The following is a 141,545-nucleotide window of genomic DNA, read 5'->3' as shown; positions in this document are numbered from 1 at the left end:
TGTAAGAAATCATACTGTTTTAACGCCGTAGTGAGTTTAGCAAACAAACAAAGAGGAGCCTACTTCAAACCATAAAGTGACTTTCGCAATCTCCAAACCAATGTAGGATCCGAGCTTTCAAACCCTAACAGTTTCATGTAGACCTCTTCATCTAAGTCATCATGGAGAAACGCATTATGAACATCCATTTGGTGTAGCTCCCAATTCTTTGCAGTTGCAATAGCAAGAACAGTTCTCACCGTTGTCATCTTAGCAACGGAACAAAATTTTCATCGTAATCTACACCTTCTTTCTGATGACTCCCATAGACCGCTAAACGAGACATGAGGCGTTCAACGCCTCCATTTGAAAGAAACTTGGTCTTATATACCCATTGACTCCCTAGATCCTTTTTCCAGGGGGGAAGAGGCTCCAAAGTCCACGTGCCGTTGTCTTCTAAAGCTCGAATTTCTTCATTCATGGACTTACGCCACCCTTCAAATTTCATAGCTTCTTTGAAAGTTGTCTGATCTTTGCTTTGAACAACAGCTGAAATAAACTTCTGATAATTCATAGAAAAATTGTCACAATGTATATGATGTGCTAAGGGATACGGAGTACCTGAAGACTGATTGGAAGACGGAGATGGATTATTAGCAAAAACCGAGTGAGCGACATAATCCCAAAGAAAAACAAACGGGAACTTTTCCCTAAATTCGAGGCCCAAATAAGGTTGCTAGGCTACGAGTGATGTGGTGCATGTGGTGTCGGAAGTGTGCAGCTGCTGTTGGGCTTCAGTGTCGCTGCTGTGCTGCGGAGTGGAGCCAGACCCGTCGGCGGCAGTGTAACACCCTAGAAATTCCTTTCTTTTAAAATACATGTTTTGCTTTGTTTAAAACTCGAAATAGGAAAATATAAGACATTACTGCCACCATGGAAACGGCTAAAGCAACTATCAAAGAAACACAGCGGAAGTCTATCTTTAAAAACATTCAAAACGACTCAACTTAAAAGTCAACCAACGAAAGTAAAGTCAAACAAAGTAAAATAAAGTCAACCTACAACTTGGAACCATTGTAGGCCCTTAACAAAACCGAACCAATTTAAAACCTTTGCGTTAGTCTCACAAACAATAATATCTTAAAATAACTAAAGCAATAAACATGTCATAAACTTATGGAAACTAGCATGATTCGCTCTTCACTCATGCCCATCAGGAATATGCTTCATCACCTAAAAAGCTTCTCTATACTTGCTTCCACTACTCTTCATTAAAAATGGGTCATCATAGGGCCAAGGTAAAGACAAGGCCAACAAACACACAAACACACAATCAGCAAAACTGAGTACATAAGCGTATTTAAACACACTAACATGCTTTCACCTATCAACACACAACTTACCTCGTTGCACATGTTACAAGCACACAACATACAACAAAACTTCTCAACTAAGTAACTAAATAATTTATTTAGTATTGATTATGCATCGAACAGGTTTCCCCTCTAACTTACCCCAATAAAGAGGTACTAACACTAGAGCTAACCGTGCCAGTATAAAAGAACCACTCGTAAGTGGCGGAATTCCTGCGCATAATAATAAAAGGAAAATACAGCGTCCTGTACTCCCAGTAGTGTAACACCCTAAAAATTCCTTTCTTTTAAAATACCTATTTTTTCCTGTTTAAAAACTTTAAATAGGCAGAAGACTAATTCAAAACCATTCAAAACAAGTCAACTTAAAAAGTTAACCAGTGAAAATAAACAACCAAAGTCAAACGAAGTAAAATAAAATCAACGTATAACTTGGAACCATTATAGGCCCTTATTGAAACCAAACCAACTTCAAAACTTTTGCGTTAGTCATGCATAATAATAATACCATAAATAATTAAAGCATTAAACACATCATATACTTATGGAAACTAGCATGATTCGCTCTTCACTCATGCCCATTCATGAATATGTTTCATCACCTGAAAAGCTTATTTTTTCTTGTTTCCACTACTATCCATTAAAAATGGGTCATCATAGGGCCAAAATAAAGACAAGGCCAATAAACATACAAAACACACAATCAGCAAAGCTGAGTACATAAGCGTAATTAACACACTAACATACAATTACCTATCAACACACAACTTACCTTGTTGCACTTGTTTTTTTTTTAAGCATACAACATTCAACAAAACTTCTCACTAAACAACTACATAATTTATTTAGCGTTGATTACGCATCGAACGGGTTTCCCTACTAACCTCCCTCAATAAATTGAGGTTACTAACACGGGAGCTAACCGTGCCAGCATCAATAACCACTCGAAAGTGGCGGAATTCCTGCGCATAATAACAATAAAAGGAATGTACAACATCCTCTACTCCAGTAGAAGTTATGATCAAATATAAAGTCACATAACTCCCCTCATATGCTCATACTCAAGGTATATACGTTCCAAGAGTTTTGGTGCGTAATCTCTTTCACTTTACATTATTTACAGATTATTAAACTTTGTGATGACTCTCAAACCATAATAATTCAATCAACAATAATTATTCAAACAATCAAACATACCTATTTAATTCTTGAATAATTAGTGACCACATAAAATTTAATGTTGAACCCTTTTTAAATCTACCTCGATGTCGAAGACACCTTAAACGCATAAAGCGCCACAAATCCTATCCCTCGGTGTTGAAAACACCTTAAGTGCACTAAGGCACCAAAAATATAATTTATTCCTCGTGTACAAAGACACTTAAATAGCTCTTTCCTCATGCTTATAGCATTAATAAAAATTATATGAACCATAATAAAATTCTTTTTCAATATTCCTAACCAAATTAAACATTTTGTTTAATTAAATAAACCTTTAAACATGCCAATAATAAAAATATGGTTCAATGACAATATTTCAATCTCACCAATTCCAATAAATAATTTATTTCAACCAATCATGCTTCAAAAATATTTCACCAAAACCATTCTCAATTCAATCAATCCAATTCAAATCACCAATCCCATTTCAAATAAACCAATCCAACCAATTCCTAGCATGACACTAACTTGGAATCAATAAAATTAATCCTAGCATGTTTCTACACGCTTAATAAATTTCTGAGTACGCGTACATACCTCAATTAAACCCTTAAAGTAGCCGATTACACTACAACAATTCCCGAATCAAATCTCCTACATAAAGAGACAATAATACTATATTAATTACCCTTGTATACAAAATTTCCAGCAACTTAAACTCACTTTAAACAACTTATAATAATATAAAAATTAATTTAAAACTCCTAATTAAATTCCCCTTTAATGGGTAATTACACCCTTTTTGTAAGCTCATCAAAAACAACACTTAAGCCAATTTTTAGCATCATAAACCAATTAAAACCCCTTAATATTTCATCAAAAAATACTTTTATACTCAATTATAATTTGAAACATGAAACATATAAAAACCCCCAAGTCAAGAATATCATAGAACCTTAAAATCACATCTTTGAAGAATTAAAACCCCAACGTATAAACCATAACCCAAAAATCTGAAATTTAAAACCAATTATAATCTGAAAATTAGTTTTGAATCATAACAAATATGATTTGATACTAAGTAAACAAGTTTCAATACTAAAAATCCAAAACCAATACTAATTATACATAATTATACAAATTAAAGAAATAAAACCAAAAGAAGGGAGAGAAAAAGAGTGATGATGATGATGACGGTGGTGAGGGTGATGGACGGCCAGCAGCCGACGGCTGGTGCGCGACTGGGCGGCGTCGATTTCCGGCGGGGAAGGGAAGCAGTAGCAACTATCATGCAAGAACAGCGCAAGCTAAGTTAGAATTGGGCATCTCACGAAGGGAAAAGAAAAGGAGAAAGAAGGGAGGAGGGTGTGTCACGTGCGGTCAGCGGTGGCTGATGGTGGTCTGTAGGTGGCGTTGAGTGGCTGGTCGTTAGGTGGCGTTGAGGGGAGGAGAGCAGTAGGGCTGCGTGAAGTCTCACGCATGAAAACCCACAGGAAGAAGAAAGGGGAAAAGAAAGAAGAAAAGGAAAAGAAAAGAAAAGGGAAAATAGTCCATTTTGACCATTTGACTTTTATATGTGTAAAATTTTGAGGATTCAAGAGCTATTTATAGTGTAGGGTAAATTAGTGATATTTGGGCTCAAAAGAATTATAAACTTAGATGATGAAAAAGTTAGCCCAAATATAAAAATAGAATGGTTGGGTTTATTATGAAGATGGGGTACATTTAAATTAAATACTTATTGACCCAAATATTAATTCTTATTTTATTTATAATCCAATAATTAAAATAGTTTGACCCAAATATATATATATATATATATATATATATATATATATATATATATATAATTTATAAAATACATTAAAATACGGGGTATTACAAGTAGAAGTTATGGTTAAATATAAAACCCCATAACTCTCCCCATATGTACATACTTAAGGTGTATACATTTCAAGAGTTTTGGCGCGTAATCTCTTTCACTTTAAGTTATTTACATATTATTAAACTTGGTGATGACTCTCAAACCATAATCATTCAATCATAATTATTATTCAAACAATTAAACATTCTAATTTAATTCTTGAATAATTAGTGACCACATAATATTTAATGTTGGATCCTTTTTAAATCTACCTCGGTGTCAAAGACACCTTAAACGCATAATGTGCCACGAATCCTATCCCTTAGTGTTAGGAACACCTTAAGTGCACTAAGGCACCATAATATAATTTAATCCTCGTGTACAAAGACACTTAAATAGCTCCTTCTCATGCATAGCATCAATAAAAATTATATGAACCATAATAAAATTCCCTTTTAATATTCCAAACCAAATTAAACATTTAGTTTAATTAAACATGCTTTCTATCATGCCATAAATAAAAGTGTGGTTCATATTCAACATGCCAAACGATTATTTTCAAATCATTAATCCATCACAAATAAATCATGCTCCATAATTCAATCACCAACATCAACCAAATCACAATTTTCAATCATAATCTAGCATGATACTACTTGGGTTTAATTAATCAAGCCTAGCATGTTACTACATCATAAAAAATATCCTAAGTACGCGAACGTACCTTGAATACGATGTTAAAATCGCCACGACTAATAGAAATCACTCACTTCAAAGTCTATTACAAATCAAAATCATAACATGGCATTAAAATCTACTCCACACAAATTTCCAACAATATATACTCTTATTAAACCACTCATAATTTAATTAAAACAAGCTGAAATTAATTTAAAATCTCATACTTTAATCACAATTAATGGGTAGTTAAAATTCCTTCAAAAAACTTAATTTTTAGCATACTACCAAAAATTCCAGCAATATTAATTAATGAAAACTTGCTGTAATTATACTTTGAAAACCCTAAAATTAAAGGTTTAAACCACCCTAAATCATATTCCTTCAATGATCAATTATTTATAAATCTAGGGTTTCAAAATTGGAGCTTTTTAATTAGAATTAAAATCTGAAAATTAACTTGAACCATACTTAAAATCAATCATCATAATATCATCACAAAACTCATAATTATAATTAGATCTAGGATTTAAACAAAAGAAAAATAAAAAGAATAAATTTTTTTAATTTTTTTTTAAAAGAGGCCGAATGGCAGCATCACCACCACGGCACAGCTGGGCTATTGCCGCACCCTGCTTGTGCCGTCGCGCCGGTGTTTGTGGTGGTGGCCGGCCGTGCAAAAAGGGGAAGGGGAAAAGAAAGAAAAAAAGAAAAGAAAATAAAGGAGAAGGGAGAGAAAGTTTACCTTGGGTATTCTCCACTCTAGACAAAGTTTAATTTGCCCAAATGTTGAATATTTATACCCCTTTCTCTAGAAACCCTTCTTACCTAGACTTTTCCTTTTTAATCTTTCCTAATCCCTTTCCTAATAAAAGTTTACTAAAATAAAACTTTCCTAAATTAAATCCCCACTTAATAAAATAATTAATTAAATAAAGCTTTCCTTTTATAAAATATTTCCAAACTTATTTAAAATAAATAACTAAAATGTCATAAATAATTCATTTCAAATCATTTAAATACCCCACAAAATACTTATTTAAAATAAAATACGTATAAAAATATGGGGTATTACAGTCTAACCCCCTTAAAAGAAGTTTCGTCCCGAAACTTGGTAAACGAAATTCAAACTTTTTCCTCACTTTGTATAATATTGCTGTACTTTTTGTCATACCTTTACCTTTTTGTGTCTCTTTGAGAACACAATTACTCAAAATACTCGTTAAAATTGTGCAAAAAGCACAAAAATAAGAAAAAATATAGGGAAAAAGCGCGAAATTCTATCGCATTCTACCCCTTTAAAGAAAACGAGTTACGTCCCCGTAACTCAACATACCTAAAACAACTCTGGGTATATCTTTTTCATTTTATTCTCGGCTTCCAAAGTGGCTTCCTCATATTCTTGGTTAGACCATAGCACTTTCACAATCTTAACATTCTTATTGTGTGTACTACGCACTTTACTGTCAAGAATCTTGACATGGCTTTCCTCATAGGTTAAGCTTTGGTCTAACTCAATGGTTTCAGGTTGTAACACATGAGACTTATCAAGGATATATCTTCTCAATTGAGACACATAAAATACATCATGCACTTTACTTAGCTCTATAGGTAACGCCAACCTATAGGCTACTTTGCCTATCCGTTGCAGTATCAATATGGACCAATATACTTCGGACTAAGCTTTCCCTTCTTTCCAAACCTCATAACTCCCTTCATTGGTGACACCTTTAACACTTTATCACCAACTTCAAACTCTTCTTCTCTACGCTTCAAATCTGCGTAGCTCTTTTGGCGATCTTAAGCTGCTTGAATCTTAGCTTAAATTTCCTTTACTTGTTTCACTGTATCCTCGATCATTTGAGGCCCTAGAATCATTGTTTCACTTATGTCGTTCCAAAAAATAGGACTACGACACTTTCTCCCATACAAAGCCTCAAATGGAGCCATTCCTATGCTCGCATGATAACTATTATTATAGGAAAATTCAATCAAATCCAAGCTATCTTCCCATCCTCCTTGGAAGTCTATAGCACATGCTTTCAACATGTCCTCGAAGGTTTGAATGGTTATCTCGGTTGCCCATCTGTGGCAGGGTGAAACGTTGTACTCATCTTAAGTGTTGTACCAAAGTTTTCCTGTACACTTTTCCAGAATTTTGAAAGAAACCTGGAATCTCTATCAGACACAATATCCTTTGGAACTCCATGTAACCTCACAACATTTTTTTATGTAAGCTTTTGCAAGTTGCTCTATCTTTCAAGTCTCCTTCATTGGTATGAACAATGCAGATTTTGTAAGTCTATCCACCACTACCCAAATGGTGTCATTTCCACTCTTTAACTTTGGAAGGCAAGTCACAAAATCCATTGAAATACAATCCCACTTCCATCTAGGAATTTCCAATGGTTGCACAGTCCCTTGGGGTCTCTTGTGCTCTATCTTCACCTTTAAACAAGTCAAACACTTTGCTACAAATTCCGCAACTTCATTATTCATTCTAGGCCACTAATACACCTTTTTCAAATCCTTGTATAGCTTGTCCTCTCCTGGGTACACTGAGTAAGGTGTACTGTGCCCCTCTTCCATTAACTTCCTTTTAACTTCCTTACATTTCTGTGGTACGCACCATCGACCTTTGTATCTTAAACTTCCATCGTCATGAATTTTGAAATCTGTAGCTTTGCCTTGATTTATTTTCTCGCGAATCCTATCCAACTTCACATCTCCTGCCTGATTTTCCCTTATTTCATCGAATATTGTTGGTCGGATGGTCAGGCTCGCAAGTATGCCTGGTACTCCCCATTCTACAACTTCTAAATTCATTTTCCTCATCTCTCTATACAACTCATTAGCCACTACTAAAGTATTCAATCCATGACTGGTCTTACGACTTAGAGCATCTGCAATTACATTTGCTTTCCCTTCATGATACTGTATGTGTAAGTCATAATCCGTCGTATACTCCAACCATCTCTTTTGGCGAGAGTTTAAATCCTTTTGAATGAAAATATATTTCAAACTTTTATGGTCTGTATTAGGGGTAAGCAAAAATTCAGGGTACCCTAACCTGGAATCGGAACCTGCTCGGAATCGCAGGTTCTAGAACCGGAACCTGTAGATCAGGTTCCGATTATGGGTAATAAAATTGAGAACGTGTTGCAGCAGGTTCCGGTTCCTGGTAATAAAATTTTGGACTCGGAACCTGTAGGGTATCCTGTTAGTATAGGTTTCCTATAGGATACATGAAATCGGAACCTATCATTTACGCCCAAATATAAAAGCCCTATATCAAAATTGTATAAAAGCCGTCACCTACTTCTCTCCCTCCTTTTATTCATTTTTCATCTTACTCTTAAAGGTTTAATTAATGATATTAATATAAGTATTTGTAATTTTGTATTAAATATTCTAGAAAATCAAGTAACTATTAATCTTGCTTTTGAAAGACAGGGTACCCTGTTCCGGAACCGAAACCTGTCGGTTTCGGTCCCGGTTCCGGGTCCCAATTTTTAGGAACCTGTTCAACCGGTTCCGGTTCCTATTTTCAGGAACCTGTTGCAACAGGTTTCGGTTCCAGGTCTTGAAATTTTTATAGGGTACCCTACTACGCTCACCCCTAGTCTGTATAAATCCTACATTTCACACCATACAAGTAATGCCGCCAAATCTTTAGTGCAAATATGATTGCAGCTAATTCTAAATCATGGATTGGGTAATTTACTTCATGAGTTTTTAACTTCCTTGATGCATATGGAATCACCTTTCCATTTTGCATAAGCAGACATCCCAAGCCATTCTTTGATGCATCACTATACACATCATAGATTCCACTATCGTCTAATAGTGTACGCACTGGTGCTGTAATCAGCTTCTGTTTTAAGAGTTGGAATGCTTCTTCACACTTATCATTCCACTCAAACTTCTTGTCCTTCTTCATTAGAGTAGTTATAGGTTTAGAAATCTTTAAGAAATCCTTCACAAAACGCCTATAATACCCTGCTTAACCTAAGAAACTCCGAACATCAGATACTGTTTTGGGCGTAGGCCAACCTTTCACTGCTTTGATCTTTACTGGATCTACTTCCACTCCATCCTTAGACACAAAATGACCTAGGAATGCTAACTTCTCCAACCAGAATTCACACTTAGAGAACTTTGCATAAAGGTTGTTTTCTCTTAGTGTTTGTAGAATTGCCCTTAGGTGTTCTACATGCTCCTCTTTGCTATTTGAATACACTAATATGTCATCCATGAACACTACGACGAACTTATCCATAAATTGATGAAACACCATATTCATCAAATCCATAAAGATTGCCGGTGCATTTGTCAATCCGAATGGCATCACTGTAAACTCATAATGTCCATATCTTGTCCTAAATGAAGTTTTGGGAATTTCTTCATCTGCAATCCTCAACTGGTGACACCCGGACCTCAAATCAATCTTAGAAAACATCGTTGCACCTTTTAACTGATCAAACAAATCATCAATCCTTGGTAGTGGATACTTGTTCTTTATTATTACCTTATTCAGTTCTTTGTAACCAATACACAGTCTAATACTCCCATCTTTCTTCTTAACAAATAAGACTGGCGCTCCCTAAGGAGATGCGCTCGGTTTAATGTATCCTTTGTCCAATAAATCCTGCAATTGCTCCTTTAACTCACTCGTTTCGGCAGGTGCCATGCGATATGGTGCTTTGGATATTGGTGTTGTCCCTAAGACTAAATCTATTGTGAAATCAATTGCTCTCTTAGGTGGCATTCCAGGGATCTCCTTTGGAATACATCCAGAAACTCATTCACCACTTCTATATCCTCTGGTTTAGTTGCCTCCTCATGATCCATGTTTCTCACACTGCAGAAGTACACTGGATGCCCCTTTTTAATGTACTTTGCCAACTTTAACACGGATATTAGCCTTGGGCATTTGGTTTCACCATGCATCCAATAAGTCACTGACTCAATCTCACTTGTGTTCATTTTCACCTTCTGCGATCGACAACTGATTTCTACACTGCACTTGCTTAACCAATCCATTCCCAGAGTGAGATCAAAATCACTCAACCCAAACTCGATGAGGTCAGACAGAAACACTTTCCATTCAATTTCTAAAGGCACATCTCTAAAGGTTTTGGTACATTTCACTACCCTACCTGTAGGAATGGTTATAGGTAGGTCTACTACTTCTACTGTTTTCAAATAGTTTTTAAGTTTCGAAACAATACCCTTTGAAATGAAAGAAAAAGTTGCACCAGAATCAAACAAACAGGAATAGAGTTTATAGAAAAAGTACCAGTGATGACATCCTTTGTGGAATCAGCCTCATGCCTACTCAACACATTCAGTTTTCCTGTTGCTCCACCTTTCTGTTGGTTATTCTCACTGCTATTGTGTTGCCCTTTGCTCCATTCTGCTGCACTCCCTTAGTCCCAGAAAAGTTATTGTTGTTCCCTTGAAAGTTCCTTTGGGTCCCTCCTGAATTATTATTCTGCCTGTTCCCATTAGGATTTTTGGAGAAACACTCGTACTCCCTATGCCTCAGCTTATTACAAGCACGACAAGTAACCAGATTGCCTTCACAATCCTTCCCAGTGTCGTTATTCTTGCACCTCTTGCAAAAATAACGCCTTTCATTCTTGTTATTCCCTTGGTTATAGTTTATAGCCCCTCCATTGAAGTTCAGTCCTCCTTGACGATTGTTACCTTGGGAATTATTATTGTTGTTGTGGAAGTTATTGTTGTTATGGCGGTACTTCTGCTTCTTAAAGTTGTTCTGGTTACCCTGTTGGTTTTCAGAACTTTGCTCAACCTCTTTCCTCTTCTCCTTCCCTTCCATCTCAGCTAGTTCTTTCTTTTTCTTCACCTCTAGTGCATAAAGGTGTGCGGCCCTCCCATACACTTTATCCAAGGTTTCAAACACTTGCCCACACAACTTCAGCTGCAAATCAGTATTTAAACCACTCTCAAACTTTCTAGCCTTTGCCTTCTCTGTAGCAACAGACTCTTCAGCAAAACGAGACAGCTCAATAAAGTTTGTGTAGTATTCTGACATCTCCTCCATCTTAAGGTTTGAGAATTCCTCAGCTTTCTGCTTTTGTAAGAAGCTAAGGTAAAATTTATCTCTCACTTTCTCCTGGAACTTAGTCCAATTGAATCCAGGTAATTCCTTAATGGTAGCTTCATTTTGTTGCCACCGAAGGTCAGCTTCACCCCTCAGATAATAAGTAGCACAACCCACCTTAGAATTTTCTAGGCATCCAACTGCCCTAAACAGTTTCTCAAACTCCCTTAACCAATTTTCCAGTATGGTAGAGTCAGGCTCTCCTTGATAGGTTGGTGGTTTGCTTTGGGCCATCTTCTTGAAAAGCTCTCCTTGAGCATCCCATTATTAGTTGAATTCTTTGCCAACTGTTGGGCAACAACTGCCAATTGCCTTACAACTTCACTTAGATCACCCCCATCATTATTGTTACCACTTCCCCCTACCATCTTTGTTCTCCTGAATTAAGAACAAGGGTCTATATTAGATATGGTCTTGGTTAGCTCTCAAGGCATACACTCATCTATTAATTAACACCCTTGAAACATTCGCAGTAAATTTGAAGCTAATAAATTGGGATAGCAAAAGCTAAAATTCCCTAAATTTGTAGCTTTGTCAATCAATTATTTATTGCTAACCAACTATACATTTAATAAAGCATCACATAGATAAATAAAAATAATTCCCATAAATTCCCATATCTTAGAAATAATTTATTGGAATCCTTTTGATTGAAGTTTGGCTCATTGGAATGATAAGATGAAAAATTTTGGGAAGTGAAATGAATTATTTGTCAATAAAATAAATTAATCGACAAGGAAATAAATAGAAGTTTTATTAATACAAGGAAATAAATAGAATTAGTGAAATAAAACTGAGTTCCAAAAGCTTATGCATTACATAAGCTCACTGACTCACTGTGGTCATGCCACTTATTACTTTTAAAATTGAAAGGAATGATAAACTGAAAATGAAACTAAGAATCCTTAATGAAAAGAAACCATAAAAGTCTAATCCTTCGAACGTTGTCCCTCTTATCAACGGACTGTTTGTAGCTTCCAGGATCGAACTCAGGATCATCTGTCTCCTCCATGGGTTCAGGTGACTCTACTTCAGGCTTTACTTGCACGAACTCTCCCTCTTCCTCCTCATCAGATAAAATATCTATTATAATTGGAGTTGGAGGTGGATTTGGGTTAGAAATTTCCATCAAGGAACTATCTCCCTCTCCTTGCTCTCCATTTTCTGCTTGGTCACCCTGAGAAGAAAAAGAAGAAGAACTTCCTGACTGGTGACTAGAGGTGTCAAAAGCACACCCGACCCGACCCGATCCGAAACCGACCCGAAAAATATCCGATTCAGATTTGGACTTGCGTGGACATAATAATTTAGTATAACTCAACTTTAAAAATTTACCCGACCCGACCCGACCTTACCAGACCCGATCCGATTATGTGAACTGACACCCCTACTGGTGACTAGTAGATGGGGAATTATTCCCTACTGGATTGTCATAATAGTAGTCAGAGTATGGAATGTGCAAACGTTGACAATGGGCTTTCCCGATCCTAATGAGATAAGTAATTAAAAATCTGTAGTCTGGGTACCATTGTCCATAAAAATCCTTATGCTTGTAGTAGTTTGGGATGTCCTCTGGAAGATATAAATCAGAGAATTTTGCTTTGACGGCAAGATAAGGAGGCTCATTCGGAAGGCAATTAACAATCATAGCTGAAATACGGTCGGGATTATCATAAACCCTGTCCTTTAGGACATTGCTCATGTAAGAACAGAAATAGCGAATCTTTTCTCCGTAATCGTAGGGATGTTCATCGTTTTTCTTAATGAGAGTGCCAATTTTGGTGAATTTGTTAGGGAGAATCTGCATCTTGTAAAGGAAAAGACTTAGAAAAGAATTCTCTTTCCCAAAGAAAACAAAATAATACAGTTCTTGCATGAATTAGGTTCAATGTTCAATCAAACAATTTTCTTATTTCTAATCACATAATTACATGCTCACAAGCAATCCATTCACATGATTAAACATTCACAACCTAAATGTTAATGCATACAAGAACATGATTATTTCTAACTTATATGCCCAAATTCTTTCCTACCCAATCTCACTAACATGCTTTTAAAAGCTTTTAACACATAATACTTACCTCAATCCTTAGTTTCCTGCAAAATGAACAAACTAAAAACAATATTTTTGACTCCTCTTAAATAAAATTTTCGAAAATAAGAATAAAAAAGACCAAAAATTTTCGCCCCCCTAAAAAAAATTTTGGACACCTTTAATAATAAAAAAAATTTCGGACCTCCCCTAATTAAAAAATAATTCGGACCTCTGTCATAAAAAAAAAATTTCGGGTTTTTAATTTAATCAAATAAAATATTTGATCTTCTCAAAACAAAATTAAATAAAAATAACTCTCTTTATAAATCCACAAATAAATAAGTACTTGGCCAAGTTTAAAACAAAACACTTTAAAACACGTTTTTGGCTTTAGTGGCAATAAAATCTCAACCAAAGCTCCCAAATACCACTTTGTAACACCCTAGAAATTTCTTTCTTTTAAAATACCTGTTTTGCTCTATTTAAAACTCGAAATAGGAAAATATAAGACATTACCGCCACCATGAAAATGGCTAAAGCAACTATTAAAGAAACACAGCGGAAGACTATCTTTAAAAACATTCAAAATGACTCAACTTAAAAGTCAACCAACGAAACTAAAGTCAAACAAAGTAAAACAAAGTCAACCTACAACTTGGTTCCATTATAGGCCCTTAACAAAACCGAACTAATTTAAACCTTTGCGTTAGTCTCACAGACAATAATATCATAAAATAATTAAAGCAATAAACATGTCATAAACTTATGGAAACTAGCATGATTCGCTCTTCACTCATGCCCATCAGGAATATGCTTCATCACCTGAAAAGTTTCTCTCTACTTGTTTCCTCTATTCTTCATTAAAAATGGGTCATCATAGGGCCAAGGTAAAGACAACGCTAACAAATACACAAACACACAATCAGCAAAGCTGAGTACATAAGCGTATTTAAACATACTAACATGCTTTCACCTATCAACACACAACTTACCTCGTTGCACCTGTTTACAAGCACACAACATACAACAAACTTCTCAACTAAGTAACTAAATAATTTATTTAGAATTGATTACGCATTGAATGGGTTTCCCCCCTAACTTACCCCAATAAAGAGGTACTAACAAGGGAGCTAATTGTGCCAATATAAAAGAACCACTCGTAAGTGGCGGAATTCCTGCGCATAATAATAAAAGGAAAATACAGCATCCTGTACACCCATTAGAAGTTATGGTTAAATATAAAACCCCATAACTATCCCCATATGTTCATACTCAAGGTGTATACGTTCCAAGAATTTTGGTGCGTAATCTCTTTCACTTTAAGTTATTTACATATTATTAAATTTGGTGATTAGTCTCAAACCATAATCATTCAATAGTAATAATCATTCAAAAATTAAACATTCCAATTTAATTCTTGAATAATTAGTGACCACATAAAATTTAATGTTGAACCCTTTTTAAATCTACCTCGGTGTAAAGACACCTTAAACGCATAATGCGCCACGAATCTTATCCCTCGGTGTTAGAAACACCTTAAGTGCACTAAGGCACCATAATATAATTTAATCCTCGTGTACACAGACACTTAAATAGCTCCTTTCTCATGCATAGCATCAATAAAAATTATATGAACCATAATAAAATTCCCTTTTAATATTCCAAACCAAATTAAACATTTAGTTTAATTAAACATGCTTTCTATCATGCCATAAATAAAAGTGTGGTTCATATTCAACATGCCAAACAATTATTTTCAAATCATTAATCCAACAAAAATAATTCATGCTCCATAATTCAATCACCAACATTAACCAAATCACAATTTCTAATCATAATCTAGCATGATACTACTTGGGAATAATTAATCAAGCCTAGCATGTTACTACATCATCAAAAATATGCTAAGTACGCGAACATACTTTGAATACGATCTTAAAATTGCCACGACTAATAGAAATCACTCACTTCAAAGACTCCTACAAACCAAAATCATAACATGACATTAAAATCTACTCCACACAAATTTCCAGCAATATATACTCTTATTAAACTATTCATAATTTAATTAAACAAAGCTGAAAATTAATTTAAAACCTCATACTTTAATCACAATTAATGGGTAGTTAAAGTTCCTTCAAGAAACTTAATTTTTAGCATACTACCAAAAATTCCAGCAATATTAATTAATGAAAACTTTTGTAATTATACTTTAAAACCCTCAAATTAATGGTTTAGACCACCCTAAATCATATTCCTTCAATAATTAGTTATTTATAATTCAAGGGTTTCAAAATTGGGGTTTTAATTAGAATTAAAATCTGAAAATTAACTTGCACCATACTTAAAATCAATCATCATAAAATCATCACAAAACTCATAATTTATAATTAGATCTAGGATTTAAACAAAATAAAAATAAAAAGAATAATTTTTTTAAAAAAAAGAGGTCGAACGACAGCAGCACCATCACGGCACGGCTGGGTTGCTGCCGCGGCTGCTGGTCGTCGCGTCGATGGTGTGTATGGTGGTGGTGGTCGGCCGTGTAAAAAGGGGAAGGGGAAAAGAAAGAAAAAAAGAAAAGAAAATAAAGGAGAAGGGAGAGAAAGTTTACCTTGGGTATTCTCCACTCTGGGCAAAGTTTAATTTGCCCAAGTGTTGAATATTTATACCCCTTTCTCTAGAAACCCTTCTTACCTAGACTTTTCCTTTTTAATCTTTCCTAATCCCTTTCCTAATAAAAGTTTACTAAAATAAAACTTTCCTAAATTAAATCCCCACTTAATAAAATAATTAATTAAATAAAACTTTCCTTTTATATAATATTTCCAAACTTATTTTAAATAAATAATTAAAATATCATAAATAATTCATTTCACATTATTTAAATACCCCACAAAATATTTATTTAAAATAAAATACGTATAAAAATACGGGGTATTACACGCAGCATCTCCAGCGTGCTGACCAGCACTGGAATGCTGCAAGGCCAAGCCAACATCATCGTCCGCAGCATTTCCAGCGAGTTGGCCATAGTGGCTAGTGCTGGAATGCTGCGAAGTGCCCAGGATGCCTGCGGCAGTGGGGTGGGAGTCACCAATAACCCCCCTGTTGTGGGCACCTACCGATTATCATCACCAATACTATCATATGCATCACCAAAATCATAATCCGCCAAATCAACATGAATATCATCTGCCATATCATGCATTCCCAAATCAATATTAACCTCATTCGAACAACTAAAAGGAAAAATTTCTTCCACAAATTTGACATCACGAGACACAAAAAATTCTCTAGTTTCAAGATCATATAACCGCCAACCCTTCTTCCCAAACGGATACCCCAAAAATACACACTTGCGACTCCGACTAGAAAACTTATCCCCTTTAATCTTTTAATTATGAGCAAAACACAAGCATTCAAAAGTACGAATAGCATCAAAAGAAGGAGGTTTATTGAAAAGGATTTCGAATGGAGTTTTGTTTTGAAGAAGAGGTGTAGGGGTTCCGTTTATTAAATGAGCGGCGGCCAAAACACATTCTCCCTAAAAATAAATAGGCAATTTGGCTTGAAATCTCAAAGCTCTCCCAACATTAAGAATATGTTTGTGTTTTCGTTGCACTCTCCCATTTTGTTGAGTGGTTCCCACACAAGAGGTTTGGAAAATAATGCAAGTAGCAATAAAAAAAATCAATCAAGCAATTAAATTCGATTCCATTATCACTTGGAACGATTTAATTGTTTGATTAAATTGCCTCTCAACCATAGCAACAAAAGCCATAAACATCTGAAATACTTCGATTTTATTAATCAAAAAATAAATCTAAATAGCTCTTGAATAATCATCAACAATAGTTAAAAAAATAACGAGCTCTACACCACGAAACATGTCGATATGGACCCCATAAATCACAATGTATTTTCTCAAAAATTCTAGAAGATTTATTTTCACTCAAGGGAAATTGGTCTCTAGGATGTTTAGCACGGAAACATACTTCACAACCTTTATCTAAACTACTTTTATTATTACTAATATGCAGAAGTAACATAACTATTTTTTCCGAAGGATGCCCCATTCTTCTATGCCAAAGCTCCAAATCTGACGTTGCTTTAACCACAAACACACGTTGCGCCACGTTCGGTTTGCTAAAGAAATAATATAGTCTGTCTTGCCTAAGCCCCGTTCCAATCAGCTGCTTCAATCGGTCTTGTATAGCACACATATATGAGTTAAATTGGACAACGACATTTAATTGATCACTGAGTTGTGTAACCGAAAGCAAATTGCAATTAAGATGCGGCACAAAAGAACTCCAATGATAGTAATTTTATCGGACAATTTGACAGAGCCTTCCAAAGTAGCAAGCACACTCTCGCCATTCGGCAATCCAACGGAACATTCAATATAACGAGTGTCAAATAACCAAGTTTGACTACCGGTAACATGATGAGTCACTCTGATATCAATAATCCAACAAGAATCATCAAACTTACCATGTAGGCGATTTTCGGGAATATTTGCATTACCAATAAATCCCAAAAGTGTCTTCCATTGTTCAGCAGTGAAGGCTTGGTTTGAGGAAGAAGGTACGACAGTGTTGGAGGACTCCCCTGCTGCTGTGATTGTGCCGTCGAGAAATTCAAATTTGCGTCTGGCTTCCAAGGCAGTTTGAATATCAGCCGCCCATTCATCGTAGTTGTCCCCTTTAAGGCGAGTCAGAGTAATATAATCCCCAGGCCTGTCTTGAGGGCCTAGAAAATACGGTGAGTTTGGTTCAATTTTGGTTGGTGGCGATGGCGGTGGCACGTCATCACCGGCCATGATTATTTGTAAAAAAAAAAAAAAAAAAAAAAATCAACCTGCTGTTGATACCATGAAGAATTAGAGAGATAATCGCTTGCCTTCTCATTAATCACAATCGAAATATATAATACTTACAAAGTCCTAGTCCTAGGATCTTCGGAAGATAACTAAAATAGAAAAGATAATATATGGAAATATTCTATCATATCAAACTAATATACAATAATATCTCAATATGATTCCATTTGGATGTCACCTGAACTGATAAGAGGATTTGGCCAGCGTTTGTAAGATTTTCCAATCATCACTTTATCAGTAAGTTGCAACGGTCCATTTGTCAGATTCTTTAAGAAGCCTGTTAGTCTTACAGCCGCCGTTACATTTTTTGAGACATCGTCGTCATCTTGGCCCTCATCCCAGTTCTCTGCTTTCTTGACCATCTCATCTAAAATCTCTTTCATCTCGTCACTCATGTTCACTTCTTCCTCCTTCATCACTTTGATGGCCTGATTCCGCCATTTCCTTAGCTTAACTACTACATTCCATGTATAATATTTTTTGCACAAATTAGATAGGATTGGAGTAATTTAATATCATGGACTTCTCTGATGCACGGCAACGTTAAAATTCACCAACGTATCGTTTCCAAAATGTTTCGAAACGTTCTACGTTTCGAAACTCCTATGAGAGTTTCGTTATTTCGCGAAACGTCTCATACAATTTGGAACGTTGGAAACCTTTGGGAAACTTAATTTAAGGAATAGATAAGCGTTTTCCCTTGCTTTGCCGCCTTCGTCGCCTCGTCGTTTTTAGCAAAACGTTTTCAAGTTCTGTAAGGAACGATTTGGCATTATCCTCTTTGGACATAGTGCCCCTGAATGATTCCGGAATTGCATGTTTCATGATCATAAGACTCATGCGATTTGAGCGTTCCCACTTCTCCATATTCCCCTTTTCAATAGAGGAACTAGAATCCGTAAGAGCAGCGGGACGCTCAACCCGAAGAGCAAGGTCTAGATCCATGCAACCAAAAATGATCATAACATTCTCTTTCCAACTCTTAAAGTTTGGCCCATCAAGCATAGGTATAGTATTAATGTTGGCAGATATCACATTAGCAGAAGTATTCACTGAAAAGAACACAAACAAACCAAACAAGCTCACAATTGATTCCAAAATTCAACTTTAATAATCAGATTAAAATATTGACAACATATCCCATCACAAGAGACCTAGCACAACATTCATTTTTTAGTCTTTGGACAGAAAAATTAACTTGTAAGTGGTCCTCTTGGTGTAGTAATAAAATATTAACAATAAAATCCTGTCAAACATTAAGCATTTCTTTGGACCGACTCAACATTCACATGGAAAACCTTATAATTGTTACATATTTATTACCACAAGCATGTTTAATTTCCGGTCAAATAATAGCCTTCCTTTGGACCGACCATTAATCGCATGAAAATCAAACACACACATATCTCAATATTTTAAATAAATTAATCTACACAAAAGAGGTTACTTTGGTAACATATTGTTTCAATTAATAAACCCAAAATATGAGACACATTAATATTTTTTTACCTTATTGTCAAATATTATAATCAGATTTAACCTCAATACATATTAATCATGCAATTATATTGATATTTTTGATTAACTCATGATCAATATCGAAAGCAAGAAAGTTGCGACAAGTACTAGCGTTCAATTTAAGAATACAATTTGATACTACAATATATATGACAAGTCATGGAAGCAGGAGCATGTAAAACATACATGATTATAAAAGCTTTGATGAATAATCTAAGTGTAAGAAAATAAACACTAACAATTACTCTTTCAAACGAAATCAATCAACATATGAGACAAAATAGCTGGAAAACCAAAGATCGCATAATCAATTATTACGATCAGCCATCATTCATCAAAATCATATTTCATATAGGACGAATTAACCGAAACGAAACCATATTCAATTATCATACTTCGAAAATTCAAGAATAAGATAACATGCGACATGAATTTAATAGTTAAACAAGTCGCAACAGATTTCAATATAAAGCATATAACATCATACGATTATAAACCAAAACTATCAGATTTAAATTAACCGACTAATCTAATATGAAGGAGGCTCTGATACCACTTGTTAGGATTAATTCCTACAATATACTTAATCTTTCATATCAAATTAATCGGTAAAACATAATTGCGGAAGCGTACCTGATTCCATGTCAATTGATCGAACCTCTTCTTCATTATGTGTCTTCTAGTAGATACACATTCTAGGGTTTCTCTCAATTGATAGGATATAATTGAGAGTCTATTGTGTGTACTACTAGGGACCATAACCCTAGATGTCTATTTATATATAGACCCCCTTCCCTAATCCGCCGATCATGTATTAGAAAAGGTTCAACGGTCTCTACACATAAAGCTAAACTCATACTCTATAAAAGACGTAACAAGCCCAATAATAATAATTACTTAAATGGATCACTTGAATTTTGGGCTAAACTACATGACAGCGTATAAAGACAATCATCACCGTATAGTCCACGTACATCATTATTGTATTAAGGTCCATAAATTTCTTACAAAGGAATGATAGATGGACGCTTACAAGAAGAAAATGAGATAATAACAATAATATTTCCCCTCAATAAAAATCATACGAGTATATATTAGAATGTACTGTAACAGAGTAACAAGCAGAGTGATCCACACAGTCCAAATCAACTGGTATGTTAATCTTTGTAGGGAGCTTGTTTAGCCGTAGAAGATTGCACCAAGCTTGTCTTGAGTCTGCAACGGAAAGTCCACGCCAGACAGTGTAGCATGCACCGAAGTTCCAGTTTCGTCGTCACTAACAATAATTGCCAATTCCTTTGAGTTATTTAGTTTTTCTTCAATACATCCCCAGTCGATGCAATTGTATTTGCTTATGTCACCACACTCTGCGTAAAGCTGCCCCATTTACATACCCCAAAAAAAAATATTCATTTAGTTTTCTTATCCGACGTGATCCGATTTAAAATAAGTTATAAGATGATAAAGTTTAAGCTGATAGTTCAAGTCCAGGAATATGTTTTATACTCTGTCATAAGACCAGATCATGGAATAAAATGAATGTAAAATAAAATTGAATGTTTGTGTACTTACCCTCTTTCCATTAGCCTTAGAGTCGGCCCAAGCAAGAAGCCATCCACATTCAACTCCAGCATTGTTCTTGCCGGCATACACCACCGCCGCCATAATGCCATCATTCGTTACAGAAGCTTGTGTAAAGGTACTACTAATTGGACCATCAAGAGTATCTGGATAGTCTTTAGCAGTGTTTCCAGCCCATCGGTTGGAATCAATAAGGTTCAAGGGTCTTAGTAATATACTCTTTAATAAGTAGCCTTCTAACACGATCACATGAGTAAATATTTCGTCCGAGAGACACGAGTTCTCGGCTTCCTTGATCATCTCATCCAACTCCGCTTTCTGTTGGCTGCTCAACTCGACATTATTGGTGCTTGATGCCATTTTTCTTATGTACCTTCAATTTTTATATCATGCAATTTCCATACATTTATATAGTCCGGAAGTTAATATCATTCACAGCAAGCAAGAACAAACTTTTAATTGACATACTTCCATTATATTGCACACAAATTTGGGTGAGTCGGTCTGTTTCACCGTGAGACCATCAACCCAAATATTGATATACATATCCAATAAACTTGTATGATTATTTTTACAAAAACTTGTATGAAATGACTAGGCCAAAAACTCCTTTTTTAAACTTTCAAAAGTCAAAATCTTCAAAAACTTAAATAAAATGTCCAATAACTTTTATAGTTCAAACTCACACTAATATTTTAAATAAAGACTATAATTATGATCGGTTTGCATATATAATAAGTAACAACACCTAAAACATTGAAATACAATCAAGAATATTAGGACACTTGTTCATGTAGATTGTAGATCAATTTTCATTCTTAGTTTTATTTTAGTGTTTAATTTGTATCGTATTTAATTATAAAAATCTTTTTCAAAACTTATCCACGAAATGAAAAAAAGGGATTAGGGAGAATTTGGATAAATAAAATAATTTGTTCAAATGAATTCGATCTACTAGCTAGAATACTAACCAATATACTTCGTATAAAAGAACACAATAAAAAGGTTAAAGGAAGAAATTACCTCAAAAGAGTATTTATAATGCGTAAAAGATTGCAAACTAACAAGACGTTGTAATTGTTGTTGATGCACATTACAAGACCCTAGCTTATGGTATTAATAGGCCTCATAAAACATTAAAAAAAGTTGACAAACAAATACGAAATAAAAAATAAAACAAGTTGCCTGTCTAATACGAATTATACATCAATTTTTATTTTTAATGATTGAATGTTTCATACATCATACATATTTGAATTGGTGAAGGCTTTGATTGTTACATCAACAATGTTATTTAATTACATGTAATTCCCAGAGTAGTATACATGAAAAAATCAATTTAATAGGAAAAGGAAAACGAGATAGTAGGAACCAATTGTTCTATTCTCTCCATTATACAACCAACTGTTCTATTATCTCCAATATTTGAACCAATTGTTGGGGAATTCATGCTTTACATTTTACTCCATTTACACAAATTCTTAACATACACAGTACAGATTCAACTTTTCGATTTGATTTAAATATATGAGCATATGGTTTGGTTAACATGCATAAATGATTTATATTAGGTTAAATTTTAATAGTTATTAGCTTAAAATCGAAACTGATTTAATTGGACGGAAATGGCTTGAAAAAGTGACCGGCCAAATATGAATAGGACCTGACTACATTGGCCATTTTGCCGAGTCTTATATGATTATTATATATAATATATACCCGTAACAAATTAGATTTTCCTTTTTATCTGTATTGTCAAACAACATTTAAAATTATGTAGTGCGAATATTTTCCACATTTAGGATAGTTGATACCATCTTTCAAACTAAGCTAGTTTCATCCAATCGTGCTATTAAACATCTAAAACAAAAATATAGTTTGAAATAGTCTGCTCTAATCTTCTATCAAAGATAGTTTAGATGGTATCATTTGACAATGTTTATACTTGTATAGTGCTACATGATTTTTAAACCAATAAGGTCAAAAATATACAAAGGTTGACTTTGCAATGTTAAAATTTGCAATTATTTTAGGACTAATAATACACTCATACTTGGTATCCTCTTCTTTAAGAAGAATCTATGTAAAATTGTCTATTTGATGTACAGATGTATTCGATCAAGTTCAAAACTAGTACTTATATTCTAATTCTAATTAATTAGAATACACCTATGCTAATGCACAAGATCAAAAAGTAAAGTAATTTGTTATTCATCCTATGGCCATATAAATTTAGAATGAAACCTCTATAGACTTTTAAAGTGGAGTCTTTCTTTGTTGGTGAGCGACGACAGGTGCAGCTTAAACTCGTACATCATTTTCTACTTAAAGACAACACATTTTTTGTTTACCGATTTTCCTTTTATTTCTCTTTAGATCTCTTATGTCCTACATAGTTAAAGGCTGCAATTTAATTTGTTCATCATTTATGAAAACTCAAAGTGGATATTATCAATTCATGGTTTATGTACTTATAATCTTGTATCCCTTCTTGACTTTCTCATCAATATAATTTGTTTCTGGAAACAGAATATTCCTCGGGGTTAGGGTAATAATATCAAGATGTTCTAGAGGCTAAATCCAATAAATGTCCAAGAGTCCTTCGGCTCCGTCTTGCTGTCTGAGACCTCGGCCTGCAAAAGAGAGAAGGTTAACTGCCCCGGGGGTGTGACCTGGGAAAGCCCCTTTGATACTTAAGTCAGCGAATGTACTTTCTAGAGAGAGAAAGTAGAGAGAGAGAGTACTTTTAGAGGGACAAAGTAGAGAAAGAAGGAGAGAGAATAAAAAAAAAGTTACCATCATTAATGATTGGAGGGCTATTTATAGTTGTACTTTCAGGTGGCAGAAGTTGTACTTCGTTGGACGGATTAGTGGTAAATCTGTAGTTTGCAATGACTAATGATGGCCTGGATCATGGAGGGGTATTTTCGTAATTCCAGGTCAATGGGCTTAGGACAATGGACTTGGCCCAAACATTTAGCCCCACGCGTGATGTGGGAACGAGATCGCATGAAGTTCGGATATTCACGCGGAATGAATACAAAAGAAGTTGTCATCTAAACCGAACAAGGCTTTTAGGCGTACCCGAGGGCTAAAATGAGCCCTAAGTGTACCTGAGGGTTAAAAGAACCCCAAGCGACTTGCAAGGGTGAAAACCGGCCCTAAATAATGCATTACAAGTATTTTAATTGACATGTCTGAACGGTTTGGAGAATTTATTCCGGAGTTAAGCTTGATGACGGATGACGACTTATAGACAGCTGAGAGCTCTTTCCCTTTTTAGAATATTTTTCAGGTTGAGCCCCGTTTATTTTACTGAAGGGCTGATTTGTCTTGATTCTCAACTAAACTTTGTATTGAGAATTAACTGATGACAATTGAATGCTTAATTAAGCTTGTAATTAAGCTTAATCCTCCATTGGTGATATTCTGGGCTCAAGTATCACTTAGGCCCATTTGAGCCAGGGTTTTGAGGAGTTTTCCACCCTTTGGCTTTGAATATATGATTTCCCACCTCACTTGATTTGCTTGTCATTCTTTCACTTGCCTTAGAGAAATTCTCAAAAATCCTTTCCAATTTTCTCCCAAATTTCTTGAGTTTGAGTTTTCAAGTCACATCGTTCGGGTTCATCCAAATTCATCAAGATCTTCAAGAGGTATATAAAAATTTCCAACTTTTTGATTCGTTTTTATAGATCTAAAAGCATGTGTGTGTGTTTATGTACTTGAATTTCTGAATTTGAATTTTGAATTTTGGCTTGAAACTTATTGCCTTGGCCGAACATCTGGTATGCCTAACTAAGGTATCGGCGGCTTTCTCTATTTCGCGAATTTTGTATATGGGTTTTTTGGATTTAAGTGTTTGAATTCCGAGTAGGCTGAGCTGAGGAATAGAAAACTTTATATGTGAACTTTGAATTTATTTTCGGCTAGGGTTGCACTTGGTGTTTAGGCATAGCTGAGGTAAGGAATGTTGCTAGAATGAATTGGGAAATCAGGTTAGGCATAGCGGGGGTATAATAGGATAGTGTTGTCTGAACGCTTGGCCAGCCTGTGTCGACCTCTGGTTCTACCTAGGCTGAGGGCCTGATTTGCGAAGGCCGAGGGGTACGTAAGCCTTGTTGTGTGTCTGGAGAGTACCTGGTGCGAGCGGACCGAGGAATATGCGGGATTTGGCTGAGAGGGTGAGGGAGTCGGGCTCTCGGCATGGCTTAGGGGGTGCCAGGCCGAGCGGGTAGATGCGCGGCTGAGGGGGTCGCTGGCGCGCCGAGGGCCTCTCTTGAGGCAAGCCGAGCTGAGGGTGATGTAAGGTGGAGCGGAGAAAGCGAGACAATATTTGAGTATAGGTGGGTCGGAGTGACCGAGCGCCTGACAGCCCTATGCCGAGGGCTCGCCTTGCAGTCCAAGGGGGTGCAAGCCAGGCTTGGTGCTCGGCTTATTTGCAGCAGGTGCAATAGGGCAACAAAGAGGTGAGATTTGCGTGTTTATTGGGTAAAGGCATAGTAGATAGTGAGGAGGAGCCAAGGAGAGGGAGATGAGGAGGGTGGGAGTATGCCAAGGACTTACTCTCGGCTGAGGGAGTATGTGAGAGTGCCGAGGGGTTTGATAGGATGAAAGCCGAGGGCGCGTAGATGTAGAGATTTGAGGGATTAGAACATACGCCCCCTCTCGGAATTTTAGGTTAGAATGATTCAGTTTTTTAAGTTGAAGCAATTTGTGGGTTTTGAAAGAGAGAGATGTGGGATCTGATGAGAGTGATAACCGATGACCGAGGGAGTCGAGAACATAGCTGAGGGCTTGCTCTAGCCAAGCTGAGCAGAGGATATGAATGCCCATCCCTCGGATCTTTGACACTTAGCCAAATATATCGACTCTTTTTTTTTTTTAAATGTCGAGAGATGGCTGGGGGTGTGCGCGTGGCCGAGAGGGCTGCAGCAAGTCGAGGGCCTGTCACATGTCGAGGGGCTGGATGGCTGATGTGCCGAAGGCAAGGTAGCAGTGCCGAAGGCCTAGGCGTGCTGAGGGGTCAGCTTAATAGCTGAGGGATTGTTGCGGCGCTGAAGGCCTAACCGCCCCCAATGCCGAGGGCCTACTAGGTGTGCCAATTGCGCCTACTCGGCCTGCCTGTTGAGGGTTTGGCAGTAGGCCGAGGGAGTGGCCGCGTGTACCGAGGGCCTGGTAGGCCTAGTTTAGTCGAGAAAAATGCAAGCCGAACTTTCTACCTTTGCATTACATTAAAAATTTGTTGAAATTTTGAGATCTTGAATGTGAGGCCGAGGGCTCGGGGTTGAGCTGAGTTCTTTTTCTTTCTTTGTTTGTGACGGGAGCTTGGCTTGTAGGAGTGCTTACATATGAAACCTTATCTCCGCTAGGCTTGATCTTTGAAATTTTTCTAACACTTGAAATTTTTTTGATGTTGTAGGAGTATCTCTCCCCGGGGTTGGCTTAACTTGCTTTAAGAAATTCTTTCGACCTCTCTGACCACTTGGTGAGCTTTAAATACTTAGTTTTTTATTCTCTAAGTATCATATCTTCATGCTTAGTAATTTTTTGCTACTTTTCTTTGTATGCTTGATTGTCCCTTGGCTGCGCTTTTGATGATGTTAGGCTTAGTGGTACGTTTGTTGTGTCTTTATATGTACATTAAGCATTCTTTGGGATAATCTTGAGTTGTGCTATGCATGTGTTATGCACGACCAAGCAACTCAAGATTATCTGGATTCTTTCCCTGGCCCTTCATCTTATGACTTGTCTAAGGAAATTTGGTCGGGGGAAACACTTGTCGCAAATGTGATTGGTAGTAGTGTTGATGCATCTATTCCTTTTGGTGTGCCTTTTCCTTGCGTGCCATCCCCACCCCTTGAGCATGATTTAGGCTTTGATTATTATTTGCCTCCTTCCCCTTAGGAAGTTTCTCCTGCACATGAACCGACTGCTAGGGGTTGTTTGAACAGATTGCTTGTTGATGGTGTAGTGACTATGTCGAGTAAGGATGATACATCTACTTCTTCTCTTGGGGCGCCAGTGCCTTTCAAACCACCTGTTAGGAGGATTAGCCCCTCTATATGCCACCCCTACCCCGCTTGGCTTAGATCTTTGTCGGGGGGTACTAGACATTTGCAAACACAATACCACGTTAAGGAGCCTTTTCTCATTTCTTCTCCTTGGGGTGATAGTACTGTAGATAACCCTCCGCCCGGGTGTACAACTTTATATAAGGATTTTTTGGAAAATTGGTTGAGGTTTCCATTGCACCCATTCATTGAGGAGCTGTTGATAGAGTATAACTTGAGTATTACCCAACTTGTTCCTAACTCCTGGTTGACAATGAATTCCTACATAGCCACTTGTAGTTTACTTGGCACACCTTGTACCATAACTGCCTTTAGGAACACCCATAGGCTTGAGGAGGTCCCGGGTAATGAAGATAGCCATGGGTGGTATGCTTTTCATGATAGGGAGTTCTACCTCACTATACACACAAAGCCCTCAAGTCAAAAAGGCTTTATCCATACTTTTCTTTTCATTTTCCATGCCGAGGGTTTGAGGATTCCCCGAGATCATAGTGGCTTTCCTTTAAGGAAAGAGGATCCTAGGAGAAGCGTCCGACCATGTGGATTCTGTAGGATAGGCACTTCAAGAAAGAGCGAAGTGTTGTGGACCTGAGCCACGCCTATGATAGGGGTAGGATCTGCTTTTGCTTATGTAAGTTTCAAACTCTTTGTGTTTCTTCCCGGATTCTGTTACTAACAAGTTTGTATGAATGTTTGCTTTCGGGTGTTGCATATAACTAGTTGAAAGGCAAGCTTCAGTGAAAGATGTCACATGTAAACTTCCGAGCTGGGAAGATCAGAGCCTCTTTCAATAGAGGAGATATGAGCATTCCACCTCCTCCCCCAGTATGTCCATTTTCCTAGAATTGGTTTCTTCTAGCAATTGTTTTCCTTGCTAACTTAATTCAACTTGTGCTTTGTCTTTTCAGAACCTGAAGTCAATGAGGAAGAGATCTGAGAAGGGTGAAGGATCCTCTCATGAGACAACAATGGAGGCGGATGATCAAGGGTCTCAACATGTCTCTCCAACGGTCTCTCAGCATACCGAGCTTTTGGAGGCTGAAAGCTATGGGCAACAGGGGAAACGTCCTCGCCTTGAAGAAGAGAGATGATGAGGAAGGTCGTGAGATCGGGGCCCCTTTTTTCCCTGAGCCTTTCTTCAGTTTGACTAAGGACCGGCACAGGAAAATGGTGAAGAATATCATGTCCCGCTTCCCTTCGGCGATAGATTTTGAGGCGGTGAGGACAAACCCTTCCAAGATCCTCTCCTTCGCCTTTGATGGTATCTTGAAGGTATATTTTCTTACATATTGCAATAATTTTCTCTGTCCCTGAGATTGTACTAACCATCCGTTTTTCCTTTTTGGTGTAGGCCGGCGTGACTACGAGTGTGCTGGCCGAGGAATACAAAAAGGGCGCTGCGAAGGATATGGAGGGTCTTCAGACAGAGTTATCAAATGCTCTGACCCATATTCACGACCTCAAGCTAGATCTCAGCTCGGCCTAGGATGCACTGAAGAAAGCGAAGCAGGAACTTGTTGATGCCCAGGAGGCTGGGAAGACTAGTCTCCAAGCCCTTGAGGCTAAGGTCAAGGAGGCCAAGGAGGGGAAGAAGAAGGCCCAAGATTTTCTTAAAGAGAAAAGGACCGAGCTGACGGCGGTGAAGAAAGAGCAGGCTGAGGCTAAGGAGAAGGCGGATCAGACTTAAGAGGAGGTGATTTCTGAGTGGAAGAAGTCTCCAGCCTTTGCTGAGCTACAATCTGAGCCTGGATATGAGGCCTTCGAGGCAGGGATTGCAGATGCCTAGGCCCACATGGAGACGGCCTTTGCTTCCTTCAGATTGCAGGATTCTTATCCCAAGGTGTGGGATAAGGTTAGGGATCTTCTCCATGCGGCTGAGGCGGAGGAGCGGAGGAAGATCATGGCTGAGCAGAACCAGTAGGGTGAGACTGATGGGTAGCTTCCCCAGCCCGGCCTTTTGTATTGGATTCTGCTGATGTTTTCTAGGGTTGTATTAGACTTATGGTATTCTGTCTTTGGCTTGATGAACTTTTAACTTAGCTTGTGATGTACTAACACCGCATATTATCTCTTGACTCGGTTTTCTTGATGTAATGGAATTTGCATGTTTTCTTTTCAACTTTCCTTTGTTGGATTCTTGCTCTTCACTTGTTTTCTCATGGATTATTGAACCTTAGGGGCCAAAAAGCCCCTAGCACTTGACAAGTAACCTTAGCATGATATTCTTGACTTTTTGAGGTGGGTGAGGGCTAAACGAGCCCCATGTTATTGATGCATGAGAGCAGGTGTTACTTTGTACTATTAATAAAATGCCTAGGGGCTAAACGAGCCCTTAGTTATAAATATTAGTTTGATAATGTAAACAGGCTAGAGGCTAAAATAAGCCCCAAGTTGGGAGTTGTACAAATGGACCACAAAATCCCAGGCAAGTCATCTACCCAAGATCCTTTCGTACCCTCCAACATTGTCTTTAGCCCCTTCAATATTGTTTGTTTGCTGCCTCGACTTTTCCATTTGTTTGGGGTCGGCATACAACGGAAAATCTTGCCTGAATCCCAAAACATCCACAATACTCTCTAGTTGGCCCGCTGTTGAATTGACGGCCATTGTTTGAAATTAGAATGCGAGGTACCCCAAAGCGGGTAATGATATTTCTCCAAATAAACTTCTGAATTTGTTTATCTGTGATTGTTGCCACTAGCTCAGCCTCAACCCACTTTGTAAAATAATCAACGGCTACTATCAAAAACTTTATTTGCCCCGAGGCAATAGAAAAAGGCCCTAGGATATCCATGCCCCACCGATCAAAGGGTAAGACTGATTGAATGCTTGTGAGGGCATTGGCTGGGAGATGAGGGACATCAGCGAACATTTGGCATCTTGTGCACTTCTTTACCAGCTTCATGGCATCATGCCTTAAGCTTGGCCAGTAGAACCCGACCCTTAGCGCTTTTCCCGCTGTTGTTCTTCTGCCTTGGTGGCTACCACTTGCCCCTTCATGAATTTCCCTAAGGACATAATTTCCCTCCTCCGGGGTTATACATTTGAGCAACGGGTAAGTGAAGGATTTCTTGCAAAGGATCCCATCATGCAGCATAAACCACTCAGCCCGTTTCTTAATTGTCTGGAAGCCAAGGGTGTCAAGTTGTAATTCCCCCTTTAAATACAGAATGATTTGATCCATCCAAGTATCCCCTCTATCAATTTCCATGATGGCGGGTCTTTGGGTACTTGGTTTCTCCATAATTTCCCGCATGATGTTCCGGGGGGCTACCCTTCGGCTGAGCTTGCTAAGCGAGCAAGAGCATCAACTTGCTGATTTTCTAAGCGGGGAATGTGCTTGATCTCAAAGTTGTCAAACGCTTTTGCCAAACTATCAGCCTTCTCAAAGTAGGCTTTCATGTTATCTTCCTTCACTTCAAATTCTTTCGTCATTTGCCCCACAATGAGTTGTGAGTCTGAGCATGCTTGAACTGACTTAATCTTCATGAATTGGCACAAGTTTAGCCCCAAGATGAGAGCTTTATACTCAGCCTCATTGTTTGAAGCATGGAAGGCGAACTTGACAGCGTATTCAAATTTCTCTCCCTCCGGGGAAGTGATAACTAGCCTAGCCCCACTTCCAACCTTGCTAGATGATGTAAGAGTTTATAGGCACTATAAAGCAGAAAATCATGAATCATATTCAATCAAGTACCTAGTCCCAAGATCGCATGCATAACACACAAGACACATAATCATACCTTTGAAGCGTGAATTCCACGTAGCTATTTGATAGGAAAATTAGGGAGAGAATAGAGCCCCAAGCGTTGCTCCTCTACTAAGTCCACGAGCTTGGAATGAGCCGTCCACCAATACTAGATAGGTCGAGCGATTGAGGAAAACCGCGATCACCACCTTTAATGGACTAACCAACCACCACGAACCACCACCACCACAAACCACCACACTGGCGCCGAGGGAGGAGAGAGATCCGTGAGACAGAAAGAGATTTGAGAGGGCTTGGTCTCGTGTTTGCTAACTCAGGTTTTGATCTTACTGATCAATTGAATTCTTGTGTCATGCAAACCCTAGACAAATAGTCTATATATAATCACATTATAATTAGACTAGGTTAGGAAGCCCAAAACCTTCCAATCCTCTCTATATGGCCGGCCACTATAGGGGATGAGGCCCATCATGGGCCTCATCCTCTCGTACTCAATCTAAGCCCTTTATGTGACCTTATAGGATCCGTCCAAGTGGGATTTGGCCTATTTTACTAGACCAAAGATCGTTAGTACCTCTAGCTATGATATAACGACGACCCAAATGTACGAACTTAATTATCTCCATAATTTGATCCATTTATATATCTATTAATTGCACATGACGAAGACATAAATCCTTCAGATGACCCATCCACATAAAGAGCCCAAGGGGCGGAGGTGTTTATTGGGGTAGGCCTGTGGGCGCACTCGGCTATGAAGTCAGCCAGGGCTTGTGCTGTGATGGCCTTGCGGGGTTCAAATTCAATTCAAAAATCTGACAATTGATCTGACTAATCTGTCATCTAGGAGGAGTGATTTTTTCTTTCTAGCACCTTCTTGATTGGCTGGCTGGTGAGAACTTTGATTGGGTGTGCTTGAAAGTATGGCTTCAACTTCCTAATAGCCATCACTAAAGCATACACCACTTTTTTTTATAAGGGTATATCCTGTCTCAGCCCCCCTTAGAGCATGGCTGACAAAATAGATAGGTACTTGGCCTTCTTCTTTCTCAGCAATAAGAAAGGCACTCAAGGCATAATCTGATATGGCTAAGTATACGAACAATGTCTCTCCGGGGAGGGGACTAACAAGCTTCGGGGTGTTCATCAAATGTTCCTTCAATTGTTGGAAGGATTTTTCAGCCTCCTCATCCCACATGAACTTAGGCCTCTTGAGGGCCTTAAAAAAATGATAAACTCTTGTCAGCTGACCGAGATAGAAATCTCCCTAGCACAGCTAGGCAACTTGTAAGGCGTTGCACTTCTTTTACATTCCTGGGACATTCCATGTCAAGGATTGCTTGAATTTTATCCGGGTTAGCATCAATACCACGCTGATCTACCATAAAGTCTAGGCACTTTCCTCCTTGCACCTCGAAGACACATTTGCTAGGGTTGAGCTTCATTTTGTATTTTTTAAGGGTGGTGAATGTTTCCCTTAGGTCAGTAATGTGATCTGACCTCTCTTTGCTTTTAATGATCATGTCATCGACATAGGCTTCAATGTTTCGGCCTACTTTCCCTTTAAAGATTTTATTTATCAAGCGCTGGTATGTAGCCCTAGCATTCTTCAAGACGAATGGCATAACATTATAACAGCATACCCTTTGGCTTGTAATGAAGGCTGTGTGGGCCTGATCTTTTTCTGACATGGGTATTTAGTGATACCCTGCATTAGCATCCATGAAGCTAAGAAGGGCGTGACCAGCGGTCGAATCCACCAATCTATCGGTTCTAGGTAAAGGGTGATCATCCTTCGAGCAGGCTTTATTCAAATTCGTAAAGTCCACACACATACGCCAAGAGCCATTTGTGTTTCTAACGAGCACAAAATTAGATAGCCATTCAGTATATTGGCATTCTTGAATGAAACTCGCTTGGAGAAGCTTTTTGACTTCACCGACTGCTGCTTTGTTTCTCTCCGGCCCAGCATGTCGGAGTGTCTGCTTGACGGGTTTGTAGTCCTCTCGGATATTCAGCTCGTGCGTCATAATTTCGGGATCTATGCTCGGCATTTTATCTGTTGTGAAAGCAAAGATGTCCTTGAATTCTCTAAGTACTTAAATGATTTTTTCTTTAAGCTGGGGGTCTAGGCTCTTTCCCACTCTCACAGTCCGAGTGGGATCATCCCCTAAAGGTATGCTCTCATCCTCTTCAATAAGCTTAGGCCTACCATATTACTTGGGATTTTCAGCCATGTAGATGTTCATTATGGGAAGCAGGGGTTAATCTACGTACATTTCCTTCCGCTTGGCCCCCTTATCTTCCTGATTGACCGAGGCTTTGGGTTGTTTTAAGCTATCCACCTAGAATTTTCTTCCCTCAAACTAGTCTCTATAAATCTTCCCTACGGAGCCATCATCAGTTTCGAATTGATGGAGTAAGTAGTAGGTTGAGATTGCGGCTTTGATCTTGTTGAGCAAGGGCCGGCCAATGATCATGTTGTATGGTGGGGGGTGTCCACGACTAAGAATGTGAATACTGTTGGGGTTTGGTGAGTCCGACTCACCGCGGAAACAACCCCTCCCGAGGAACCACTCGCAATAATTAAAATCACAAAGCATAAATAAATATTCACAAAGAAAAGATAACGAATCTTACCCTCGAAGTGAGCTTTGCCCAAAACCCGGGGCTCTTACTTGAAAGCTACTAGCACGTCAAGCGCCGCGCCTCCGACGGTATCCACCCACAAATGGGCAAACACAACTTTAAGGTCTACTACCTTGGGGTTAGCAAGGTCCGACCCAAACCCGAGTGTTATGTGAGTTTAAGAGTTTTCCCAAAATTATGGAATGCTCTTTCTAACTCCCACTCAAGCATCATTCCCAATGCCCATAGTTGGGTATTTATAGGAAATGATGGGAGTATCATTTACTCTCCCATCAATGTGGGATAGTATGATTTTTCCATTTTATTTTAAAGCTAAAATAAAATAAATAATCAAGCTAGTAATAAATCAACAAGTGGCAAGCTCATGTGAGTGGTTAGGTGAGGACCACTTGGAGGAGGGGGGGACCAAACTTGCTCCTCACTCCCTCTCCCTTAGCCGTCCACCTCACACCACACATACTCAAGGACCACAAGCCACATGGCACCCACCCTTGGGCACCAAGGCAGCTAAGGTGGGCTGCCATGTGCTGCTGTCCGTGGCAGCCACGAGCACCGCAAGCCCAGCAGGCCCAGCACTCGCATGCGGGCTGCTAGGCGCTGCTGCCCAGCACGCCCAGCATGCTCGTGCGGGCTACTGTGGCTTTGTGCCTTGGCCTCGCTGCTAGCAAGCAATGGCTCTCGCCATGCTGCTGCTAGTTGTGGCTAGCTGGCGCGCCTAGCGTGCTAACTACTGCAGCTTGTTGCGGCATGGCTTGCTAGCCAATGCGCGCACAAGGTTGTGCCTAGCATTCTAGCACGCACTAGGCAGCGCCTAGCTTTGCGATGCTAGCATGGGTGCGCTAGCACGCACCAGCCAGCCTAGGCTCGGCTTGGTGCGCATGCTAGCCACCATGCTAGGCCATAGGCCTTAGCCCTCGGTTTGCTAGGGCATTTCGATGCTAGGGGTATTTTTGTCTTTTGTTGATTTATTACTATTTCTCGTCTCGTCTTTCACTATTTTTCGACTCGACTTCCGACGCTCGGTTTCGACGCTCTAAGCTCGAATTACCGACGTCTAAATATTTAACACTCAGGCGACGAATTAATTTCTTCCGAATTAATTCGTCGAGTTGGTTCGCATATATTTGCTTGGGTGTGACCCGAAGGGTTCAGTCAAGATTAAGCTGTAATATTAATTATATTAATATTACTGATCGGAAGCGGCCTCCACCCAGGCATTCCGATCACTTGACCTTACTGAATATATTAGCTTTCTAATAATTCTAAACCCGCTATCAGAATAATACACTTGTTCGAAGGACACCATTCCTTTCAAATACCAAGCTCCTCCCCTTCTTTTTCTCCCCCAGGCGAATGGGTAGCTTAATCGTTCCCAAGGGGTAAACATGCTGCCCTCCGAATCCGACTAATGGCTTGTCTAGGGGGGTAAGATCTCCTCTGCCGAAACGCATATGTTCAAGGCATTTCCAAGTAATTATGTCAGCTGAACTCCCACTATCCACCAAGATCTTCTTGGCATTGGCATTGGCCACCTTCATGTGGATCACTAGAGGGTCATCATGGGGCCTTTGAATTTTCTTTGCATCATCATCACCGAACACCATGAGGGGATCCTTCGGGGTGGATGGGGGAGTGCCAATATCATAGATAGTTTCTTCGAGCGACCACAAGTGACCTTTACATGCCCTGTTAGACAAACCCCCGGAGGCATACCCTCTGGCTATGAAATTGATGCTCATGTTGGTGTCAGCTGAACTATGGGCTTCTTGCACAAATCTAGAAGCTTTGCTTCTCTGTTTGTCCTTTGGGGGGGGACTTGAGGTATCGGTTAAGCTTCCCTTCATCTGCTAGCTTATCGAGGGCTCTCTTGAGTTCCCGGCAATTTCGGGTGTTGTGACCACACTCCCGATGGTATTCACACCAAAGTTTTTTATTCCTTTGTTTTATCGGTGTGTGTAGACACCCAAATGTGTCTCCCCAAAACCAAACCCAGTGATGAATACCTTTTGCGTCGAATGATTATCGAATGAGGTGAAAGTGTGAAAGGTCACGTGTTGCGGTTAGTTTTTATTAAAAATTCTTTCTTTCTATTTTCGAAAATAACTCTATTTTATGAAAATATCCAATCCAGTTTAGTTTGGTCCACGACAAGGGTCCAATAATAGTGTAGTTGGATGGGGCTTGCAAAAAGCTTTCCAACGATATATTATAAGCCCAATTCCGATGAATAATGAGGAAGTTATGGCCAAAATACTAAACTAGGCCCGGTTTAATCTTTACATGCAGCCCAATGATCTAGGGGAAGGCCCAATGTTAATTATTATTTCTAAAGTTATTAGAATTAATTATAGTCTTCTAGAATTCTCTACAGGGTTCTTTTAAATCCTAATAGAATTAGAATTAATAATTAGATTTTGATAAGTTTTATTTGGAATAAAAATTATTTTATGAGAAATATTATTTCAGTTTTCATACGGACTTTACAAATCGATTCATATGTGGACTCCGTGTTTGAAAGCGGGTAGAAATCCAGGCTGTCGCCACGCGACAGACCCTGTCGCCTGGCGACAAGGTCGGCTTTGCAGCGACAGAGTGGAGCTTTATTCCTTATCAAATTCTACCTATTTCCGGACTGTTTTCTTATAAATAGGGTCCTGAACCTCCGTTTTTATTCATCAAAAATCAACAATTCTCAATCATCATCTTCAACCAATCATCTCTCTCTAAACTCTCTCTAGCTTTTCACAATCAAAATTCCTCATACATTAGCACTAGACACACCTAACCAAGTTCGAAGTTGCCTTTGCCCTAGACGTGAAAGGTTATAATTTCTGAGGGTTTGGTCCCAAATCTCTACTTCAATTATTTAATTTGATTGTTTTGATTTTATATTTTCCTTGAAGTTACTAACGCGTGTATTTTGTTATTAGAAAGAGGTACGAGGCATCAAAGTATGTAATCTTATTGCTCTATTCTTGTAGAAAGCATGTTTAAATTTGTTTAATTCTTAATATCATGTTAGGATGTTAATATTGCTTTCTAATATCATGTTTAGGGTGCCTTTTACTCTTTTCTAATATCATGTTAGTATCATGTTAGGGCTAAAGCTTTGATTTTTATTGCTTAGTGACATTCTAGGGTTTGTTATTAGTCTTGTTAGTTTCATGCCTAGGATCTTGCTATTAATATTATGCTTTAACATGATTATGATTATTATGATTGTTTTTATGATTATAATCATGATTATTGTGATTATTATGTTGCTTGATATATATTATTGTTATTGCTTGATCACGCCTTTTATGCATGTTTAAAAGGAATTTGTACTTGTAATCACGCTTAATAAGATAATTAATAATCTTGTTTAGGGATAATTTGATTATAATTCAAGTGATCGCCAATAATAGATTTATCTGTGCATTAAGTTCAACCAACATAGATAAACAGATTTAGGGTTAATCTGTTGATTGCATGCTAGTCAGAAAGCGCACATGAATACGAGAAGAATGAAGTAGAGGCCTATTATTAGGGCAGGTTCAATCTCTTTTAGGTTGGATTTGTACCTTCATCCCCGAACCCTATTTGGTTCAAGACCTTTTGGAGTTGACGATCTCCTGGATCATTAAGGGGTGTAATCTTCACCTTGCGAACGGTTTACAAGTTCCTAAAACTTGTTGGCAACTCTTTTACTCTAGCTTCCTTCCCTTTGGACGCCACCATGCTTAAGTGTATGATCACAATGGGGTTCAAGTTTGGGTTAATGGCTTGAAATATTCCCTACAGTTTTTGGCGACTCCACTGGGGAGGATTTCTATTTTAAATCCTGAAATTTATTTCGGCAATGATTTAGAATGAGTGGATGAGACTTGAAAAGTTCTAAGTATTTCATGTGCGTAATTTTGATTAGCATTATTGTCATATGCATAAAAAAAGGTTCTCATTGGATAGACCATCCGAAATGAGTAAAAAACATAGGATTTTTACACGTAGGAAATTTGAGAAATATCTTTCACAACTAGAATTGAAATAACGCTGCGAAATCTGGAAAATTCTAAGAACGTAGATACATGCTGAGGCATGTAGGAACTAGCGCCTAGAAAACAGGGCTTGTCGCCTGTAAAGTGCTTCTGTCGCCTGGCGACAATTCTGTCGCCTGGCGACAGGGGTACTTTTGCGGCGACAGTCCCTGTAGTCTGGCGCCAAGTTCTTCCAATACCGAGCCAGAACTCTGCCTTCTTGTTTTGACCATTTCTAGCACTGTTGGCTCGATTCTACTTCCTAATTGAGTTTTTCTCACTTTTCTGAAACCCATATGTGTTCTACATATGGAAATAACCCTCTGGGGGTTCACGCTCTATCTACCCAATCTAACGCTCCTAGCAACGACGGGTACATCCGAGTTTGTGAATCCACCAAACCGTGGAAGCAAGTTTTTGACTTGCGGGGTCCCATCCACTCGCGCCAACCCTTCCAAAGGTAAGGCTTCCGAGCGGTGCATCCGGACTCATAACCATGGACCCTCTTTGACTAACCCATATCCTGAACTTTAGAGAGCTAGAGCCATGGTTAGGTTGCAAACTTATTGCATCATATCGTGACTATTTGAACTACTTGTGCATTCTTTGCTTGTGCATACCTTATATGTGCTAACCGTTTGTTTGACTTGTGTTTAAATCTAAATAAACCAATTAATGACTAAAAAGGACTTTGTCTAATTAATTAATTTGACTAATTAAAGATTAATAAAGTAATTAATCTAACTTAGTACGACTTTAGGCATGTCCCTTTAAAGTAAGCTTACTGGAAACAGTCCCAGATTAATGTTCCAGCAATGGCGCAGGAGTTTGGGCTGTGGCGCCACAGTTTACTTCCTGTCGCCTGGCGACAGATTTGTTGTCTAGCGACTAGCTTTAAACTGTGGCGACAATTCTGTTGTTCCGGCGACAGTCCAGATTCTTACTCGAGTCATCACGACGAGTCTAATTAACCAGTCTGCTAATCAGTTTAATCAATTTGTTAAGTCCTTAATTGAGTCTAGGCACCTAGTCCCATGGTCATACACAAGAGTCAAAGCATGTCACTTGCACTCACTTATAAAGCACACACTTAACATGTATGTCATACCTTGACCATGTCTAGAGAGTCTTGAATGCGTGTTTTCCGTCACATTTTTTAGGGGGGTAAGTCGGATATTAATCCTCCTATTAAAACACTTGTTTGAACCCATTCCCAAAAATATACACCCTATCTATTTTTTTTAAACCATAAAGTCAAAGTCAATTTGAGTCAAGTCATTAAAACAAATATGGTTTAATCTACAGCGCGTGGTTAAGAAAGGAAGGGCGTTTAATCAAGGATAACACTTTCGTTCAAGTCTCACTTTTTGATAAGCCAATCAGTTGAAGAGGGAAAGCTAAGAAGACAATGGCAAGTCAGGAAGAAATCAACGAACTCAGGGGACAGGTAGCTAACATGGCTGAAATGTTGAAGAGTCTGACTCTTCAAATCAATGACCCTGCAAGGCAACAACAGATGGAGCTCATCCAGGAAAGTTTGAGCAGATTATCTAATGACTATAGATTGCAAGGCATTAGCTCACAAGGGGTCTCGGTGGACAAGGATCTTCTTCCGCAGAAGTTCAATGCCAACGACATCCCGAAATTCAAAGCAATGGATAACCCTTATTTTCATTTAAGAGCTTTTGAAACTGTAATGAATATTAAGGGAATAGACAAAAAAGATTTTCATTATGTGTTTTCTCTATCTTTAGAAACCGTTTGTCAGTAATGGTACTTTTCTCTTGATAAAGAGAAAACCTCTAGTTGGGAGTCAATTGTAAACGCTTTCATTGATAGATATAAATGCAATATTCAAGTTGAAACTGATCATAGGGAACTTGAAATACTTAAGCAGAAAGAGAATGAAGGCTTTACTTCCTTCTTTAATAAATGGAGGGAAACTTCTGCAAAGATGGTTGAGGTGCCTAGTGAGAAAGAATCTGTAAGGATGTTTATCAAGAACCTCCAAGAAAAATATTCTAAGCATCTCAAATACCAAAATAACTTGCACACTTTCAAGGCCGTCTATGACATTGGTATCAGTATTGAAGACGACCTAGCTAAACAGAAAGCTGCTAACAACAGTAACTCTAATAGTGGCTGGAAAGGCAAGAAGAACGAAAATCCTTCTTCTTCCAAAACCACCCACTCAAATAATGTTAGCACCTTTAATTTGAGTGAAGTCCTCGCCATGAATAATCAAGGACAAAAGAAATCACTTAGAAGGAACTTTACTCTTATCGGTATGAGTTATGACACCGCATTCAATCGCTTACATGCAAAAGGTTTTATAACTCCCATAGGACCGTTTGGGGACCCACCTGTCAAGAAGAGAAGGCTAGCTGGAACCCCAATGCACATTGTAAGTATCATCAAGGTAGGGGCCATCTCACAGAAAATTGTTGGAAGCTAAAGGAAGCGATCCAAGATTTAATTGATAACAACAAACTTCCATTGCCCCCTGCAAGCAAGAAGCCAAGTATCAATAACGCACCACTGTCGGATTCCTTGGCTATTTCCGATGAGGAAAATCAGGTTGACCCCTCGAACCTCATCAAACCTGTCGAAGCTATTGAAGAAGAGGAGGAAATCTTCGAGGATGCCGAGGATCATTTTCCTTGTGGACAAGAACCTGCGACAAAACAAGAAGTGTGTATCCTTATTCAGGTTGTGTTGGAAGCAAGAGAATTATTACGCGAGGCCATGGAGGTGGTAAAGGAACGAAACGAACTACTCAAAAGTAGACCTCCACCTAAAGAGAAGAAATCATTCTCCCTCCAAGTAATTGACACACCCAAAAGGAGCAATAGGCCATACACTCCAATTAGAACTTCTTATGCAAACATGTTCAAAATGCTCTCCGAGAATGGTAAAATTCAACCTCTCGAACCGAGACCATTTGAATCACTAAAAAGGACAGATATGTACTACTGTCCATATCATCAATCGGGAGGACATACTATAGAAAATTGTTTCAAGTTCAAAGACTTGGTCCAAAGATTGATTGATAACAAGAAGCTAGTTCAAATCCCACAAGAACGAGATGCTACCATTAATGGGGTTTGGGATAGTGATGACGAGGATGTCTATCTTAAGGATGTTGAAGAAACTCCACTCTCGACAATATATCCAGTAGGTGACATTTGGGATGAAGAGGATTCACCTATAGATGTCCTCACCAGATTCGAGAGAATACAACCTCCCATTACTACACAACCTATTCCCACTACTCAGCAAGTTCCCATACCAATCATAGAAGACAACGATGTTGTCAAACAGATAAAAAAGACTAAGGTCGAAATGAACGTATGGAAACTTCTAGCTACATCCCGAGAACATAGAATCGCAGTCATGGATGCCTTAGCTAAAGTAGGGATAGAATCGGATACTACTCCCGAGGGGTTGGCTAATTTCCTCACGAGTGATCTCCCAAGTCCTACTAATTTGATCACTTTTTCCGACAAAGATCTACCGCCTGAAGGTGACAAACACAACAAAGCTCTCAACCTCACAGTAATTTGCAAGAGAATGAACGTCTCTATGACTCTTGTAGATAACGGATCGGCAATTAACGTTTGCCCACTTAGAACTGCGAGGATGTTGGGGATAAGGGACGAAGATTTATCTCCATCAACACAAGGGATAAGAGCTTACGATAACTCACGTTGCCAAGCATTAGGCACAATTACCATGAACATAACGAAGGGAGTAATTGAGCATGCCACCACATTCCAAGTAGTGGATATTAAGGCCTCGTTCAACTTACTGTTGGGACGCCCTTGGCTTCATGACCTCAAGGCCATCCCTTCATCTCTTCACCAAAAAGTGAAAGCCATAGTTTGAGGACTACCAATTACAATCGATGCTTCACCCATGAAGATCAAAACAGTAGAAAATCCACTAATCAATGTGGAGCACGATGAGAATGACGAAGATTTGTGGGGCTTTAATGAAGAGGTCTCTTTTATCGAGGAAGATGAAAGGACCCCTCTTCGCTACGACCTCCACTCCAACATGATAACCAATGCTATCCTGAGAAAACAAGGACACTTCCCTGGAATGACTCTAGGATAGAAGAAAGGGATAGCAATACAGATGGGACTACCTGGCCTCCCTAAATTAGATACTTTCGGACTTGGTTTCGAACCGACTCTAGAAGATCTAAAGCGAGCCTAGGAAAAATCAAAAGCACGTAGAAATGCTCGTGCACAAAAGAAAGCAATCCCAATGGATCAATACCCTCTTACCTTAAATGGACAATTCATAAGAGAGGGAGAAGATTATCCATGTTACGAATTTCCAGAACCCTTCATTGTAAACGGCATAAGACAACCTGGATTCGAAATATTTTTGGATTGTTGCTTTCTAGATGAGATCCCAACTCCTATACATAAAGAAAAAGCACCCCCATGCTTTGACTTTAACGTCATGGGACTTCTCTTTGGGCAAGAAAAGAATGAGCCAAGATATATAGAGGATAACTCTTCACTCATTCAAACAGTCCTACAAAGCGAGAACTTTGATCCCTCCAAGCTCATCACTCCAGCAGAGGATTTAGTGCGAGGATGGCGCAAGACAGTGAAAGTGACTACTGCAAACGGAAAGAAGATCTCAATAACTACAGGACAAGGGCCAATGCTCGAAGAATCGTCTGAGTCGGAGTCTTCCCCTATCGAATCCTCTATGTCTCTAGTTGTAGCACCTCCCTCTAATTCTTCTATTCCAGTATTTACTCCTAGGATAATTAGTAATCAAGTCCCAACGGATATTTCTTTATTTGATGTAATGATTTCTGAGTTTAATAATATGTCTTCTTCCCCTTATTCCTCGTGTTTCTCTTTAGCTCAAGATGACGAGTATTGCTTAAGTCACGATGAAAATGAAAAAGAAATCATTAAAGCAATGGAAACACTTGAAAATAAGACACCAATAATTGAGGACACTGAAACGGTTGATATCTCAAAAGATCTAACCATCATAAGAGAAGTTAAAATCAGACTCACGCTAAACACAGATGAAAGAACCGATTTAATTAATCTACTTAAAGAATTCATCGATGTATTCGCATGGTCAATAATAGAGAAATAGCTCGACACACTATACCACTAATCCCAGGAATGAAACCTGTAAAACAAAAGTTGTGTCGAATGAAACCCGACGTAGCTCTTAAAATAAAATAAGAAGTACAAAAGCAAATAACTGCAGGTTTTATCGGGGGTATCCAAATACCCCGAATGGGTTGCAAATGTAGTCCCAGTTCCAAAAAAGGATGGTAGGGTTCGAATGTGTGTCGACTATCGAGATCTAAATAAGGCAAGTCCAAAGGACGACTTCCCTTTACCACACATCGATATTTTGGTAGATAATACAGCAATCACGCACTTCTCTCATTTATGGACGGATACGCAGGGTACAACCAAATTCTCATGGCCGAAGAAGACATGGAGAAAACAACATTCATAACACGTTGGGGAACTTACTGTTACACGGTAATGCCATTCGGGTTGAAAAACACGGGTGCCACTTACCAACGAGCAGCAACTGCCCTACTCCATGACATGATGCACAAAGAAGTCGAAGTATACGTGGACGACATGATTGTGAAATCTAAAGACCGTCCAGGACATCAAGTGGCCTTAAGGAAATTCTTCGAGAGGCTAAGAAAATACAACATGAGGTTGAACCCATCCAAGTGTGCTTTTGGAGTAACCTCAAGCAAACTCTTGGGATATGTTATAAGCTCTAGAGGAATAGAGATAGATCCAACCAAGATCAAAGCAATCATGTCAATGCCACCGCCTAAAACCGAGAAGAAAATTCGAGGATTTATTGGCCGGTTGCAATATATAAGTAGGTTCATATCTAAGCTAACAACAATATGTGAACCAATATTCAAGAAGCTTAAGAAAAACGTGCCAGTAACATGGGACGACGAGTGTTAATAAGCCTTTGAAAAGATCAAAGCCTATCTCGCCAATCCTCCCTTAAGCCCCAGCGCTTCCAGGAATTCCTCTAAGGTTGTACTTAACAGTCACCAAAGAAACAATGGGAGCTATGCTCGCACAAGAGGTAGAAGGGAAAGAAAACGCCATCTACTACCTAAGCAAAAAGATGCTCGAATATGAAGCACGCTCTACACCACTTGAGAAATTGTGCCTCGCATTGGTGTAGGCCACAACCAAGTTAAGACATTACATGCTTGTTCACACAGTCTTTGTAGTGTCACGAATGGATCCTCTCAAATACTTATTCGAGAAATCCACGCTTAACGGACGCATCTCAAGATGGATAGTCAACCTATCCCAGTTTGACGTGAGATTCATGCCTCAAAAGGCTAATAAAGGATCTGTAGTCTCGGACTTCTTAGCGGACTTTCCAATAGAAAATTCGACACCAACACACAAAAATGAATTTCCAGATGAAGACTTAATGGTCACGAAAGATGATACTTGGACTTTATACTTCGATGGAGCCTCGAACCAAAAGGGATGTGGCGTAGGAGTCCTATTAGTATCACGAGGAGCATATTCCAATTTCTATAAAGTTAGATTTCGACGTTACCAACAACGCTGCAGAGTATGAAGCATACGTGGTAGGCCTCGAAACAGCTTTAGCATTGGGTGTAAAGAAACTTCGGATATTCGGAGATTCTTCCTTGATCATCAACCAAATCTATAAAAGATGGAAATTAAGGAGCGAAAGCTTAGCCCCTTACCAAACCTATCTGGAAACTGTCACCGATCAACTGGAAAAGGTGGAATACACATATCTACCTAGAGAAGAAAACCAATTTACCGATGCCCTGGCAAGACTAGCCTCAATGGTTAGGATTCCTAAGGAAATATAGAAAATGCCTCTAACGATAGAGAAAAGACACAAACCAGCATACATTCAGGCTATAGAGGATGATGAAACAATCCAAGAAGAAGAAGAACCATGGTATACCGACATACTCAATTATGTCACCAAAGGAGAATACCCTCCTCATGCTGACAAAAGAGCAAAACAAGCTTTGAGACTTTTGGCTTCCCAATACGTACTCATAAATGATGAGCTACACAAAAGGGTACCTAAAGGTCGAGCCCTATTATGTGTAGGCAAGAAGGACGCTCAGAGAACTATGAGAATAGTCCACGAAGGAGTATGTGGAACACATGTTAATGGCAAAATGCTAGTCCAAAAGATAATGGGAGAAGGATATTATTGGACTACCATGAATAGGGATTGTCATCAATATGTAAAAAAAATGCCCTAAGTGCCAAATTTATGCAAATTTGTAACATATTACTCCACCACTTCTCTACACCTACACCTCACCATGGCCATTCTCAACATGGGGAATCGGTATAATCGGAAAAATCACACCTCCTGGAATAGGAGGTCACGAGTACATCTTAGTAGCAATTGATTACTTCACAAAGTGGGTTGAAGCACAATCATATGTTAAACTCACTGCAAAACATGTAGCACTCTTTATCGAAAGGAACATAATTTGTCGATACGGAGTCCCACATGAGATGATATCTGACAATGGAACTCAATTTCAAGCCGAATGTGAAGAATTGTTACAAAAGTATGGTATTCAACATCACCATTCTTCCCCTTACAGACCTCAAGCAAATGGAGCAGTTGAAGAGGCTAATAAAAATTTAAAAACTATCATCGAGAAAATGACAGAAAATTACAAGGATTGGCCTGACAAACTCCATTTTGCACTTTGGGGTTATCGCACGTCAATTCGAACATCAACAGGAAACACGCCATTCGCCCTAGTCTATGGAATGGATGTCGTACACCCTGTAGAACTAGAAATACCTTCTCTACGCATTGTGTTAGAAAGTAAACTCGATGAAGTTGAATGGACTAGAGCACGGTATGAAGAGTTAATTCTACTTGATGAAAAATGACTAGAAGCTCTACATCATACACAATGCTACCAAACTCGTGTGGCTAGACACTTCAACAAGAAGGTCAAGACAAGAAACATCAAGGTTGGAGACTTGGTACTAAAAGCACTAAGGAAAAATGTTCTGGATCCAAGAGGCAAATTTAGGCCCAATTGGTCCGGACCATACATTGTCAAAACAATCTTGTCAGGAGGTGCAGCTTAGTTAACTGACATGGACGGCAATGAATTCTTAAACATGACCAATCTTGACCAACTTAGAAGTACTACCCATAATTACTTGAGTAGGACACTCAAGAGAGCTACGTTTGGCCTAATTCCTTAAGAAAGGATACCTAGGCAACCCTTTAAAGGGCGCGGCCACTTTAATTATCAAACATTTCGTGTCTCGGCAAAAAAAAAAAAAATAAATAAATAAAATTTTGTCGCCAAACGACAAGAGTGTCGCCAGGCGACAAGGCGAAAAGACTGGCGACAGACTCATATGAGCAGGGCCAATTTTCTGCGTATATCTGGACAACTTCGGTGCATTGTGGAAATTTTTTCGAATTCTGTACTTGAAGATATTTTTTCGGAAAAAATATTTTAAGTTGTTTTCATTGCTTTAAATGAACAAATGTAAAGTTAATTTAATTAAAAAGCTGAAATTGCATTAATAAGTAAAAGAATTACATCATTGATGGAATTTAAATAAAGCTTAAAAAATTAAAATTAACTTAAATTGTCTAATAAATCGGAGGAAAAGCAATACTCTAATCTTTCTTTTCTTTCTTCATTCTTTTCCAATTTTTGTCAGAGGCTTATTCTTCATCCATTACTTTTGCTAAGAGACATCCGTTAGAGGCTCTACATTCGATTTTAGTATGGATAGTCTCTCCCACAGCTAAAACTCCATGCTTCTTCTCTACCCAAACCTTCTTTTCTGTATAGTCCACCTTTCTTTTCCCTTTGTCTTTTTTAGCACTCTTCTTCTTAGGTATCACAGGAGTCTTAAACTCAACTCTTTCACCTAGGTGTTCCTTCGCAGGCATTTTCTTGTCACCAAGGCGAGTCTTCACATTGGTCTTCTCTATTTTAGTTCGGTCCTTTTGAGATCTACTAGTCAACCATTGCTTCACATCATTAGACAAAGAAGGTGGAGCCTTTTGGGTAATCACTTTCCATAAAGGCCTAGCACACCAATACCCGTCAAATCATTCAACTTCTTGTGAAACCGGGAATTCATAAGGGCGACGAAGATCTCCCGTAGGAATGGTTTGCAATCCCATATTGCCTATTTACTCTGCAGGGATAATAAAAGGTCAATTTTGACAAACTAGGAAGACGGCAAAAGGGTTGGGTATTACAACCAATCATCTTTTCAAACTTCCACCAGGGAACGACCCATTTAATGGAGAAGTCACAACAGGCAAAAACTTTGCCCCACTCACGGCGACCCATCTTCAAGGAGAAACGGTTCTTTCGTCGAACAAAGCAATTTGGGGTATATTTGTCAACATTATCAGGAGGACTAATCAATTCTAGTCTCTCCATGAGCCACATCTGTAAAAATCAATGCACATAATCAGTATTGCTATACAAAAATATATTTTTAATTTCTGTAATTAAGAATATTATTTTTCTACCTGTAATAAAATTGGAGAGCCTCGAATAGGTGCTTTTGGATTTCTCCCATATTCGATTTGTTCTAGCACATATATTATAATTGCTTGACCATCATTATTTTTACCAATAGTAAGAAAATATTGGCTAAGCATGCAAAAGAGGAAATCTCTTCTCCTATAGACATGAAAAGATTCAGAGCGAGGTCTATCAAAATAAACTTGCAAATTCTTTTAAATCAACATTATTACCATGCACGATGTTTTTTAGATCTTTACCCCTAAGGTCAAAGAAACGCTCATAATCTTTGTAATAATACTCACTCACCGTAGGCATTACCATAAGATTTAATGGAGGAAAGCCTAGAATGGCACCAAACTCTTCTGGTAAAGGGCAAATTTCATTATAGCCTAATCTAAAACAATGAGTATTAGGATCCCAATATTCTAAGGCGGTATGAATGAAGTCTACATCAAGATCTACCCCCTTTATGCCATAAATACCCCCCATATGGAAAAAGTCAAGTTCTTTTCTCTCCTTAGCAGTTAAAGAACGACACCACTCACGAGTGAAATCACAAAAACTCTTTTTAATTAAAGCCATGATTAATTTTTGAGTTAATCTGTTCGAATTATACAGAAATCGGCAGATTTGGGGGCTATTTATAAACAATTTTTTGGCAGATTTCGAATTCTGAAAGGATTTGGAAAACCAAGTCTGTCGCCAAACGACAATTTTGTCGCCTGGCGACAACAATTATTGCGTGGCGAAAAAGTAAAACGCATGGCGACAACGCGTCTGAGCCAGCGATAATTACGCGCCATACAAACCGCGTTTTTCTGACTTCGATTCGACTTTGATTTTGCACATTACACCCCGTTATTCAATACCCCACATACAAATCCACTCCATATTGTTTTTTTTCGATTAAATTGAGCTTAGGCTTATTTTTAGTCGAAATCATTTTATTTTTCATTTTTTCTTTTGGGGGAGAAAGTCGGATACCCTCCATCGATAATAAAAATGACGGAAATTTTTACGCAAAAATTAAGTCACAATTTCACACACTCACATGCACATAAAATGAAAAATAAAATGCAAAGATAAAACAGGCTTAACATGAAAGGTTTGTATATACAATATGTCTAATATATGAGCCATATAATACAAAAGACAAAGTCCTATGAAGTCAAATAAATAAATGAGCACAGGTACAAACTATGGCGCCGGAGGCCGTAAATGATGAGGTACGCCCATCATATCAAAGAACGCTGTAGTCCGGGGAGTATGCCCCTCACCATCTCCTGATCCGTCAGTCGGCGGAAACCTCAGCTCAGGGCCAGTCCACCCAGGCTCACCAATCGACAACGGCTGAGGCTGCAAGGGTTGCTGCAACGACGAGCCGACCTCGTACGTCCCACCACCCATCGAAGGAGCCGATGTCGCACCTCCTTGGCCCGTCGGCCCAGCAATGACATCCTCAGGTCAAGAAACCGAGCCCTCGATCGGAGTAGCCTCAGACCGGCCACCTCGGCCGCTATTAGAAGTACGTCGACGCCTTGAGCCAGATCTACTCGGCTCTCTCCTAGCCTCGGGTCTCGACCGAGTGCGGGGTGAAGGAATAGGATGTCCCTGCAAAGGTAAATCAAGTCAGACACCAAGGAAGGAATATAATGAAAGGTGATACAAAAGAAAAACAAGAGAGATACCTCCTCAACGTCATTCCTCCGACAGGTAGCTCGGTCCCGTAACCTCACGAGCTAGCTACGAAAGGCGTCTATACACCTCGCCATAGCTGTCACCACCTCACGAGAAAACTGTCAAAGGAATAAAGTCAGTGATAATACAGAAAATATACAAAAGCAAGAAAATAGATAAGCTCACCTGAGTCTGGTGACGAGGAATGGAGCGCTCCACAAAACGCTGATCCTCGGAGGGACGAACTCCCTAGGCCCATCCTGATAAAATAAAATTCAAATGATCAGAATTCGCTTGGGGGCTACCTAAAGAGAAATAAAAACTAAGCATACCGCTACCTCCTCAGACAAAACAGGGGCCGGCGCTAGCAAAGGCAGCAAGTCATCCTCATAACTCTGCTCCAAATGGACATGAGACCGCCAGGGAGTGTCAGGAGACGACCGACTCGCGCAGTCACGCATCAACGCCTCTTGAAACATATGTTGAGGCGGGCAAGCGGGGACGACGAAAACATCCGAGGAGTGCTGAATAGCTACTCTCTCGCCAAGATACACTGTAGCGTCATACGTCCCTTGAAAATAACAACGCTCGGTAGCATACCGCGTGTCCAGCGCAGGTATAACCAAATCAGCCCATGGTCGGTATACCACGTCAAGCTCCTACAAAACAGCTATGTAAGATAAACGCGCTTAGAAGAGTAATATCAAAAAAATAAATGTTCATGAGAACCTACCGAGAGGATCAGATCTCGAATACGTGCAGTCTCGATCTGGCCCGTACGACCTCCCCAACCAGCGCCAATGGGGAGCTCGCGAGGTGAAGGTCTCACCAGCGCAAGCGAGGGGAAGTACTCCTAGAACCAAATCTACACAGATAAGGAAAAGTCAGCAAATGCTTGCACGAGTCTAGAGCTAATTTCAAAAGGATAAAAAATACCTCTACCACCCTCCAGAAACTGGAAAGTGCGACCTCTCCAGACAAGGCCCTGTGACGGCAGGAACGTCGCAGGCCCAGAAGAAAATAAGCATAGGCCAAGCTGGCCCATTCATACGTCCTGACTAGAGGAAGGTCGCGAACAGCTCTTAGGTAGTAGAGGAGCACTCGACTAACCTTGTCAGGAGAAAAGGTCCCTGACAGCAAAATAAGAACAAAGATGCGCACCCGCTGCTCGCGAGTGGTCGTATCATCCTCAAAAGCCGCCACCAAGGTGGAACGGCGGATGCACCGGGAACTAAGCTGTCCCGGCTGAGCCTCGACACGGGCCCGAACAGCAATCGGACCCAATAACTCCGAAACCATCGGTGAGTAGACAGTAATATCACTGTCAAATGGCAGTGGAGAAGAACGAAGCTCCAAACCTGTGATGAGACTGAAGTCGGCAGGAGTGACCGTCATCTCACCCTAGGGAAAGAGAAAGGTGTTGGTGGTGTCCTAAAAGAACTCCACCAAAGCTCAAACAACGAGGTTACCCCCATCATAGGAGTACATGGCCTGAGTAGCCCGAAAGAGGGGAGTCAACCCACAGGACTCCCAGAGTTGTCGCAACACCTTGTCTCTGCTGAAATACGCTTTATATAGCGTACCGATGACATTGTTGCCAGAACCGTGACTGCGAGCTTTCCCACTGATAAGCCCGCGTCGCACCGGCTCAGAGATATGTTGCTCGGGAGAAAAGAAAAGAGTGTGCTCATCCCACTCCGGAAAAGGTCCAAGTCTAGTAGAGAGGTCCTCACCCTCGCCGACAGGCTCGTCCTCCTGGCGTATGTTCCTCGAATGAGAACTAGAGCCGCGTTGCCTAACCATGCTATATTATGCAAATAATAAAGATTAAGGCTCTATAGTATCTAAGGTTCGCCTAGCCGCATGATTTGGCGACTCTTTTACTCTAGCTTCCTTCCCTTTGGACGTCACCACGCTTAAGTGTATGATCACAATGGGGTTCAAGTTTGGGTTAATGGCTTGAAATATTCCCTACAGTGTGTTCATTGGATTCGGCTTGGGGAGGATAGCCTTGTTCTTAATGTCCAAATAAATCTTACGCCTATCAGCCTTGTACTTAAGTCCTTCATTATCACTCTCAGCCTTCCTCGGCCTTCTGTTCTTGTTCTCATGGTATTTGTATTCGTGCTTTCTTTTCCCCTTGTTCTTAGCCACGGGTGCCTTGCACACCTTACTTGCCTCAATGATTCTTTCAGCTCTCTCCATGGCTTCGGAGAAGGTAGTGACCTTATCATGCACAAGCTCAAACTTCAGCTTGTTAAACTTAAGCCCGAAGAGAAGGGCTGTGAAAGCAACGTTATCTTGGAGGTCGGGGATAAGCTCAGACTTAGTTTTGAACCTCTTGATATAGTCTTTCAGACTTTCATTCTCTCCTTGCTTCACCGTCATCATGTGAACGCTAGTCTTTGTTTGCCTACTTCCGGCGATGAAATGCTTTTTGAATTGGCTGGCTAGCATGTCAAATGTTCTGATGCTTCCTAGGGTAAGGTTGTTGAACCATGTCTGGGCTATGCCTTTGAGAGTGGAGGAGAAGAATCTACACCAAGAAGCTTCACACCCGTTTTGGACTCCCATTTGTGCTTTGTAAGCGTTAAGATGATCCGTTGGGTCTTTCTTTCCATCATACGAATCCAACGTAGGGATTTTGACCTTAGGAGGAATGGGTGTGTTCATTATTTCCTAGCTGAAGGGGGTGATATTCTTGACAATCCCAAGCCTCCTCGACCTGGGGGAGCGAGGACGCTCAGGGCTTTTACTTGCTGAGCGAGCGGGCTGAGAGGTCCTTCCCCTTGGTCTTGAAGTAGCTGAGTTAACAAAGATATCCCGGTATCTTGTTGACCCATGCCGAGAGTGAACTTTAGTGCGACCTCTCTGGGTGGATCAATTTCTTCTTCAGAGCTCTCCCGCCTTGAGTTGATTATTTGGCGGGCATCTAGAGTTCCTTCTCTCAGCCTTCGATCATTAATGATCTCCCTAGCATCTCTTGGTCGGCTTAGCTGCCCTTACTCCAGCTGGGAGTTGGGAGATTGATGTGATTGAGAGCGATGGGACTTCGGGCGCTGAGGCCGAGAGGAATCTTGATGGAGATGGGACAAGTGAGGCTAAGGGTTAAGCTGTTGAGCGTTCCCCAACCTACCTTGCCATGCGCCCTGATTGACAATTACCCTTAGGCTTTCCTCAAGGTTCTTGTTGATTTGAGCTGCTAGCCGATCCAAGTGCTGGCGGGTGACCACCTGAGGGCTATTCACCTCGCCTGCGGGGTCGTTTCTAGCATGGGGGGTTATTTCCTCGACTGCATGGGGATGCCTAGCTGAGAGAATTGGAGCTTGCCTAACAGGAACTTGATGTGAGCTGTGGGGACGCCTAGTTTTCACCATGGCCTTTTGTTAGTTATCCCCACAGACAGCGCCACCTGTTTCTGGAAACAAAATATTCCTCGAGGTTAGGGTAATAATATCAAGATGTTCTAGAGGCTAAGTCCAATAAATGTCCAATTGTCCTTCGGCTCCGCCTTGCTGTCCGAGAGCTCGGCCTGCAAACGAGAGAAGGTTAACTGCCCCGGGGGTGTGACCCGGGAAAGCCCCTCTGATGCTTAAGTCAGCGAATGTACTTTCTAGAGAGAGAAAGTAGAGAAAGAGAGTACTTTTAGAGAGAGAAAGTAGAGAAAGAAAATGAGAGAATTAGGAAAAAGTTACCATCATTAATGATTGGAGGGCTATTTATAATTGTACTTTCAGGTGGCAGAAGTTGTACTTAGTTGGACAGATTAGGGGTAAATATGTACTTTGCAATGAGTAATGATGGGTTGGATCAAAAAGGGCTATTTTCGTAATTCCAGGTCAATGGGTTTAGGACAATGGACTTGGCCCAAACATAATTAATTGATATTACAAATCAATAAAGTGAGAGAACTTAAATTTAAAATAGATTGGATTTGTACGTAAATGTAGTTATTGATGTTTTTGCTAATTGGCTTATCTGCATAATTGCAAGATGGCAACAATTAATAATAACATAAAAAAAATTTAAAAAAAAAATTAAAAGAGAAATACAGCTAGTTGACTTTCATAAATTTTTAGGAAATAAAAATTGCATGACGTACATGTATTTTTAGATCAAGACGATCACCAAGTCTCCACGTACATCTATTTTTTGTAATATTAATTAATTTTCGAATTTATAATTGTAATTATGTATGTAAGTACGTTTACGATTGTGCCAGCCGGATCCATTAGGCTATTCATATTTCTGTGCAGATTAAGAAAAGTTAATTTTAAAAGACATCAATCTTAACAAATCATACAAAAAGAACAATTCCATTTGCATGTACCCGGTGTATAGTATTTTTACTGTACATCGGGTTTTTCCCACGTGCAACATATTTACTGTTTTTTTTTAAATCGCGAAATTTCAAATCGCGGAATTTCATACCTAAAAATCAAAAAAACGCAGAACAACAATTGAGGAGAGAGAAAGTGAGAAAACGCAGCTCTCGATCATCTATTGAGGAGAGAGAAAATGAGAAATCGCAAAAATTACAGAAAACGATCATCAATCGAGGAGAAAAAAGGTTAGAAAACGCAAAAATTGCAGAAATCGATCATCAATCGAGGAGAAAAAAGGTGAGAAAACGCACAAATAGAAGAATTCGATCATCAATTAAGGACAAAGAAAGTGAGAAAACTTACAAATTGCAGAATTCGATCATCAATGGAGAATTTGACTTTCGATACAACAAATTGCAGCAATCTCATTCACGAATTGCTACAAAAACAGAGGCAAATTGAGACTGAATTTGAAATCGATTTAAATCGATCGATTATAGAAGAAGAAGAAGAAACTTATTGTTTTGGAGATGAATTCGTACCAATATTCAACCATCCAGACAATGCAGATGAAGCAATTGATAATGCAGATGAAGCAATTGAGAATGCAGAAGACGCAATTCACAATGCAGAAAATCAAGTGGTTCCTGATAAATCAATTGATTCAAATTTAGAACAAACAACCAAATCAAATGCAACTGAAGGTAATTTCTATAAATTTTTGAGATTGTATGCAAAAAGTAACCCTTTGAATACATAATTGTTACCCTTTTCATGCATAAACGTGAATTGCAAGGCATGCATAAGAGCAAAAGTGAATAAAGAAGGACAGTTTGAGGTGGTGTCTCATGTTATTCAGCATAACAACGAGCTAACAAAGCCACAGTGGCATTATTTGCATCGTTCTGAAAGAAAAATGACAGAGGAAAAAGCTGAAGCAATCAAAACAATGAAATCTTCAGGTCTAACTACAATGGACACTTACTATTACATGGCTACAGAGGCTGGAGGAGAACAGAATGTAGGCCATAGTGTTGTAGATCACCTGAATTTCTGCTCAAGGTTAAGAACGGAACAAATTGAGGCTGGAGATGCTCAAACTTTAGTGAACATTTTAAGTCAAGAACAATCAGAGGATCCAAACTTCTTTTTTAGAGTGAAGTTTGACAAAGAAGGAAGAATTTGCAATATCTTTTGGAGAGATTCAATTATGCTAGAAGACTATAGGATATATGGAGATGTTCTTGTCTTTGATACAACATACAGAACCAACAGATATAATCTTATATGTGCTCCATTTGTTGGCATAAATAACCACTGGCATAATTGTATGTTTGCATGTGCTTTTATTGGGGATGAAACGACAGATTCATTTGTGTGGTTACTACAAACCTTCTTCAAAGCTATGGAGGATAGAAAACCAACTTCAATATTCACTGACCAGGACCAAGCAATGGCAAATGCAATTCTGGAGGTAAAAGATTTATATTGACATCTTACAGATTTGAGCTGTGACAATAAAGTTTTCCTTTTTCACATAAAGTTACCCTTTTAGCTACATAAAGTTACCCTTTTTAGTGCATAAAGTAACCCTTTTAACAACATAAAGTGACCCCTTTATTTTCAATGCAGGTGATTCCTAATACAAGGCATAGACTTTGTATATGGCATTTGGAGCAAAATGCCATAACCAGATTTGGAGCTCTTAAAAAAGACAAAGAATTCAAATTTGCATTCAACCAGTGCTTAAAGATGTGTGTGACAGAACAAGAATTCGAAGAAAAGTGGCAGGCAATGTTGCAGAAATATGAGTTGACAGAACACTCTTGGTACAAAAGAGTGTATGAGTTGAAAGACAAATGGTGTCCTGCCCTTAGTAGAGATTTCTTTTCAGCAGGAATCTTATCGTCACAAAGGAGTGAAAGCACTAATCATGCTATAGGATTCAGAGCAAGTAAAGCAACTACTTTGACAGAATTTTATACCATATTTAAGAAGACAACCAATCGTTGGAGAAGCACAGAGAAATATGATGAGTTTACCTGTAACAAGTCAATAGCATTCACTTCATTACCTCTGTCTGGAATGCTAAAGCATGCTGCACAGGTAAAAAGTTAACTGACAACTACATAAATTACACCTAATATATGGCAATTTAAATGAACCTACATGATTTTGATGTACAGGTTTTCACTTTATCACTCTTTAGAGATTTTGAAGAGGAGTTTGGATACTCTATGGCAACAACTGTTCAGATGTTAGGCAGTAATGAAGAATGCCTACTTTATCAAGTAACACTAGAAGACAAGCCATGGTCTGCACATCAAGTAAACTATATACATGAGAGCCAGACTGTATGGTGTACTTGCAAAAATTTTGAAGCATCTGGATGGTTATGTTATCATTACATCAGAATTCTACATTTGCATTCTGTAACAAGAATACCAGACAAGTATGTTTCAAAAAGATGGACTAAGTTTGCAAAAACAGAGGCATGGGATAGGTTGAAGAATCAGGATCCTAAACAGCAATATATTCCATGGACGCAAACAATGATGAGGAAATTCTACAATCTAATCTTAAAAAGTCGAGAAAATGAAGAGACAAGAGCATTTATGGAAGAAAGCTTCAGAAACAGTCTTAAAATGGTGGAAGACTTACTTGCTAGTGCTGCTCAGAAAGAAAGTGCAGAAGCTGCTTCTAACATTCCTGATGTGGCAGACAGCACTCAAAGCAATACTGACGTTTCTTCAGCATCGAGTACAAGCACAAGTGTACCAATAATACTTGATCCTAAAAGGGCTGTAACAAAAGGAAGAAGCAAGAGAGCAAAAGGAGGACTTGAAAAAAGCAAGAGAAAAAGAAAACCAGCACTGCCACCTCCAAATTCAGAATTTGGATCAAAGACACCTAACTTACGACTCTTTTAAGATCTTTTTTAGAACATTTTTTTTCGAAATTAATATACCTTGTATTGTTAAACTATTTTTCTTTTGTTTTTTTACTTTATGACAAGTTTAATGAAAATGTGATTGACACTTTTATTAGCAGATGTTTAATTATTGGAAACATCAACTTATGTTACCCTTTTAACGTATAAAAGTAACCCTTTTCATGAATAAAGTGACCCTTTTCATGCATAAAAGTTATCCTTTCTATCCACTAAATCACTTTTCTTTGGTAATAGTTACCCTTTCTGTTAATAAAAGTTACCCCTTTTATCAATAAAAGTTACCCTTTTCATGCATAAAAGTTACCCTATCTACCCACAAAAGTATACCTTATCAAGTATAAAAAGTAACCCTTTTTATGCTACAAAGTAACCCTTTTTATGCACAAAAGTGACCCCAAAAAAACATACACAAGAACCTTTCAAATTACTTAATGTATGCACATACATCAGTATTCCAAAAGAACCAAAAACTATCCACTAAGTTTAATTACATCATTTAACTTGATGTATATGCACAAACATTAAGTTTTTTCATTGTTCAAAAAATACTCCTAGACCTAATCAACTAATAACTAACAGTCATTTCACCCTTTAGAAGGAGTGTACTTGTCTGTCTTCTTTTTTGCCCTTTTTCCTTTGGGATTCTCTTCTTCTGCCTCGGCCTTTGCTTCTGCTTCAGCGGCCATTTTTCTTTCTTCATTTTCTTTCTTCTTCTTTGCAGCAATTGCATCCTTTCTTCTCATTTCAATTCCCTGACAATAAGCAGGATCTTTCTTCTTCTCATTGAACTTCTCTAATTCTGACAACACATCATTCCTAGATTCATTCAAATCACACAGCACCAGTGTCGTACAGATCTCACCTCGCAGAAATTTTCTCCCAATAATCTCACAATAGAAAAAAAAAAACTTATCAATATGTAATTAATAAAAGGGAAAAACTACATACAAAATAGATGAATAATTACTGTTTTCAGTTCATTTAATTTGAACGATTCGCCAACAAAATGGAGCATGTGATACATGACAAACACCCCACAGTCCAAATTGTTAACCTTTTCTTTTCTCCATTCCAACTCAACAATTTGAAACCCATAAGAAGGTAGTTGAGAACTCTTTGGATGATTTCTTTTTTCGAGAAAAACACCCATTTGATCACACTGACATAAAATATAAAAGTTTAGAATAAAATAAAAACAAGAAAAAAGAAAAAAAAAATTTAAATGGAAACAATAAGTAAACAGAAACATAACAATGAATCAACATAAACATACCAAGTGTGAAGACAATTCTTTGGTATATTCAAGAGCATCATCACGCCAGATAATATTGTCAAGATAATATACCACCTCTTTTATATGATCAATAACAAACAAAATGTAGTGATTCTCAATAAGAACTGGAAAATAGATCTGAAACAGAAAAAATTAAAACACTGATTTAGACAGAGTAACACAAAAACAGAACTTTTTTAAAGTTTTGATAGTAATTTAGCATGAAATATACCAGTTCAGCATCCATAATATCACATTCAGGATTCTCATAGCTCACCCAACCTTCCCATAAATCGTGCAAATCATTAACAGCTTGTGAAATTCCACCTTTGCCAATGTTTTCACAAACATGCAAGAATGCAAACTATTAAAAGTATGAGAACTTGTTTATATAAAGAGATAATAACTTTAGTGCACATAAAGGGTAACTTTAGTGCACATAAAGGGTAACTTTAGTGCACATAAAGGGTAACTTTAGTGCATATAAAGAGATAATAACTAAATATAAAAAAAAAATCAAATTACTTACACTTTGCCTCACACCAAAGAAGAATTTTCTAGGACCAGAATCAAAACATGCCTTCTCGTTCAAATACAGACAGTAACAATCAATGATGCACCATCTAATTCTAAGTGGAGCTACCAGGGATACCATGTCTTCTCTTGGAATTAAAAAATTCATCCCAATAGTAACAAGGTTCTCACTGCAACAATAAAAAATAAGATAAGCATTAAAAAAAATAAAGGAAAAAAAACATATAAAAATATAATTATCATAAAAAATGACACTTAACTTCCTCATCATTGAATCATCCTTCAGTAAACAATAATCAAGAATTTCCAAATGTAACTTAGGCAAATTCTTGAAAATCCGAGCATTAGCCCTCAAAAACAGAGTAAGAAAAGGAACATCCACACCTACTGGCCCACAGTCGAGTGAGCAAAAAGATTTATTGCCTCTGACGATACGTCTAGAAGCATTTGCTACAGAAGGCCCAACATTACCATTGACATCATCCTCAGACCTAATCATCAGAACACTTTTTACTTTACCATTGACATCATCCTCAGACCTATTCAAATTCAAATCTTGTGCAACATTGTTATGACCTTCAGGTTCATAAAAATCACGAAACATTTCATGAACAGACTTCATCTTGTTACACTCCTCAATTAAACCATCTAAAAGCTTCAGGTAATGAGGATCAGAGAGTAGCTGTTGAGTTTGAGAAAATGCAACAGCATCATCAGAGGATAATGATTCAGTTCTGCGAGAAGAAATCATATCACTCAAGGCTTGAAAATCCTGTGACTGAACCAACAATAATACATCCATATTTCTTTTAACCAAAAGAAATGTTTCATGAACAGCCTGCAAACATATGAACCAATAAGAAACTATACAAATGTAACAAATAAAAATAAAAAACAAATGAAAATTCATGATATATGCATAAAGTTACCCTTTTAAATGCATAAACTTACCCTTTATTATGCATAAAGTTACCCTTTTAAATGCATAAAGTAACCCTTATAACTGACTATTTAGGGTAACTTTAGTGCACACAAAGGGTAACTTTAGTGCACATACAGAGATAATAACTAAATAAAAAAAAACACTTACATCAGTTGAAATTTCTTGAATTTCATCATCAGTCATCACATTTTCTGGAAGCTCAAATGCAAGAATGCGGCTACTTCTACCACTTGTAGAAGCCCCTTGACCACAAGTTTGCTTAACAACAGGATCCCTAATTTCAGGCTGTGAAACAGGATATGTATGGGTATCCAATGGTCCCTGCCCAAAATCACCAGCTTTGATCTCCAAATTGATCCGCTTCTTAATCTTCGCATCAGTCCAATGTTGAATCAAAGGAAGGGTACTACTTTCCTTTTCTCCTTGGAAATTTAATCGATGAAAATACATAATTTGCAAAGCTAGCAAACAACCACTTACATTTTGAGCATTTTCATCATTCTTATACTTCACAACAGCCTTCTTTAATTTTTTCAAAACATATGAACACCAATCAAATGTTTTGATTTCATCAACTTCTTCCACAACCTTCAGTAACTTCAATGAAACAGTTCTATTAGTAGTAGGAGCTAAGAAGCTAGACATAGCATGAAGCACAAAACATCTCTTGAATTCTTCCCCACCATCATCCAAATCAACCATCCTAGACTCCACTTTTGATGATGGTGGGGAAGAATTCAAGAGATGTTTTGTGCTTCATGCTATGTCTAGCTTCTTAGCTCCTACTACTAATAGAACTGTTTCATTGAAGTTACTGAAGGTGTCAGTATTGCTTTGAGTGCTGTCTGCCACATCAGGAATGTTAGAAGCAGCTTCTGCACTTTCTTTCTGAGCAGCACTAGCAAGTAAGTCTTCCACCATTTTAAGACTGTTTCTGAAGCTTTCTTCCATAAATGCTCTTGTCTCTTCATTTTCTCGACTTTTTAAGATTAGATTGTAGAATTTCCTCATCATTGTTTGCGTCCATGGAATATATTGCTGTTTAGGATCCTGATTCTTCAACCTATCCCATGCCTCTGTTTTTGCAAACTTAGTCCATCTTTTTGAAACATACTTGTCTGGTATTCTTGTTACAGAATGCAAATGTAGAATTCTGATGTAATGATAACATAACCATCCAGATGCTTCAAAATTTTTGCAAGTACACCATACAGTCTGGCTCTCATGTATATAGTTTACTTGATGTGCAGACCATGGCTTGTCTTCTAGTGTTACTTGATAAAGTAGGCATTCTTCATTACTGCCTAACATCTGAACAGTTGTTGCCATAGAGTATCCAAACTCCTCTTCAAAATCTCTAAAGAGTGATAAAGTGAAAACCTGTACATCAAAATCATGTAGGTTCATTTAAATTGCCATATATTAGGTGTAATTTATGTAGTTGTCAGTTAACTTTTTACCTGTGCAGCATGCTTTAGCATTCCAGACAGAGGTAATGAAGTGAATGCTATTGACTTGTTACAGGTAAACTCATCATATTTCTCTGTGCTTCTCCAACGATTGGTTGTCTTCTTAAATATGGTATAAAATTCTGTCAAAGTAGTTGCTTTACTTGCTCTGAATCCTATAGCATGATTAGTGCTTTCACTCCTTTGTGACGATAAGATTCCTGCTGAAAAGAAATCTCTACTAAGGGCAGGACACCATTTGTCTTTCAACTCATACACTCTTTTGTACCAAGAGTGTTCTGTCAACTCATATTTCTGCAACATTGCCTGCCACTTTTCTTCGAATTCTTGTTCTGTCACACACATCTTTAAGCACTGGTTGAATGCAAATTTGAATTCTTTGTCTTTTTTAAGAGCTCCAAATCTGGTTATGGCATTTTGCTCCAAATTCCATATACAAAGTCTATGCCTTGTATTAGGAATCACCTGCATTGAAAATAAAGGGGTCACTTTATGTTGTTAAAAGGGTTACTTTATGCACTAAAAAGGGTAACTTTATGTAGCTAAAAGGGTAACTTTATGTGAAAAAGGAAAACTTTATTGTCACAGCTCAAATCTGTAAGATGTCAATATAAATCTTTTACCTCCAGAATTGCATTTGCCATTGCTTGGTCCTGGTCAGTGAATATTGAAGTTGGTTTTCTATCCTCCATAGCTTTGAAGAAGGTTTGTAGTAACCACACAAATGAATCTGTCGTTTCATCCCCAATAAAAGCACATGCAAACATACAATTATGCCAGTGGTTATTTATGCCAACAAATGGAGCACATATAAGATCTAAACCAGAAGCATCAATTGGATTTGTATCTGTTATTTAATACAAACAAATCAGATAATAACCACAGGCAGCATAAAAAAAGGGTAACATTCGTGTGAAAATAGGGTAACTTTTATGCATGAAAAAGGTAACATTTAGGCATTCAAAGGGTTACATTTTGCATACAATCTGAATTTTCAGCATACAATCTGAGTGTAACATTTGTGCATAAATAGGGTCACTTTTAAGCATGAAAAGGGTAATATTTAGGCATTCAAAGGGTTACTTTTTGCATACAATCTGAGTTTTCAGCATACAATCTGAGTGTAACATTTGTGCATAAATAGGGTCACTTTTAAGCATGAAAAGGGTAACATTTAGGCATTCAAAGGGTTACTTTTTGCATGCAATCTCAAAAGTTCTGCATTCAATCTGAGGGTAACATTTAGGCATAAGTACGGTCACGTTTATGCATGAAAAGGGTAACAATTATGTATTCAAAGTGTTACTTTTTGCATACAATCTCAAAAATTTATAGAAATTACCTTCAGTTGCATTTGATTTGGTTGTTTGTTCTAAATTTGAATCAATTGATTTATCAGGAACCACTTGATTTTCTGCATTGTGAATTGCGTCTTCTGCATTCTCAATTGCTTCATCTGCATTATCAATTGCTTCATCTGCATTGTCTGGATGGTTGAATATTGGTACGAATTCATCTCCAAAACAATAAGTTTCTTCTTCTTCTTCTATAATCGATCGATTTAAATCGATTTCAAATTCAGTCTCAATTTGCCTCTGTTTTTGTAGCAATTCGTGAATGAGATTGCTGCAATTTGTTGTATCGAAAGTCAAATTCTCCATTGATGATCGAATTCTGCAATTTGTAAGTTTTCTCACTTTCTTTGTCCTTAATTGATGATCGAGTTCTTCTATTTGTGCGTTTTCTCACCTTTTTTCTCCTCAATTGATGATCGATTTCTGCAATTTTTGCGTTTTCTAACCTTTTTCCTCCTCGATTGATGATCATTTTCTGCAATTTTTGTGATTTCTCACTTTCTCTCTCCTCAATGGATGATCGAGAGCTGCGTTTTCTCACTTTCTCTCTCCTCCATTGTTGTTCTGCGTTTTTTTGATTTTTAGGTATGAAATTCCGCGATTTGAAATTCCGCGATTTAAAAAAAAAACAGTAAATATGTTGCACGTGGGAAAAACCCGATGTACAGTAAAAATACTGTATACCGGGTACATGCAAATGGAATTGATAATGTTATTGAACACCGGTTTTTTTTAAAAATTTGTGCAAATAGAAAAGCTGTCAAAATAAAGAAACAATTTCCAAGTTTTTTTTTACAAAAAATCGAGGATAAGTGTCTTATGATCTTATCAAGTGAGATACGGAGTAACACCTAACACTTTATTCAACTTGTTCATAGATTTGCTCCAAAAAGATAAAAAATAAATAAATAAAAATAAATAAAATAAATAATAAATAAAAATAAAAATAAATAAAAAATAAAAAATAAAAAATAAAAAACTTGTTCATAGATTATACCCGTAGACTTTTTAATGGTGTAGCCGTGTAGGTGCATTTAGAAGCTTACTATGGAGCATAACATTGCACGATTTCGTCAGCCACCCATTATCTTGTAACGTCACACAACATGAAAGAATCTTTCAATATTGTGAAATGTTACACAAAATAAATAAGATGACTTCAAACTTTCAAAGTCAATAAATATCAAATATATACGGATTTGACTACTTGAAATTTGAACCAAAAAAAAAAAAAAAAAAAAAAAAAAAACAACTAATTGAAATTAACGGTAATAAAAAAAAAAAATAGTTATCACAAACTTAAGTTTCATATGTGGTTGTTCACATGTGGTCGGGGTTACTCGGTCATTAATCAAGGGTTACTCAGTTCGGTCAAGGGTTAGTTGGTCGATCAGGGACTACCCTATCATTATTGTTTTGATGTGTTTAGCCGATCACACGGTGTGGCCAACCATATAAAAAACGCACTGAACAAGTTAAATTAATTTAACTTTTTTTTTTTAAGTTTATATATATATTACAATTAAGGGCTTATTCCCTTCACCATATTTCAAATAATATTCTAAAACTAGGATTAAGGTTTTACTTTTCTTAAACTTAACAAAAATAATTTCACTTTAGCAAAAAATAAGGGTACTCAATAAAAAAAATCATTTAATATTTTACATATACACGGAGCTATGAAGTACGACTGCCAAAAACTGAGTGCATATAATCTCCTTTAAGTTGTTTATATATGATGAATGAGAGAGAATAAAGCCCTATTCTTCTAGATTTAGGATCTGTTCACATTTATTTAATTTCAGTTCAGTTCAGTTTAATTCAGCTCCAATCGGTTCAGTTCAGTTCAGTTCAGCTCTAATCAGTTTAGTTCAGTTCAATTCAGTTCAGCTCCGAATTTTTCTCTCTCATAAAATATTCATTTCAACTCAGTTCAGTTCAGTTCAACTCCAATCAATTCAGTTCAGCTCCAATCAGTTCAGTACAGCTCATTTCAGTAAATGTGAACATACCCTTATTTTTAGTTCATTTTACTTTATCTACTATTATAATTACTGTTAATTCAATTTATATTAATTAGGTTCAATGCGATTTAATCAACTTAAAAGAACAGTGTCTAACTTCATCTTTTATTCGTTAAAAGAGAAGAAACTCTTTTGTTAGAATGATGAAGCGAAATAAAATTCTTTGTATCTTAACAACAACAACAACAACAACAACAACAACAACAACAACGTTTGCCTTTAAATTGGTCAAATTTGAAAATCAGAATTTTATCAATCTTACGTATTAATGTACAACCTTATCTAGCGATATTTGATTTGAGGAACATAATACACGGATCAGAGTATCGTAACTCATAATTATGAATAAACACTATAAAAAGAACATCATGTAGGGAAAAACTCAAGGGGGCTTTTTTATTTGATTAAGATGGTAGAACTCAACAAATACAAGGTAGATAGATGACGCTTGCATTTTCTTACAACAGGAACGTAACATAATAATGCCCCTCATAACTGGGCATAAAATAAATAAAAACGATATTGTTAGTTGAGACGAACACTACAAGAGGGGGTGAATTGTAGGTGAGTTTCTAGTGGCTACTTTTGCGGAATATAAAAACAGAATGTAAAGGAACTTGTAATGCACACAATGTTTTACGAGGAAACCTTCCAGGACCCAAATGGAAGTAAAACCTCGACCCTCTGAGGGATTTCCAAAACCAAATCAATGCACTATAATAGGGCAAACACACAAGTTACAACCTATTATACTCAGACCTTTACTCACAAGTTCTAGACTGAACTTGCTACACAGTAGGACACTATCTTAACCAGCCTAAGTCCCTGACTTTGATTCACTCGTACTCCCTGAGCACTCTCTCACTCACCTTTAACCCAGAAGCTTTCAACTGTATGCAAAGATAAATCATACACCCTAAGAACCCAACCAATACAAACTATTGACTCCTAGTATATGAAAGGTAAGCTATGCATGAAACCCGAAACAAATATGACAAAGTTATGGACTTGGCAAACATACACAATTAAGCACACTTCGATTTTTTCACTCATAAACTCACAGAAAAAAATGAAATGAGATTTCTACAATTTATACAAGACTTGCTCGTATATAAATGTAACACCCTAGAAATTCCTTTCTTTTTAAATACCTATTTTGCCATGTTTAAAACTTTAAATAGGAAAATCTAAGACATTACCGCCACCGTAAAAACGGCTAAGGCAACTATCAAAGACACACAGCGGAAGACTAATTTCAAAACCATTCAAAACAAGTCAACTTGAAAAGTCAATCAACGAAAGTAAAATAAAATCAACCTACAACTTGGAACCATTATAGGCCCTTATTAGAACCAAACCAAATTCAAAACCTCTTTGTTAGTCATGCATAACATTAATATCATAAATGATTAAAGCAATAAACACATCATATACTTATAAAAACTAGCATGATTCGCTCTTCACTCATGCCCATTCATGAATATGCTTCATCACCTGAAAAGCTTATCTCTACCTATTTCCACTACTCTCCATTAAAAATGGGTCATCATAGGGCCAAGATAAAGAGAAGGCTAGCAAACACACAAAATACACAATCAGCAAAGCTGAGTACATAAGCGTAATTAACACACTAACATACAATTCCCTATCAACACACAACTTACCTCGTTGCATCTGTTTTTCAAGCATACAACATTCAATAAAAGTTCTCACTAGACACTACATAATTTATTTAATGTTGACTACGCATCGAACGGGTTTTCCCCTAACCTCCCCTAAATAAATTGAGGTTACTGACACGGGAGCTAACCTTGCCAGCATCAAAAACCACTCGTAAGTGGCGAAATTCCTGTGCATAATAATAAAAAAAGGAATGTACAGCGTCCTGTACTCCAGTAAAAGTTATGGTTAAATATAAAACCCCATAACTACCCCCATATGTTCATACTCAAGGTATATACGTTCCAAGAGTTTTGGTGCGTAATCTCTTTCACTTTACGTTATTTACAAATTATTAAACTCGGTGATGACTCTCAAACCATAATCATTCAATCAACAATAATTAATCAAACAATCAAATATACTAATTTAATTCTTGATTAATTAGTGACCACATAATATTTAATGTTGAACCCTTTTTAATTCTACCTGGGTGCCAATGACACCTTAAACGCATAAAGCGCCACAAATCCTATCCCTCGATGTTGAAAACACCTTAAGTGCACTAAGGCACCAAAAATATAATTTACTCCTCGTGTACAAAGACAATTAAATAGCTCCTTCCTCATGCTTAAAGCATCAATAAAAACTATATGAACCCACCATAATAAAATTCCTTTTTTAATATTCCAAACCAAATTAAACATTTAGTTTAATTAAACATGCTCTCTAACATGCCACAAATAAATATGTGGTTCATAAACAATATTCCAAGCTATAATTTTCCGTCCAATAATCCATCACAAATAAATCATGCTTCATAATCCAATCATCAATAACAACCAAACCATAATTTCCATTCCAAATCTAGCATGATACTACTTGTAATCAATTAAACACACTTAGCATGCTACTACATCGATAAACTTATGCTAAGTACGCGAACGTACCTTGAATACGATCTAAATATCGCCACAATTAATAGAAATCACTCACTTCAAAGTCTCTTACAATTTAAAATCATAGAAGAGTATTAAAATCCTCTCTACACAAATTTCCAGCAATATATACTGTTATAAAACCCCTCATAATTTAATTAAAATAAGATGAAATTATATTTAAAACATCATACTTTTATCCCAATTAATGGGTAATTGAAATTCCTTAAAGAAACTTGATTTTTAATGCACTACCAAAAGTTTCAGCATTATATTTTAATGAAAACTTGCTGTGATTAGGCCTTAAAACACTTTAATCAAAGATTTAAACCATTGTATATCATAATCCTTCAATAATTTATAAATTAAGAACCTAGGGTTTCAAAAATTGGGGCTTTTTAATTAAAAACATAATCTGAAAATTAATTAACATAATACTCATAATCAAACATCAAAAATCAAATCCCAAAACTCATAATTAACAATTAGATCTAGGATTAAACTAGTTTTTAAAACAAAGTTTTAAATTTTTTTTTTTAAACAAATTTTTAAATTTTTTTTTTTGTTCGAAAAAGGTGGCTGGCTGGCCACCACTGTCAGCTACCGCCGGCTGGTGCTGTTGGTGGCTGGCGCCGATGGCCCACCAGTGGTGGTGGTGGCCGGCGGTAAGGGGGAGGCCAAAAAGGGGAAGGGGAAAAAGAGAAAGAAAAATAAAGAGAAAGGGGAGAGAATTTTACCTTGGGTTTTCTCCACTCTGGGCAAAGTTTGATTTGCCTCATGTGTTGAATATTTATACCCCTTCTCTAGAACCCTTCTCCCTAAACTTTCCTCTTTTAATTTTCCTAATCCCTTCCCTAATAAAACTTTACTTAAAATAAAACTTTTCTAAATTAAACCCCAACTTAATTAAAATAATTAATTAAATAAAATTTTCTTTTATAATTATTTCCAAACTTATTTAAAGTAAATATTTAAAATACTTTAAATATTTAAAACACTTTAAATAAAACATTTCAATTTAATTAAATACTTCTCAAAATACTTATTTTAATTAAAATGCGTATAAAATGCTTCAATTTCCCCCTTTTTGATGATGACAAACTTTAGCAAACTTGTAAGGAAAGTTAAATCAAATAGAAGACACAACTTAAAAAAAAAACAAAACAAAGACAAAAATACGAAAAGCAAACAAAAAAAACAGAACACAAAACAAACTTAACTAATAGCATCAATATTAGAGAAATTTCTGATACTTTTTCAACTAGAACCCAAAACAACTTCAGCCTTCAAGTTTGCTTCTTCTTTTCCCCCTTTTGGCATTAACAAAAAGTCCTTCACTTCAAGTTATTAAGAACCTAGCCACAGCCCCACAAGCAATTCATCGAGTGTGGGAAACTGAAGGCAGCACTGCTAACTTTCCTTTAATTAGTTCCACTCTCTTGCATATGCTTTCATAACACACAAAAACACTAATTAGTTCCACGCTGCTAACTACAAGCAGCGCTGCTTACTTTCCTTTAATTAGACATGAAATTCCGTTGAAAAAAGTGAATTTTCCGACGGATTTTCGTTTCGACGAATTTAACAATTCCGTCGAAAATCCGTCGGAAATTTCCGACGTAAATAAAATCCGTCGAAATATTTATGCTTTCCAACGGATTTTTCTGTCGTAACTTACCATTTTCGACAGATTTATAGTCCGTCGAAAATTTCCGACGGATTTTTCCGTTGGAATATATTTCAAAAAAAGAATAAATCCATTTTTACAAAACCCTAAAACGTTTCCCTTACCCACTTGTATTTCCGCCACCTTTTCTTCTCTCCTCTTCTCCTTCTCTCTTTGCATTTCTAGTCGATCTTTATTTTTCCCTGCTCCTTCTCTTCTCTTTCATCTTCTCTTTCTTTCCTCTTCTTTCCTCTTTTTCGATAATCACCAACAACACCACAATCACTAACATCAACACCGACATCAACATCAACAATAATTTCGGTCAAGGGTTTCGCCCTTTCTCTCTCTTCTCATGATGAAAAGAAATTAAGGTTTTTAGGCCAAATTCGACCATTAAAAGCCTAGATCTAGACTTTTTATGGCCAAATTTGGCCTTGTTAAACCGTTTCCGTGGTGAAATTCAAAGCATATTTCAATTTAAGGTATGTTTTATGTTTTTATTTTTCGATTTTGTTTCTGATTTTTTTTCCTTTTTTTAAAATTTTTGGATTTCGGTGGTGGTGGTGAGTGTGGCTGATTTGCGTGCGTGTGGTGGCTGGAGATGGCTTGCGGTGGTTGTGGGCTTAGTTGGGTTTGGGGTTAGGGTGGGGATAGTTTTTAGATCTGGGCTTAGGTTAGTTTAGGGAGAGTGGCGGCCTAAGTGGTGGTGTGGTTCAGGTAAGGGTAATTGGTGGTGGCTTTGGTTTAGGGTTAAGATGAGTGGTGGTGTGGTTCGAGTTAGGGTGATTGGTGGTGTGGTTTGGGTTTGGGTGAGTGGTAGTGTGGTTCGGGTAAGGGTGGGGATAGTTTAGATCTGGGCTTAGGGTTAGTTTGGGGTGAGTGGTGGACTGGTGGTGTTAGTGGCTGGTTGTGGCTGAGTGGGGGGTAGTGGCGGTGGTGGTGTGGTTTGGGTTAGGGTTAGGGTTGGTAGTGGTTGATGAGGGGGGTAGTAGCGGTGGTGGTCTGCTGGGGTTAAGGTGGTGACACATCGTGCCAGGGGTGGTGCGGCGTGTTTTTTTTTTAGTTTGGCTAAAAGATTTTCCGAAGGAAATTTTGTCGGAAAGTTACGACGGAATACTGTTCTGTCGGAGATTTACCATGAATTCCGACGGATATTCCATCGGAAAAGGTCGATTTTCCTACAAAAGTTTTTCCGACGGAATTCCATCGGAAACACGTTTACCGACGAAAAATAGGGTGTTTCCGAGGGATTTTTTCCATAGGAAAACAGCAGTTTTCTAGTAGTGAAACACACATGTATAGGCCAAATTCCAAATAGTCATTCAAAACCAAAAGATTATCGTCCTGCCAAACTTGTTCAAAATTATTACAGACCAAATTTTTCAAAATAAAACTAAAATTCGAAATTGTTCATGATAAATAGCAGAAATTAAAAGGACTAGGCTAAAATAGGCTAGGTAGGTTGGGCTGGAAATAAGCTGGGCTAGGTTTGTAGGAGCTCAAGAATCTTCTTGTTGTCCTCTTTGGTCTGGTTCATGTTGGCCTCCAGCTTGGTTTCAAGGGTCATGATAGCCATCTGGAAATCCACCTTTTGTTCCCTGAGGCTCTTCTCAAGACCCTGAACCGTTTTCTCCAGCTTTTGAATCTTCCCTGTAGCTGTCTTGAGCTATTTTTCTGAAATTCCAGTCCTATCAGAAAGCTCAGCCACCTGTCCTATTAACACATTGTTATCTTTCTCATCCAGATCCAGAGGCTTCTCCATGATAGTTTGTGGTACTGAACTAGCTGACAATCTCCTATTCTTTCTTAAGGGCTCCTCCGGAACTGCCTTTTTCCTTCTTCTTTTCACTGGCTGATTTCTTTTCTTCTACTCTCCTGACAGACCCATTCACAACTTCCAAGCTTATTCCCAGGAGAGTCTCTCCATTAATTACATTCTTAGCTTTTTCCTCCAATCCACCATAGATTCCTTTGAGTTTCACACCTAGAGACTCAAAGACAGTTGAAAGCACAACTCCATAGCCAACTTTGTTCTTGCTAGGAATGCAGTGGGCTAGATGTTGATACATCAATGAAGGAAAATTTATCTTTATTTTCTTTGCTAGACAGAAAATCACAGCCATGTTCATCAAACATGCTTCATTCTTCTTCTGAGTTCTGGGCAGAATTGTTTTTCTCACTAAATTGAACAGCAATTTGTTGAGAGGGCTCAGATTATTATGATTTATGATGTTCTTTCCCCTTTTGCCTCCCAGAAACTCAACAAAATCTCCACCTAAAAAGTTACCAACTTCACTATAGATTTCCCTTTAATATACATTTCAAAACCCTCAGTTGAAACTATCAGAATAGTTCCCAATTTTTCAACACCAAACTCAATTTTCCTTTTACTAACTACACTAGAAATTACCCCTTGTTTCACAGAGAACTTACTACAGAATTCATTCATAGCAGCAGGGTATAGTAAATTATTATATGCAATAGACAAAAAGTGGTCTCACCCCTGAAATCGAATAAGATCCAGAAATTCCAAAAACCTAGACTTCCTACACCATGATAAATCAAGTCTTTGACCAACAACATACCTCTCAGCACTGGCTGTGAGTTCCGATTGCTCATCTTCCTCTTCTTCCTCTACTTCCTCTTCTTCCACTTTTTCCTGAACCCCTTGCACAAAATCCTCTACTTCCTTGATGTGCTCCTCCATTGATTTTTCTTTTTTTCTTTCCATTCTCTAACCTTTTAAAGCACACTTGAAGTTGAGACTTCCCCCTCAGCATTGCTTTAATTTCATTCTTTCCTTCTGTCTCTTTCTTCGAAGTGGAAGATGTAGACTTAGGGTTTTCTGAGGTTTTGGTTTTGTCTGGAGAGGAATTTTACTTTACCATTGGTAGAGGAGAGTTTTCTTCTTGGATGCATTTTTCGGGGTGATGAGAGTGGTCTGATGAACTGAGTTCAATAACAATTTCCAGGGCTTTTCAAGATTTTGGTTGTTTTAGGGAGTTTGATGGTTTTACTGAGTGGGTTAATTTGATTTGACAGTGGTGTGATAAGGTAGGTAAAAGATGCCTTTTATAATTAATGAAGTAGTGTGAGGGAAATAAAGAGACTCATTGTTTATCATTAATTAAACAAGTTTAATTTTTTGCCAAAAATAATCAGGATGTTTTTACCAAAAATCTTCTTCTTTCCAAATTCAATTAATTTCCAAAAATACGCTTTTTTAAAGAACACAGATGTACTTCGAATAAGCTTTCAACACATATGCATTGTACATTACTAATTACACACACAATTAAGTGTTTGTGAACTAACCTCTAGAAATTCACCAACGGTGACACTTCAGCTATGTTTAGCACACCATAATTGTGCTAAATGCTCCTTTTTGCTCTATTTACACTATTTCTGATTTTTCCATATCTTGGAACTTCAAAAGCAATCAAGTCAGCTTGATCATCTCAAGTTCCAATCTCAATTTCTCATACCTTTTCTGTTCAAGGGCTTGGTTAGAATATCTGTAATTTGATTTTCAATAGGAAAAAATTCTAACTTAATATACCTTTGCTCCACATTATCTTTTAGAAAGTGATGCCTTATGTGGGTATGTTTGACCTTTGAATGTTGAACTGGATCTTTAGAAATACATATAGCACTAATATTATCACATTAAATAGGGACACATTCGAATAAAATACCAAGATCTCTAACCTATTGCTTTATCCATAACATTTGAGAGCAACAAGCTGCTGCAGCTAGATATTCAGCTTCAGCTGTAGACAAAGCAACTGTGTTTTGCTTCTTGGAACCCCAAGAAACTAAACAAGGTCCTAGAAATTGTGCCATACCTGAGGTGCTTTTTCTATTAACTAAATCACCTGCATAATCAGCGTCAGCAAAGCCATTTAAATCTAATGAGTCACTTCTAGGATAGAAGAGGCTCAAATCATTAGTTTCTTTAAAGTAACGAAGGATTCTCTTTACTGGTTTTAGGTGAGACTCCTTTGCATTAGCTTGGAACCTGGCACATAAACCTACACTAAAAGATATGTCAAGTCTACTAGCTGTTAAGTAAAGTAGGGATCCAATCATACCTCGATACATAGTTTGATTCATGCAAGTTCTAGATGGATCTTCATCTAATCTTATAGCTATACCTAGGGCTGAAACTAATTCGGTTTAAAACCGAACCGAACCACAAACCAAACCGTATCAGAAATAAGGTGTGGTTTTTTCTTTCTAATATGGTTTGGTTTGGTTTCAAAAAAAAGAAAATTTCGGTTTTTGGTTTGGTTTCGGTTTCAAGTTTTGAAAAACCGAAAAACCGAAATCCAAACCGAAATTTTGGCCCAGCCCAAATATAACCTAGCCTAATTCTGTTTTTACCGTATATAAATTAAAAAAAAAAACCCTAATCTATCATTCCTCTCAGCCTCTCTCACTCTCTCAATTCAATACTTACTCTCAGTCCTTCACTAGGCTCACTCCACCAGCGTCCGACAGTCACCGTCCATCGGCGTCCGTCCTCTCAAATCAAAAGCCCAAAGGTACGCTTCCTGTTGGTTGTTGCTATTATTCGCTAAATTCAAATGTTCAATTACTTGAAATTTTACTAATTCAATTGCTTATATTCAATTCAAATGTTCAATTTATATATTATAGGTTGTTGATGTTCTGCTACTGCTGCTCGCCTATTTGTTGTTGTTGCTGCTAACTGTCTGGCCTGCTCGCCTATGCTACAGATGTGTTGTTTACAGATTGTTGTTGAACCCTTTTTCTTTAATTTTTTTTATTTGTCGAAGTGTTATATTGGCAAATTTATAGGCATTGTAACTTAAAGTTAGATCTTGTTTATGTTTAATGTTTGCTTATTATATGATACAATTTCAGATTTGTTTATATGATTTAGTTTATGTTTATGTTTGGTTTGGTTTGGTTCGGTTCGGTTCATGTGCAATATTTTATGTTATAATACCTTGATGGGAAAAATCGGTGTGGTTTAGTTTTTTTGTTTGAAAACCGAAATTTATATGGTTTGGTTTGGTTTGGTTTCAAGAATAATATGGTGCCGTGTGGTTTACAAAATTCAAAAACCGAATTATGGTGGTTCGGGGTTTGGGCAATAAACCAACCAAAAACCGAACTTTCACCCCCAGCTATACCCATAGGATTTCTATTTAGTTTTGCATTATCAAGCTTGTATTTCTTAACCGGTTCCTTAATGAACTTCTGTTGATGGATCATAATGCCTTCCTCAGTTTGCTTAATTTGCAAACCAAGAAAGAAGTTTAATACTCCCATCATGCTCATCTCAAATTCTCCACTCATAAGTTCAGTAAAGTACTTGCATAGAGATTCATTAGTTGCACTAAAAATTATATCATCAACATAAATTTATACAACTAAGATATCAGTTCCATTTGATTTTAAAAACAATGTTTTATCAATTTCACCTCGTTTAAAACCATTTTCCAAAAGGAACGTAGATAGTCTTTCATACCATGCTCTGGGAGCTTGCTTAAGTCCATAAAGGGCTTTGTCAAGCTTGTAAACATGGTTTTGAAACTCTAGATTCTCAAAACCAGGAGGTTGCTCCACATAGACGTCTTCTTTCAGTAAATCATTTAGAAATGCATATTTTACGTCCATTTGGTATAACCTAAATTCAATATAAGCAGCAAAAGAAATAAGTAAGCGAATAGCCTCTAACATGGCTACTAGAGAAAATGCTTCTTCATAGTCAATTCCTTCTTGTTGATTAAAACCTTGTACAACCAGTCTTGTTTTGTTCCTGACAATAATACCATGTTCATCTAGTTTGTTCTTGAATACCCATTTCAATCCAATTGTCTTTTGATCAACTAGTCTAGGTTTCAGATGCAAAACTTTATTTCGTTCAACTTCATTTACCTCAGCCTGCATAGCATTAATCCAGTCAGCGTCAGTTAGAGCTTCAGTATAGTTCTTAGGTTTCATCGAAGATAGGAATGCATAAAATGCACATAAGTTCCTAAGCTGAGATCTGGTTTGAGTTCCTTTAGTGATATCGCTCATGATTGCATCAACTGGATGTGATTTCTGATGCTTCCAGGACTTTAGTGCAAAGTCCTTGATTGGATACATCCTTTCTTAATTGTTGTTGACTGGTACTTCTGTTGGAACTTGATTTTATGATTCAGCTTGAACTTCTTCTGGAACTTCCAGTTGTTCTTGATCTTGATTTTGAGCTGGAGTCCTTTGTGGATCTTCTGTTGTTTGCACTTCATTTGCTTCTGTGTTTATCTCACCTTCATTTTCTACATGCTGCTTCTCCAATGATGTTGATTCCTCATTTGGATCATACTTTCATACAAGTCCTATTTTAAAATCATCATCATCCTCCTGTACACCAATTCAATTGTTCAGTTTCATCAAAAATTACATGTACAGATTCTTCAACACACATTGTTCTCTTATTATAAACTCTATAAGCTTTACTGTTTGAGGCATATCCTAAGAATACTACCTCGTCACTACGTTCATCAAACTTTCCCAAGTTTCTTTTACCATTATTATGAACAAAACATCTACAACCAAAAGATCTAAAGTAAGAAATATTAGCTTTCTCCCTTTGATGAGTTCATAGGGAGTCTTGTTGGTAATGGCTCTAACTGATACTCTATTTAGAATGTAACAGGCTGTATTCATTGCTTCTGCCCAAAAGTTCCTAGGTAGACCGCTTGAAATCAACATTGTTCTGGCCATGTCCTTGAGGCTTCTATTCTTGCGTTCAACTACTCCATTCTGTTGTGGAGTTCTTGGGGCAGAGAAGTTGTGATCCATTCCATGTTTTGTGCAGAATTCATCAAATTGGATTTTTCAAATTTTGTTCCATGATTTGATTTTAGATGCACTAAGGAATTACCTGTTCTTCTATGTTCTTTCTTCATAAATGCAACAAACTCATCAAACGTTTCATCTTTGCTAACAAGAAAGAATGCCCAAGTGAACCTTGAGTAATCATCAACAATAACCATTACATATCTCTTACCACTTCTACTTTGGATTCTCGTTGGACCACAAAGATCCATATGAACAAGTTCCAAAGGTCTTTTAGTGCTTACCATTTTCTTTGATTTGAAAGAAACTCGAGTCTGTTTACCTCTGACACATGCATGACATACTTTATCATATAGGAACTTAATATAAGGAAGCCCTTCTAATAATTCCTTGGATCTAAGCTTATCAAGTAAGGTAAAGCTTGCATAACCAAATCTTTTATGCCATAGTAGAGGATCATCTTCAATAACACTAAGACATGTTAGACTGCTATTAGGAACCTCGTTGAGATCCACAATATATGTGTTCCCTTTACAAGTTCCTTCTAATAAAATGTTTCCAGTATCATTGTGGATGATTTTGCATTTATTAGAAATAAAGCTAACAGAGTTACCTTTGTCACAAAAATGTGAAATACTTAACAAGTTGTGTTTGAGACTGTGGGGAATATTTCAAGCATTACCTCAAACTTGAGCCCCACTGTGATCATACACTTAAGCATGGTGGCGTCCAAAGGGAAGGAAGCTAGAGCAAAAGAGTCGCCAACAAGTTTTAGGAACTTGTAAACCGTTCATAAGGTGAAGGTTACACCCCTTAACGATCTAGGAGATCGTCAACTCCAATAGGTCTGGAACCATGACTGGTGTTCGAGGATGAGGGTACAAATCCAACCTAAAAGAGATTGAACCTGCCCTAAAAATAGGCCTCTACTTTATTCTTCTCGTATTCATGTGCGCTTTCTGACTAACATGCAATCAATAGGTTTACCCTAAACCTGTTTATCTATGTTGGTTGAATTTAATGCACAATAAAACTATTATTGGCGATCACTTGAATTATAATCAAATTAGCCTAAACAAGATTATTAATTATCTTATTAAGCGTGATTACAAGTACAAATTCCCTTTAATCCTCCAAAAGAGGGCGTGATCAAGCAACAACAAATAATAATATATATCAAGCAACATAATAACAACCATCATAATTATAATCATAATAATAATCATAATAACGCTAAAACATAATAATAGCAAGATCCTAGGCAAGATATTAACTAGATTAATAACAAACCCTAGCATGTCACTAAACAATAAAGATCAAAGCTTTAGCCCTAACATGATACTAACATGCTATTAGGAAAGAAAATAGGAAGCACCCTAGAAATCATAATTGATATAAGCAAATCACCCTAAATATCATACTAAGGAAAGCATCCTAACATGATACTAGGAACCAAAATAACAATCTTAACATGATTTCTATATCATAGTATCAATTAAACAATTAAAGTACTTACTTAGATGCCTCGTACCTCTTTCTAATAACAAAATACACACATTACTAACTTCAAGGAAAATAATAAATTAAACAATTAAATTAAATAATTGAAATAGAGATTTGGGACCAAACCCTCAGAAATTATAACCTTTTACGTCTAGGGTGAAGGTAACTTCGAACTTGGCTAGATGTGTCTAGATCATGTGAATGTGGAATTTTGTTTGTGAAAAGTTGGTTTAGAAAGAGAGAGAGAGTATCAAGAAATTCTTGATGAGAGTTGGTTTTTTTTTATTGAAAACGGAGGTTTAAGGACCCTATTTATAATGAAAACAATCCGGATATGATAAAAAAGGAATTGAAGTTCGAAAAGGAATAAAACACGACGCTGTCGCCGCAATAGCCTCTGTCGCCGAGCGACAGAGTGCAGCGCCGCGCGACAAGCCAGTTGTCCGGCGCTGCAAGACAGTTTTTACGGATTTTGTTTTTATCATATCTTTTGATCCACAAGTCCAAATAAGTCATATAATATGTAGTTGGAAATCTCTTGAAGTCTACTTTGCAACCCAATTAGAATCAGATTAAAATCTTTTGTAGATAAAAAGATATGGCCGAAATAGTGGAACGGTGTCAGTTTTGGATAGAGTTTCGTATTCCATTCATATCTTTTTCGTTATAGCTCGGAATTAATATTATAATATATCATTGGAAAGATAATTTCAAGATCTATCCAACCATATAATATTTGGATAAAAATTATGAGGCACAAAAATAATTTCTTACTGTCTTTGAACACCTTTAAATTCGAATAGAATTAGGACTTAAAAAAGGAAAGTTTTATTCAATTTCAAACTCTTTGATTCTATCTTTTCAAAAAGGATAATTAAGATCTTTTAGAAATTCATAGAAGCTTCTAATTAAATCCTAATTAGTTTAGGAATGGGATTAAACCTTTGGACCCTCCACATGATCATTGGGTCGTAGGTAAAATCCGGTTTGGGCCCGGTGTAGTATTTTAGCCATGACAATGTGATTCACAATACACTATCAACTTAACTAATAATTTGACCATGATACTAAGTTCATGTCAATTGTAATTTTAATTCATGTACGTGAAAAAAAAAATCCGAAACTTATAGTAAAAAAAAAAATAAATAAATAAATAAAATCGGGAAAAATGCAGTTATAGAGTATTAACTTTTAATACTCATCTTACCTATTTCATAGGAAAGAATAAATATCTCTTGAAAATATTCATCATCATCATAACAAACTAAAATTATATTCATGAATCAACTTGATCTTCCGTTCTCATCTAAGTAACAAAGTAAGAGATTGTTCTCAAATCCATATTTAAACAATCGTGTATGATTTTTCCAAAATTTATAACTATTTATTGAAATACAATTATAAACACTAACCAATAAATAATTCATAATTGGTAAAATCAATACTAAAAAGATTATTTACATCTATCCCTAACATTATGGAAACAAACTTTGACTTTCTTATTTCATCGTTAATTAACTAAGGATAGAGTGTAAAAAGAAAGATCTACTTAAAGATATACAAGGGGAATATAACGACATTATATTCTATCAATATTAACTTATAATCAAAGTCAAGTTAAGCCGATTAATCCAAAGATCATTAATTTAGAGAAAATTAGTATGGATAACTTTCATACACATAATTACACTAAGAATTAAGTTTACCTAAAATGCAAATATGACTAATGTAATGGCCACAAGCCCACAAAAGTTTATTTTTTATGATTCATATGAACAAATGACTGAAATGACAAATTATGTCATACTGTCAATAAGTTCACAAGGAACTTATTAGAAAACGAAAAATAAGTAAAACAATTATCCTCCGTTAAACGAAAAAATTAAGTAAAATAATTATCCTCCATATTTCAAGTCAAATAGCCTAACTTTATTTATCACTTCCCGATGGATTTCAATTGTGAAAACTTAATCATGAACCTTGATAGAATATATGATACCTTAGGATATATGTGATATATTTTATCAAACATGTTATCCGAATAAATACTAAAAGAAGTAATAATGTAAATTGAAATTAAAATTAAATTAAAGTATTAGGATTAATTCATACTTATACATATTTAACAACTTGCCTACAACTTTGAGCAAAGAATTGGTAAAAAGCCTAGGCCGATCTTTTGATAATTTTTAGAAGTTTACCAACATTTAAAGTTATTGGATGCAATATAACTTTGTTTTACGAAATTACTTGCGTAAAAGAAATGATGATAATTAGCAATTAAAGAGATACTATATATATTTTTTTTTATCTAACTCCATTTCAATGAATCGTATGACTCGATAACATATCAATACGTACTATTGAACTCTAAATCGTAAAGCAATTTACACCGAGAGATGCTAATATGTGAAGGAAATAATATAATTTTTTTTTTCCATATAAGCCAATAACTCATGAGCAAAAGTAATAGGGAGACATGAACATAATTGATACTTACAGAACTATGTCGACAATATGTGAATTTCTTAGTAGCCTCCTCAAATCAATTATTTTATTAATTTGCTCAATTGGCTAGAGTTTGGTGATGATAACGTGTTATAAATAAAGGGAAAACATCAAAGATTGAGAAAGAATAAAATAATTATTCTACTTGTATTTCATATAAGGAAGGTATACATATATATATAAACAGTACAATTGATAGGGTTTGCTTGGAGAATAATAAACCCTAAAATCTAAAAAGTTCTGGAATAATACAACAATGGTGTAATGGGCATCCACAAATATATTTATAACATATTATTATTATTATTATTATTATTATTATTATTATTATTATTATTATTATTATTATTATTATTATTATTGTTATTATTGTTATACTCCATATTTTATACAAAAGGTTTTGTGTGAGACTTGACTCACGTGAGACCGGGCTCAATAACAAAATACCAACAAAAAGGCGCGGGTAAACTAAACCCGATCGCGAGGCCCGCGACACCAACTCTGCCTTAAATTAGTACTGCTTCTTCCTCCATTTTCTTGGATTGTTTTTCATCATTGTTGATACTCCGAAGAAGAAGGTTGAGCTTTGAAGATCGGCTTCCGAGTCTAGATCGAGAAACTACCGATTCTTTGATACTTCAACCTTTCTCTCTCCTACAACAACTAAAAATGAAATTATAGGAGAGAGAAAATCAGATCAAAAATCTGGTTTTTCATTTGATTTCTGAACTATTTACTTCATTATTCTTTCACCATTCGAATTTATCGATTCCAGAAAACTTGTTTTGTAAATAAATGTTAATTGTTACCTAATATAGTTATCAAGAAATTGCATGCCTTGTAAATCTTTAGCTTTCTTGTTATTTCAGAAGATAATGTCGGTGGGTACTCACATAATCATCAACTTCTCCCCCTTTTTGCTAAAGCTAAAAACAAATGATGAATGAAGCTGTAAATGTCCTTCACATGTGTTAATATTCAAATACATGACACTAATATTCTTATACATGACACTAATATTTTAATATCTGACAATAATATTCTAATACATGACACCAATATTCTTATACCTGACAATAATATTCTTATACATGACACTAATATTTTAATATTTGACAATAATATTCTAGTACATGACACTAATATTCTTATACCTAACAATAATATTCTTATACATGACACTAATATTTTAATATCTGACAATAATATTCTAATACATGACACTAATATTCCTAACACCTAACCATACTAATCTATTACCAAACAAAAGATTCCTAACACCTGACCATACTAATTTTTTACCAAACAAAATAAACCTAATACCTGACTATAATAACCAAATATCTGACATTAATTATTTAATATCTGACATTTAAAATATTTCTAACAATAATATTCTAATATCTGACAATGATATTCTAATATATGACAATAATATTCTTATATCAAACCTTACAAGTTTACTATCATACAAACATTAAAAGTTTAATGTCTGACATCAAAAGTTTTATATTTGACATTATAAGTTTTATATCAAACATTAAAAGGTTAATAGCTGACATTAAAAACTTAATATCTGACATTTCTTGTAAAATATGTTACTCCGATACTACATACTCTAAAAAGCTTGATCAGATAATGAAGTTTTACTGCACATAATGCAATTCAAGTTGTATGAATACTTTTTAATGGACTATTCTAGTAAAATACAGTTATATATGTATGGGATGACTCAGAGTATATTCCACTTCATATTGCCGATAAAGCAGCCGAGCTTCTATTTGGGAACATTAGTGCAGAAAATTAGTACAAGTCATATAAGTTCTTGACGAAGAATAGAATTTGAGAAAGTCGCCGCCATTGTTGAGAGTCCTTTCATGGTTGAAGGTTTGCAGAAGAAAGCAATAGAGATGAAGAAGAAGAATATAAAATCGGGCCGCGCGCGGGGCCTATTAATAGAACGGACTCATGTGAGTCTGTTCTACACAATATTTTTCCTATTTTATATTATGTATTTATGAGTGACTATGTAACTTCAAAATATAACTACTCTCGATAAAGAGTACTCCGTAATACATAATTTGCTTAAGTTTTTATTCTTCTTCAAAATTAATAAGATCTAAATATCATTACAAATGGCAATTAATGGTTATTTTTTTATAATTTATTTCATATGAGGGAAATATATAAATTATATATTTATTTCAATAAATTTTTTTATGTCGTGCATCGCACAGGACTTATCTAGTGCATTATTAAAAAAATTTCCGCCAAAATTGCTTTCTAAAAAAAAATATTATATTAAAAAAAGGTTGCATTTAGATTATGACTTTTGTTTTATATAAACTCTAAAGTAAACTTCCTAAAATATCAACTTGCACATTTTATTTACTTTGTATTATATATTTAAATATTAATACGAAATAATATATATCATGCGGTTTAATATATTGATCAATTGATTCATTTTTTTTTAATATAAATATATAATTATTAGATTTTTATTATAATTTATTCAACATCCGTGCATGGCACGGGATTTAACCTAGTTGATCAAATATATATAGGGTTACAAGGGTGAGCCTTAAACACGTTAGGAAATCTCACAAGATAATTATATAATATTAACAAACTATATCCTTTTATACAAAATAATATCTAGAATATTTATCATATTCTATCTGTTAAGATTATTATGCTAAGCAGTTTTGATTAGTTTCCTAAATTTTTGAAGGTTTAGCTTGTTCTGCGGCTTTTTTTTTTTTTTTTTTTTTTAAGGGAAGATCAATTCATTAATAAGAAGCCATACAGCATCAACAAAAGAAATCAGAAACGATAAATACAATGAAAATTGAATCAAATAACAATTCTAATTCTGTAGAACTACGATCGCAAGTGAGAATTGACATTGATGAATACCCTCGTCTCTTGAATCGCTGTCCTCTGCAGCCTTCTTCTACAAGGGGCCTTGGGATTTTTTATAGTCTTTGAATTGAACAAAACCTGATTCAATTAATTGTAATCGTTGATCTGACAATTTATTCAACGCCGCATGAACCACCACCAAAATATTAGAACTTTCGATGACAAAAGGGAAATCATCTACACCGATCAAGACCATCATAAGGATGGGATCTATTATTATAAGCGATTAAAAAGGAATTTGGGGGCTTACCATTGATCAAGAAACCAGTGGTAGCCCCTACCAATAATAATCACAATAAAGATCAAGGATAGAAGGATGAAGGAGGAAAAAGGGAGAAGATCGAAGGAAAACCCTAAAAAAATTGGGAAAAAAACTAGCAAAAAGCTAGAAAAACACCCTCCCAAGGAGAAACCTAGAGGGAAAACCCTAGAAAAAAACTAGGAGAAAAAGTGTTGTAAACTTGTATTAATATGCTTATGTGCTTTTATCCTAAGATTATTGGGACACAAATCATATTTTGGATATTAATTAGAAAAGGGAAAAAAAAAACTGGTTGATTTCAAAAATTTATGTTGACATGTAAATACTCTTAATTTGATTGGTCTAAATTGCAATTGATTACCAAAAATAAATGAAGAAAATGCTGGAGCTCAAATGTTTACGTTCATCAGGCTTCGGCTTAGGCTTATGACATTTAGTTCTACAATGCTAGAAAAAAAAAAGATGAAGCTTGTAAGTGTGTGGCTTGTAAATAAACATGGAAAGATCGAGTCAAATATCCAAAGCCAAACTTCTAGAATGAAAGAATGCACAATTGTACATACAAAGATCAAAACAAGGGAAGTCGTCGAATTCAGTTCAGTTCAGCAGCTCTTTGTTACAGTTGCTGTATCGGAATCAAAGCCCTGTAACTTGGCATACCGGCTTTTGTTCTTCTTATGCAAATCGGTTCTAGCCTTGCGTGGTGCAAGTTGAGTCTTTTTACAATGCCTGTAATAAGAAATCACATCAGTCCCTTAGTAATCTTGCACTATGGAAGGTTGCATAATCACACAACTCGTCTCCAATCTGAATTATTTCACCACAACATTCACTGCAAGAAAACACATTCACAACATTTACCACATATTGTTTTCCTCCTAGAAGAACACTGGGATGAGGAATCTGAAATCTTAGTTCTATATATAGCAGGCATTCAGAAAAAGATTTTGCTGAATCTCGAGCTTATTGAGACCAGCTAACTCGAAAAGGCAGGACAGGTAAAAAAAAGTTTTAAGTTGTGAAGTTGTGCACTAAAGATCTTGGATTATATAATTAGGCTAAGCATCATACAGTATCCAATCTGTGAAAAAATACTCATGTGTGATGTGTAACAAAGCATGAGAATGGTACAGAAGCTGCGCAACTGTTGATTCAGAAAACCTGTAAATCAGATGGTCACCAGTAGGCAGTAGCAGAGGTTGAAACTGATTTTACAGAAAGTATATCACTATTTTAGAAATTGTGAAATTTTCCGGATATCCTAAAATAGTATGTGACTATATGTTCCCGATGGAGAAAGTACTTAACAAATGATTGGTGGCACGTTCTTAATCGATTTGTTCACTTACATTCGAGTCTTCTTTTTGTCTTTTGATATTCTGATTGAACTTTCCAAACCTTCCATTTCTACACCATTTAACTCTTCCACATTGTTTGATGATTCACTTCTTCTGAAACTCCCTGAACTTTCGGAGTTTAGAAAGTCACTGCGACAGCTTTCAGCACTGAGCCGTGAACAAGTAAATGTAGCTGACCGTGAGTATCTAAAAGGATGTGGTGAATTCCCCACACTTTTGGATAGCCCACGAGTTACATGGTCCGATGGATTTGCTTCTTTCTTGAAATTAGTATGCTTATTGATGGACTCTAATGTAGCAGCCGTTTCCTGAAAAGGCAATGCAATAGTATTACATAAAATAAATCATTCATATATACATCAGAATAGATATGACACACATAAATGGATGATAAAAAACCTGTGTTGTTTCCATAAGACTCTTTTCCAACTTATTCATTGATGCCTTCTCAGTATCTGAACTCATAGGATCATCGTCTTCAATTAAAGCTCGGGTTAGGTCAGGATCACCTGTGAGTAAGTCTTCAAAGTTGCGGAATGTTATATCAACGTCTGGCATGTTGAAGTCATCAATGGATCCGAGTTCTTGACACATGCCAAGATCTTGCAAATTTTGCGACCAAAACTGCAGTGCCACATCCAAATAATCTTTGAGAATGTAAACCAGATTTTGCAAAAGCTATCAGGATCTACAAACCTGATCGTTGTCTACCAGACTTTTATTGTGCTGCCAAAAGGGATCTGCTACAGATGAAGATATATCTAGCTGAGAAATAGGCGAAGGAAAATGTTCTCCATTTAGCACTTGATTTGATATATCTAAGCTCTGAAGTTCATTAGTGATTTTATTGAGCTCCTTGGATTGTTGTTTGAGTCCTTCATTGAGCAATGTTCCTGAATTACTGTGCATCGAGGAGGATGTGACATACTCTCCATTATGTCGCAGTGATTTTTTCTGATTATCTCCTTCAGTAAGCTGAAGATTTTTCAACTCGAAAAGCTGATGCAGGATTAAACCATTGCTTTGCTCGCGTTGATGATTGCTGAGTTTCTGCATAGCAAATAATCTAATATAAGTGTTGATCCAATTCATAGAAATTATGTTTTGCACTTTGTCATTCCAAAGTTTCCACTTCTGAGTTTTTGATAACCTGATCTGTATTTGACGCATAAATTAGCATTAGCATTAGCATACAATGGGAATTCTGGTCCTTGTAATGTATGTCAGAGTGCCTACAAGTCTACACCAGAATAAGTTATACCAAGTTCTACGACTCAAACAAAAATGGACTCCACAATCCTTAAATTTCACTAATCAAATGTATCAACCTCTATAAGAATTTAAAGAGGAAAAAAACAGAATCATCTGTACTGCAGGGGAGGGAGATTCTGACAAACTCATATCACTGAATGACTGGAGATGTAATCAAAAAGCTGTTGTTAAGAAATGAATGAGGATTTTATTCTAGGTCATTGATACTCGAGGACTTTAGGTTTCTGGATTCTAAGCGCTTTTATAGGTTAGCACTTATCAACCGTTAACTTCTGCAGGGTAAGCAGGAAAAGATAAGGCTGTGAATTAGTCCATATTCAGTTATAACATCAGCTGAAATAACAGAAAATTTCAGGTTACCTTCTGCAGTTGGCTGCAAGAACCTCGTTCAGTATCTAAACTAGCAGTAGAAGTCGCAGACTCTACTGTCGAAAACTGATGGAGATCATTGACATCAAAGCCCCATAACTCTGCAAACTGTTTCACTGAAGGACATCCAGTAAAACTGCCAATCATCAGCTTCTTATGGTTAGCAAAACACTTGTGCAGGAACAAATCACATTCCTGACATGACAGCATCAGATGGTCTAAGCATCGAACACTGGCCGGATTTTCCTTGCAAGAATCACACAAAAGACTTCTTGAGTGACGACCAAAGAGTGCATTAGCTGAATGCACCTTAGCATCACAGGAGAGGCAGAGTAGTGCTGCATCTGCTTGGCAGTATACAACTGGCCCTGGCGCTCCACAAAATTCACATGTTTTTTCCATTTTCGAGTCCCTTTATTCATTGGCTGCAAATTATATAAAGATTGTCAAACCTTAAGTCCACAATTAATTGTCACATTGTCCCAAATGACAAATTTGGCATTAGCTTTAGTATCTAAAACAAGATTTATTTCTTACAGAACTTTCTACACATTAGAAACATAATGCTATATATTGTATATAACCATTGATAGTGATATAGGTTAATACAATGTTGTAGTTTGCCTACAACCGTTCCTAGTCTTGCTACAATCGATCGATTTAGTATTTTAAATTGGTCTAGTCTTCTAGCAACTTTTAAATTTTTTGAATTTCAGTTTGATTTAGGTTGGTTACATTTGTCCAATTTGGAACCAATGAACAAATCAAGTTTCAAACTTGCTATCTAATTTCATCCAAAGTTGATTGTCGATATAAGTTAAACTTCATAGGTTAATAAACTCAAACATTTTGAATATCTTTAACCAACTAAAACTACTTATATGATTGCATAGTATCTTATGAAAAACAATTTGTAACTATCTGTTTTGTCAACTATCATTTACTAATATTTTAAATGATTATAAACATAAGTCAAATTAATAGAGGGAATAAAAAAAATCTCTTAACTCTGGTTTCATGATATAAAATATAAAATAATGAGCATTTGGTAAGTCTATTCATGTCATCTTAATCATTTTAATTATTATGACTTAAAACTTCTTTTTAGGGTGAACTCAAATTAACTTATATTAGGACCCACTAGTTTCTAAACTTGTTTTGGTTAGATCTCCTAATGATCCATTCAATCCTACCAAAAAAAACATGTACAGAATTCAATCTCGAGACTTGGGTACTAATATTCATTACTTTTGTACTCACATGTTGTTCATAACGGCGATCCAAATTAAAATGAATTTCAAGTATTAATAAAAGAAATTTTCGAATATACAAACTTCATCTTATGTAGTTATGTTACTAAACATGTTCAATTTATTACATGAATAATAATGAATCATATGATTAAAAAAAATAAAAATTAAAAAAGATAAAATCATGTTATAGAAACATACTCTAAGAAAAATCCAACCTGAGAGTGAAGAAGAATCTTGATAAAATCTAACAAAGATTTGAGTGATGTACTTCTCCCATTGAAAGACAGTTAAGTCATCAGTCAAGATGATTTATCAGCAAACAAGAAACTTTTTTTTTTTTTTTATATATATATTTTGAAAAATAAAAAATAAAAATCTAGGGGTGTGTTTGGTTTGGTGAGTCCACTTTTTATCTAAAATCTATCCCTTTTTTGCAACTTTTTAGGGTGATGTGGAATGGGGTGATGGGCAAGAACCATGCCGACGTGGGTCGACCCACTTGGCAAATGTGGGTCCCATTTTACGTTATCCTGTTTTATTGGAAAACCTTTTCATGTCATCCAAAAGTTCACTTCCTTACCCAATGACATTGTCCCATCTTGCCACGTTTGTTCTATTATTACTAGTCTCAAAATTTAGCATTTTTGAAAATTGATGGCGTTTGTTATAAGCACTAGCTTCAGTTAGGCACTAGCAGCATGTCAAATCGGGTTTACAGTTCGGGTTGGATTAGGTCACAATGAAATCAAGTAATGTCGGGTTTAATCAAGTTAGTGATCAGATAGGATCACCCTGAATTTGATTGAACTTGGATCATTTTTGGCATTGCTAAAACATATACTATGTCGATTGTTTAGGATTGTCATTTTTCCACGCCCATATGGCCATATACCATTAAACAAAAACTGTGTAGAAAATGCTTTATTCATCATTCCAGAATTTTTATTTATTATTATTTTTTTAAAGCACTTTGCATGCACTTAGAAATTTTAGGAACATGGGAAAAAGTTTTTATTAGAATAATGAACAAAGTTTGTTCGTTCCATAAAGTTCGGAACTATGAGGTTCTCAGTTCTCACTTCATCCATCGGACCAGAAAAACTCGTTAAACCTAAGCCTCTACAGTTAGGGAAGAATAACTTCAGCTGATCAACATTTCCTGGCAAATAAAAGAGTGCAGTGAAACTCACACAAGCACAAAATCAGTAATAATACAGATGGAGCAGATTTTCTGCAAGTGGATCATATTGCAGGACAAGAGAAATACAGTTAAGCAAAATATTTCCAAAAATAGAAAGGAAAAAGAAAAGTTTTTCTTTTTCTTTTCCACTACTAGCTTTGCAAATTCCTCTACTGATTAAAGCACCAAGCGGATGCCAAACTAGGTAGTTTACTGTTTACCACAAAACATGAACGGGAATTCATAAAATAGGGGGGGAAAAAATCATATCTTGTCAGCTTGCCTTCACATGCACTTCAATAAGATCATCATCCTCCATCCCTAGGGTCTGAGGCGTTGATGCTGGATCAATTTTGTCGCCATCAAAAGTAAATGCTAGGTTATGTACATCAGTCTTCACCTTCTGCGCATACTTTGTGAACAGCTGCTCAAATTTCTCATCCTATACCAAGGCAAAAGATAAACCAAGTATTAATGGCTGGAAAATCGTAAAGATGGCAAAGTAAAGCAAACAAATATCCTGAAGTAGTCCACATTGTCCTAAACCTTGTAAATTAAGAATATTTAATGATTTCAAAAAGGTACACTTTCTATAACTCTGTAGCCTTAGGTCCCCAATACCCTGGTGTCTACTCTGTATTTCTCACTCCTTGAAATCGAAATTTAACATGAAGCTGCAGCTATTTAGCTATTATTATCTATTAATCTCTCAGCTTCATAGATTTACTTCTTCAGCAGATGTAGCTTGAGATTAAGTTATACAGAGTACTGCATCTTAAAGAAGGCAGAATGTAAACAGTTTGAAGGAACCCATCATACTCCAAGGTTTAATATAAAAATATATAACTGATTTTAAGTTCATTTTAAACCAAATGCCTCACAAAACTAGCTTCTCTGACTTCAGTCACAAAACCACTAGTTTCAGCTACAAATCCAACAGAATGCCAGCCTTGCCAGGAATATGTTTTGTTTATTGAAGAGCATAAAGAACCAGTAATAAATTCATTATCAGACAAAAAAATAAAATATTCCACCCTGTTAATTGCTATTAGAAATTAGCAATCTACAAGAGATGGCATCATCAACAGCATTTCATCACCTATGTGGGCTGTCTCTTTCTGAAATCTGAATTGTTCAAGATTTTCAACCTATTTGACCTACATTGCCTTTTAATTAATCTATTGATCTCATACAAGACAGAAATTAGAGAGCTATAGAGGAATTGACTGAGGCTTCAATGACTGGAATTAGCCGTTTGGATGGCATAATATGTAGTCCAGACACATGCAAAGACTCTTAAAAACCCCACAGAAATAACAGTGAGCAGCATCACTCTTCAACAAAGCTTTCCTAGAAGTCTCAAGTTCTCAGCCAGCAACTAGACAAATAGTACTGATCACTTGGTTATCGCATGATAAAAGTCACCATTGAGCAGCAGTTATAGGCAAGTACCTTACCAACTACTTATGCCTTGTTTTATTTACCTTATTTCCCCTTATTTCTATGGGATAAAAAACTCAGCGATTTGAATGGCCATTATGTAACAAATGTGGATTTTCTGTTCTGCAAAACTCCTTAACATAACGCTGCAATAAATATCACGTCTTTTCGTCATCCATTACATAAAGGTTACTCTTGCTGTGATAGAAGATTTATTTTACTCATTACATCCATTTTCTATTTAAGTTACAATGATATATTAGTAATTAGTTAGTTAGTTGATAAATCATGATATTTATAGTAAAGTTTGGTTATATTTTGTTAAAGGAATGTTTTTTAAACAAGGTTTAAACTCATCAATGTATTTTATTTTATTTTTTTTGAAAAAATTCACAACGCAGCTGCGTTTTGTTCTTATATCCGTTACAAGCCGTTTCCACAACAATGTGACAGTTATCGTGGTCACTACTGCAACCGCAATTCAGACTATGCTTCTTTCAGAAAAAAGTTCAAATAGGGTAAATGAGTCCAAATATTATACATTGAATTAACATGTCTTGATAAAGGTTAAAAAGGGTTGCCCAAGTCCAATATACAACTAAGGATACATTAAGGTTAAAAAAGGGTTACACATAATTTACAACTAAGAATGTGTTCCATTCACCAGATTTTTACTCGAATTAAATGAACTTAATATAACTTATTTTAACCTACCTACACTTATCTAAGCTTATCCTTATTAGAACTTATTTTTAATTGTGAATAAAATTGGGTAGCCGTTATAAACCCTTATTTGAACTAATTTTTTCCTGAACAATTAGGACCTCAAACCATACCAGTGTAGTAAGCGTAGCCAGCTGTGCATAATCTACCATTAATTGACAAACAGTACAACTAGCAGCATAAAATGACCGGTATATTGACTGGTTTACAGCTACATTGGTGCTAACATAACATCATTATCAAGCCACACTAGGCCACAGAAAATCTATAAAAACCAGGAATGTTACAAATTAAAGAAAAGTTCCTATATAACCAGTGTTACTATTCCTTTAGCCAAACTTCTGACTAGTGACTACTAAAAGTGAAAGCAAAGTTTCAAACAAAATCCAAATAATAAGAAACTCTAATTGAAAGCTATTAATTTATGACTGAAACACTAGGTGACGCAACATATTAAAATAATTGATGAATTGCATGCAGTCTTATGTCAAATAATCAAAGGTAATAAAACGTACCGCAAATATTCGATATTGTTTAGATCCAGCCTTATCTTGCATAGATATGACTATCTTCGTTCGATCAGCCGCAGCCGCAGGCTTTGGTGCTTCCTTGGCAGTTTCCTCTTCAACAGAGTGGGATAAAGAGGGAAATGGTTCATCAGCAGCTTGTAGAGCTTGTCCAGTTGACTGGAGGAATGACGCACACTCCTGCTTTTTTAACCTGCCATGGAAATAGAATCCCACATAAGATTTTTTTTTTTTGTAAAAAAAAAAAAAAAACAAAAAAAGGCCCTGTCATAAAACATAAAGACAAGAAAATTAGATGACCCAATCCTTAAGGCACCCTAAGTTAGATACTACAAATAAAAGAGAAAACTATCGGAGAAATGAGAACACCGCTTCATGGCAACTGTTGAGCAGGTAATAACCAGAGCTCATTGTTTGAATTGAAAGAAATGGAGGGACAGAGAGGGATGGAGTATCTTTCATTTGGATAGCAAATGAGGAAGGAAGGGAATTGGAGGGGAGAGATATGGAGGGATTAAAATGCAAGAAATTAATCTCTCCAACAATGGAGAGATTTTGAAGGAAAACTCATCATTCTTCTTTCCCCTCCCCTCCCCTCCCTTCCTTTCCTACCCTTCCCATCCCTCCCCTTCTTTTCATTTTCCTTTCACTATCCAAACAGTGTTAATTATATTGCTTTAAGATACTCTCTTCCAATTTCAAGCAATACTATATTTGTCTCACTTGTCGAAGATATGCACCTAAAGAAATTCCACAATCCACACTAAATGGAACTACAATCAGTCAAAGATATGAAAAAGAGGAAGAGGCAACTAAAGCTAGGAGTAGACAAATTATTTGATATACAAGCCTCTTAAAGATACTATTGACACCACTACACTCCTACACTGAAGTACCCTGCCCAAGCAACATAGGCTAATAAACCCAAAAAAAAAACAAAAAAAAACTGCATATCGATACAATAAGACAGCCACAGCCTAGTTGAAGCAAATTTTGCATATTAATTTCAAAACAAGACTTCAAGTGTATAAAGGATACATAATCAAATTTGATGATAGGATAAACACATCTAAAACAAACAAACATATCCTGAATTTTACAACATAACCTTGAGAGTCTAACACCAATTACACGTGTCTACTGATTACAATCAGCTCATTCTCTAAATTCATTTATCGATTGCAAATCCAAGTCCAAAATATCCTTCAAAAATAAATTTTGGTACCAGAATGGCATGATTTTTAATATTTCATCCATAGCTTTGAGACCCTTTAGAGACGAAGAAGAAAAATAATTGGAGATAAAGCTTGCTCAGACTTAGTAGTCCTTTAGTTGTGCATAGAGAGTTACATTTCCCAATCACCACAACAACAAATAACAACATCAAAGCCTTAGTCACAAAAGAAAGTTACGTTTGAAGTATACTTCCAAATCTCAAGGAGTTTCAATAGCTAGAAAATGCTGAAAAATCTTTTGTTGACTGCAGTCCATTCACCTAGTATTACACAAGCAGCTTAACCCATTTTGTTCCTTTATTTTTGTACACCATACACTCCTTGGATGGCATAAACATATATAAAATTACATATCTCATCTACACATGTTCCATTCATCAAGCCAAAGAACATGATGCTAAATAGAATAAGGGTGTAAATTACACTGCCTTCCCACCAGACACAAAAGCTTTCATTCAACCCTTTGATTCAAATGCATTGATTGCACTCCGCTTCACAAATTATAAACGACATAGAAATTTTGTTGAAGACCAAGTACATTAGCACATATATAGAGATTAATTAACTAACATACAACATATGATATTGCCAAGGAAAATGACGAGTAATATCAGGTGAATTGAACACACCCTTAAAACAATCAATCATGGATAGCAAAAGTTATTCCCTTAAGACGACGTATTACTAAATAGTCTAAAAATTCTTAGTCAGACCACTCACAATAACTAGAAACCATCCATAACCACTTCAAACATGATACAGAATCCCCTAAAAACACTATCAAATAAAAAATAAAAAAATTAAGCATGAGCAAATAATTGAACTGAAGGAAAAAATTTACCTCAATTGCTTAATGGTGGAATCTTCAAAAATCTTTGAAGGAGCTACATTCTTTGGAGGCGGCGGCAACAAATTCTCCTTTTCCTCATCTTCATCCTCGCAATTAATTACTTGAACTGATTTCCATTTATCACTATTGTTCTCTTCCTTATTTTTCTACAATACCCCAATTAAAATCACAATTAAATAAGCAACCCCAATTGAAAATTAAAGCTCAAATTACCAAAAAATTATTTAAAAATCATCAAAAAAAAAAAATAAGGAAAAAATTATACATCATTAGTGGAAGTCTTTCTCCGCTTCGGCAAAACGGAAGGCGAAGAATCTGAATCAGAATCATCTGTTCAAACAAACAAACAAACAAACAAACAAACAAACAAAAAACTTATAAAAAAAAATAAATTAAGGAAATATAATGAAGGAAGAAGAGAGAGAATGAGGGTCGGAAACCTTCAAGGTTGACGAAAGTAACGGGTTGAACTCGGCGATAATCGAACAATGGTTCAAGCTCTTCATATGAATCCCCCTTTTTTTATGATTAATCAAACATCAATTGAAATCGAATTCAAAATTAAATTGAGAATAATCAAACATCAAATTGAAATCGAATTCAAAATTAAATTGAAATCGAATTCTAAACAAGAGATTTTGTGTATAAAATTACTCACCATATTAGGGTAAAAATCTAGGTCTGGGGTTTTCTGGAATTGGAGTTGAGTATGACTGTATGAGTTTAAAGTCCCGCCGAAACTAAAATACGCAAGTGCGCATCCTTTCTTTATCCTACGTCAAATAATACTTTGATTTTTAAATTTGTTTTCAATTTATGAATCGAAAGTTTTGAAATTTGAAACTAGTCGGGCTGGGCCAAAAAAAATAAATTAAAATTGCATAAAACTGATTTTCTTAGCCTATCAAAAAAAAATTTTAAATTGGCCCTAGAAAAACTGTTAAAATCAGCCCAAAATCGGGTTGGGCTCAACTTGATCAGGTCTAGACCTTAAGTATATGACAAGGTATAAGTAAAAAATTAAATCAAGTGGGATCTTATTAGATTCGTAATAATGTGTATTTTATTTTAATTTTCATAATTTTTTCATTACGAAATTAAATTTTTCATTACAAAATTAAATTTTTCATTACAAAATTAAATTTTTTTTAAGGAACAAAATTAAAAATATTTAACGATAATTAACCGCACATAAAACGATGATCTGATCTGAACTTATTTTTTCTGAAATAAATAAAAATAAGTTAATTTAAACAACACCTAATTGATTATAGGTGAAAATATATTAAATGTTATTTACAAAATTTACCTTATTTTGATGATAATTAATGTCTTTGTTTCTATTATATTTTAAAGTCTAGTTCACTTCACCTTAAAAAAAAATTTAGTAAAAATAATTTCAGTTCAACAAAAGTAGTTTCAATTCAATATAAATAATTTCAGTTTGATAAAATCAGTAACTTTAAAGAAGAAATATAACTGAAAATCAGTAAATATAATATCAATTCAGCAAAAATAATTTCAGTTCAGTAAAATAATATGTTTTCATTAAAATTAATTTCAGTTCAATCAATATAATTTAAGTTCAACAAAATAATTTCTGTTCAATAAAAATAAGGAAAAATTAGAAATAATAATCACAACTTTCATCAATTTTGGTAGAATAATCCCAACTTTGAATTATATTGGAATAACCCAAACTTTAAGGGGTCTTCTTTTTCTATAATCCCAAATATCGGCAACTGGTTGAATGGGTTAAAAAAATTGGGTTAAATGACACTTGTCGCAAATTAATTGGTTAAAATATTTAATAAAAAAAACAAAATCAAAAAATCCTTGAATCCGACCACCAACCACGGACACTGGCCACCAGCCATGTAATCCGGCCAGCCAAGAAACCCAGCCACCAACCACGAGATTCATCCAACAGCCACGAAATCCGGCCACCACGTACGCACGTACTTTGGCCCCAACCATGAATTCCAACCAAACGTAACCCCTTTTCATTTTCTCTCTCCTCTCAATTCCCCCAGCCACAAACGCCGGCTGGCATACCCTTCATGAAACTCACTTGATACCTCTCCCCTAATCCCGAAAACACCTAACCTACCCCTGAATTTGCGAAACTCCTTTGAATTTGCGATTTGGGGTATCGCTGGCTCTAATTTTGGGTTTTCGGTGGCTTCGATTTTGGGGTTTCAGTGGTTGCGTGTGTAGCACCCTAGAAATTCCTTTCTTTTAAAATACCTGTTTTGCCCTGTTTAAAACTCAAAATAGGAAAATCTAAGACATTACCACCACTGTGAAAACGGCTAAGGCAACTATCAAAGACACACAGCGGAAGACTCTCCTTTAAAATATTTAAAACGACTCAACTTAAAAAGTCAACCAACAAAAGTAAAGTTAACCAAAGTAAAACAAAGTCAAACGTACAACTTGGAACCATTGTAGGCCCTTAACAAAACCAAACCAAATTCAAAACCGTTGTGTTAGTCTCACAAACAATAATATCATAAAATAATTAAAGCAATAAACATATCATAAACTTATAGAAACTAGCATGATTCGCTATTCACTCATGCCCATCATGAATATGCTTCATCACTTGAAAAACTTCTCTCTACTTGTTTCCACTACTCTCCATTAAAAATGGGTCATCATAGGGCCAAGGTAAAAACAAGGCCAACAAACACACAAACACACAATCAGAGAAGCTGAGTACATAAGCGTAGTTAAACACACTAACATGCTTTTATCTATCAACACACAACTTACCTTGTTGCACCAGTTTTCAAGCACACAACATACAACAAAACTTTTCAACTAAGTAACTAAATAATTTATTTAGTTTTGATTACGCATCGAACGAGTTTTCCCCCTAACCTGCCCCAATAAAGGGTACTAACACGGGAGCTAACCGTGCCAGTATAAAAGAACCACTCGTAAGTGGCGGAATTCCTGCGTATAATAATGAAAGGAAAATACAGCGTCCTGTACTCCCAGTAGAAGTTATGGTTAAATATAAAACCCCATAACTCCCCCCATATGTTCGTACTCAAGGTATACGTTCCAAGAGTTTTGGTGAGTAATCTCTTTCACTCTACGTTATTTACATATTATTAAACTCGGTGATGACTCTCAAACCATAATCATACAATTATAATAATTGTTCAAACAATTAAACACTCCAATTTAATTCTTGAATAATTAGTGACCACATATTATTTATGTTGAACCCTTTTTAAATCTACTTCGGTGTCAAAGACACTTTAAACGCTTAATGCGCAAAAAATCCTATCCCTCGGTGTTAAAATCACCTTAAGTGCACTAAGGCACCAACATACAATTTATTCCTCGTGTACATAGACACTTACATAGCTCATTTCCCAACTTATAGCCGCATCAATAAAAATCATATGAACCATAATAAAATTCCCTTTTAATATTCCAAACCAAATTAAACATTTAGTTTAATTAAACATGCTTTCTATCATGCCATAAATAAAAGTGTGGTTCGTATTCAACATGCTAAATGATTATTTCCAAATCAGTAATCCATCACAAATAAATCATGCTTCATAATTCAATCACCAATAACAACCAAACCACAATTTCCAATCATAATCTAGCATGATAGTACTTGGAATTAATTAATCACATCTAGCATGCCACTATATCACCAAAAATATGCTAAGTACGCGAACGTACCTTGAATACGATCTTAATATCGCCACGACTAACAGAAATCACTCACTTCAAAGTCTCCTACAAACTAAAATCATAATATGGCATTAAAATCTACTCCACATAAATTTCCAGCAATATATACTCTTATTAAACCACTCACAATTTAATTAAAACAAGCTGAAATTTTATTTAAAACCTCATACTTTAATCCCAATTAATGGGTAAGTAAAATCCTTTAAAGAAACTTGATTTTTAGCATCCTACCAAAAATTCCAGCAATATATATTAATAAAAACTTGCTGTAATTATGCTTTAAAACTCTTAAATTAAAGGTTTAAACTACCCTAAATTTTAATCCTTCAATAATCAATTATTTATGAATCTAGGGTTTCAAAATTAGGGCTTTTTAATTAGAATTAAAATCTAAAAATTAATTTGCACCATACTTAATATCAATCATCATAAAATTAACATAAAACCCATAATTTATGGTTAGATATAAGGTTTAAACAAAAATAAAAACAAAAGATTAATTTTTTTTTCGAGAATAGGGTGGCCGGACAGCAGGTGGTGCCACTGTCGGCTGCTGCCAGCCTACTAGTGGTGGCCGCCGCTGGCGGCTGGTGCTGGTGGTGGCCGGCGGCCCACCGGGGTGGTGGTGGCCGGCGGTGGTGAACCGAAAAGGGGAAAGGGAAAAAGATTGAAAAAGAGAAAAAATAAAGGAGAAGGGAGAGAAAGTTTACCTTGGGTTTTCTCCACTCTGGGCAAAGTTTAATTTGCCCAAGTGTTGAATATTTATACCACTTTCTCTAGAAACCCTTCTTACCTAAACTTTCCCTTTTTATCTTTTCTAATCCCTTTCCTAATTAAACTTTACTAAAATAAAACTTTCCTAAATTAAATTCCAACTTAATAAAATAATTAATTAAATTAAACTTTCCTTTTATAAAATATTTCCAAACTTGTTTAAAATAAATAATCAAAATATCATAAATAATTCATTTCAAATTATTTAAATACCGCACAAAATACTTATTTTAAATAAAATACGTATAAAAATACGGGGTATTACAGCGTGGGGGAATAGGAAGGGGTTTCGGGGAGGGGGGAAAACGGCGACCTTAGGCGGCGATCCAGCAAGGGGAGAGGTGGCGGTCTGGCTATGGTGGTGGAGGTAAGGGTGCACGGTGGGGGAAGGGGACGTGGAGAGGGGAGGTTGGCTAGGTTTTCTTATTTTTCGTGTTTTTTTTTAATTATTTGACCAATCAGGGCTTGACACGTGTCAAGTGACCTGATATACTAGCTCATTGACTTTTGTTGACCGGTTAGGGATTGAAGAAAAAGAAGACCCCCTAAAGTTCGTATTTTTCTTGTATAATTCAAAGTTGGGATTATTCTACCAAAATTGATGAAAGTTGGGATTATTATTTCCAATTTTTCCTAAAAATAATTTAAGTTAAGCAAAAAATGAGGTGGAATGAACAAGACCTAAATTATATACCACCGTCGTTTCATATTTTTTGCAACGATTAGACACTTTCTACTCGCACCTTATGTCAAATTGTTGCAAATAATATTTTATTTTTTTAATAGCCAAAATTTTCATTAATTAAAAGTCATACGACATCTACAATAGAGATTCGACGTTAACAAATACATAAGATATTGAATCAAATATAATTTCCCTTCATAAAAACTATGATCATCAAGTAGATCTTGCACAGTGGAACATCTCCCGCTTATATCGCTGGAAAATACAGTCTTGTTGGAGAGACAATCTAACGATCCTTTGTAGTCGTGAGGATGTTTTCCTTCTGCTTCATCTGTCTGAATTTGAAAACTTGATAACTTTTTCACCAACGAAATAATTTCACGACAATCCATTAGATCTAATATCATGGATTCAAAACTAAGAAATTTCTCCCTTGAAAAGAGGAGATAAACCTTGTCTTTCGAAGGAGATTGTTTAACTAGTTTAATATGAAACGAAGATATATAGCTTATAAACAAATAATATAATAAATAATAAAGATTGAATTAATCTATTCAACTAGTATATCACCCGTGCAATGCACAATTTACTAAAAATCTTCATTTTTATTTCGCGTAAAATCTTAAATTAATTGAATATAAGAGTAACAATTAATTTATGTAAATTAGTCAGTAATCATAACTTATTTTCAATGATAAAATATAATGATGTATGGCCAAGGTACTTATTAAAACAATTTTTTACTCTTATTTTTAAAGGATTCAAAGTAAATACAACTTAAACTTATACTGTTATTTTTACGCCTTTTTGGTGTGGCTAGCCAAACTGTGCATTAAGCCGACACATACTAACACTGATCGAGTAACTCATGACCGATCGAGTAACCGCTACCTGATCGAGTAACCCATGACCAAGTTACGCCTAATTGATCGAGTAATCCTTGATCGATAGAGTAACACTTGACCAAGCAACCCCGACCACACCATGTGACCAAGCACATATGAAAATTTATGTTTAACTTAGCATTCTGTACAATGATTTTTGTCCTCATTCACGACCAAGGTATCCATACCCATTTAATACATACTTGATTACTTGATTACTTGCCTACTCACCTATTATACCTATACAATCCTTATCCCTTCACTTTATTTCCAAGGTATTTACATCCACGTATAATACATGCCCATTACCTCTTTAGTCCTTATTTGATCAACAACATTTAAATTGAACTTAATATATTTTTCAAAATTAAACATTTTAGTTTGTTATACCAATAAAAAAATAAAAAAAATTAACACAAAATTATACTGTAGTTATGAGTACCCATTAATTATAACATCTCAATTAGTTTTTTTTCAAAAAAAAAAACATCTCAGTTAGTTAAAGCGTCCTTCGTGTTTTTTAGAGGATTCTAAGATCGATTCTCATCACATGTGCTTGTGGCTATATATCTAAACCAAAAAAAAAAAATTAATAAAAAAAATAATACTACCTCCGTTTTTTTTTAGTTGACACGTTTTGACTTTAGCACTATTCACACACCTCTCTTTGACCGTGTTTTGTGATTTATACGTAATGTAAAATATAATCACGTGGGGTCTTGTTCGATTCGTCGCGGGATATATATATTTTCAAAATATCAACTTTTTATAATTGTTGCTTTTCGATAATTAAAGATTTTAACGATTGAAGTTGTGCATTGGCAAACGCGATTAAAGAAACGTGTTAACTAAAAAGAAACGGAGGAAGTACAATATAACTCTGTACTTTTAATTTTAATATTAATATATCTATTGATTTTGTGATCGATTATTGTTTAATGCAATTTCATATAGTTGACAACTAACAATTACATCAACTACATACTTAAGCAATCGATGTAAAAGCATGTGTGGCCTTACCACTACACAAATGCAAAAAATAGAAATTATCCGACAATATAATTTTATTAAGTGTAATTTTTTGTTTTTTTTTATTTATTTTTTTAAAAAGAGAATGTGTCATATGTAAATAATAAAATTCAATATTGTCCTATCAATTAAATTGTATCAGAAAAAAAAATTCAGAAATATACTTAAAGTATCTTAGTCAACCTTGCAAACTTTCAGTTATGCATAGTCAAATACTAAGCGTGAAGAAATTATAATTTTGTAAAAATTTGGAGATCTTTTTCTCATTATAGGTACCTTAATAAAGAGATGGTTTTTCTGATTTAATGTGTACCTTTGGGCACACATTAAGAAATGGAGGATTAAACTGTGTGGTCGGGGTTACATGAGTTATTCCTGAGCGAGTAACCCCTCAAGTAGTAACCCGGCCCTGACCGAACCCCTCAAGTAAACCCCTGACTGAGTAACCCCTATTCGAACCCCTCAAGTAACCCTTAACCGAGTAACCCTTACCGAATAATCCCTCGAATAACTCCTGATCGAGAGTAACCCTTTAAGTAACCCTTAACCGAGTAATCCCTCGAGTAAACTTTGACTGAACCCCTAAAGTAACCCCTGACTAAGTAACTCGAATAACCCCCAGCCACATGGTGTGGCCAGCCACATATAAAAAATTGCTTTATAGAATAAATTCCTAATAAATTTTTTATAATGAAGAATATTTGCATGCTTAAAAATAGAAAGATCTAATATAACATTTGAAAAATAATAAAGTCTTCGTTATTTTCACTACCACTTTTTTTTTTTTTTTAAAAAAAATATTTCTCCTTTTATTTTATTAAACTTCCTAATATATTACATCGAGTCTTATGTGCGGCTAGCCATACCACATGACCGCTTGCTAAAAAATAAAGTGATCCCTATAACATTGACCGAGTAACTCTTGTAATACTGACCGAGTATTCCTTGTAACACGCACTGATCGAGAACCCTATAACTCTAAAAAAAGTACTCCAAGATGGCTGACCACATGATGTGGCCAGCCAAATATAAAAATTTGTGAAAAGTAAATAATTTGTTAATTAAATTATTTCATCCAACCTCTTAAAATATGCAACACATTATATAAAGCGGATAGCTCATTTTCTTTAAAAAAAAAAGTGTAGTATGGGTATTGTGGTTTGTTATATATATTTTTTTTTTCAAAAGATTGATAGGAAAAAATGATATAAAATCCAACATTTTTTGTTTTCTTCAAAAATAAACCACAATGACAATACAAATTACAACTGGAAATGAGGGGATTTAAACCTATAATATTATTATTCAACCACCAAGCTAAGACATCATTGGTCAAGTTAAATGAAATACTCAAGTACTACACACACTAAAGCATATCAACTATACTTGAGGATTTATGCAAAATTTCAGGCCAACTAATTAAGTTTCACAAATCATCAATTATTTTCTCGAAGAAAATTCCAAATACAAGGCGAACCGACTTAGCAAGCCACTTTAACATGACTTGGAGTCATGTTTGGGTTGTTACCTTGGGGTGCATTTTAGTTCCTTTTTTCCTTAAGAAAGAAGACTACAAGCTTATTTTTCAAAAGACTGAAAAAAGATTTTCAACATTGGGAATTTGGTTTTCTATCAAAGGCTAGACGACATACTCTAATCCAAAGCAATTTAGAGGCTTTACCCTCCTACTTGTGCTCATCCTCTTTTTTTCCAAATGACATTGCAACAAAGTTAGATTCCTTACATCAAAAATTCTTTTGGAGAAAATAAAAAGAAAAAAAATATTATTCCCTTTATAGCATGGAATAAAATCTGTAGACCAAAGAGCGTCGGAGGCCTTGGCCTTCGTCAAACTTTACTGCTTCACAAAGCTTTTATCGCTAAATTAGGCTGAAAAATTAGGACTGATCCAAATAATATGTGGGTAAAAGTCATTCAGGATAAATATCTTCACGATTCATCCTTTTTTAAGTGCAAAAACGGTGTGAAAGATTCCCATATATGGAGAAAAATTCTTGCTCAACGTGAACATTTGAGAAAAGGTATCCGTTGGAAAATTGGTGATGGCAAAGATATTTTTTTCTGGATCGATAATTGGGTGGCTATCCAAAGTCTTTTAGAGCTCATCCAGATAGATGTCAATCAGGTTAATCTTGACACTTAATTATCTGACTTTATTCTACCCAACAAACAATGGGATAGAAAAAAATTAAGGGCTTTTCTTCCTAAAAATATCACAACCCAAATCATGGGCATTCTTCCTGTCAAATATATGATGGACAAACCTGTTTGGGGACTCACCGCACATGGAAATTTCTCAGTTAAGTCAGCCAATTGGCTTGCTCATAATCTCGATCCTGAAGACAAGAAGCGGCTCCATAGATGGATTTGGAAAATAGACATCCCTCCCAAACTCCAAATTTTCCTTTGGCAAATATTTAATAACATTGTAAGTGTTCGAGACACTCCTCACAAAAGAAACATTATCCTATTTAACATATTGCCCTTTATGCAATCAGCATCATGAAACAGTTGATCATCTTTTTCTAGACTGCACTAAAAGGCTAATCGTATTACCTAATCAAAATAATTCCTAAGTCCTCTATCTAAAGCAGATAGGGAAGTAGCTAGGGTCGAATCCACATGAAAACAAGTCTTTCTATTCCTAATTAATTAAAATAATCTAAATTCTTAAGTAACTAAATTATAGATATGACAAGTTAAACTAAGGAGAATTAAAGTAGGATGAAACCAATAAATAAAAGCCTAGGGTATAGGTTCACCAATAAAAAATATTCCAAGGTAAAACATAATAATCAATCACCAATGCAATAATTAATCAGATCATAAAGGGCTTTCGCTACGCATTACAATCACATAATTAATCTACTGGTATTAAATCGCATTTCTCAAATCTTGACTCAACCATTTATAAATTAACCTGCCTATTGAAACTAAGCCTTTACATCAATTCTCATCTCTCGAATCAATATTGCATAACTCATACAATCAAACCATGCCTAATCTAATTGCATAGCATTAAATCAATCAATATGAAATTAATCAAGCATTGACAATCAACAATAACAAATTACCCCTTCATATTATTTATGGATCCCCACAACCCTAGAAAATAATCTACTCACACACATTAAAATCTAGACTAAGCAAAGCAATTAAACAAGACATGATGAATCAAAACAATTAAATTACTGAAAATAAAGAGGGAAGAAATTGTTACCAAAATTAATGGAAATAATGAATTGCATAAACCAAGAGTTGTAGAGAGAGAAAATAAGAGAGAAATCTAAGCTTAAAACTAAGTATGAGAATTTTAGCTAATGAAAGAGATAATCCTCTCAAAACTAAACAAAAGGTATTTATACAAAGCTTAAAAATCCTAATTAGATTTTAAGTAATAAAATCGTCGAAAAAGCTTCTCTAAAACATGCACCCGGTTGGGCGCCATCTCGCCCGGCCGGGCCCGCCTTTTCTCTAGGGGTACTTCTCTCGCGCCCGGTTGGGCTCGAGACAGGGCGAAAGAGCCTTCCTTCTCTTCAGCCTCGCCTGGTCAGACGCACTAAGGGCGAAGACCCCTTGGACCGGGCAAGCTCCTTGGGCAACATTTGGACTTCGTTTGGGCCACTATTCTTAGTTCAAACTCGTATCTCCTCTTTGGGTTTTTATAACTCGGTCCGTTGCCCCGGTTTCTCCTATGCCGAGCCCTTAATCACTGGTTTGATGATTCTTAACGGTCTTGGGCTATGAAAGATGGTCGTGCTTCTCTTATGCTCGTAGTGGCTCTAAATAAATCCAGAAAAATGCTCAAAACCTGCAATTTCCTATAAAACAATACCAAAGCTACGAAAAACACTAGAAAACACATATTAGTAATAAAAGTGGCTTTAAAGAGCCAAAAATACTCCTAATTATGACCAAGGGACGGGGGTAAATCACTATATAAAATAGACATATCAAAATCCCCCAAGCCAAACCTTTGCTTGTCCCAAAGCAAAGTGCTCATAATGAACAAATAAAACATACTTCACCCCAAATCAATCAAAACCAAGCATAACCAATTCAAGACAAATGTAACAAGTATGCATCAAAGCCAACCAATCAAATCCATCCAACTATTCATCCTCCCTAAAAGTTGTCAAATAGAGCAAACCGCAAGAGCATTTAGAATTCAAGACTAGTGCTCACAACTCAACTCTCATTTATGTGGCGAATATAAAATGTACCCGATCGTTCTTCATCCCAACCCCTTTATGTGAACAATGCCCTCCCAACTCACAACACTCGTGTGTTTGAAAGATATTCACTCAACCTAAATAGTCGACTCGGAATATATCAAATCATTCTTTGCATTGATAAGCAACTAATTTCATATTCACACAACTCTATGCACAAAGTTCGGAAGGTATTTAAAGCTCATAATGTAAGGTTAGGATAAAAGGTAGGAAATATTTGGGAAAATGTGAGAGAAAAGCAATACTTAAGGGAGCCATAATGCTAGTATCAAGAACAAGGTCAAAATAACCATTTAAACCATCTCCAACACTACTCAACTTCTACCAAAAGTTCACCAAACATCCAATTCAATCAACAACTCCCAACTTTTACAACTTCGCTCATAAAAAATATAATTGTTAAGAACTTGAGAGAACCAAACAAACTTTTGAAATAATTAACACTTGCAAATTTTTCATTGAAACTCAATATTTCTTGTTCTTTTGAACCCTCTCTTAGAAAATTCGAACATTATTCATTTTTTTTTTCCTTTTTGCCCTTTTTTTTCTTTATGAAGTTCACTTTTTTTTCATTCTTTTTTTTTTCAACATCATGCTTTATTTATTATTCTTTTTTCCTCAAGAAAATTTCAACTTTCAAAATCATCAAAAATAAACCACAATCAAGAGCAAAACAACTTCTTAATACCACCCAAATTGTGCAAATAATAAGCACACCACAAACTCCCTCGCCTCACTTACTAATAGCTCCCCCAAGCCAAGCTTGGGACTAGTAACCAATGGGGCAAAATCGGCTTGTAATGTGGCTAATAAACAAAAAAGAGTCAAGGCAACAACATGGGTAGCAAGAAGGGAACGAATGTATCTACTTTTCTCTGAAGGCCACCTAAAACAACAACGCCTTTGTCCTCCCCAATGTGCATAATAATGAGTCATATAAACACTACTCAAAGTTGAAAACCAGTACTCAAATTCATTGACATACCAGGAACTAACACACATTACTAACCAAATCAACTAATCAAGCACTATATTCACAAGTATTTGGGCGAAATTGACTCATGTTAAGACATCCAAACAATCAAACATCAAATCATGGCTAACGTATCCACAATACTCATCATCATATACCAAGAATCAAAACAATTTTCATGTATATATGAGGCACAAGGAAGCATGATTTATCATTCATTGGATCGTATTTTTGTATTTTTTTTATTATTCTATTTTTTTTATTTTGTATTTTTCAATTTTTTCAAAGCAATAAATCTAAGGAAAATTTGTGAATTACCACCCAAAAAGGGGACTTGTTTTGAAACTACCACCCGTTAAAAATTTTATTTTAAATTTCCACCCTTTAAATTAAAAAAATATTCAAATTACCACCTTTTTAGAAAATTTGGTGGAATTTCCGTTTAAGGGCCCCACTCAACGGCTAGTAACGACTACTTTGACTCTTTTTACTGTCTCCCTCCCCGATTTTTTTGTTTATAAAGTTTCAAATTTCAATTCACAATTTGTTCCCCAATTTCAAACCAAATTTTCTCAAATTTCGCCTGTTAGTGTTTGAAGAATTTATCCTCACAAGTGCAGACACTCAATTCGCAACCAAGGTATGAATCCACTTGTTCTTAATTTAGGGGTTTTCGCCAACAATAATTGGGGTAAATGGTTATATTTAGGAATTAGGGTTCTTGGGGCAATTTAATTGGGCGTTTTTTAGAATTAGGGTTCTTGGGGCAATTGAATTGGGAGTTTTTTACAATTAGGGTTCTTGGGGCAATTGAATTGAACGTTTTTTTTACAGTTAGGGTTCTTGGGGCAATTGAATTGGGCGTTTTTTACAATTAGGGTTCTTGGGGCAGTTGAATTGGGTGTTTCTCTTAAATTTGAGTTGATGGTGTCCAATTTTGTTTATTAATTGTTTATTATGTGTTGTGTTTCATGTTCGAGTTCAGCCATGTTGGTAATGTTGTTCTTGTCAATAAATGCTTTGAATGGTTGATTGTTGGATCAAGTTATAAGCTAGTTCCTTTTTTGTTTTTGGATTATGTCTTGCAGAAATGGAGGAGAATAAGTTGGTTAGGTCGAGGGGAAGGGAGAAAGAGGGAAAAGATTGATGATGTTTGAGCAATTAATTGAAGGAATTGATGGTTGGAGTTCTTTTCTGATCAATGTTTAATATGTCAGTGAGAGGGTTAGGTCGAAGGGAAGGAAGAAAAAAAGGAGGGAAGTTAATTAGGTAGGGCCCTCAAATGGAAATTCCACTGGATTTTCTAAAAAGGTGGTAATCTGAATATTTTTTTAATTTAAGGGGTGGTAATTTAAAATAAAATTTTTAACGGGTGGTAATTTCAAAACAGGTCCCCTTTTTGGGTGGTTGGTGGTAATATACAAATTTTCCTAAATCTAAACTAAAAAGCAATAAATCTATACTAAACACACCAAAAATAAAGGAAAGAGAAGAACAAAGATACTTGCATCCACAAATCTCCCCCAAGCCAAAATTCGACAATGTCCTCATTGACTCGAGAATTAGTCCAGCTTGGCTAATCCTCACCATCATCATCCATCGCTCCAAATCCTCCGCCACTGCCACCCGCACCACCAGAAGAACTACCACCAAAATAATTAGGGTTAACATGCCCCCCGGCCCCCAAAATGAAAGTCATGGCCATAGCCGGCAAAAGAGGAATAATCAGTGAAAATGCCATGGGAGGTGGAATCCACATATTCCTAGGGTGGTGGCTGATACCAATCCGGGTAAATGGCATCATCGGGAATAGCACCCCGACGAGCATAGTCATCATACATTGGAAAGAGGGCCCTACCTTAGTTCCTCTCAACATATCATAGTCTCTGGTCTAGGGAGCCTACCATCCTCCTAAGGTCTCCCTAGGTCTACTCTATGCGACCTATGGCCTGACCTATACTCTGCATGTCCTAAATAGTATCGGGATCATGCCTAGGGGTGGTTTAGGGGCATAAGGTGGTTATTGTGGCACCATAGGTTGTGGTTGTGGTGCACGTGGTGGTAGTGGTGCTTGCCCCTAGGCATGGGCAACTAAAATGTCATAAGTGTAAGAATCTTGTCCAGAGGAAAAGGAAGTCAACTTAGGGTTAGGAAGTGGAAAGATAGGCAAAGGGTTCGTTCCTACCCTGACACACTATTGGGGGATTTGTTGATGGTCTAATGCAACCCAATCCAAACTCTGAAAATATCTCATGTTCATGAGAGTTCTCCCCCCCCCCCCACAATTAGTGAAACCTTCACTCCTAGCTTCACTAAATCCGACCTTTTTCACCGCTATCCTAGTTATGAGGCCTCCTAGTCGGATAGGGATCCTATTCGCGCCACCACTAGAGGTGGCATGCCTACTTAGGTTGTGAATAATGTATATACCATTGTTTAATTTACCAAACTCATAGACATAGTGGCCTATAATGGCTAGTTCTTTTGTTTGAGTATTATGCAATTCATGTTTAGCTAGAAAACAAGTTCCCGAAAATCTTTGAAAGATTTTAGGGGCAGGAAAGTGAAAAGGTCGGGCACTTGCATGTTGGGAGTTCGGGCAAGGTAAACCCGTTAAAGCATTGTAAATATACTCCATTTTGTAATTTTCATACCAAGCGGCAGGGGGGTAGGGATCAAGATCAAATAATTTACAAAATTCGACATAAGTCAAACTAATATTTCTATTGTTCAACCTAAATTGCAAATTAGGAACATTATTAGTTTGATCTACATGCAAAGAAGAAAGAAATTCACAAGTTAATTCATGATAATTTGGATAATGCATATTAATGAATTTTCGCATACCAATATCATTCATAAATCGTCTAACTTGCTCAAATAAACCCTAAGATTCAAGAGTGTCTCAGTGTAACCACCGAGAAGGAATTACCTCACGCTTATAGAGCTTGATGAGTTGGTCTCTTTGGGTCAAGGTTGTAATCCAGATACTAGGCCATTGATCTAGATACAACTCTAGGTTGTAGGCTTGGCTTGAACCCGAACCACGTCTTCCTAGTATTCTTGCCCTCTTTGAAGCCATGGTTGGAAGTGGGTTTGAAAAAAATTTGTTCAAAAGTGAACAAAATTAATGTAGAATTGTAGAGGATGAAGAGGGGAGAAAGAATATGTAAAAATTTTTGGATTTGGGTAAGAATTGGAGAGGAGATCTTTGAGAGAAGTTAGAGAATTTGAAGGTTTTAGAGAGATAAAGTATGGAGGAAAGAGAAAATAAGAAGAAAAGGAAGAAGAAAAGAGGGTGGTAATCCAGAGGATAAAGGCGTGCTCGATCGGGCGCCCCTTTGCCTGATCGGGCGAGCTTGATTCTTTGATTCCTTTGCACTCTTGCCCGATCGAGCTGGGCGAAAATTAGGCTTCGAAGTCATTGATTCTCGTGCTTGTTCGGGCGGACCTTCACCCAATCGGGCGAAAATACCTCCGAAAGTTTTCCTTAGGCTCGCGCCTGGTCGGGTGGGATTTTGCCCCAAATTCTTCTTTACTCTCGCACCCGGTCGGGCGCGCTACAACTCTTTGAATCCAAACTTTTTCTCTTTTCTTTAAATTTGGTTAACTCTTATTCTCCTACCTGTTCAAAATATTCTAAAACACATTAAATTCCCTTCTCTTTCCTCTCACAAAATAGAAGGTAAGGAAAATTCTACTCTAAAAAGCAAGAAAATACGGGTTACCTCCCGCAAAACGCTGGTTTATTTAGGTTCCCCACGACCTTCTTACCATATGTCAATCAAGATGGAACGGAATCTATTAGGTGGAGCAATTCAATCGCACCAATCATAGCCCCTTTGTGGTACAACTTTAGTCTTTGACCATTTACCTTAAACTCACCACCATGTGCATCAAATAATTCCACAGAACCGAATTTGTATGCCTTCTTCACAGTAAAAGGACTCAACCACCTTGACTTCAACTTCCCTGGGAAAATTTTAAGTCTAGAGTTGAACAACAAAACCTTGTCACCCTCTTTGAATGCTCTTGGAAGGATCATCTTGTCATGCCATATCTTGGTCTTCTCTTTGTAGACGCGTTCACTATCGTAGGCCATCAACCTAAACTCATCTAATTGGTTAAGTTGTAGAAGCTTCTTCTCTCCCGCTAACTTAGCATCCAAATTGAGCTCTTTGATTTCCCAATATGCTTTGTATTCTAATTCCACCGGGAGGTGACATGCTTTCCCATACACAAGTATATAGGGGGAAGTACCAATTGGGGTCTTAAATGCGGTTCTATATGCCCAAAGGGTGTCATCCAACTTATCACTCCTATATTTCCTAGACTTTTCTACCACCTTCTCTAGAATAGTCTTAATCTCATGGTTAGAAACTTCAACTCGGCCACTAGTTTGGCGATGGTAAGCTAAACCTGTCCTATGGTATACACCATACTTCTTGAGAAGGGTGTCTAACTTCCGCTCATGAAAGTGAGATCCTCCATCACTAATAATCGCTCTAAGGACTCCAAATGTAGGAAAAATTGTTTTCTTGAACTTCTTATGGACCACCTTGGCATCATTGGTAGGTGAGGCAATGGCCTCTACCCACTTGGATACATAATCAACGGCGACAAAGATATAACAATTCCCTCTTAAAGAAGGAAAGGGTCCCATGTAATCAACACCCCAAACATCAAAAATTTCAACTTCTAAAATACCGGTTTGAGGCATCTCATGCCGCCGCGAGATGTTACCAATCCTCTGGTAGGAGTCACAAGCTTGAACAAAGGATTGAGCGTCCTTGAACATGGTAGGCCAATAAAAACCCGACTCATTGATCTTTGCAACCGTCTTGGTGGGACCATGATGTCCTCCATAAGGTGAGTGGTGGTATTTAGTGAGAACACCGTGAACCTCCCATTCGGGAACACACCTGCGAAATAATCCATCTGCACACTTATGAAACAAAAAAAGATCATCCCAAAAATAATGTTTAACATCCTAAAGGAACTTCTTTTTCTATTGGTAGGGCACATCGGGAAATAGAGTACCGCCCACCAAATAATTAACATAGTCTGCATACCAAGGGTGTTGCTCTACAACTGCATACAAGTGGTCATAAGGGAAAGAATCATCTATAGGAAGAGAATCCTTACCTTCATCATACCTGATTCGTGACAAGTAGTCTGCAACAACGTTCTATGCACCTTTTTAATCTTTAATTTCCACATTAAAATCTTGGAGCAAGAAAACCCAACAGAGGAGCCTAGGCTTTAATTCCACATTGGCTATATTAAATATTTTAAAGCTACATGGTCAATGAAAACAATAACTTTAGAACCAACTAGATATGATCTAAATTTTTCTGAAGCATAAATCACAGCAAGAAACTCCTTCTCTGTGGTGGCATAATTGACTTGGGGTTTCATCTAAAGTTTTACTTGCATAATAAATAGCATGCAAAACTTTGTTATTTCTCTGTCCTAGCATGGCTCCTAATGCTAAATCAATGGCATCACACATGATCTTGAAAGGAAGATTCCAATCGGGAGCACATATGATAGGTGCCGATATCAAAGTCTGCTTAATAATCCTGTTAAAGGCCTCAAGACACTCGTCAGTAAAATAAAATGGGTTATCCTTGAGTAAAAGATAAGTTAGTGGTTTAGCAATTTTAGAAAAATCTTTGATAAAGCGACGATAAAACCCCGCATGACCTAAGAAACTTCTAACCCCCTTAACATTAGCTGGTGGAGGTAATTGCTCAATCATACAAACTTTAGCTTTATCTACTTGTTTACCCTTATCAGATATAATATGACCAAGAACTACTCCCCTGTCACTATAAAGTGACACTTTTCCCAATTTAAAACCAAATTGCATTTTTCACATCTTTTCAAAATTTTAGCTAGATTATCAAGACATGAATCAGATGAAGACTTGTACACACTAACATCATTCATAAAGACTTCTATGATAGACTTTATGAAATCAGAAAACATACTCATCATGCAACGTTGAAAGGTAGCAAGGGCATTACACAAACCAAAGGGCATTCTACGATATGCAAAAATGCCATAAGGACATGTAAATGTAGTTTTTTCCTGATCTTCAGGGTGAATTGGAATTTGGAAAATTTTCAAATACCCATCCAAATAACAAAAGAACTTATGTTTAGCTAACCTCTCAAGCATTTCATCAATAAAAGGGAGGGGGAAGTGATTTTTTTTAATGGTGATATTTAATCTACGATAATTAATGCAGATACGCCACCGTGTAATAGTTCTAGTGGGAATTAATTCATTCTTATCATTTTTTACTACAGTCATCCCACCCTTTTTAGGAACCACATGTACAGGACTTACCCACTTTGAGTCAGAAATAGGATAGATAATACCTGCATCAAGTAATTTCATAACCTCTTTCTTGACTACTTCTTGCATGTTAGGATTGAACCTCCTTTGGGGTTGAATGCATGGCTTGTAATTATCCTCTAAGTGTATCTTGTGCATACAAAAATCAGGACTAATACGCTTGAGATCATCAATACTGTACCCTACTGCCCTGTTATGGGTTCGAAGAACCTCTAGAAGTTGGGAAGTTTGTGGGTCATCAAGTGCAGAACTAATGATCACAGGGTGTAATTCCTGTTCATCAAGAAAAACGTATTTTAAATGACAAGGGAGAGGTTTTAGTTCAGGTTTCTTAACCTCTACAGGTTTTGATTCCTGAACTAATTTTACTACCTTCTTGCTCTCTTTAGGATCTAGTTCATCTATAGCAAGAGCTTTTTCTATGGCATCCACCTCTCTGCTCCAAATGCATGCATCACTTGTAGTTAATTCACCACAAAGAACTTCCTACAAGGGATTCCTTGCAAGAACCTGTGGTAAGCTATCTTCACAAACAACATCCATGATATGACATCAATAACATCAATTAAACAACAATTTTCCTCTAACATAGGACCTTTCAAAACCTTCCCTAAATTAAAAGTGATATTATCATCTCCAACAGAAAGGGTTAGTGTAGACACCAAATTGTGCCTTCCTAAAACCGAACCCAGTGATGAGTACCTTTCACGTCATTTGATTATCGAATGAGGTAAAATGTGAAAGAGTCGCGTGATTCCTCTGTTTTAAAAATACTTCTTTTCGTTTTCAAAATAAATATTTCTTTTCCTACCTTATTTGTGAAAATGTCCAATCCAATTTAATTTGGTCCATGATATGGGTCCAGTAATAGTGTAGTTGGATGGGGCTCAAAAAGAGCTTTCTAACGATATATTATAAGCCCAATTTCGATGAATAATGAGGAAGTTATGGTCCAAATATTAAATTGTATATTAAATGAGTTTTATGGGTGACCCAATGATCAAGTGAAGGGTCCAAATAATTATCATTCCTAAAGTCATTAGGAATTACTTTAATTTTCTAGAGTAATCTAGAAGGTTATTTTAAGTTCTAAAGAGATTAGGGTTAATTATATTTTTAGAAAAGATAACGAATTTTAGTTGGAATAAAACAAGTGTATTAAAGGATTTAATCTGATTTTAAAAGATAAAGTACGGACTCTAAATATCGAATTATATTCGATAATGGATTCCGTACGACTTAAAATTATCAAGCAGCGTCATCGCGTCGCGATGGTCCTATCGCGCCGCGATAGAACCTGTTTTACTTCGATTAAAATTCGATCTTCTCTAATCATTTCCGGATGTTTTTCTCTACAAAGAGGGTCGTATTTTCCTATTTTCAATCATCAATAATCATCTATTCTATTCTCTTCTCTCTACAAGCTAGAAGCTTATTCTTTCCCCCTTTTTCTAAGCCTAGCCTTTTCAAACACCATACGTCCATCACGAGACTTAGACACACATAACCAAGCTCGAAGTTGCCTTCGCCCTAGACGTGAAAGGTTGATAATTTCTGAGGGTTTGGTCCAAAATCCCTATTTCAATTATTTAAATTAATTGTTTGATTAAATATTTTTATTGAAGTTACTAACGTGTATATTGTTTTGATAGAAAGAGATACGAGGCATCAAAATAAGTAATTAGATTACTTCTTAATTATTATTTTGATATAGAAATCATGTTTAGATTTTATTAATTCTTAGTATCATGTTAGGATGTTATTTATTGATTTCTAGTATCATGTTAGGTTACTTCTTATTTTCTTCTATCATGTTAGTATCATGTTAGGGCTAAAGCTTTGATTTTTATGGTTTAGTGACATGGTAGGATTTGTTATTAATCTTGTTAGTATCATACCTAGGATCTTGCTAATATTATTATGCTTTATTGAGATTTTTATTATGATGATGATTTGTTGTGTCAATATCTTATTATGTTGCCTGATATTATTGTTATTGCTTGATCACGCCCTCTCTTGCAGGTTTAAAGGGAATTTGTACTTGAAATCACGCTTAATAAGATAATTAATAATTTTATTTAGGCTAATATGATTTTAATTCAAGTGATCGCCAATAATAGTTTTATTTGTGCATTAATATTCAACCAACATAGATTAAACAAGTTTAGGGCTAACCTAATGATTGCATGTTAGTCAAAAAGCGCACATGAATATGAGAAGAATAAAGTAGAGGCCTATTTTAGGGCAGGTTCAATCTCTTTTAGGTTGGATTTGTCTCATTCCCGAATATCCAGTCATGGTTCAGGAGCACTATGGAGTTAGCGATCTCATGGATCGTGAAGGGGTGTAACCTTCATCCCGTGAACGGTTTACAAGTTCCTAAAACTTATTGGCGACTCTTTTTCTCTAGTTTCCTTCCCTTTGGACGCCACCATGCTTAAGTGTATGATTACAGTGGGGCTTAAGTGTGGGATGCTTGAAATAATTCCCTACAGTTAGTTTTCCATTTTTAACATCAATAATGGCTCCTGCAATATGGGGAAAGGCCTACCCAAAATTATGGAAATTTGAGTATCCTCTGCCATGTCTAAAACGATAAAATCAACAGGGATAAAAAATTTACCTACCCTAATAGGAACATCCTCTAAAATACCTAAGGGGTATTTAACAAAATGGTCTGCCATTTTCAAGGTAATACTAGTAACTTTTAAATCACTCATATTAAGCTTTGAGCACACAGGCGATGGCATAACATTAATACTAGAATCTAAATCACACAATGCTTTATCAATGAAGACAGTACCAATATGACAAGGGATAGAAAAACTACCAGGATCCTTTAGTTTAGGAGGGGATTTATTTTGCAATAAGGCACTACATTCCTCTGTAAAAGCTACAGTTTCTACCTCATTAAAGGCCCTTTCCTAGTCAAAATATCTTTCATAAATTTAGCATATGCAGGAAATTGAGTGATTAAATCAGGGAAAGGAACTGTTACCTGTAGATTTTTCACAACCTCCAAGAACTTACCAAGTTGCTCATCAAACTTACTCTTCAAGTTTCTATTAGGGAATGGAAGTTTGATAATTAGATCCTACACATCTCTAACCTTGTCCCGAGGTTTACCCTGCAAAGACACATTAAAAGACTAAGTTTTCTCCTGCGGCTTTACACGGTTAGTAACATTAGCACTTGGTACAAGGGAATCAAGATTAGAAATTTTTGTTGTAACAGGTTCATCATCTTTGGGCATAGAAGGCCCATCATAGTGTGAACCACTCCTCAAAGTAATTGCATTAGCATGATCTATAGGGTGTACTTGCTATGATGGTAGAGCTCCCTGCTGGCGATTTTGTACAGTAAAGGAAAGTTGCGCAATCTGATTATCCATGATTTTATTATGTGCTAAGATTGAATCAATTTGTGCATCCCTACTCTGCATGTGCTTTTACATATTGTCTAACATCGCTCTAATTTCTGACCAGGCAAGGTCAGTGGATGGAGGTGGAGTTGGTGATTATTGGGTCATTTGGTGAGGGGTTTGGTAGTATTTTTGTTGTGGTTGTGATGGTTCTTGTGGTTGTGATGGTTGTGGAGTTGGGGGGTTTTGCACATTTGTGCTCCGGTAAGATATGTATGGATGGTTCTGGAGGCCAGGATTATAGGTGTTGGAGTATAGGTTATTTTGTCGATAGGCTTGGAATGCATTAACTTGCTCCACAGAACTCCTACAATCTTGTTCCCAATGACCTACAATTCCACAAATTTCACCAAAAGCTACATTAGTGTTAGGAAAATTTGTAAATTACCACCTAAAAAGAGGACCTGTTTTGAAATTACCACCTGTTAAAATTTTTATTTAAAATTACCACCCCTTAAAATAAAAAATATTCAAATTACCACCTTTGTAGAAAATCCGGTGGAATTTTTGTTTGAGGGCCCCACCTAATTAACTTCCCTCCTTTTTTTTCTTACTTCCCCTCGACCTAACCCTCTCACTGACGTATTAAACTCAGAAAAGAACTCCAATCATCAATTCCTTCAATTAATTGCTCAAACATCATCAATCTTTCCCCTCTTTCTTCCTTCCCCTCGACCTAACCAACTTATTCTCCTGTATTCTGCAAGACATAATCCAAAAACAAAAAAGGAACTAGCTTACAACTTGATCCAACAATCAGCCATTCAAAACATTCATTGACAAGAACAACACTACCAACGTGTTTGAACTTGAACATGAAAACACAACACATAATAAACAATTAATCAACAAAATTGGACACCATCAACTCGAATTAACTCAAATTTAAGAGAAACGCCCAATTTAATTGCCCAAAGAACCCTAATTGTAAAAATTGCCCAATTCAATTTCCCAAAGAATCCTAATTGTAAAAAACGCCCAATTCAATTGCCCCAAGAACCCTAATTGTAAAAAATGCCCAATTTAATTGCCCCAAGAACTGTAATTCCTAAATATAACCATTTACCCCAATTATTGTTGTCGAAAACCCCTAAAATTAAGAACAAGTGGATTCATACCTTGGTTGCGAATTGAGTGTCTGCACTTGTGAGGATAAATTCTTCAAACACTAACAGGCGAAATTTAAGAAAATTTGGTTGAAATTGGGGAACAAATTGTGAATTGAAGTTCGAAACTTTATAAACAAAAAAAATTAGGGAGGGAGACTGTAAAAAGAGTCAAAGTAGCCGTTACTAGCCGTTGGGGGGCCGTCAAACGGAAATTCCACCGGATTTTCTAAAAAGGTGGTAAACTGAATATTTTTTTATTTAAGGGTGGTAATTTAAAATAAAATTTTTAACTGATGGTAATTTCAAAACAAGTTTCCTTTTTGGGTGCTAATTTACAAATTTTCCTTAGTGTTATTATTAACAGCAGAAACATTTGCTAAAGTAGTAGGATAAACAGTACTAAGATTATCTAATTTCTTACGAATAGAAGTTAATTGAGCTTACACAAAGGATACGGAATCGACACTATGTTTGCCTTTGTTTGCAAACATAGTGTCGATTAGTTGCTGAGTCAAGAATTGATCTAGATGAATTTCCAAGCCCGTTGTAGAAGGCTTGGATTATCTGCCACTGCACTAATCCATGATGGGGACATTCCCTTTGCAAATCCTTAAATCTCTCCCAAGCATCATATAAACTTTCATCAGCTTTTTGGGTAAAATTTTGGATTGAACTCCTTAATAAAGCTGTCCTCTCTGCAGGGTAATATTGATTATAGAAATTCAAAGCAACAGTATTCCAGTCAGTAATACTAAGTGTAGTTCTATTCAATCCATTATACCACAATTTAGCTTTACCGCACAAAGAAAAGGGAAAAAGAATCTCCCTGATTTGGTCTTAAGTGACCCCAGTTTGCCTAATAGTACTGCAATACTGACAGAAATCCAAAACATGAAGATTTGGATCTTCACCCTTAGCTCTGCTGAATTATTTCCTTCCAATCATAATATTAAACTGGGATTTAATCTCAAATTCTACTCCCTCAAGATTAGGTGTAGGAGCAAGATAAGGAAAATCTGTAGGGATGGTTGAGAATAATCTCAAAGCTTGCGAGGTGGAGGAGGTGGTGGATTCGCCATCTCTGATTCAGGTTCTGAAGAAACTTCCGAATCGCTGGAATCAAATGGGGGTTCCAAAGGTGTATTACCCTCGGAAGTAGCTCGTATTTGTTAGGAAAAATTCTTCTGTCTATGAAAAGATCGTTCGATTTCAGGATAGAATGGAATGTAACATGATCTAGAACCCCTGGGCATAAACACAGAACTAAACAAACAAATATGAGAAATTTTTCCCAAAGAACTTGCGTTCTTTAAGACGGGACAAAATAATTTAGACTACAAAAACAATTAGAAATAAAAATAAAACCATTTCCCTAGCAACGACGCCAAATTTTGACAGGCTAAAATCGTATTACCTAATAAAAAATAATTCCTAAGTCCTCTAACTAAAGCAGATAGGGAAGTAGGGTCGAATCCACAGGGAAACAAGTCTTTCTATTCCTAATTTTAAAATAATCTAAATTATTAAGTAACTAAATTATAGATATGACGAATTAAACTAAGGAGAATTAAAGTAGGATGAAATCAATAAATAAAAGCCTAGGGTATAGGTTCACCAATACAATATTCCAAGGTAAAACATAATAATCAATGACCAATGCAGTAATTAATCAGATCATAAAGGGCTTTCGCTATATATTACAATCACGAAATTAATCTACTGGTATTAAATCGCATATCTCGAATCTTGACTTAACCATTTATAAATTAACCAGCCTATACAAACTAAGCCCAAACATCATTTCTAATCTCTTGAATCTCGAATCAATATTGCATAACTCATACAATTAAACCAGGCCTAATCTAATTGCATAGCATTAAATTAATCAATAGGAAATTAATCAAGCATTGATAATCAACAATAACAAATTACCCCTTCATATTATTCATGGATCCCCACAACCCTAGAAAATAATCTACTCACACACATTAAAAACTAGACTAAACAAAGCAATTCAACAAAGACATGATGAATCAAAACAATTAAATTACTGAAAATAAAAAGGGAAGAAATTTTTACCTACCAAAATTAACGGAAATAATGAATTGCATAAACCAAGAGTTGTAGAGAGAGAAAGTAAGAGAGAAGTCTAAGCTTAAAACTAAGTATGAGAATTTTAGCTAATGAAAGAAATAATCCTCTCAAAACTAAACAAAACTATTTATACAAAGCTTAAAAATCTTAATTAGAAATAAGTAAAAAAAACCGTCAAAAAAGCTTCTCCAAAACACGCGCCCAGTCGGGCGCCATCTCGCCCGGCCGGGCCCGCCTTTTCTCAAGGGGCTACTTCTGAGACAGGGAGAAAGAGCCTTCCTTTTCTTCAGCCTCGCCCGGTCGGGCGTGCCTCAGGGCGAAGGCACCCTTGGACCGACCGAGCTCCTTGGGCAGCATTTGGACTTTGTTTGGGCCACTATTCTTTGCCCAAACTCGTATCTCCTCTTTGGGTCTTTATAACTCAGTCCGTTGCCCCGGTTTCTCCTATGCCGAGCCCTTAATCACCGGTTTTATGATTCTAACTGGCCTTGGGCTATGAAATATGGTCGTGCTTCTCTAATGCTCGTAGTGGCTTTAAATAAATCCAGGAAAATGCTCAAAATCTGCAATTTCCCATAAAATAATACCAAAGCTACGAAAACACTAGAAAACACATATTAGTAATAAAAGTGGCTCTAAAGAGCCAAAAATTCTCCTAATTATGACAAAGGGACGGGGGCACTTTATAAACTAGACATATCATGCACTAGTTCCAAAGAAGTTTGGATTCTCCCATTATCGAAAGAAATGGTTAGATTGCTCAACCTCCTTTCTACAATTAATAGAAACATTAACATAAGAAAATACCCAAATACTTTAAGGAAATTCATTTTCCTCACTTGAAGTATTTTGAAAGAGCGGAATGCTACTATCTTCCGTAATGAAACCTTTGACATATTTAGGATTTACCACCGAGAACATTTTGTGTTCAATGAGTGGCATCAAAGAAGTCTCATAGATACCTTTTCCTCCATGGGATCTCCCATTCCGAGATCCCATAATCATTCTTCTCATACTCAATCTCAATCATCCATTTTAATATCACGGAAGGCGCCTCCCAACAACTTCTTCAAGCTCAACTTCGACGTTTCGGTTTGTAACAACTCAGCAGCAGTTGTTATCATCAGAGATAACGGCAGAGAACTCGTCAAGGCATCTACGTTCAACCTCAGCAACGCAAAAGTATTTATCACGGAAGCTACAACTCTTTATAAAGGAGTCCAACTAGCTCTTCCATGTGGCATTCAGGACATTGAAATTGAAGATGATAACCTATTAGTCATCAACTTAATAAAATGAATTTGGGTAGTACCCTGGCAAATCGAACATATTATCGAAGACACTCGTTCTTTTATTTCTCGGTTTCGCAATTAGAGTATTCATCACGTCTACTGAGAGGCAAATCGCACAACAGATTAGATATCTAATGTAGGTCATTTAGTGTGTAGTAGTATGGACATTAATGTTTGTAAAAACTCTAGTTTATTTACTATTCTTTCTTCTGATACATTAGGAATTCCCCTCATGTGGAAGACTTCCTAATGTTTATTTCTTCTTCCCTTTTTTTTTATAAAAAAAAACACTCACCTTGTATAGCCACCATAATTAGAACAAAGTATGTTCAAGTTAGATCATTACTTAGATATGAACATGCAAAGGAATTAGAAAATATACTACTACCGATAAATAACATCTAAAACAAAGTAAGGTTAGTGATATGTCTATTTTATATAGTAATTTACCCCTATCCCCTGGTCATAATTAGGAGTATTTTTGGCTCTTTAGAGCAGCTTTTATTACTAATATGTGTTTTCTAGTGTTTTTGTAGTTTTGGTAGTATTTTGTAGGAAATTGCAGATTTGGAGCATTTTCCTGGTTTTATTTGGAGCCATTATGAGCACTAGAAGATATTGACTGTCTTTCATAGCCCAAGGTCGGTTAGAGTCATCAAATCGGTGATTAAGGGCTCAACTTAGAAGGAAAAGAGGCATTGGACCGAGTTATCAAGCCCCAAAGAGGAAATTCGGATTAGGCTAAGGATTGAAGCCCAAAGGAGAGTCCAAAGCAATGCCCAAGTAGTCCGCCCGATCAGGCAGCCCTCGCCATGAGGCGCGCCCGACCGGGTGGGGCAGAAGAACAAAAAAGCGTAGCCTCGCCCTGTCTCGCTACCGACCGGGCGCGAGAGATGCTCTATGAAGAAAAAGGCGGGCCTGGCCAGGCGAAATGGTGCGCGACCGGGCGCGTGTTTTGGGAGGCGATTTCCGACGATTTTTAATTAGTTTCTAATTAGGATTTTAAATTTTTGTATAAATACATTTTATTTAGTTTTGATACAATTACCTCTCTTTCATTAGCTAAATTCTCTCTTAAGTTTAGACTTCTCTCTTGTTTCTCTCTCTACAACTCTTGGCTTATATACAATTCATGATTTTCGTTAATTTTGGTAACGATTTCTTCCCATTTATTTTCAGTAATTTATTTGCTTTTGTTCATCATGCTTTGTTTAATTGCTTTGATTAGTTTAGGTTTAATTATGTGTGAGTAGATTATTTTCTAGGGTTATGGGGATCCATAAATAATATGAAGGGGTGATTTATTAATATTTATTGTCAATGCTTGATTAATTTCCTTTTGATTGATTTAATGCTATGCAATTAGATTAGGCATGGTTTAATTGTATGAGTTTTGCAATATTGATTCGAGATTCGAAAGATGAGAATTAATGTTTAGGCTTAGTAATGCTATGCAATTAGATTAGGCATGGTTTAACTGTATGAGTTTTGCAATATTGATTCGAGATTCGAAAGATGAGAATTGATGTTTAGGCTTAGTTTCAATAGGCAGGTTAATTTATAAATGGTTAAGTCAAGATTTGAGAGATGCGATTTAATGCTGGTAGATTAATTATGTGATATAATATGTAGCGAAGCCCTTTATAATCTGATTAATTGATGCATTGATGATTGATTATTGTGTTTTACCCTGAAATATTGTTTATTGGTGAACCTATACCCTAAGCTTTTATTATTTGATTTCTCTATACTTTAATCTCCTTAGTTTAATTCTTTTTACAACAATAAATCGGTAACTTAATAATTTAGATTATTTTAATTAATTAGGAATAAATTAACTTGTTTCCCTGTGGTTCGACCCTACTTCCCTATCTACTTTAGTTAGAGGACTTAAATAATTCTTTTGATTAGGAGATACGACTTTATCCTGTCAAAATTTGGCACCGTTGCCGGGAAAACGGTTTTATTTTTATTTTTTTATTGTTTTTGTAGTCTAGATTTTTCCCTTTCTTAGAGAATGTAAGTTCTTTGAGACAATTCCCATATTTGTTGTTTAGTTCTTTGTTTGTGCCCAGGTGTTCTTGATTAGGCTATATCCCATTCAATCCTGAGATCGAGCGCTCTTTTTATAGACAGAAGAATCTTTATAGGCAAATATAGGCGAGTTCAGGGGGTGATATTCTCAGGGACCCTCCATCTGATTCTAGTGATTCGGAAGCTTCTTCGGAAACAAAATCAGAGAAGACGACACCTCCACCTCGTAAGCTCAGCGATTATTCGCACCCGTCCCTGACAGATTTTCCATATCTTACTCCTACTCCAGCTCTCGACGGAGTGCAATTCGAGAGTAAACCCCAGTTTATCACAATGATCGAAAAAAGCAATTTAGTGGAGCGAAGGGTGAAGACCCTAATCTTCATATTGCAGATTTCTGTTAGTATTGTAATACCATTAGGCAAGCTGGGGTCACGCAAGACCAAATTAGGGAGATTCTTTTTCCCTATTCTGTATGTGGTAAAGCTACATTGTGGTATAATGGATTGAATAGTACTGCACTTGGTATTATTGATTGGGAAACTCTTGCTTTGAATTTCTATAATAAATATTACCTTGTAGAAGGACAACTTCATTGGGGAGTGCAATTCAAAACTTTGCCTAAGAGCCAGATGAAGCTCTATATGAGGCTTGGGAAAGATTTAAGGATCTGTAGAGAGAATGCCCCCGTCATAATTTAGCACAGTGGCAGTTAATCCAAGCCTTTTACAATGGGATTAGAAATTCATCCAGAACAATTTTAGATTCTGCAGCTAATGGTAGATTTATGAATCTAAATGTAGATGATGCAGGTCAGGTTATCGAAGAGATGGCAATTCACAATTCCCAATACGTGAATCCTAGAGGCTTTGCAAACAAAGGCAAACATAGTGTCGATTCAGTATCCTTTTTGCAAGCTCAATTAACTTCAATTAGCCAGAAATTAGATAATCTTAGTACTGCTATTCCTACTTCTATAGCTAATGTTTCTGTTGTTAATAATTCTAATGAAGTTTTTTGTGAAAATTGTGGAATTATAGGACATTGGGAGCAATATTGTAGGAGTTCCATGGAGCAAGTTAAAGCCTTTCAACCTATAGGAAAAATAACCCATACTTCAACACTTATAATCCTGGCCTCCAGAACCATCCATATCTTTCTTACCAGAATACCATTGTGCAAAATCCTCCACCTCAACAACAACCACAACAATAACCACCACCACAGCAGAAATATTACCATCCTAACTCTAGACAAAAAACCCAATAAAAAACCCCCCATCTTCTGACCCTGCTTTGTCAGAAATTAGAGCGATGCTATCAAATATGCAAAAGCACATGGAGAGTAGGGATGCACAAATTGATTCGATCCTAGCTCATAATAAAATTATGGATAGTCAAATTGCGCAGATTTCATCTACCTTACTGTAGGGAATATTTCAAACATCCCACACTTGAGCCCCACTGTAATCATACACTTAAGCATGGTGGCGTCCAAAGGGAAGGGAGCTAGAGCAAAAGAGTCGCCAACAAGTTTTAGGAACTTGTAAACCGTTCACATAGTGAAGGTTACACCCCTTCACGATCCATGAGATCGCAAACTCCATAGTGGCCCGGAACCATGACTGGATATTCGGGGATGAATGTACAAATCCAACCTAAAAGAGATTAAACCTGCCCTAAATAGGCCTCTACTTTATTTTTCTCATATTCATGTGCACTTTTCAACTAACATACAATCAATACATTAATCATAAACCTGTTTAATCTATGTTGGTTGAATATTAATGCACAAATAAATCTATTATTGGCGATCACTTGAATTAAAATCATATTAGCCTAAATAAAAATTATTAATTATCTTATTAAGAGTGATTTCAAGTACAAATTCCCTTTAAACCTGCAAGAGGGGAGTGATCAAGCAATAACAATAATATCAAGCAACATAATAATATTGATACGACAAATCATCATCATCAAAATAATAACAATCTAAATCTCATCATAATAATAGCAAGATCCTAGGCATGATACTAACATGATTATTAACAAATCCTACCATATCACTAAATATTAAAGATTAAAGCTTTAATCCTAACATGATACGAACAAGATAGAAGAAAATAGGAAGAAATCTAAGCATGATACTAGAAAGCAATAAATAACATCCTAACATGATACTAGGAATTAAAATAATCTAAGCATGCTTTCTAAAGATATAGCAAAACTACTTACTTCGTTGCCTCGTATCTCTTTCTATCAAAACAATACACACGTTAGTAATTTCAATAAAAAAATATTAAATCAAACAATTAATTAAATAATTGAAATAGGGATTTGGGACCAAACCCTCAGAAATTATCAACCTTTCACTTCTAGGATGAAGGCAACTTCGAGCTTGGCTAGGTGTGTCTAAGTCTCGTGATGGACGAATGGTGTATTTTGAAAAGGCTAGGTTTATTAGAAAGAGGGAGAAAGAATAAGCTTTTAGCTTTGGGAAAGAATAGAATAGAAAGATGATTGTTGATGATTGTTGGTGATTGAAAATGGAGAAATACGACCCTATTTATAGAGAAAAACGTCCGAAAACGATTAGAAAAGAGTTAGAATTCGAATCGGAATAAAACTGGTTCTGTCGCAGAGCCATCGCGGCGCGACAAGACAATTTTTCTGGATTTTGTTTTTATCATATCTTTTGATCCAGAAGTCGAAATAAGTCACATAATATGTCATTGTAAAGATCTTGAAGTCTAGTTTCCAAACCAATTAGAATAAATTTAAAATATTTTTTATAATAAAAGATATGGCTGAAATAGTGGAAGAGTATCAGTTTTGGATAGAGTTTCATATTTCTTTCATATCATTTTCATTATACCTCGGAATTAATATTATAATATATCATTGGAAAGATAATTTCAAGGGCTATCTAACCATTTAAGATTGGATAAAAATTATCAGGCACGAAAATAATATCTATTCATCTTTGAACGTCTTTCATTTCGAATAGAATTAGGACTTCAAAAAGAGAAGTTTTATTCAATTTCAAATTCTTTAATCTTCTCTTTTCAAAAAGGATAATTAAATTCTTTTAGAAAATCATAGAAGCTTCTATTTAATCTTAATTGGTTTAGAAATATAATTAAGATTAGTGGACCCTCCACATGATCATTGGGTCGCACATAAAACTCGCTTAGACCCAGTTTAGTATTTTGGCCATAACTTCCTCATTATTTATCGGAATTGGGCTTATAATAATATATCGTTGGAAAGATCTTTTCAAGCCCCATCCAACTACATAATTATTAGACCCTTATTATGGATTATACTAAATTGGATTGGATGTTTTTCATAAATAGGATACGGAATGAATGATTTTCGAAAAAAGAAATGAATTATTTTTATTAAAACATTTTAGAAAACACAAGAATTCACGAGAGTCTTCAACATTTCACCTTACTTGATATCAATGACGTGAAAAATACTCATCACTGGGTTTGGTTTTTGGGGAGACACAATTTGGTGTCTACACCTACAAACCCATCAGCAGGGAGCCCTACCATCGCAACTAATCCACCCTATGAATCATGCTAATGCAGTTACTCTGAGGAGTGGTTTATGTTATGATGGGCCTCCTATGCCTAAAGATGATGAACCTTTTTCAATAACAATTGCTAATCCTGATTCCCTTGTACCAAATGCTAATGTTACTAACCCTGCAGGGCTACAAGAGAAAACTAATTTTTCTAATGTTTCTTTGCAGGGTAAATCTCAGGACAAGGGTGGAGATGTGCAGGGCCCAATTATGAAACTTCCATTCCCAAATAGACATTTGAAGAGTAAGTTTGATAAGCAATTTGGTAAGTTTTTGGAGGTTGTGAAAAATTTACAGGTAACAGTTCCTTTCACTGATTTAATCACTCAAGTTCCTGCATATGCTAAATTTATAAAAGATATTTTGACTAGGAAAAGGGCCTTTGATGAGGTAGAAACTGTAGCTTTTACAGAAGAATGTAGTGCTTTATTGCAAAATAAATCCCCTCCTAAATTAAAGGATCCTTGTAGTTTTTCTTCCATTGTCATATTGGTAATGTCTTCATTGATAAAGCATTGTGTGATTTGGGTGCTAGTGTTAGTGTTATGCCATTGTCTGTGTGTTCTAAACTTAATATGGGTGATTTAAAAGTTACTAACATTACTTTACAAGTGGCAGACCGTTCTGTTAAATACGCTTTAGGTATTCTAGAGGATGTCCCTGTCAGAGTTGGTAAATTTTTTATCCCTGTAGATTTTGTTATTTTAGACATGGCTGAGGATACACAAATTCCCATTATCTTAGGTAGGCCTTTCCTCTACATTGCAGGAGCCATAATTGATGTGAAAAATGGAAAACTAACCCTTTCTATTGGAGATAATAATATCACTTTTAATTTAGCGAAGGTTTTGAAAGGACCTATACTAGAGGAAAATTGTTGTTTAATTGATGTGATTGATATAATGGATGATATTTGTGAAGAAAGCTTACAACAGGTTCTTGCAAGGGACCCCTTGGAGGAAGTTTTTTGTGGTGAATTTACTACAGGTGACACAAGTATTTGGAGTAAAGAGGTGGACGCCATAGAAAAAGCTCCCGCTATTGAAGAACTTGATCCTATAGAGAGAAAAAAGGTAGTAAAATTAGCTCAGGACTCAAAACCTACAGAGGTCAAGAAACCTGAACTAAAACCTCTCCCTTCTCATTTAAAATATGTTTTTCTTGATGAACAGGAACTATACCCTGTGATCATTAGTACTACACTTGATGACCCACAAACTTCCCAACTTCTAGAGGTTCTTTGAACCCACAAAAGGGCAATAGAGTACAGTATTGATGATCTCAAGAGTATTAGCCCTGATTTTTGTATGCACAGGATACACTTAGAGGACAACTATAAGCCATGCATTTAACCCCAGAGGAGGTTGAACCCCAATATGCAAGAAGTAGTCAAGAAAGAGGTTATGAAATTAGTTGATGCAGGTATTATCTATCCTATTTCTGACTCAAAGTGGGTAAGTCCTGTTTAGGTGGTTCTTAAAAAGGGTGGGATGACTGTTATAAAAAATGATAAAAACGAATTAATTCCCACTAGAACTGTTACAGGATGGTGTATGTGCATTGATTATCGTAGATTAAATATCGCCACTAAGAAAGATCACTTCCCTCTCCCCTTTATTGATCAAATGCTTGAGAGGTTAGCTAATCATAAGTTCTTTTGTTATTTGGATGGGTATTCGGGATTTTTCCAAATTCCAATTCACCCTGAAGATCAGGAGAAAACTACATTTACATGTCCTTATGGTACTTTTGCATATCGTAGAATGCCCTTTGGTTAATGTAGTGCCCCCCGCTTCATTTCAACGATGCATGATGAGTATTTTTTCTGATTTAATAGAGTCTATCATGGACTCATTGCATCATATTGTGCTTACTTGACTACTTGTGCATCTTTGCTTGTGCATATTTACACTAACCGTTTGTTTGAATTATTTAAAAGTTTAAATAAACTAATTAATGATTATATAGGACTTTACTTAATTAATTAATATGAATAATTAAAGTCTAATAAATTGACTAAACTGACTTAGTACGACTTTAGGCTTGTCCTTTTATAGTAGAACACTTGAAACATGCCCAGACCGACGTTTCAGCAATGACGCGATGGTTTGACCTGTAGCGAGACATGAAAGTGTCCATCGCGACGCGATAACCTTATCGCGCCGCGATGGCCCATGGCGTTTCGCGACAGCTCCTTCGCTTCGGCAACAATCCAGTTCTTTCTTGAGTCTTCACGCTAAGTCTAATTAACCATTTTATTAACAGTAGAAGCTGTATTTAGTCCTTGTTTGAGTCTAAGCACATAATCCCATGGTCTTACACAAGTGTTAAAACATGTCACTTTCACTCACTTTCTCAAGCACACACTTTATAAATATATTCACCATGACCATGTCTAGAGAGTATTGTGTGCGCGTGTTTTCCATCATCTTTTTAGGGGGGTAAGTCGGATATTATTCCTCGAAACACAACCATGTTTAACCATGTTGTTTGAACCCAATATACTTGATTCCCAAATATATACACCCTATTTTCGCTTTTTTGCCTTTAAAACCAATAAAGTCAAAGTCAATTTGAGTCAAGTCATTAAGTCAAATATGGTTTAATTTACAACTCTTGGTCAAGAAAGGAAGGGCGACTAATCAAGGACAACGCTTTTGTCTAAGTTTTACTCTTTGATAAACCGATTCGACAAAAGAGAAAAGCTAAGAAGAAAATGGAAACTCAGGAAGAAGTCAATGATCTTAGGCAAAACCTTGCTAGTTTAACTGAGATGATGAAGACTATTGCTCTTCAAGTCAATGACCCTGCGAAAAAACAACAGATGGAGCGAGTGGAAGAAAGATTGAGCAAGCTCTCTAATGACTATAAGTTCTAAGGGATTAGCTCACAAGGGGTCTCGGTAGACAAGTAATTTCTTCCACAGAAATTCAATGCCAATGACATCCCAAGATTCAAGACAACTGACAATCGATATTTTCCACTTAAGAGCTTTTAAAACAATAATGAACATTAAGGGGATTGATAGGAAGGCTTTCCATTCATTGTTTTCACTATCTTTAGAAACCGTTTTTCAACAATGGTTCTTTTCCCTTGATAAAGAGAAGATCTCTTCTTGGGATTCAATAACAAACACTTTCATAGACAGATACAAATGCAATATTCAAGTCAAAACTGACCATAGAGAACTTGAGATGTTGAAGCAAAAGGAGAATGAAGGGTTCACTTCCTTCTTTAACAAGTGGAGGAAACTTCTGCCAAAATGGTTGAGGTTCCCACTGAAAAAGAATCTGTAAGGATGTTCATCAAGAACCTCCAAGAAAATTACTTTAAGCATTTAAAATACCAAAGCAATTTGAGTAATTTCAAGGCCGTCTATGACATAGGAATCAACATTGAAGACGACCTTGCAAAACAAAAAGCTGCTAACACTTCCAACAGTGGCTGGAAAGGAAAGAAGAACGACAATCCTTCTTCTTCCAAAACTACCCACTCAAAAAATGTTAGCACCTTTAATCTGAATGAGGTCCTAGCTATGAATAATCAAGGACAAAAGAAGCCATTTAGGAAAAACTTCACACCTATTGGTATGAGTTATAACACAACATTTGATCGTCTTTATGTAAAAGGTCTCATAACTCCTATTGGACCATTTGGAGATCCACCAGTTGAAAGGAGGACAGCTAATTAGAATCCCAATGCACATTGCAAATACCATCAAGGCAGGGGTCACCCTACTGAAACTGCTGGAAGTTAAAGGAAGAAATTCAGGATCTAATTGATAACAATAAACTTCCATTACCACCTGCAAGCAAGAAGCCAATTATCAATAATGCTCCACTTTCGGATTCCTTGGCCATTTCTGATGAGGAAGGTCACGTTGACCCATCACTCCTCATCAAACCAATTAAAGAAACTCATGCTATTGAAGAAGAGGAGCACATTTTCTTCGATGCCATGAGTGATATTCCTCCAAATAAAGAACCGGCTTCTAAGGAAGATGCATGGGTGCTCATAAACATAATGAGGGCAGCGATGACCCAACTTCACTATGCCCTCCAAGAAGAAAAGGAGATGGAGAAAAGGAGCATGGCTGAAAAGATGACACCCACTAAGACTACCGAAAGAAAACCCTTTTCTCTCAAAGTAGTCGAAACACCCAAAAGAAGTGACAAGTCATATACATCTATTGGGACCTCTTATGTGAACATGTTTCAAAAGCTCTTCGAGAATGGGAAGATCAAACCTCTCGAGCCAATACCATTTGAATCACTGAAAAGGACAGATAGGTTCTACTGTCCCTATCATCAATCAGGAGGACATACCATAGAACACTGTTTTAAATTCAAGGACTTAGTCCAAGGATTAATTGACAGTAAGAAATTGGTTCAAATTCGACCAGATAAAGAGGTATTTTCAGAATTAGTTAATGAAGTGTGAGACAATGATGATGAGGATCTTTACCTTAAAGATATAGAAGACACTCCACTTTCATCAATATATCTGGTCGATGACATTTGGGATGAAGAGGATTCTCCTATCGATGTCCTCACAAGATCAGGGAGAATGCAACCTCTTATCACAATGCAACCCATTCCTACTACTCAACAAGTTCCCATACTAATCATAGAAGACAATGATGTTGTCAAACAACTTAAGAAGACTAAGGTCGAGATAAACGTATGGAAACTACTAGCCACATCCCGTGAGCATAGAGTCGTGGTAATGGATGCCTTGGCTAAGGTAGGAATAGACTCAAAAACCACTCCTGAGGGGTTGGCTAAACTTCCTCACGAGTGATCTCCCTAGCCCCATTAATCTAATCACCAGGTCTGACAAGGACTTACCTCCAGAAGGTGATAAGCACAATAAAGTCTTAAACCTCACAGTAATCTGCAAGAGAATGAATGTCCCAATGACTCTTGTAGATAATGGGTCAGCAATTAATGTTTGCCCACTTCGAACTGCGAGGATGTTAGGAATAAGAGAAGAAGACTTGTCTCCATCTACGCAAGGCATAAGAGCTTATGACAATACTCATTGCCAAGCTCTTGGAACCATAACAATGAATGTCACAACAGGGGTTATTGAACATGCTACCACCTTCCAGGTGGTAGAAATTAAAGCCTCCTTTAACTTATTATTGGGATGCCCTTGGCTTCATGACCTTAAGGCCGTCCCTTCATCCCTTCATCAACAAGTTAAATCTATAGTTGGAGGAATTACTGTAACCATCGATGCTTCTCCTATGAGGATCAAGGCAATTGACAAACCCCTCATGAATGTGGAGCATGTTGAGAATGATGAAGATTTATGGGGCTTCAATGCTGAACAGGTTTCTTTCATCGACGAAGATAAGAAGACCCCTCTTCACTACGACCTCCATTTAAACATGATAGTCAATGGCATACTCCGAAAGCAAGGACACTTTCCTGGAATGACTCTAGGAAAGAAGAAGGGAGTAGCAACACAAATGGGATTGCCTGGCCTTCCTAAATTAAATACTTTTGGACTTGGTTTCGAACCGACTCCGAAAGACTATAAGCTAGTCTGCGAGAAAATTGATGCACGGAGGAATGCTCGTACCCAAAAGAAAGCAATCCCAATGGACCAATATCCTCTCACTCTAAATGGTCAATTCATAAAAGAGGGTGAGGACTATCCATGTCACGAATATCCTGAGCCCTTAGTCAAAGATGGGGTGAGACAACCAGGATTCGAAATCTTCTTGGATTGCAATTTCTTAGATGAAATTCCAACCCTATCCACAAAGAGAATGCACCCCCATGTTTTGACTTTAATGTCATGGGATTACTCTTTGGCTACAAGAAAAATGAGCCTAAGCGCATCGACGATAATTCTGCGCTTATCCAAACGACCTTGCAAAGAGAAGACTTTGATCCCATAAAGCTCATTACTCTGGCAGAGGGATTAGTTTGAAGATGGCGAAAGACTGCGAAAGTGACTACACCAAGTGGAAGAAAGATCTCCATAACAACAGGATAAGGACCGATGTTCGATGAGTCTGAATCGTCTGAGTCTGAGTTCGAGTTTAAATTCAAGTCTTCTGTAGTTGAATCCTCTAAACCCTCTATAGTAGCATCTCATTCTCTCCCTTCTACTTCAAAATCTACTCCTAGGATAGTTAGTAGTCAAGTCCCAACGGAAATTTCTTTATTTGATGTAATGATTTCCGAATTCAATAACATGTCTTCATTTGCTTACTCCTCGTACTATTCCCTTATTGAAGATAACGAGCTTTGCTTAACTAACAATGAAAGTTATAAAGAAATAATGAAGGCAATGGAAACACTTGAAAACAAAACACCTGTAATTGAAGACACCGAAATGGTTGATATCTCAAAAGATCCAACCATTAAAAGAGAAGTTAAAATTGGTCTAACTCTTAGTAAAGAAGAAAGAACCGATTTAATTAATTTACTAAAAGAATTTATTGATGTATTTGCTTGGTCATATGAAGATATGCCAGGAATAAATTGAGAAATAGCTCAACACACAATACCACTAATTCCATGAATGAAACCTGTAAAACAAAAGTTACGTCGAATGAAACCCAACGTAGCTCTTAAAATAAAAGAAGTTCAAAAACAAATAACTGCAAGTTTTATCAGGGTATCCAAATACCCCGAGTGGGTCGCAAATGTGGTGCCAGTGCCTAAGAAAGATGGAAGGGTAAGAATGTGTGTCAACTACAGAGATTTAAATAAGGCAAGTCCAAAGGACGAATTCCCTTTACCACACATCGACATTTTAGTAGATAACACAGCAAATCATGCACTTCTCTCATTTATGGATGGGTATGCAGGGTATAACCAAATTCTCATGGCTGAGGAAGACATGGAAAAAATTACATTCATAACACCTTGGGGCACTTACTGTTACACGGTAATGTCATTTGGGTTGAAAAACGCGGGAGTTACTTACCAAAGAGCAGCGACTGCCGATATGATGCATAAAGAAGTTGAGGTCTATGTGGATGATATGATTATGAAATCAAAAGACCGTCAAGGACACCAAGTAGCCTTAAGAAAATTCTTCGAAAGATAAGGAAATACAACATGAGGCTAAACCCAACATAATGTGCTTTTGGAGTCACCTTAGGAAAACTCTTAGGCTATGTCATTAGCTCTAGAGGAATAGAGATAGACTCAACTAAGATCAAAGCAATCATGTCAATGCCGCTGCCCAAAACCGAGAAGCAAATTCTAGGATTTATTGGCCGGTTGCAATACATAAGTAGGTTCATATCCAAGCTAACCACAATATGTGAACCAATATTCAAAAAGCTTAAAAAGAACGTACCAGTAATATGGGACGAAGAGTGCCAAAAAGCCTTTGAAAAGATCAAAGCCTATCTTGCTAATCCTCTTGTATTAGCACTAGCGCTTCCAGGAATCCCTCTTCGATTGTACCTAACAGTCACTAAAGAGAGAATGGGAGCTATGCTTGCACAAGAAGTAGAAGGAAAAGAAAACGCCATTTACTACTTAAGTAAAAAGATGCTCAAATATAAAGTACGCTACACACCACTTGAGAAATTGTGCCTCACACTAGTGTGGGCCACAATCAGGTTAAGACATTACATGCTCATTCATACAGTCTATGTAGTATCTCGAATGGACCCACTTAAGTATCACTTCGAGAAATCTACACTTAACAGGCGAATATCAAGATGGATAGTAAACTTAGCATAATTCGATGTAAGATTCATGCCTCAAAAGGCTATTAAAGGATTAGTGGTCTCGGACTTCTTAGCAGATTTCCCAATAGAAGATTTGACACCAATACATGAGAATGATTTTCCAGACGAAGACTTGATGGTTACGGAAGATGATACTTAGACATTATAATTCGACAGAGCCTCAAACCAATGCGAAACGGATGTGGCGTAGGAGTATTATTAGTATCACCTAAAGAAGGACACGTCCCAATCTCCATAAAGTTAGATTTCGACGTTACCAATAATGCTGCGGAATATGAAGCATGCGTGGTAGGCCACGAAACAGCTTTGGCATTAGGAGTAAAGAAACTTCGAATATTCGGAGATTCTTCCTTAATCATTAATGAGATTTCCAAAAGATGGAAAGTAAGGAGGGAAAGCTTAGCTCCTTATCAAACATACCTGGAAACTTTAACTGATCAACTCGAAAAGGTAGAATACACATATCTACCTAGGGAAGAAAACCAATTTGCAGATGCCTTGGCAAGACTAACCTCAATGGTTAGGATTCCTAAGGAAATTGAGAAAATGCCTCTAACAATAGAGAAAATGCATAAACTAGCTTATATCCAAGCCATAGAAGATGATGAAGTAGTTCAAGGAGATGAAGAAGAGGAGGAAGAACCTTGGTATACTAACATCCTCAACTATGTCACCAAAGGAAAATATCCACTTAACGCTGACAAGAGAGCGAAACAAGCACTAAGACTTTTGGCTTCCCAATATGTACTCATAAATGACGAGTTACATAAAAGGGTACCTAAAGGTAGAGCTCTCCTATGTGTAGATAAAAAGGAAGCTCAAAGAGCAATGAGAATAATCCACGAAGGAGTATGTAGAACTCATATGAATGGCAAAATGATAGCCCAAAAAGTATACGCTAAGGATAATATTGGACTACCATGAAGAGGGATTGCCATCAATATGTAAAAATATGCCCTAAATGCCAAGTATACGCTAACCTACAACACGTTCCCCCATCACTTCTTTACATCTATACATCACCATGGCCATTCTCAACATGGGGAATATATATTATTGGAAAAATCACTCTTCTTGGGACAGGAGGCCATGAATGCATCCTAGTAGCAATTGATTACTTTAAAAATGGGTTGAAGCAGCATCATATGCAAAACTCACCGCAAAACATATAACACTCTTTATCGTAAGGAACATCATATGTCGATATGGAGTCCCACATGAAATGATATGTGACAATGGAACTCACTTCCAAGCGGAATGTGAAGAATTGCTTCAAAAATATGGCGCAGTAAAGGCAACCAATAAGAATTTAAAGACTATCATAAAAAAATGACAGAAAACTATAAGGATTGGCTTGATAAACTCCATTTCGCTCTTTGGGGTTATTGCACGTCAATTCGTTCATCCACTAGAATTTTGTCATTTTCCTTAGTCTATGGAATGGATGCTGTACAACCAGTAGAATTGGAAATACCTTCCCTACACATCACGTTGGAGAGTAAACTCGATGAGGTCGAATGGACTAGAGCAAGATATGAAGAACTAATTCTACTCGATGAAAAACAACTAGAAGCTCTACATCATATTCAATGCTACCAAACTCGCATGGCTAGACACTTTAATAAAAAGGTCAAGACAAGAAGCATCAAAGTAGGAGACTTGGTGTTAAAAGCATTAAGGAAAAATGTTCTAGACTAAGAGGAAAATTTAGGCCTAACTAGTCCGGACCATATATTGTCAAAACCATCCTATCAGGAGGTGCCGCAAAACTAACTGATATGGATGGTGATGAATTCTCAAATATGATGAATCTTGACCAACTTAAGAAATTCTACCCATGATGACTTGAGTAATATACTCAAGAGAGCTACATTTGGCCTGATTTCTAAGGAAAGGATACGTAGGCAACCCTTTACGGGGCGCAGCCAATTCAATTTTTACAAAACTCGCACTCCTGCATCGACACGTCAACACAGAGCGAACAACACACAAAATTCAAGTCTAACGCGCCGCGAAAAGATCTGTCGCACAGTGACAAAGACATTGCGACAGTTCGTTTTTGTCAATCTGGGCAAATTTCGGTGTATTTTGGGAAATTTTCGACTTCCATACTCGAACAATTTTCGAAATTAATTCAAGTCGTTTTCATTGCTTTAACAAAATATTCAATGTAAAAAAGTTGATTTAATTTAAAAAGCTCAAAATTGCATTAATAAAAGTAAAATTACATTATTGATGGAATTAAAATAAAGGCTTAAAAATAAAATTAACTTGAAAATAAAATATTGACTAATAAATTGAAAGTAAAAGCAATGCTCTAATCTGTGTTCTCTTTTCTGGCCCTTTTCCAATTCTTGTCTTCCTCTTCCTCATCGTTTATCTCTTTTACCAATAGGGATCCCTTAGAAGATCTGCACACAATCTTAGTTTCAATAGTTTCTCCTTTAGCCATTACACCAAGTTTCTTTTCAACCCATGCTTTCTTTTCTGTGGATTCAGCTTTTCTTTTCTCCTTGCCCTTAGTAGTACTTTTCTTCTTAGGCATGATAGGAGTCTTGAATTCAACTCTTGCACCTAGATGATCTTTAGGAGGAATTTTCTTATCTCCTAGGCGATCTTTAACACTAGTCTTGTATATGTTTCGAACTTTGTTCTTTTTTTTTTGAGATCTACTAAGTAACCACTGGTTCACATCACTAGACAAAAAAGAAGGAACTTTTTAGGTAACAACTTCCCACAAAGGTCTAGCACGCCAATAGTCATCAAACCTTTCTACATCTTGTGAAACGGGAAATTCATAAGGGCGACAAAGATCCTCGGAAGGAACGGTTTGAGCAAGGCCATATTGTCTTTTTACTCTAGAAGGGTAGTAAAAGGTTAACTTGGACAAACTTGGAAGACGGATAAAAGGTTGATTATTGACACCAATCATCTTCTCAATTTTCCACCACGGAATAACCCATTTAATGGCAAAGTCCCGAGTTTCAAAGATTCTACTCCACTCCCGACGACCCATCTTTATGGAGAAACGCTTCTTCCTTCGTAAAAGGAAATTTGGTGTATACTTTTCAATATTGTCTGGAGGGCTAATTAATTCAAGCCTTTCCATCAGCCAAATCTACAAAAATTCAATGCAAAAAATTAGTATTACTAAATAAAATTAGATATTTTTAATTTATGTAATTAAAAGTATTGATTTTCTACCTGTAATAAAAATGGAGAACCTCTAAGAGGTGCTTTCGGATCTCTTTTTAGTTCATATAAACTAAGCATAGTTTCTCTAACAATTAATGGCATTGGATTTCTCCCTGACTCAATTTGCTCCATGATAGATGCTAAAACTGCTTGACTCTCATGAATGTTTCCATTAGTGAGAAGATATTGGCTAAGCATACAAAAGAGGAAAACCCTCATCCTATAAACATGAAAAGACTCAAAGCGTGGTCTATCAAAATAAAAACGTGCAAATTCTTTCAAATTTACTACATCCCCATGCACTATGTCATTAGGTCCCTATCTCTAAGGTTAAGGGAACGCTCAAAATCCTTATAATAATATTCGCTCACCTTAGGAATTACCACAAGATCTAAAGAGGGGAAGCCAAGAATGGCACCAAATTCTCCCGGTAAAGGGCACATTTCATTATAACCAAATTTAAAGCAATGGGTATTTGAATCCCAATATTCTAAGGTGGTATGAATAAAATCTATGTCAAGATCTACCCCCTTAATACCATATAAACCCCCAAGTGAAAAAAAGTCAAGCTCTTTCCTCTCTTTGGCAGTCAAAGACCGGCACCACTCACGAGTAAAATCACTAAAAGTCTTAGACATGGCTATTTTGAGTGAAAATTAATAAGCTAAATCTGCTCGAATTATGCTGTAATCGACGGATTTGGGGGCTTTTTATAAACAGAAACTGACGCAAATCTAATCCTAAAAGAATTCGGAAAAATAAGGCCATTGCGCCGCGACAGAAGCGTCGCGCCGTGATGGCTCGGTTTTTACCGCGTCAGAATAACGCACTAAGCTGCCCGTGTTTTATCCAACTTTGACTCGGATTTGCACTTTGACTTTACGATTTTGATTCTTTTCAAAGCCTTATCCAACCTTATTTTTGGCAATTTTCTTTCAAACACCTATCCCCTATTGATTATTTTTAGTTTAATTAATTTTAAGCTTATTTTTAGTCAAACTCAATTTTATTTTTCATTTTTTTCTTTTTGGGGGAGGAAGTCGGATACCCTCCATTTAGTAATAAAAATGACGGAATTTTTTGCGCAAAAATTAATCACAATTTTGCACACACTTACATGCACATAAAATGAAAAATAAAAATGAAAAAGATAAACAACATAATAATCATAGGATATATATATATAACATATCTAACATAAGTGTCGAATAATATAAAGAAAAGTCCTACAAATTCAAGTAAAAAACAAAGATACAACTACGACGCCAGAGGAAGCAAATGCGGAGGAACCCCAAATGTATCCAAGAATTTCACAGTCCGCGGAGTCAATCCCTCACCAGCCTCAGGATTACTAGTAGTCGGGAGCGAAAGAGTAGGGCCAGCCCATCATAGCTCACCCTGCTGAGGTTCTAGCTGCTGTGGCTGCTGCGACGACGAGCCAACCTCGTACAACCCACCACCCACAAAAGAAGCTGATGTCGCATCTCCTTAACCAATCGGCTTCCTTGATGCACTATCAGAAGAGGAACCAGAACCCTCCACTACCACAGTCTGATCAAACTCCGCTCAACCACCCTGGTTCCCAGCTGAAGTACGACGACGCCTCGAGCTAGATTCGGATTGCTCCCTCCTATCCTCAGGCCTTGTACGAGTACGTGACGGAGGAATGGGCTGAAGTAGAAAAATAAACCGAGTCAAATACAAGAAAAATAAGTGAACAAAAAATAAAGTAAAAGTAAAAAAGAAATACCTCCATACCGTCTCTCGCACGACGACAACTAGCTCGGTGACTCAACCACACGAGCTGATAATGAAAGGCATCCATACCTCTCGCCATCCTCGTCATCACCTTGCGGGAAAACTGTCAAGCAATAAAGTCAGAAACAGTCAAAGAACATGCATGCAAACAAAATGATGATAGATGACTCGCCCCTAGTGGTGACGTATAGACCTCTCCACAAAGCGTCACTCCTCAGGGGTTAGAGGAATCATCTCCTTAACCGGGCTAAAAGACCCCTAATAAGTAATGGACACTGGTGGAGGTACAAACTCCGCAGCCGTCACTGCAACTTGTAAAAATATAATCTAAGTGATTAGAATTTCCTAGGGCTACCAAAAGAACAAATCAAAAGATGCAAAACATACCTCCGCCTCCTCTGACGGGCAAGGTGGTGGAGCTAACCGTGGAAAAAGTCTTTCTCCATAACTCCAGTTCGGATGGCTATGACGCTGCCACTCCGGACCAGCTGGCGACCTACCCATATAAACTCTTAGGTCTGCCTAGTCCATCATATGTTGTGGAGGACGGGTAGGAACAACAAAAGACTCCGAAGAGTGCTGAATCGCGACTCTCTCGCCCAAGTACACCACAACATCATACGTCCCTTGTAAGTAGCATCGCTGAGCTGTATCCTAAATAGCCTGCGTGGGAACGTCAAAATCAGCCCATGGACGGAAGTTAACCTCAGGTCCCTACAAAAACGAACATTCATGAGTAGGAATCTTCACTCCAAAGAGTAAATAAAAATGACGAGCAATGCATACAGAAAGAAGTGACTCGAACAAGGGCAGTAGCAGTCTGGCCGGTATAACAGCCGCCCCAACTAGCAGCAATAGGGAGACCTCGAGGTGAAGGCCTGGCTAGCGCCAAGGACGACATATACTCGTAAAACCACACCTATAACAATACGGAAACGTCGGTAAAAGCTAAAATCAAAAGAAAATTTTATGTCAAGAGGAATAGAATATACCTCTACGATCCTCCAGAAGCTAGAAAGTGTGACCTCCTCGTCAAAGGTGCGATGACAATAGGTGAGTCGCAATCCCAGCAGGAAGTCAGCATAGGCCAAGTGTAATACCCCGTATTTTTATACATACTTTATTTAAAACAAGTATTTTGTGAAGTATTTAAATAATTTGAAATGAATTATTTATGATATTTTAATTATTTATTTTAAACAAGTTTGGAAATACTTTATAAAAGGAAAGTTTTATTTAAATCAATTATTTTATTAAGTTGGAATTTAATTTAGGAAAGTTTCATTTTAGTAAAGTTTAATTAGGAAAGGGATAAGGAAAGATTAAAACAAGGGAAAGTTTAGGTAAGAAGGGTTTCTAGAGAAAGGGGTATAAATATTCAACACTTGGGCAAATTAAACTTTGCCCAGAGTGGAGAATACCCAAGGTAAACTTTCTCTCTCTTCTCCTTTATTTTTCTCTCATTTTCTTTCTTTCTTCTTCCCATTCCCTTTGTTTTCGGATCACCACCACCACCACCACCACCCCCACTGGTGGGCCGCCGGCCACCACCAGCACCAGCCGGTAGCGGCGGCGGCCACTAGCTGTCCGGCTGCTCCTATTGACGAAAATAAAATTCAATCTTTATTTTTAAATTTTGTTTAAACCTTAGATCAAATTATAAATTAAGGGTTTTGTGTTAATTTTATGATGATTGATATCAGTATGCTGTAATTAAATTTTCAGATTTTAATTCTAATTAAAAAGCCCCAATTTTGAAACCCTAGATTCATAAATAATTAATTATAGAAGGATTATGATTTAGAGTGGTTTAAACCTTTAATTTAAGTGTTTTAGAGCCAAATTACAGCAAGTTTTCATCAATATATGTTGCTGGAATTTTCGGTAGTATATTAAAGATCAAGTTTCTTTAAGGAATTTTAATTACTCATTAATTAGGATTAAAGTATGAGGCTTTAAATAAAATTTTAGCTTGTTTTAATTAAATTAAGAGTGGTTTAATAAGAGTATATATTATTGGAAATTTGTGTAGAGTGGATTTTAATGCTCTATTATTATTTTAATTTGTAGGAGACTTTGAAGTGAGTGATTTCTATTAGTCGTGGCGATATTAAGATCGTATTCAAGGTACGTTCGTGTACTTAGCATATATTTGATGATATAGTGGCATGCTAGATGTGATTAATTAATTACAAGTAGTATCATGCTAGATTATGATTGGAAATTATGATTTGGTTGATATTGATTATTGAATTATGAAGCATGATTTATTTGTGATGGATTAATGATTGGAAAGTAATAGTTTGGCATGTTGAGTATGAACCACGCTTTTATTTATGGCATGATAGAAAGCATGTTTAATTAAACTAAATGTTTAATTTGGATTGAAATATTAAAAGGGAATTTTATTATGCTTCATATAATTTTTATTGATGTTATAAGCATGGGAAAGAAGCTAGGTAAGTGTCTATGTACACGAGGAATAAATTGTATGTTGGTGCCTTAGTGCACTTAAGGTGTTTTTAACACCGAGGGATAGGATTTTTGGCGCATTAAGCGTTTAAGGTGTCTTTGACACCGAGGTAGATTTAAAAAGGGTTTAACATTAAATATTATGTGGTCACTAATTATTCAAGAATCAAATTGCGGTGTTTCATTGTTTGAATAATTATAATGTTTGATATTATTATGATTTGAGTGTCATCACTAATTTAATAACATGTAAAGAACGTAAAGTGAAAGAGATTACGCACCAAAACTCTTGGAACGTATATACCTTGAGTATGAACATATGGGAGGAGTTATGCAACTTTATATTTGACCATAAATTCTACTGGAATTACAGGACGCTGTATTTTCCTTTTTATTATGCGCAGGAATTCCGCCACTTACGAGTGGTTCTTCTATACTTGCACGGTTAGCTCCCGTGTTAGTACCCCTCTATTGGGGCAGGTTCGGGGGAAACCCGTTTAATGCGTAATCAAAACTAAATAAATTATTTAGTTACTTAGTTGAGAAGTTTTGTTGTGTGTTGTGTGCTTGAAAACAGGTGCAGCAAGGTAAGTTGTGTGTTGATAGGTAAAAGCATGTAACTGTGTTTAATTACGCTTATGTACTCAACTTTGTTGATTGTGTGTTTGTGTGTTTATTGGCCTTGTCTTTACCTTGGCCCTATGATGACCCATTTTTAATGGAGAGTAGTGGAAGCAAGTAAAGAGAAGATTTTCAGGTGATGAAGCATATTCATGATGGGCATTAGTGAAGAGCGAATTATGTTAGTTTCCATAAGATTATGATGTGTTATTGCTTTTATTATATTATATTTTTATTGTTGCGAGACTAACGTAAGGTTTTTAAATTAAATTGGTTTTGTTAAGGGCCTACAATGGTTCCAAGTTGTAGGTTTGACTCTATTTTGCTTTTGTTGACTTTTTAAGTTGAGTCATTTTAAATATTTTAAAGGAGAGTCTTCCGTTGTGTGTCTTTGATAGTTGCCTTAGTCGTTTTCATGGTGGCGGTAATATCTTAGATTTTCCTATTTAAATTTTAAACAGGGAAAAACAGGTATTTTTAAAGAAAGGAATTTCTAGGGTGTTACAAAGTGATATTGGATTAAATTAAAACCTGAATTTTTTATTTTTTGATTTTGAAAAGGTCCAAATTTGTTTTTTTAATAAGGTCCGAGTTTTTATTTTTTTTTTTATTTTGGAGTGTCCCAAAATTTTTTTTAGGGGGAAGGGCCGAAATTTTCTTGGTTCTTTTCTCTATTATTTTCGAAAATTTTAATTAAGAGGGGTCGAAAATATTTTTTTTAGTTTGTTCATTTTGCAGGAAAGTATGGATTAAGGTAAGTATTATGTGTTAAAAGCTTTTAAAACATTTTGGTGAGAATGGGTAGGAAGGAAATTGGGTATATAAGTTAGAAATAATCATGTTCTCGTATGCATTAATATTTAGGTTGTGAATGTTTAATCATGTGAATAAATTGCTTGAGAGCATGTAATTATGTGATTAGAAATAAGGAAAATTGTTTAATTGAACATTGAACCTAATTCATGCAAGAACTTTATTATTTTGTTTTCTTTGGGAAAGGGAATTCTTTTCTAAGTTTTTTCTTTTCAGGATGCCGATTCTCCCTAGCAAATTCACCCAATTGGGCACTCTCATTAAGAAAAACAATGAACATCCTTACGATTATGTAGAAAAGATTCGTTATTTCTATTCCTACATGGGAAATGTCCTAAAGGACAGGGTTTATGATAATCCCGACCGTATTTAGCTATGATTGTTCACTACCTACCAGATGAGCCTCCTTATCTCGCAGTCAAAGCAAAATTTACTGATTTTATCTACTAGGGGACATCCCAAACTACCACAAGTATAG

General features: G+C 36.4%; 3 protein-coding genes and 1 pseudogene across 5 annotated transcripts; 1 reads left to right on the top strand and 3 right to left on the bottom strand.

The window, feature by feature from the left end:
• Nucleotides 1-21,091: 21,091 nt before the first annotated feature.
• On the bottom strand, nt 21,092-21,564 carry LOC145565001 (jasmonate-induced protein homolog). The gene is made up of 2 exons (XM_081625129.1): nt 21,196-21,564; nt 21,092-21,130 (listed from the first exon to the last, which is right to left on the bottom strand). Exons 1-2 carry the CDS (start codon nt 21,562-21,564, stop codon nt 21,092-21,094), a joined length of 408 nt encoding a protein of 135 aa, XP_081481255.1.
• A 60,957-nt stretch (nt 21,565-82,521) lies between these two features.
• Nucleotides 82,522-87,379, bottom strand: LOC145562329 (putative zinc finger protein At1g68190). 3 transcript variants are annotated; one of them, XM_081622566.1, is made up of 6 exons: nt 86,507-87,379; nt 85,047-85,480; nt 84,111-84,464; nt 83,814-84,038; nt 83,406-83,722; nt 82,522-82,785 (listed from the first exon to the last, which is right to left on the bottom strand). In XM_081622566.1, the coding sequence occupies exons 2-6, from the start codon at nt 85,455-85,457 to the stop codon at nt 82,659-82,661; spliced, it is 1,434 nt and encodes a 477-aa protein (XP_081478692.1). In that variant the 5' UTR covers nt 85,458-85,480; nt 86,507-87,379; the 3' UTR covers nt 82,522-82,658. The 3 variants fall into 3 exon arrangements, with proteins under 3 accessions (XP_081478692.1, XP_081478691.1, XP_081478693.1); XM_081622565.1 differs by having other exon boundaries at nt 86,524-87,379; XM_081622567.1 differs by having other exon boundaries at nt 84,126-84,464; nt 86,524-87,379.
• A 131-nt stretch (nt 87,380-87,510) lies between these two features.
• Nucleotides 87,511-93,028, bottom strand: LOC145562330 (uncharacterized). The gene is made up of 6 exons (XM_081622568.1): nt 92,922-93,028; nt 92,704-92,779; nt 92,529-92,593; nt 92,255-92,409; nt 90,167-90,371; nt 87,511-87,930 (listed from the first exon to the last, which is right to left on the bottom strand). The coding sequence occupies exons 1-6, from the start codon at nt 92,922-92,924 to the stop codon at nt 87,763-87,765; spliced, it is 672 nt and encodes a 223-aa protein (XP_081478694.1). The 5' UTR covers nt 92,925-93,028; the 3' UTR covers nt 87,511-87,762.
• A 23,023-nt stretch (nt 93,029-116,051) lies between these two features.
• On the top strand, nt 116,052-116,144 carry LOC145565713 (small nucleolar RNA R71; annotated as a pseudogene).
• Nucleotides 116,145-141,545: the final 25,401 nt, after the last annotated feature.

Source organism: Chenopodium album, chromosome 10, assembly GCF_948465745.1.
Source record: "Chenopodium album chromosome 10, dcCheAlbu1.1, whole genome shotgun sequence".
NCBI classification, from domain to species: domain Eukaryota; kingdom Viridiplantae; phylum Streptophyta; class Magnoliopsida; order Caryophyllales; family Amaranthaceae; genus Chenopodium; species Chenopodium album.
This window is presented reverse-complemented; position numbering and strand designations above follow the sequence as displayed.

What these genes read in the sequence shown, in the direction of transcription:
- LOC145565001 (XM_081625129.1), bottom strand. Translation starts at nt 21,564, where the DNA reads ATGGCATCAAGCACCAATAATGTCGAGTTGAGCAGCCAACAGAAAGCG. An exon ending in CTAAGGCTAATGGAAAGAGG is followed by an intron (nt 21,131 to 21,195) that starts GTAAGTACACAA and finishes GTCTTATGACAG; the next exon opens with AGTATAAAACATATTCCTGG.
- LOC145562329 (XM_081622566.1), bottom strand. Translation starts at nt 85,457, where the DNA reads ATGGAAAAAACATGTGAATTTTGTGGAGCGCCAGGGCCAGTTGTATAC. An exon ending in GTCTGGTAGACAACGATCAG is followed by an intron (nt 84,039 to 84,110) that starts GTTTGTAGATCC and finishes GTGGCACTGCAG; the next exon opens with TTTTGGTCGCAAAATTTGCA. An exon ending in GTCTTATGGAAACAACACAG is followed by an intron (nt 83,723 to 83,813) that starts GTTTTTTATCAT and finishes TTGCCTTTTCAG; the next exon opens with GAAACGGCTGCTACATTAGA.
- LOC145562330 (XM_081622568.1), bottom strand. An exon ending in GAAAGACTTCCACTAATGAT is followed by an intron (nt 92,410 to 92,528) that starts GTATAATTTTTT and finishes GGGGTATTGTAG; the next exon opens with AAAAATAAGGAAGAGAACAA. An exon ending in AACAATATCGAATATTTGCG is followed by an intron (nt 87,931 to 90,166) that starts GTACGTTTTATT and finishes GCCTTGGTATAG; the next exon opens with GATGAGAAATTTGAGCAGCT.